Source organism: Anolis carolinensis, chromosome 1 (assembly GCF_035594765.1).
Source record: "Anolis carolinensis isolate JA03-04 chromosome 1, rAnoCar3.1.pri, whole genome shotgun sequence".
Lineage (NCBI taxonomy): Eukaryota > Metazoa > Chordata > Lepidosauria > Squamata > Dactyloidae > Anolis > Anolis carolinensis.
Genome location: NC_085841.1, coordinates 60,055,434 through 60,176,569, shown reverse-complemented (window position 1 = coordinate 60,176,569; position 121,136 = coordinate 60,055,434). Strand labels below are relative to the sequence as shown.

The following is a 121,136-nucleotide window of genomic DNA, read 5'->3' as shown; positions in this document are numbered from 1 at the left end:
CAACTTACCTGTCCGAACGTATCTCCTCCTATGAGCCTATGAGAACTTCATCTGGGGAGGCCCTGCTCTTATCCCACCTGCATCACAAGTGCGGTTGGTGGGGACGAGAAACAGGGCCTTCTCAGTGGTGGCTCCTTGACTGTGGAACTCCCTCCCTAGGGACATCCAGCAGGCTCCATCCCTTTTAGAAAGAAAGTGAAGACCTGGCTATGCGAGCAAGCGTTCAAATAATAAGTTTTCTTGGCTTCGACTCGGTCTGGATTAAGGTTTATGTACAAGGTTTTGTGGATGAATGGCTCAAGTATTTTGTATTGTTTTTAAATCTGTATATTGCATATTGCTAATTTATTTAACTGTTTTTAACTGCTTATGTTTTATTCTTTTGTATTGTGTATTGGCATCAAATTCTGCCAGTTTTGTAAGCTGCCCCGAGTCCCTTCAAGTGAGAAGAGCGGGATAGAAATGATGGAAATAAATAAATAAACTATTTTCCAATTGGGAAAACCATGATCTTTATATCGTTTAAGAAAATAAGTGGTATCCATGTGTATTTATGTAATTAGCACAGTGGTTCTCAACCTGGCATCCCTAGATGTTTTTGGCCTACAACACCCAGAAATCCCAGCCAGTTTACCAGCTGTTAGGATTTCTGGGAGTTGAAGGCCAAAAACATCTGAGGACCCTGTGACTTAATGACAAAAATCAAAATGTGTAGTTCACACACTGCCTTGCCAGAGAAAGAACATATGTTCCATGCAGGTGAACAATGAAGAATAAGTGGTTTATTCTTCTTAAACCCAGAATGACATATGTATAATGTGCTCAATTGCATCAACTCACATAATATCATTTTATGAGAGATTTAAAATAGTCTTTCCTTTGTCCATGTGGATAACTTCCTTCCAGCAGCTTATGAAGCAGGAGCACACAACAAACTCTGTGTGTCTCTCTCAGCTTCACTTTTCAAACTGTCCCTGCATACCTGCTTAGCTCAAGCCTGAACAAAATTGCAATAGTATCAAAAACTCCCAGGCTTAACAGACATGGCTCAACCAATCAGCTTCATGCATCTTATTTTGCAGTTGACATGGACACATTAAATGATTTCTTACATATCGTAACAGACCCCAGGTTGAGAACCACTGATTTAGCAGATCTTTAGAAGTGTTGTTTAGTGTTCACAAATATCTACTCTTCATAAATATCTTGTTTCTATTTCATGCTCTTGTGAAGAATGAGTGTCTGAATTAGGGTGATCTAGAATACCTTTGTATAAGTGTTTGGGACTGAAGAAGGAGCTGAAGACCGGAAGAATACAGAAGAACATGGAGAACCGCAATGCATGATGGCATGGATGTTCCTGGCATTCAAAGCATGAAATATCTGAACCAGGAATTGAGCTTTATCAATTTGATAAATGAGGAACACCAAGCCCTGGTACAGCCAAAAGGAGTACCACGAGAGGTTACCTTATCATGATGGACTGAACATGAACTGAGTTGGAGAACAACAAGGAGACATGAGATATTGTCCCTTCAATATGACTGATTAAGCATGTATTAGGTTGAAGAACAACAAAAGGAACCTACATGTCTGGCCAGGCATACCAGAGGTTAAGGACATGAAAGGAACTGTGAGATTACATGAAAAGAGACATTGAAACAATGAAGCCATAGACTAACACTGATCCAAAATGATATAAAAGGAGAGTCTTTTCTGATATGGCTTTGTTGTCAAAGAGGGAGCCAGGAAGAGAGTTCCATCTTGTTTCCTTTGCATCAGCTGGAGGCCAATCCTACCATCTCCAACTGACGCTCTGGTGCCAGAGCAAAGAGGAGCCAGGAAGACAGTTCCATCTTGTCTCCTTTGCATCAGATGAAGGCTCCTCCCACCATCTCCAACTGACGCTGTGGTTCCAGAGCAAAGGGGGAGCCAGGAAGACAGTTCTGTTTCGTCTCTTTTGTTATCAACTGAAGGCCCCGCCCACCATCTCCAACTGACGCTCTGGTGCCAGAGCAAAGAGTGAGCCAGGAAGACAGTTCCATCTTGTCTCCTTTGCCATCAGCTGGAGACCCCTCCCCCTGAAGGGACAAAGATGTAAAAGATGTAAAAATGCTCCTCTTAATCCAAAGTCAAAAGCAGGAGGCCCCTTTTCTGTGGAGAGGGCGAGGAAGGACACCACGAAAGTTGGATCTTCAAACTGCAAAAGAACTATTTATTGTGAGATTAGCAATAACGACAAAACATGCATCAATGCAATAAAAGGATTTGTCACACTTTCAAAATGGTTGCAAGGGTTTTTATCACTTTCACAGAAAATAGTAAGCATATCCTTATTGGCTTACAAAGATCATTTACCCCATTCGTCTAATGTTGGCTACATCACAAGCATCGTAACCATCATGCAATTCCATTGGTTTTCTATGCTGTAACAACATGTGACTCTTTAGACAATGGTGCTTTCATGTTATTGACCCTGATCTCTGTACCTCCTTATCTTCCTCTTGTTGCAAGTATAGGTTCAAAACTGTATGGGAAGCTGTGGGAGTAGTGGATAACCGGTTCTGACTTGATGTATTGTTATTATTGAAAGTAACATTTTTTCTCTGGAACAGCTCTTTTCCCAAACATCAGCATTTTCTCTCAGGCGGAGGCCTTTCTCAAACATAGGCCTTTTGCAAGTTAGGTCAATCAAAACATATAGGACTTATAGTCATTGGAGGTATCTTTGAAAATTCTCTTTTTAAACTCACATCCCCCTCACCCCCAGTAACATGCTATGCTAATTATCTATCTATATAAAAATGTTCTGACTGTTTTTCCCTTAACGTAAACAAGAAAAAAAAACTACTGGAGCAAATAACACCAAATTGGGCAACAAAAGACATAGTCATCCGGTCTGTGTTTTTACAACAAAAAAACATAAAAATACTACGTGGAAATGACAGAAGAAACCCAAAAACGCAATAATGCATTCTGCGCACACATGGAGCAGCCGCTCCCCCCTCCAAAGAAAAAAAAGGCACTCTGAGGCTGATGCAACACCAGGAAATGGCGGCCATCTCATGCCTGCGCAGAGGAGGCGATGGTGCGGGGAGGGGTTTGAATTTCTCTCACCTACCGACTCCTCTTCCTTCCCCATGCCCTTGGGGATCTGCAGCAGGGCCTGGTTGAAGGAGGCATACTCGGCCAGAATGGGCAAGTCCTCCAGGACCCAGGCCTGAAATGGAGGAGGAGGCGGCAGAGGAGGTGAAGCCGAGTTGGACTTTTGGAGGGTCTGCCCCAGCCAGAGAGAGACCCCGTGACCCCAACAAAGAGGGATCGCTACTTTGGCGAGCTCAGAGAAGCCTGATTTCAGCAATTTTAGTTCCCTAGAATCCAATAAAAAGACTCTGCCAAAGTGAAAAAGTGCCACCGAGATGATTTATTAGCGATTCAGCTGAATAGGATGCAATGCCGCAATTATTTGTCAAGCAAAGGATGTGGATAAAGAGAAAAATGCCATTTTTATAAGAAATACAGAGGTTTGCTTTTCAAATTTCCCGCCCTCCTCCCTCCTCCCAGCTCCCTGGTGATTGGCTGGCGCGCTTCAGCTGGGAGGAGGCTTGGCCGCCAGTCCCGCACTTGAGCCAATCACAGGGCTTTCCCCCGTCTTGAAGTTCTGACCAACCAGAAGAGAGGGAGGCGGGATGAAGGGGAACAATACTTTCATGAATGGATTATAGTTTTCCATGCCCGGCGGCCCCTGAGTCCGGACATCGGCCTTCTAAGGGAGCCTGTTTTATTGTCTTGAGATGGGTCTGTCATAGATATTGATCGCTTAATCCAGGTTTTCCTGTCGTAATCAGATATAACACAATGGCAAGGCTGGGGTGGATGATCTTTTGGTGGAAGAGTTTGAATAGCATACAGTTTTGGGAAGGGGGACTTTCCGAAGGTCCCTTGGCTCCCCATTGATATGTGATGAAGGGTTTGCCAAAGGGAATTCATTCTGATGGGCCAACTCCGAGATCAGATAGGATTCCGATTGTTATTGTCCATGCAAATATGTTCTAAGATAATAGTCTTTTCATGGCAGCTGATCATCCTTTCAGTGACAGGGCGCTTCCTTATTGGAAAGGGAAGGGGGTGGAAAGGGGTCAGGGCAAAGTCAGATACATGTAGGAAAATATACAGGAATAAAGGGAGTTCCCAGAGAATTCATATCCAAACCATTCCCACTAAAACAATTAATAAAAGTTATAACCTTAATACATCATGAGTTCATAATTAATACAGAGAGACTTCACAAAATAGCTTGCAGAAAATTGAAGCTTGAAATGTATTGCAGAAAGTCCAAAGTCCCAAAAAAATAAAAGGTTTGGTGGTCTCCACTGAGCCCAAGATGGGGTCCTGCAGCGCGGGAACTGAAGCTGGCCCTTGGTCCTTGGAGAACTGTAACTCCTTCCCAGGGCTGGAGCCCAGTTGTTGGATTGCCCCTGGTTGAGACAGCTGCTGGGGCACATTTCATCCTTTCTAGCCCAATTTGGCACCCAGGAACTGCAGAACTCCCTGCAGCTTGTCAGATCAGCTCAAAGGCAGGGGTTTGGGGTGCCCTCGATAACAGAGGGAGAAGGACAATGACGGAGGAGGCAGCATTGCTGCTCGGCCCGGTCGATGGAGGCATACGAGTCCTCAAGTGCCCGGGCAGGAACGAGAGTATGGAGGAGGGGCCAGAGGAGGGAGGAGTAGTACGAGTGGGGGAGGTGGCTCTCCTGCTCCATGCTGAGAGCTGTGCTGCCCAACGGAGCACACACATGGGGGAACTTTATTTATTTATAACATTTTTACCCCGTCCTTCTCACCCGAGGGGACTCAGGGCGGCTTACAAAAATTGGCAAAATTTAATGCCCAAAATACAATCATAAAAACAAAACAATATAAACAGATCTATTAATAACATTGTTAAAACACATTATAAAAACCTTAAAAACGTATATATAATTAATTCCATTCGTCCAAGATCCTCATGCTTCATCCTTAAATCAGGCCATGTCAACTTTGTCATTTACTCATCAAAAGCTTCGGCACATAACCATGTTTTCATGGCCCTTCTGAATCCCAGCAGGGTAGGAGCTTGTCGGATAACTTTTCCATGGCGAGGCCAGGCCAGGGTGCCGACGGCTCTCCTCCTCCCCCCCCCCCCGGCTGCTACTGGAGCCAGGCGGCAAGTGAGGCCTAGCTATGGAGTCAGGAGCCCCTTGAGAAACTGCGCAAGGGGAAAAACACCTGTGCAAAAAGGCAAGAGCTGGCAGGTGAGCGGGTAGAGGGAGGGAAGACAGAAGAGCCAAAAGGGAAGAACAAGCGGTGGATTTCCTTGAGATTCCCCTCACTTGCCAGGTGTGCTCAGAAAGGGCAGCGCCATGGACCCACTTCTCCTGTCGGCTGGGAGCTTTTCACCCCCGAGGGAAGGCTGTGCCACTTGGCGACAGCGCTGCTGCTTCCCAATGGGATTGGTTGACTCCCAGGTACCTCGCCGCCCCCAAGACTGTCTCCACCAGCCCATTGGAAGCCCTGGGGCCTCCATCATTGCCACCACCTCAAATCATGGTGCACCTCCTGGCCAATCCGAGGCCGGGGGACACTGGCCAGCTTTTCAGTGCTGGCCAATCAGGGGAAGAGAGAGAGTTTTCAAAATGTAGCAATGTTAATGCATGAGAATTCTTGTGTATAAAAATATCTGCATATGATTATACTTTTACACTTGTACCCTTCGAGCAGTCATGCTGTACAAGTGTCCCTTCTGCGCAAATTGAATAGTCTCTGTCGTTTACCTTCAACTGGTGAGATTCCTGATTTGTGACAATTATGGTTAGAGAAGCTTGCCAAGTGTCCCTCAGCTATCCAGACGACTTACAAAAACTCCAGAAAAGCTGAGGAACTCGCCTTAAGTCATTCATGTATACTGCCATTATAATGCAGATTGAACTGCATTATGCGATCAGTGTGTAGACTCACATAATGCAGTTTTACTGCATTGAACTGGATTATACAGCTATATAAAACAGTTTAATTTGCATTGTAATGGCAGCCCTAGAAAAGCCTCAAATGTTCGCCTTAGGAGTACCATAAATCTGAAACAATGTGTACACCCACAACAAATGCTTCAAGCCACCTATTGACTCATAACAACACCTAGATTCCTTAGAGTTTTTTTAGGCATGGAACACCCCAGAGGTGGTCTTGCCAGTTCCTTCATCTGAAAGAATGCCTACAGCCCCTGGTCTGCCATCCAATTACTACCCAGGACTGACCCTGCTTAGCTTCCAAGATTAAATGCATTTGTTGAGCTTGTTTCCAATAGGTACCAAAGCAGGCAGGCAGGCAGAAAGAAAGATTGATTTACAGGTGGAAGCATCTTATTGGCCAGGAGTCGAATATTACTGTATGTACACATCAAAACTTTCAACATGTGCCAAATCACTTCAATACAGGGCATGGAGAATTGCATTTTATAGCAAAAGAATGTATATCCTCGACACATTTTTTTAGATTCCTGTAAAATTTGTTCAGATGAATTTAGTACCTTTTATAAATAAACTTTTTAGGCTCTCCTGTCCCTTCATGCATTTTTACTTGAAAATCAGTGCATTAACATCATTGATACACATCATACCCCTTCATTTTTGTCCTGGTTTCTATGGTGCATTATAATTTTTCTGAGCTGAGTGCATTTGGCTACTGTTTCTATGGCTTCCTCATTTTATTTTCATACTGTTTTTGTGTTCTGGTTTTAAAGTGCTAAAACCTGGGTTATGGAAGTATAGCTAAATAAGTAAGTTAATCTGAATAGCAAAGGACCAGGCAGCAGATGCAGAACTGTGGAGATTCTTTTTCTTTGAAGACTTATTAAAGTATGTCTAAACAGTCTGAGAAGCACTCTAAGGCTGCTTGTATTGTTTTCCAAAGCCCCAATACTCTAAGGCATTTTTGAATTGATTCTTAAATAGTTAAGAAACCTTGACAATTGTAATCTTGCAGTCAATGGGATTTAGATCAAAAATTTTAAAGGCTAGGGGTGAAATGCAGTCTAGTTGGCTGCTACCACCAAGATCTTTATTGTTTTTAGGGGGAAACCAGTTCTTTATACATTTCAAGTTATTTGCAGTCATATAACCTATCAAGATCACGGACATGAGCTACTGAATATGTAGAGAGAAATGTGCCATTCACATTTAGCAAGACTCAATGAAGTTTTAGAAGGAAATGCAGTATTTGCTTTTGGACTTTTTGCCAGCTTCATTTCATAACTGCAACCATGACCATCCCTATAAAGCTGATATATTCAAAGATTGCAGATATGTAGCTGTAGCTAACAATTCTAACATATACTAATGTATCCATGTTTTGAGTTAACTTCCTGGATAGGGTCACTGGCCAACTGAATTTTCTTTGTTTTTAGGTGTATCTCCAGCAATATCTGTTTCTTCTAAGCCAAAGCTTTTTTCTTTTTTTGAAATAAGGTAACATAAGTTACATCTTGTGTGTGTGTGTGCACCTGTTGATTTATGGCAACCTTGTGAATTTCATAAGGTTTTCTTAGACAAGGAATACTCTGAAAGGATTGTGCCAGTTCTTTTGTCTGAAATCTAGCCTACAACACATATTCATTGGTGGTCTCCCATTCAAATACTAACCATAGCTAATTCTGGTTAGCTTTCAAGATCAGAAGGGATTTTGGTGTATTTATTTAGGATGTTAAAGTCTGACTTAAATAGTTTTCAAGCTACAGTACTATAGGGTCTTTCCCCACATACCCTGTTTCCCCGAAAATAAGACTTCCCTAAAAAATAAGACCTAGTAGAAGTTTTGCTGAATTGGCAAATATAAGGCCTCCCCCAAAAGTAAGACCTAGCAAAGTTTTTGTTTGGAAGTGGGCCCAGCGCCTGCCAAACAGAACACCAGAGCATGCAGGATTGGTAAATGTACATACCAGTTGTACATGGAAATAATGGCAGTAACAAGAAATTCTTGATAGGATTCACAGTTTGTCTGGTTATGCTGGTTTGTGATGACAACTACTGTACAGTATATAATAAATGTTCATTTTTTTGTTCAACAATAAATGTGAATTCTTCTTCATGGAAAAATAAGACATCCCCTGAAAATAAGACCTAGAGCATCTTTGGGAGCAAAAATTAATATAAGACACTGTCTTATTTTTGGGGAAACACGGTATTTTAATTTTGGTGCCTTGCTGTTATGCAGAAGTTTTGATTTAACAGTTAATTTTAGATAATGATCAGTTATATAAGTTTGAGTTACCTGCATCTCTTTTGTTATCCAAAACAGTTGTACTCCCCAGGGTTTAGCTAATTACAACAAAAATCCCCTTAGGTATGTAGATATATTTAATGTTCTTTCTCTGTGTAACTTCTATAACTATAGCAGTCTCAATTACCCACTTCACAGATGAGGCTGTTTGTTAAAAATCCTTTGGGAGTTTAGAGCTAAAACAAAGCTAAAGTGCTTCTGACTGATATTAACACAACAGAAGACACATTTAAACATTAGTTATGAAACTAAAATAATTTAAAGCTTTCCCTGTTTTAACAAAAATTGATATTGCTAATTTACACTTATTTTTCATGTCATGTCAAGAAGAAATAGTACAATTCCCGAACTTCCAAATCACCAAACTGTTTCTATTAAATTTCGGGCATTTTAATCCTACTAATTCTGCAATGAGTTTCTCATTCCATGACAATGTGTAAGTTATTGCAAATTAATTGAAGTGGTAGATATATGGTACTGTGGTGCAGTCAATACTTGACATGAGGAAAAATTAATCCATCCTTCTGCCAGTGCTTTGCATATAAATAAAGCAATCATTATCAGTTTAAGTTTTACTGGTTTTAATAGTTCTGTTCTAATTATGACTAAATTTGAATCTAAGGCTGGATTTGGTAGTTGATCAGGAAAACAAATGACCAAGTGGCTGTGTTGTGCATTTTGTCCCAAAGTCTGGTTTCTCTTCAGATTGTATAAATCTTTCGCCTTTTACTATTTCCAGTTTCTGACATTGAACTATACATCTACACAGTAGTATCCATCAAAGCGATTATCTTCTATAACAATTTCACTTTTATAACATGTTCAGTTTTGCAAGGAGTAAGAACAAGTTATTGTTTTGGGGACTGAACAATTATTCAGCTTTGAAAAATTAAACTTTAAAACCATTTTTCAAGTCTCTCACATTCAGTCTTAGAAGCTTTAAACAGTAGCAATGAATACATTTCTACTGATAAATCATTAATGTGAGCATGGTGATCATTAAAAAGATTAAGTAACAGTAATGTGTGATAACATCCTGCTGTTCACAAGAGTAATTTTAACCACTTCGCAAGAGCTTACAAGAAAATGTCATAATAAAGCGTCCATTTAAAGAAAGGAAAATGCAAGACAAGAATAGAACAAGAAAAGCATATAGTAGAGGAAGTAACATGAAGAGATAAGATCAGATGCAAAAAAGGGAAGTATGACAACAAACCTAAGAGATGTAAAGATATAGAAAGCGGAATTGAATTGAACAAATATTTAAAATGAGGAGCTGTGGGCTCAAAAACGCAACAAAGAAAATACTCCTCTGCTGGATCTTAGTTTAATTCTCAATCTTTTTTGTGAATTTTTAATTTAAAAAACTTCAAGTATTATACTGATAACATTTTGTACTGCCAGAGTAGAACACAGTTGGGGAATTATAATGATGTGTACCTTTAAAAATGCCAGCTTTTGAAAGTGCAGCGACTTCAAGTGTCTTTAACAGTTTATGCTCCTGCCTCTTGTTATCTCTTTTCAACATTTCCAAAACCAATGATATCCTTGGGCTAGAGGTTTCCAGCTGTTCCCCTGATGTTCATTCTCATCACTAAGCAAAGACAGGGCTTTGGGTGATAATAAATTTAATTTATTTTCGACCAAAGTCCATAGCCTTAGCAAGAAAGTCCTGCCCATGGGATTTATTGATTTTTTTAAACTGCCTTATTATGATAAAAAAACACATTAAAAGTTCAAAGCACAAAAACTGATAGCTATTCAAAAATGTCCTGACCAAATAGCAGAAGCATCTACAAAACAAACAGCTATATAAATTCTATCAATCTTTCCTAAAACTCATTAATCTGCTTGCTAGGCAAGTAGCTCAGATAACAGTACTAAATCATCATTCTACCAATACTGAGCATTGTATTACTTTCAGGATCTATGTATTTACTCAACTCCATGTCCAGGTTTTACTCTGAAGTGCAATGCTGTCTCTGATGGTGGAATACAGGGCACATAGAATTTCTGCATGTTGATTACTAGGCCCATTCCACACAGCTGAATAAAATCCCACATTTTCTGCTCTCCACTGGAATATATGACAGTATAGACTCAGATAACCCAGTTCAAAGCAGATTTTGTGGGATGTTCTGCCTTGATATTCTGGGTTATATGGCTGTGTGGAAGGGTCCCCAGGCTGGGGACTGCTATATACGACACAGTTATAGCACTATGATTCCACTTTAGATGCCATGGTTCCATCCATTAAGAACTGAATAACAAAATCTTGAACTTCAAGCATGAGCTATCAGACAAGATTGGTTGCTATTTTCTTCCTTCTCCATTTTAATGCATAGTCAAACATATATTGTTGTATTATGTTTAACAGTTTGGAAGCTTTTCTGTTGGTAAAATAAGAAGGAAAGATTCAACAGGATTCTTATCTATTTAGTGACCATTTCTACCTTAATACAAACACCGAAACTACAAAACCCAGAACCACGAAACTTGGCAACACAACACATGGTCCTCCCCACTGTGTTTAGATGACAAAACCAAAAGTCAATTCAAGATCCATGTCCTTCAAAATCCCAAATTTAAAAAAAAAACCAATATGCGCATGCGCGAAGCAGGCCCCAGCCCCCACCCTTGCAAGACACAGTGTGCAAAAAGCCCAACCACCACAGCAGATGGTTTACCTCACACCTAGGAGGATGACGCAGCAGAGGAAAACAAAGGGGGAAAACTTTGTCCAACTGAAGCTTCAAAAAACTTGGGGACATACTAAACATACTTGGGAGGAAGGAGGGAGGGAGGGTGAACTACAACTCACAATCTCTAACCAGCCCGGCCCCTCTCCTCCTCTGCTTCCTTCCTACCTTGGCGGAGACATTGGGGCGTTCCAGCTGGTGCATCACAGCGTGAGGTGGAATCCTTTAATCCCCTCTTGGAGGGCACCTAAAGGCCAGCCACCCACCCAGCCGCGCCCCCTTCCTTCTCACCTCTTTTCTGCTGGGAAGGAGGCCCATCTCAAACCCTCCCAAAGAGGGCCAGCCAGCCTCTGCTAGAGAACCTCCACCCCCTGCCAGATCTGGCAATGGAGACTCATCTCATCCATCTGAGAGCAGATAATCTGGGATTATAAGGGAGCATGGAAGGGGCTCCGCAGAAGGAAGGACCCCAGAGTGGTGGGGGGAAAGAGATCCCACTCGAGTCGGAAGGGAGTTCACAAGGCCATCCAGCTGTGCCCCCTTCCTCCTGCCATGAAGGATTACACACACACACACACCAAACCCCTGTCCCTAGGGAAAGAGAAAGGAAGGGAGGGAGGGAGAAAGAAAGAGAGAGGGAGAGAAGGAGTGGAGGGAAGGAAGGAAGACAGAGAGAGAGAGAGAGAGAGAGAGAGGAGAGAAGGAAGGGAGGAAAGAAAGAGAGAGAGAGGGTGGGAGGGAAAGAAGAGTGGTATATAAATTAAAGAAGGAAAGGAAGGAAGAAGGGAGGAAGGAAGAAGAAAGGAACGAAGGAAAGAGGGAGGGGGGAGTGAAGGAAGGAAGACCCCTCCCCCCGCTCACCCCCCTTCTGGCGCCTACCGCTGCCTCCGTGTCCTACCTGTCCAGGCCGGTGTTCTCCACCGGGCTCCTTGCCTGCCTGCCTGGCTCCTTCCTGCAACAGGCATGGCCAAACTTGGGCCCTGCAGGTGATTTGGACTACAAAACCCATAATTCCAAACAGCAACAGGCCAAGGGGGAAAGGAAGGGGCGGGAGGATTTAAGGAATTGTGGGAGCAGAAGTCCAAAACACCTGGAGGGCCCACAACGGGAAATCCAGACAGGAAACAAACAGAGCCAGCTAACACCTCCCAACAAAAGATTCCCCCAAGGAAGAATCAGCCTGACTTTTAGGCTACAAGGCCAATACATGATAATCAAGGTGGCCAATGTATTATGCCACAGCAAAGCGTGGCCGGGCACAGCTAGTCAATAAATAAATTCTCAATGCATTCTGTACTGGTCACATAGTCCTCAAATTATATCATGCCTATATTGCTCATGCATTCTTTGTTGTTGCCTGCATATCTCTGAAATTCTAGTAAATATTCACACTTGAAAAAAAAACCTTTTCTATCTTGATCTGTGTTGTAATTAGGTTGGACAGAAAACAGTTCTGAATCCCAACTGATTCTTTGGCCAAAGTTACTGTTTCTTGTCTGTTTGTCTTCTTCCTCAAGTTTCAAGGCTCATCTCAGCTGTATCCCATCTGAAGGATATATCATATTTCTTCAAATGTAAGAAATAAATTGCAAGGCACACTCTAATTTCAGTACAACCACCATCACCAGAAACACATGAGATACACCTGCGATTCTAAAAGATGTTTGTCTAGGGAAAAGTGAGTCTTAGAATCGAAGAAATCAGTATTAGGGCTAATATTTCAGCATTACCGAACTATGTGCTGACTTTTTGATATGGCTTTTAAAAGTTTTTGTAATCTGATCCTAAAGCTTTCAAATACTTTTGATTGTCTAATCAATTGAAAAAATAAAAGAAGCTCTTAGTGCTTTTCAAATGAATTAAAAAATTTTCACAAACTGTCATGGACCCAAGTCCACTTCTTACGAGGATGCCGTTCACTTCATTAGATGCAAGTCAGTGAATGCTTATGCTAGAAATTTTATTATTTTTATATTATTCTCCTTATCCTTTTTTGTTTTGTTGCTAAAACAGAAGTTAATGATAGCAGAACATTCAAGATTTTTCAGGATATGGCAGTTAATGAACTGCCTCCCTGTGTGTGCCCACGCATACTAATGTGTCCCTTAAAGGAAATGGCTACCTAATCCTACATTACTTACCCTAAAGCAAGTTCCACACTAAAGTGAGCAGGCATAACATTACCATAAAGTTCCATGAGATGAGTGAGACTTAAGAAACTGGATTGGATCTAGATTTAAATATGGTAAGAGGGAGACTTCCTTGTTTCCTCCTCCATGTAATAGTACCTGAAAATACAACATGAGGGTCAGAAGATGTGCAAGAAATATATGGGCTGTAGTGCAGGAGGAAAATGAAGATTTAAAAAACTGGGTGGAGAGACACCGGCAGAGGCTTTCTAGCATGAAAAGAAGATTATCAATCGAGCCAGCTGCATTTAGACCCAGAGCTTTAGGAAACTATGAATGTAATCACTGTATTATGAAGATATAAAGAATGATCTAATTTGAGAAACTGCCACATTGTGTATTGTACAATGAAACTACCTTGCAGTGTTTACTTTGTAAGATACAATCAAATTTATACATCTGTCTCGGAACACCTATCAACCACAACATTTGTTAACTGATAAAAGTTAACAAGTGACAGTTTCTATTTCGAATGTTTATTTTAAGCCATTGTTATCTATACAGAATTAATGTGGATGATAAGTCAAAATTAGTGCACATGTTCTTGCAAATTGTCCAATTACCCTTCTAGAAATATAAGTAGACCTTCTAACTGCTGAGCTTTCTGTTTCAATGTGGCTTGTTAGCTCAACAAATATATTGTTGACCTTCAGGAAATGACACAAGCATTTAATTTTTTACTGGAATCAAACAGCAAGTGGAAGCTTTTGTTGTCTCCAAGTCAAATGTCAAATGGAGTTGACTTTTTAGTTGTTTCCAATAAATATAGACATTGCCTAATGGCTCCTTTTGGAGCAACATAGCTACTTACATTATTTTGAAGAGTTAAGAAACACCTCTAAGTATTCCTTGCCTAAGTAAACTATATGAAATTCATGGGATTGCCATAACTCTACACATTTACCCATGTTGCAACTCCTTCCTCCACCTTTTTTTTTTTTTTACAAAATTATTGAGATAGGAATCAGCAGAGGGCACTCTTTCTTCTTCTGAATTAAAGGAAGAATGAAAGTTTCAACTCCCCCTCCCCCACTTTATTAATTTTGAGTTACTTCCTTTATAGTAGGGGTGAGAATCACACAGCACTCCAAATTATGTTGAACTCCAACTTCCCTTACGTCTCATCATCCACTATGTTGATGTTGGAACTTGCAATCAAACAACAACATCAGAGTCATGTGAATTCCATCCCTTCGTTAAAGCATGAAAAACAGTTTGAAAAAGTCTAGCTCACACTGTCTATAAAATAGGCATCTGTTTTGTAAACCACATTAATCAGTGTACGCTGTAAACAAATGAAACACATATTTACAAATTATCTCAATTCTGATTTGCATGGGTGGGAATCACACACTCCTCCAGATGTTGTTAGACTACACCTCTTAGCATTCCATAACATTACCTCAATTGCATGTTCAGGGTTAGGTGTGCTGGCCATACAGCAAAATAAAACAACATTAACGAAACAGTGATATTGTTTAAAAAATGTTTTAGATGACTAAGAGCCCTTCTAGACAGGCCCTATATCCCAGGATCTGATTCCAGGTTTTCTGATTATTCCAGATTATCTGGCAGTGTGGACTCATATAATCCAGTTTAAGGCAGAAAACCTGGGATCAGATTCTGGGATATAGGGCCTGTCTGGAAGGGACCTAAGAAAAAGATATAACTGTTTTGTAGATTTTGTTGTATATTAGCTGTCTTGGTTAGGACTACTCGGGGTTAGTTTTTCACAGAATGCATCATGCTTTAAGTCTTCCCAAAGCTGACAACCACGAAATTCACAAGTTGTAGCCAGGGATGATATATCAAATGACTTTAACATGGAATTAGAAAAGCAAATGTAGAATATGGCTATATGGTACTTCTAGAATCAGAGGCAGCATGCCTGTCAAAGTCAGTTGCTTGGGAACACAACTGCCATTACACTCATGTTCTTACTTAGGGGCTCACCACTGGATAAGTGTGGATCAGAATATGTTGCTATTTAGGTCTGATGCTGAAGTGTACACCTTTTGTTCTATGAATCACAGCCAGGAGTCATCCAATTGGAAGGAAGCATTTTTACCCTCTCATCTCAGTTGTTTAGAATTCAAGTACAAGAGTTCAAGAAATTGAATGTAGAAACATCTCATCTGCAGATAAGGAATGTATTCTATGGACCTGTATTTCAAGCATGAAGTGGAAATCAATGATGGTTTAGAAGAAACAGAATGTACTGCATTAACTAAAGTCACATTTATACTGGCTGCTACGGTCAAGATAAATATTTTAAAAATTACTTGCATGACATGAATGTGTATTTTATTTATTCCTTTGATTTGTCATCCATCAAGCCCAGAGAACAAGGGTGGATACAGATCATGAAGATCTTTCTTACTAATTATGCAGTGAATTAATTGCAAAAATGATTTTTGAGCAAATTCATTTAGGTTTGCTATACATTCCTTCCTAGAGCTATATCTCATTGACTTCTAAGTAAACATGTCTAGGATTATATTGTCAACCAAGCAAGGATGCCCATCCACCAAAGAAAGTGACATTGTGGGTTAGGTAAGAAGATAGGTGCTTGGACCCTGGAAAGTTCTTTCAGTGCACTGGGGAGTGGGAGCTGTCAAGACTGAGTGGAATGTAACAAACTACTGGAAAAGGGAAATCACTCAAGATTTCATCCATTAACGTCTTTCTGTTTATTTCTCCTAGGATCCAAACCAATGATCCTTCTAATTTATCCACCTTTAAAAACACAGTAAAAAAACAAGCTCACAGCAAAAGTTTTTAATGCTATATCATGCATAATCCAAAATTAAGCACTACTAAGGGCCATTTACACTGTCCATTCAATGCAGTTTCAAACCGGTATTGGAGAAAGTGGTCTCATTGTGTAGAGGATTATGCAGGAAATCCTGGAACCAGTTTGAGGTCTGGATTGTGATTACACAAACCACAGAGTACTGATGTGCATAAAAGCTTTCTGATGTAGATTAAAGCTTGTGTGCTTTTGTGGGTCTTTTGTTGTTGAAACTACATCAAATGATGAGTGTAAATGGGGCCTAAGTCAAATTGATTCCAATGCGGGATGCTTAATCTAAAACATTAAAGTCAGGATCCATTCTCTACTACTACCCTGGGAACCCTCCACGGCCCACCATTCAAATTCAGTATCAGACCTTAACACCTCTCATTAAAATCAACTAAACATTTAAAAGGCAAGCTTTTATGTGTGTCAGGAGCAACTTGAGAAACTGCAAGTCGCTTCTGGTGTGAGAGAATTGGCTGCCTGCAAGAACAGTTGCCCAGGGGATGTTTTACCACCCTGTGGGAGGCTTCTCTCATGTCCTACATGGGAAGCTAGAGCGGACAGACGGGAGCTCACCCAGCTGGATCAGTCCACATATATTTAGCTTTACCTTACCTGATCAGTAAAACCTGTTTTCTTGTGTTTTTCTAAGTCAACTTATGACATGATTTGAAGAAATGAAAGGAATATATGCGGGTTCCAAAATCATAGTATTCAATATTTTTTCCAAATGCTCTGTTATTATGTAAATATAAACAAAAAAGGTTTTCTATAATTTTTCATTTTACACCATTATTCATAGAATCATAGAAGAGTAGAGTTGGAAGAGACTTCATGGGCCATCCAGTCCAACCTCCTGCCAAGAAGCAGGAAATCACATTCAAAGCACTCCCGACAGATGGGGGTCCGGGGGAGAGAGTTCCACTGCTGAACAGCTCCCACAGTGAGGAAATTCTTCCTGATGTTCAGGTGGAATCTCCTTTCCTGCAGTTTAAAGCCATTGTTTCGCATCCTAGTCTCCAGGGCAGCAGAAAACAAGCTTGCTCTCTCCTCCCTATGACTTCCCCTCACATATTTGTACATGGCTATCATGTCTCCTCTCAGCCTTCCCTTCTGCAGGCTAAACATGCCCAGTTCTTAAGGCCGCTCCTCATAGGGCTTGTTCTCCAGACCCTTAATCATTTTAGTTGCCCTCCTCTGAGTTTTGTTTACTGTTGCCAGGCATCATTCATGGATTTTTTAAATAAGGGGGCAGAAGCGTCCAGCGATTTGCAGCCCTCTTGTGTTTTCCCACTTCTGTCTTCAGTCTGGATTTGTTTTAAATGTCACTGAAGTTTCAAAAAGTCAGTGTGATTGAGGCTGGAACTACACGGCCATGTCACCCAGTTTCTGATCCTTTGAATTGGATGATATAGAAGTGTAGACTCATATGATCCATCTCAACGCAGATAACTTGAGATCAGAAACTGGATGATATGGCAGCGTAGACCCAGCCTGAGCCTGTTCAGCCTTTGAAGGCGCCGCTGAAAAGTTCGAATAGTTCTCATTCTCCACAGACAAAGTATTCTCTTCTTAAAGAAGGATCCTGATCTGGCGCACAGTAGTATGCATATCTATCTATGGGTTGGGTGGGGAGAGCCGCTCTCCCTCCTCCGCCCCTCCCTCCCTCCCTGTGGGGCTTTCTTTACCTGCCGCTTCCGCTCCCCTGAGAGGCAGGCTCTTCGCCTTGGAGAAGGGAGAGCGCAGGGGCTTCGCTCCTTCTCGGAAAGAGCAGAAAAAGGAGGCGGCGGCGGCAAGGGGCCTCAAAAAGGAGCCCAACCCGACCCCGCTCCAGGGGCCCCTTGGTCCCTCCCGGCCTCCCCCCTCGACCCGCTCCCAATGGCTTCTCCCAGCAGAGACCCTCTGCCTCAAGGTAGGAAGAAAGGCAGGAAAGCCCGCCAGATCTGCGCGCCCAGGTGGGAGGGGGCGTCGCCTGGCTCTGTCTGGCCGGAGAGCGGGCAGTGGCCGGCCTTTTATAGGCGGGGCGGAGGAGGGAGGGGGCGGACCCCGGAGTGGCCGCAGGAGTGGACAGCGCGCCTGTCCGTCACGCGTGGGCGCCTCCTCAATGAGTCCTTGCTGTGCTTTTGGGTTGTTGATTGTCTCAGCGCCGCCAGCCTTGTGCCGTTCCCTCCCTTGAAGAGCACTGAGGCCCCTTCCACACAGCTGAATGATTTCCCACATTATCTGCTTTGAATTGGAATATATCGCAGTGGAGACTCAGGGCCCTTCCACACAGCCATATAATTGACAGATCCAGTCTTTTAAACTTGAACACGCCTATCTGTATTTTATAATGCGTTTTATGAATGTTTTATGTAAGTTAATTTTTAACTGATTTATAGTGTATTGTACAGGTTTTATGTGTGTGTTTTATTGTAAACCGCCCTGAGTCCCCTGTTGGGTGAGAAGGGCGGGATATAAATATTGTAATAAATAAAATAAATAAATAAAACCCAGAATATCAAGTCAGAAAATCCCACAATATCTGCTTTGAACTGGATTATCTGAGTCCATGTGGGATTTTATTCAGATGCATGGAAAGGGCCTCAGATAACCCAGTTCAAAGTAGATATTGTGGGATTTTCTGCCTTGATATTCTGGGTGATACGGCTGTGTGGAAGGGCCCTGGGGACCCCTTTTCTAGGAGCCCTTCCACACAGCCCTATATCTCAGAATATCAAGGTAGAAAATCTCACAATATCCGCTTTGAAATGGGTTATCTGAGTCCACACTCAGATAATGTGGGATTTTCTGCCTTGATATTCTGGGATATAGGGCTGTGTGGAAGGGTCCTAGTTCTCCTCTCAAAGCCCAATTCTGACCCGCACCTTTCTGAGGCTACCCTTCCTTCCTTCCTTCCTTCCTTCCTTCCTTCCTTCCTTCCTTCCTTCCTTCCTTCCTTCCTTCCTTCCTTCCCCTCCCTCTCTTTCTCATTCTCGCGTGCCTCTCGCTTGGAAAAGGGCGTTTCGGGAGCACCTCGCCCTCGAAGGCCTGCCTGGGTGAATCATTTCGTGCAGACACTCCACAAATTAAGCCCCGCAGCAGCAGCAGCAGCAGCAGCCTTCTGAAGTGCGGCGGAATTGCTGCCTGCTGCAGTTCTTCCCAATTCGCTTCTCTCCTCCTTGAAGAAGAACCAACTTCTACCTGGCCCAAGCGGGGTTTGGCCGGGAGGCTGTTAAGAATTGTTTGAGTTCAAGTCCAAAACACCTGGAGGGCTGAAGTTTGCCCATGTCTGGTATAGATGCACTGCTAGTACTGCACTAGGCTAGACATCCAAATAAGTCCACTACAGAGAACTCACTGAGACTCATAATAATGAAGTCCATGGCTCAGTTTCCTCTCTGTTGTGGAAGCCCATTTGGGGCTCCATTTATACTGCCATAAACACAGTGACAGTGCATTATGAAAATGCATTATATGGCAGTGGGGGTGGGCAAATCACACTCAGCCCCAGAAAACCCCGCCATAGGTTCCCCTTCAGGTCTCCGTAAGTCAGAAATTACTAGCAGCAACAACAATAACCCGTGGTCAGATGAATTAAAATATGGCTCATTTATATGTTTATTTATATCTGAAATTTGTTATACTAGTCAGTTTGAGTGAATCCATGTAGTTGCTATACTCTTTCCACTTAGAAAAATCTTTAGCAAAATAGGACAAAGCTTAGTTTAGAGGAAATATTCAAGGTAGTCCCCAAGTGACGAACAAAATAGGTTTTGTAGGTTTGTTCTTAAGTAGAATTTGTATGCAAGTTGGAACAAGTACTTTTAAAAGTGTAACTCCAGCCAATCAATTTGTGTGTGTGTGTGTGTGTGCACGCACGCAGATGCACAAATGCTTTGGATAGCATAGGGAAGGGTTAACACCCCTTTGCAGTTTGTTTTGCTGTCTGTGCCCCCTGTTCAAGAAGATTTCATCTCACTTTCTGTCTCTGTGATTACTGGATTTTGAACAAAAATGGCTTTCTGTGGAAACAAGGATTGGTGATAAAGTTCCAGATGAGACACCTTTCCCCCATGATAACTCTTCCAGGAGTAAATTTTTCTTACTTGCTGTTGTCTGACTCCATTCTTAACTATTCATCATTTGTGGGTCGGATGTTTTGTGTTTGTAACTTGAAGACTGCCTGTATTATGTTCTTTAGACGGTCCTAGCTTCAATGTGTGGATGGTGGTGCACCTTCAAATTGACTCCAATTGATGACAGCACTCATTGGATTCAGCCATTGCAGTTAAAGTGGAATAACAGTGCTATAATTATGTAATCTGAATGGGTTCCTAGTCCTACAGTCAAACCACTACACCATCCAGGCTCTCTTGCAGCATCCATGCAGCTTTCTATGTATCGATATATCAGTTTATAAGTTCAAATACCATTTGAAGGGGATGATCTCTGGAGACTCTTGAAGGACCACAGCTCATCAGAGCAGATAGTGCAGAGTTCTGACACAGCATAAGGCAACATTTCTATGCCATGGAGTATAGAAAGAGTGGGCACATCAAGATTGTGGGTTCTACTTTGTTTATTTGTTTTTCCTCAGGAGTCAGTAGTAACATAGTGCCTTGAGCAGGGAGGTCTCTACTAAGAAATTTGTGATCAATACCAAAATCAAGTCCCTATGTGCAAAAAAACCCCAAAAAACCAAAACCTTCAGCTTTTACACCAGGAGGAGTTCAATTTTATATTGTAAGTAGTTGGAACTGGGGTGAGAAACTCTGAACAAGCTACTACAGATCACTAAGATCTATCGATAAATCCTCAGTCTGCATTCCTGCAGACTAAGCTCAAATTTCCAAAAAACAAAACAAGACAAAATAAAAACACACACTAAGAAGGAAACCTCTGAAACTTGTGCACTACAAGTAATGGTACTAAGGACAGCCACCTACTCTTCCTTTTATTTTGTTTTCTTTTTGAGAATTTTAAGAAAAATAGTAACACAAAGTTGATTCTTTACTCGCTGTTTTTTACACTCTCCTGAGCCAGAACCATTTTAAAGCAATGAGAAATAAGAAGTAAATAAGAAATTGGGAAAGTATCCAGTACTTTCAGCATTTTATGCCGATTCTTATCTATCTACTTTGGTTTCAAGTTAGCTTTCAAAACCTTAGGTTTGTTTGAACTGTTTTTTCATGAAATAAATTTGCATTTGCTTCCTCTTAAAAGTAGCCACACTCAACAAAATAATAATTATTAATAGAGAGAGAGAGAGAGAGAGAGAGAGAGATCACAATACACAGCAGAAATTTAGTTTCTGGTGCTCTAAATATTTTATATAGACTATTTAATATGTAGAGAACCATTCTGTTCATTTGGCAAAACAATGATGGATCTTCTATAGCATTTAGATCTGATCCTGGTGGCCATTCAGACAGTGAGCAGATGTGGTGTTTTCCCATGTTAAAATTTCTGTGCAGATGCAAAGTCAGCATATCTAAGAGAGGACTTCTTCCTAACATTTAGCTATTTATGGATTACAGAATTACCCTGCTGTTTTGGTAAAGAGTCCAGGATAGCATTCTGGTTATTCTTTCTTTCTCATTGCAGTGATGCTGTGTGGTGCATTGAAAATAAAAGTCTTTCTGTCTATAGGGAATTGCCTTTGCATTATGTGCTAAAATTGGCCTAGATTGGGATAGGAAACTGGGGATCCTATTAGTGCAAGCAGGAAACATTGTAGGGGCTCTGCCCCAGCCACTCCCACAAAAAAACCATACCAAAATCCCCATTTCTTGCCCAGAAATACTTTCTATGGAACAAAGGAAGCATTTTCATCACATTTTGATCCTTTCTGGGCTATTTTATAATCAAGAGTGCACTTTGTGTACCCCTGGCCAAGATATACTATGCCTAGCTATTCCCTCTGTGTGTAGATTGCCCCGTATCTATATATTCACATTTCTATGTATCAATATAGTGAAGAGTAGAGGCATCACACTAGCAACAAAGGTCCGCATAGTTAAAGCAGTGATATTCCCCATAGGAACCTATGGATGCGAGAGCTGGACCATAAGGAAGGCTGAGTGAAGGAAGATAGATGCTTTTGAACTGTGGTGTTGAGGAAAATTCTGAGAGTGCCTTGGACCACAAGAAGATCCAACCAGTTCATACTCCAGAAAATAATGCCCAGCTGCTCACTGGAGGGAAGGATATTAGAGGCAAAGATAAAGTACTTTGGCCACATAATGAGAAGACAGGAAAGCTTGGAGAAAATAATGATGCTGGGGAAAATGGAAGGAAAAAGGAAGAGGGGCCGACCAAGGGCAAGATGGATAGATGTATCCTTGAAATGACTGGCTTGACCCTGAAGGAGCTGGGGGTGGCCACAGCTGACAGGGAGCTCTGGCGTGGGCTGGTCCATGAGATCATGAAGAGTCGAAAGCAACTGAACGAATAAACAACAACAACATATCAATATACTCAATGTTTATTTTAGTCAGGCATAAAGTAAGAGTTACTTGAAATGCTTTTTTATTTCTTTCTAGAAGAACAGGAAGCTAAAGAACCAGTGGAAGATACTGATCCTAGCACTTTATCTTCAGAAGAAGTAGGTGATTCCTGACTTTCTTATACTGTGAATGCCATCGTGAAGTCAATTAATACATTTTAGTTATAAATGTATAAAAAGGTAAAGATTTTCCCCTGACGTTAAGTCCAGTCGTGACCGACTCTGGGGGTTGGTGCTCATCTCCATTTCTAAGCCGAAGAGCCGGCGTTGTCCATAGACATCTCCAGGTCATGTGGCCGGCATGACTGCATGGAGCGCCGTTACCTTCCCACCGGAGCGGTACCTATTGATCTACTCACATTGGCATGTTTTCGAACTGCTAGATTGGCAGGAGCTGGGGCTAACAGCGGGCGCTCATTCCACTCCCGGGATTTGAACCTGGGACCTTTTGGTCCGCAAGTTCAGCAGCTCAGCGCTTTAACGCACTGTGCCACCAGGGGCCCTATAAATGTATAACTTTTAAAAATACGTAGGGAAATTGGTTATTGGGGATATGTTATCATTGTTTAAGTGAGACTTGTTATCATCTGGACGCTTTTCCTTCTGAGGACTTATTTGGAAGAGATTATGAAAATTGTTTCACTTTTCCTTTGGATAATGGGCCATGAAAATAATATCCTTCTTGGGGCCCATGAGGTTTGAGGGATGGTGATATATATCTTAGGAACTTAGAAGTGTGATGGAAAGTTAGCACAACCTTTCAACTGAATGGTTATTTTGTACATTTAAATGTGCCAAATTGATATGCAAAAGTGATATGATGTAGTTGAATATGGTTTCTCACTCATTTTTTAAATGTGATCACATTTTAAATAGGGGACAACTAGAAAGGAAGAACACCATAAAGTTAGATGACAGAAACAGTGGAGAATGGATGTGATAGTAGCATAAGAACCATTTATAAAAATTGGATTATATTTCCTCTGGATCCTGGAAAGTGGACAGAAGTGTGAGAGCTTTTTATACAGTCAGCCCTCCATATCTATGGATCTTGCATTCATAAATTCAACCATTCAGGGCTTGAAAAAAAAATCAAATGGCAATTGATGTTGCCATTTTATACAGGGTGGACCAAAAGTTATTAATAGGTTTCAATATTTAATAACTCATTTTAATTTTTAATTTTACAATACCATAGCATCATATACAGTATATATAAGAAATTATGTGTGAAAAATCAAATATTTCAACTGGTATCCAATACCATAACATTATATCTAGTATATATGGATCCACCTTTGTGACTTTTGGTGCAACCTGTATAAAGGGCAACATTTTACTACACCATTGTATATAATGGGACTGGTCATAGCCACAGGGAGTTCTGGAACTAAACCCCAGTGGATACAAAAGGTCCACTGTGGTTAGTGTTTTTATGGTTCACCATATTTCAAGATCACTCTTAGCAAAACCTCTAGTAATTAGTAACTTCCCTATTATTTCTTATTAGGAAAATGAATGACAGTGGGCTGCAACCAGAAAGAGGAGCAACACAAAGCGTTCCTCATCTGTGTCATCAAAATGGGCAAGGCCCCCTTTTTTAGTACCTAGCATAACGAAGTTGAGATGTGAGGTAAATTGCCCCATATAGATGTTGAGGGGGAGAATTTGCATGACCTTGACATTTTTAAGTGACAGTCTCATGTGTTCGTTGGTTCTTGTCCTATTTTTGGAACTTGTACCCATCATTTGAGCCCCTGGTGGCACAGCGGATTAAACCGCTGAGCTGATGAACTTGCTGACCAAAAGGTCGGCAGTTTGAATCTGGGGAGCGGGGCAAGCTCCCGCTGTGAGGTCCAGCTTCTTCCAACCTAGCAGTTTGAAAACATGCAAATGTGAATAGATCAATAGGTACCGCTCCAGCAGGAAAGTAACGGCGTTCCATGTAGTCATGCTGGCAACATGACCATGGAGGTGTCTACAGATAATGCCATCTCTTCTTCTTAGAAATGGAGATGAGCACTAACCCCCAGAGTCAGACACGACTAGACTTAATGTCAGGGGAAACCTTTACCTTTACCTTACCCCACCATAAACTTTGCTAAAAATATATGTCAATTCCTTCTCTCCCTTCCTGTCTGGTACTGCAATAGCAGGTGAACTGTTGACAGTGTAAGGATAGTAAGGATAAGGATAGTAAGGTCTGTAGTTTATGTTAGCCACATGTTATGCAGATATATCTTACAGGAATGAGTGAACATTTCACAAGCTTGAAAACAACTGCTTAGAAAAAATACACTTGATAGAAGGGCGACCAAAATAATAGAAGGTTGGAAGCCAAGCCTTATGAGGAGTAGCTTAGGGAGTTGGGTATGTTTAGCCTGCAGAAGAGAAGGATAAGAGGGAATATGACAGCCATGGTTAAATATTTGAAAGAATGTCACTTTGAGGAGGAAGCAGGTTTGTTTTCTGTTGTTCTCAAGATTAGGATATAGAGCAATGGATTCAAATTACAGGTAAAAAGGATTTCACCTAAGCATTAGGAAGAACTTCTTGACTGGAGCAGCTGTTCAACAGTGGAACTCACTGTCTTGGAGTGTGGTAGAGTCTCCTTTTTTTTTAGCAAAGGCTGGATGGCCATCTGTCAGGAGTACTTTGGTTGTGTGTCCGTGTGATTCTATAATCAATATAAATTTTCTCCTCCTCCCTTCAGTTTTTTGGAGAGACAGAAAAGTACCCAGTTCAAGATACAGCATTACCCAAAGGTAAGGCAAACAATATGTTATTCATATGCCTCTTGACACTCAGTATATGTAGAGAATTTCTCAGTTATCCAATGCAGAAGAGTTCATTTTTAAAAGACTAATTAGATAGGAACTGCAATCCCCCTGCGGAACTCTATGTGTGCTTCAGGGCTATTCTGGTCCACTGTGGCCTGTGAGAGAGATTTTTTTCAGACAATGGGAGATCCATGCAGGTATTGAGCCATGGGCTCAATGAAATGTGAAGAAAACACTGTCAAAGATGAAACTTGGAACGAATGGAAGGGATGGATAGTGATTGAGAAAAATCATAACAATTTTCCCCAGTTCATAACCAACACAAGACCAATGACAATATTTTAAAGGGCCATATACAAGGTATATTCAGAAACCATTCTGGTTGTCTGCTTTCTATTGTCACAGTGTAAGCAGAATGCAACTTGCTATTCACCGTGTGACTTCCAGGATCTAAATATTTCTTGTCATCTTACACAGCTGGCAGATTTTTGTAGTCATCACTTTATTAATTTATGAGCATCTCAAGACTTGCCGAAAGTCTCAGAATTTGGTGGGAAATTCACTTGTACTTGTTTTTTCCCTGCCATCCATATGATTCCATTCCAATATTTTTCTTGTGAATTCAGAGTATTAGCAGCAACTTTTTATAAACCCACTACAGGGTGATTGGCAAAAATTGATTTATTTTTTTTACAGTGGATGCGTGATTGGATTTCAACCCATCAAGGTTTCTCAGGCGATTTTATGTGGCCTCCAATCTTCCACAGTTGCTTTAAACATTATAGTGTTACTGTTGAATATGGTGGCTATCTGTAGACTCATGTAAGATGGATGTGCTGTCTGAATTCATATAACAAAAATCTCATTAAATGAAGGCATAGATATCCTTTAGAGCCTATAGTGGACTCCAGATCCCATTAACCTCAGCCAGCATGTCTGGTGTGATAGAAATGGAAGTTCAATAGTCATATGGCACAGGAAGGAATGATAATTGTCTGTAAAATGTAATAGTTATCACAGCAAACATGGACCTGTCTTAGGTTAAAAGATCCAATGTATGTAGTAGGACTCACATCAGAGTGTTTATTCCTAATTTAATACAAAAAGAAATATGCAAATAGGGAAACCAATAACTCTTGATTTTACAATCAAGATCTCTATTTGATCATGCTTAGCCTCGATGTTATCTCTATCTTGTGCAATCAACATCTTGTAGAATCTTAGGAGAAAGTGTTTTGATCAAGGGTTCTGAAGATTGCTAACATTTAGGAATGCTTGCCTTTTAGATGAAGAGTATCAAACAGAAAAAGTGACATTGGAAATAGCGTCTGTTAACATTAGGAGCCTAACATCAGATTCGGGCCTGATACAACAGGTAAACAATGCACTGTTAAACTATCCTATTGGAAAACCCATTGATATAAAAAGCTCAGAATACTTCACACACACTTGTGTCTTCCACTTTTTCTGTGTAGGTTGCCTGCCCAGAAAGTGGTATAGAATGGGAGCGTGCATTGTGGAGAGAGAGAAAGTAATGAGTCCAGAGCCGGAATGCGGTCCTTGAAATATAACTCAGAATGTGGGAAAGGTGTCCTGGGTGCTCATCTCTCCCCTGTGCCAGTCTATCCCTCTCATGACTGTCCTGTTTTGGCCATTCTGCTGTTGTGCCTTTGTCAGAGGTATAACATGTTTGGCAAAGTGCTATGCTAATGCATCTCAGGTTTTCCACCAGTCAATCTTCCATGGCAGTTGTGAGTTCCGCCAATGTCGCTGGGACTCTCACCTGGCAGATATAAAAAATTATGAATGTGTCTTGCATCATATTAATTTGGAAGTCTGTCTACAGTGAACTTTTTTAAAGCACTGAAATGTATTCCTACATACAAATGTTTCCCTATATTTAGATTTGCAGAAGCCATGTTTTGCCTTCAGGATATACTGGTTTTTCTCATCCTCCATTACATGCAAGACAAATTTATAGTTTTGTCTGGTCTTGCAATTTATCAACAGCCAATAAAAATAGTCTTGTTAAATGGCAGTACTTTATAACTAGTGCCTTTATGATTTGAATGTACAATGTATTGTGTCTACACTAGTAGATATAATCTTGAGGAAGAACTTTTACCTTTTCGTTTTTTATGTATGTTTTGACAATGTTTGTGGAGAGATAAAAATGGAACTAACACCTATGTTTTTGTCACCTGAAAATCTATTTGAAGAATGGCTTGAGAATTCAAGTAAGAAGCAATGAATAAACAGTTATCTGAATCATAGAATCATAGAATAGTAGAGTTGGAAGAGACCACATGGGCCATCCAGTCCAACCCCCTGCTAAGAAGCAGGAAATCGCATTCAAAGCACCCCCGACAGATGGCCATCCAGCCTCTGCTTAAAAGCCTCCAAAGAAGGAGCCTCCACCACGGCCCCGGGGAGAGAGTTCCACTGTCGAACAGCTCTCACAGTGAGGAAGTTCTTCCTGATGTTCAGGTGGAATCTCCTTTCCTGTAGTTTGAAGCCATTGTTCCGTGTCCTAGTCTGCAGGGCAGCAGAAAACAAGCTTGCTCCCTCCTCCCTATGACTTCCCTTCACGTATTTGTACATGGCTATCATGTCTCCTCTCAGCCTTCTCTTCTGCAGGCTAAACATGCCCCTTCTGAGGCCCCTTCTACACTGCTATATAAAATCCAGGTTATTTGCTTTGAATTGGAATATATGGCAGTGTAGATTCATATAAACCAGTTCAAATCTAATCCAGTTTGATAATCTGGATTAAATGGCAATGTAGAAAAGGCCTGATAAACTGACAATTTGGAACATGGTAATTTTAAAAACTGTGTTTTAAAGCAAAAATGGCCAGCTTTATAGCCATGGTATCACAGAAGCATAGCAGGAGGATTTTCAAGGCACATCAGCCAGGGAAGCCTGTGAATATGGCTGTGGCATCAGGTTGGGCCGGCTTTTATCCCAGCAACTACAATACTACAGTCCTGGCTACCTCCTAGCTCATTACACATTTAATGTAAGTCGCTTTGAGTCTTTGGAGAGAAAAAGTGGGGTATAGATAACAACAACAACAACAACATGCTGAAAAATACAGGGCAATTTGCATGGATATTGAAGCACACATCCTAGAGGCAGAGCCTCATGCTGTGGTCTAGTGTGACAGTTTCTTGAATATATACCACCTCTGGTTTAGAAAGTATTATCTTTGATATTATGCAGAATTTGATGCCTTACTATTTGAATGAACAAAGCAAAACTTCTGCAGTTCATTCTGAAATGTGTATATACCACACACCAATTGCATCTTACTTTAAATTAATCCTTCCTCTTTGGTATTCCCACTGTTATTTTTTCAAAGCCTCTCCTGAGTCAATTTAATTACAATATAAATCTTCCTAGCCTTAGGGCCTCCAGATGTTTTGGACTTCAACTCCCAGATATCCCAGCCAGCTTACCAGCTGTTAGGAACTGTGGGAGCCAAAGTCCAAAACACCTGGAGGCTCAAAGATTGGGAACCACTGATGTAAACAGATAGATTTTAGATATTACATTCATAGAGTTTGTTTCCAAAAGATGCATTTTTTTAAAAAAAATTAAAAAATGAATTATAGATGTCAGCAAATTATTGGCCAGGAGTAGCATATTATGTACAGATCAAAATTATCAAATGTATCAAATTGCTTCGATACAGGGCTCCGAAAATTGCATTTTATAGCAAAAGAATGCATAGCCTCAGCATATATTTTTTCCAGTTTTTGTAAATTTTGTTTAGATGGATTTGGTATCTTTTGGAAATAAACTGTACTGAGTAAACCAGTGATCACATGGTTTTGGAAAACAATATCCAAGTTCTTCACACTTTGCGAGGTTTCGTTATCCTATTTCAAAGGCAATTTCTCTACCATTTAATAAGACTTCCACTTGGAGTTTATTCCTGTTTTGAAGGACAGATACATTGCTATCTTCTGTTAGCTAAGTGAAAGATGCCTATTTCAAGAGAGAGTTTATTCCTTTTTAGTTTTCCAAAGGGATCTATCAGACAGCTGTTCAAAAACATAATCCCAGACAGGTCTGATCCAGTTGGGCAGTTCTCATATTTTTGGCAAAGAACTGATTGCTCCAGGGCATTTTCTAGGCTCCTTACATTTTCAGACAATTCACAGGAAAGCAGTCTGTTCCAAACAACAGTACAGCCTATAAGTGGGACATGCTGCAAAATATTAGGTGTTGAGCATTATTCCTCACAACTCCTGGCAGTCTGGCAGGGGAAGCATGACTGTCTTCTCCAAGCCTAATAAAAAGGGAAAAAATCCCCCTCCCTGAAACAGATAGATAAACTTTAGGATAACAGGGAAGTTAGTAGTCTCCGCTCAACCCTTTCAGTGTCTTTACCTCTGTGCAGATCAATCCAGCCCACTTTCAAATGTGGATAATGGCTAGGCCTGTGCCATACAAAGTGGTGTCACCATCTCTTCCTAGCCTCTGAGAGCTTCCAGGAAACCAAGTAACTCTTTTAACCAACGGATACAGATATGTTACCAGTTTCTGACACAATAGGAGGAAAAGTTCCAGTCACTAGACATGGGCTCGGTTACTATTTCATCAATTTCATTCGTGTTTTCGTACCATTGTGTTTATTTGGAATGCACAAAATGGTACACCCCCTTCCGGTATGGAAACACCAGTGAAACAAATGAAAAGTGGGAACAGTAACTGTTTGTCAAGTGATTTTTGTGCTTGCCAGGGCTGCAGGCTCTGGGAGGCATGGGTGCTTCTCTCTTCTCCCCCCTTAACTGTGTAAAGCAAAGGAAAAAAAAAACCTTTCTGTAACCCCATCAGCGTGTGTGAACACAGTGCATCTTCAGCACTCCACTTCAGGGTCTACCGCGTGAGTAAGTGAAATGCGCTATTTTAGTGCTCTGCTTCAGGGCCTGCTTGTAGGCCTGCTAGCCAGATGCAGTCTTTTTCCAAGGAGATTGCGTCTGGCAAGCAGGCCCAAAATGCATGCACATACCAGATTCTGAAGCAAAGCACCGAATGCCAAGATATGGCGTTTGACGCTCCGCTTCAGGGTCTGGTGTGCGCATTTTGGGCCTGCTCACCAGACACACACTTTTTCCTTTGCTTTACACAGTTAAGGGGGAGAAGAGAGAAGTGCCTGTGCCTCCCAGGGCCTGCAGCCCTGGCAGGCACAAAACTACCCGTTTTTTTTTTTTTTTACCTTTTCCGAAACGCCCATTTGTATAGGCGCCTATTTTCGGAAGCAATGTCTGAAAACTAAAATGGGGCCATACGAATGGAACATCCAGAAACTGATAGCAATTCCATACAAAGGCACAACCCTACCAGTCACTCTCACCAGAGCACTTAAGCACTGAGCTGAGCTGTGCAACCTCTTGGAGGACTGGAGGGACAAATCCCCAGCTAAATAATATTTGAAGATTGTGCAACTTTGATAAAACAAACAAACAAACAAAAACCCAATACTAACATAATACTTGAAATGAAAAGCCCTTTGAGGAAATGTTTCTTGACAGAAGTATGCCATTGTGTAACATTTAGAAAAATATCAGATACAAAGACAACATGTCTACTTACCAGTTTTGGAGAAACACTGGGTTTAGCACAGTAAACACTGAATACAAATTATTTTGCTTAATAAATGTTAATTAATGAAAGGGGTTTTTACCTATGCCTCCTGCTATTTTAAATCAAATAAATGAGACATTGTTGCCATGACCATACCATACATAAATTAGTATGTACGTAGGTTATTTTTGGAATGGGTTTACTGATACTGTTAAGGTGGGTAAGGTTCTGATTACAGTGTATTACACAACTGCACAGTTTACCTGTATTTGCATGCAACTCTCACAATCTGCTCCAGAGCGATATGTGATAATGCTATAAAAAGGCCAACTGTACTTTATGTAAAATATTGATGGGGAAAATCCCCTCTTGCTTTTTTCTTGGAGACTGTAATGAACAGAGTGGGGGGGGGGATGCATGTAGCAATTTGGTAATAGCAAAATATCTGCTGTTGTTATTTCAAAGTTTAATGTCTTGCCATATTTAGTACTTTTTAAAACTAGGGGCCCTTCCACACAGACATATAACCCAGAATATCAAGGCAGATAATCCACAATATTGGCTTTGACCTGGATTATCTCAATCCACACTGCTATATAATCCAGTTCAGTGTGGATTTTATACAGCTGTGTGGAAGAGGCCTAGGTATCTCTCTTTTGTGCTGCATTACTCCTGAGAATCATTCCCAAAACTTGACTAAAGCATTTAGAATATGACATACAGTGGCTAATTCCTACCAATCCTCCTATATTTAGAGAAATATAGGGCAGTTACTTAGTTTTATTGATTCAGATTTGATAGAATAAGAATTTAAAATGTGTTTCTTTTCTTTTAAACATGACTTTAATGCCAGATTATTTTTGTTTCTAGCCAGAAGAAGACGATGACAGTCAAAGCAGTACTGGTGAATCGCCTACAGGTAAAACAGTTCTTGACTATATCCACATGTATTAAGTGTCTTAATTGCCTTCTTGATATGATATTTAAATATTTAGAAATTTAGAACTGTCACTATAAAATTAATATATTGATTGTCAAAACCAGTATGCTGTAGATATTTGAGTAGAGTTCCAGTTATCTGAGTTAAACGGGCAGGCTGTATCTCGGATAGCCGGATCTGTTGGATAATAGGGAGGCCCGGGACAGCACCTTTACTGAAGGGAAGGGGAAAGCCTTCTCTTCCGTAAAGGCCTGACGGGAATTGGGGAAACACGATGCCCGCTGCTAAACTGCAACGGGCGCCTTGTTTCCCCATAGTCCAGCGCCTTTACTGAAGGGAAGGGGAAACCCTTCCCTTCAGTAAAGTCCTGACGAGGGCTCGCGCCTTGGGAAGCACCCTGTGAGCTTGAGAGAAGGAGAGGGAGGGGCGCCTCGGATAATACGGACGCTCGGTTAACCGGAGCTCGGTTAACTGGGGTTCTACTGTATTACGCAAACATTTCAGAAAAAAAAGGGTTTGAATCCCAGTTCAGCTGTGGGATGCCACATTTTGGAAAATCACACTCTCTCAGCTTTAGAGAAATGCCATGACAAAATCTCTTTTGAACTATTCTAAATCTCTTCTCAATTCTTGCCAAGTAATCTGATAGTAGTATTTGACTTGTGGTCATGTAAAATCAATTAAAGAGATACTATTAGTTCAATTCTCTGGGAATGGAAGATAGTATGTGGTTGATTGCAAAATGACTTCTCAAAATGAGCCTCTAAAGTGGATGCATGCAACCAAATGACACTGGGCTGACTTGTCCACATAATTTATTTGGAGATGAATGATGAGTATAGTTGCAGTATGGAAAATTGAATCCAGGGCCTTGCTTCCAATCAGTTCTGACACAAGTCAGAATATGTTAACATGTGCCCGTGGGTCCACTTTAGAAAGGCATCCTGAGGTCACCAAGCAATACTGCTTTATTCTTATAGCTATAGCACATGCTTTGTATTGGTAACCTCCAGGTTCCAGCTACTGTTTTCACCAGTAAAGGATAACTTGTATAAAAAGTCTAGGAAGGATTTCTTTTTACCTGTGATAATGGAAGCTGTGGCCAGCAAGACTGGACTATACATACCAATATTGTTATAATTCAGTTTAATGTGTCCATATCGTTTTTTGGTGCTCTTTATATATTAAAGTAAAATCACAATATACATATGTCAATTTATTTTGGAATTAGCACATTTTTCTTGGTACATAACATATATAAAGATTATGTAATCATATTCAGGACATAGGTTGATATGTTCAGGAGATTCCAGCTGAACATTAGGAAGAACTTACTCACAGTGAGAGCTGTTTGGCAGTGGAATTCTCTGCCCCGGAGTGTGGTGGAGTCTTCTTCTTTGGAGGTTTTTAAGCAGAAGCTGGATGGCCATCTGTCGGGGTGCTTTGAATATGATTTCCCTGCTTCTTGGCAGGAGGTTGGACTGGATGGCCCGTGAGATCTCTTCCAACTCTATGATTCTGTAATTCTATATATTGGTTTGGATAGATTCTCAAATTATGATTTCCTACCTCTGTTGTTTTGGGATATTATGATTTAAGAAACCAAGAAAACTTTGTTGAAGCCAGGCATGCACCATGAAGCAAGAAAGAAAGGAGGAAGAAGGAAGTGTTTGGATGCACAAAACCATTCTAGTATGATAAACTATGATTTATTAGACCAGTCTTGTTATATCTGATGGAAGATGTGCCAGCAAATAACTCTGTCACATAATTGTAATTGCCATATAATTGTAATTCTAGCTCTGAAGAAATCCTGTACAGAAAATGGCACCTGCTCCCTATGTCTGTCTCACCAACCAACCATCAATGACTTGCTCAATGATGAGGACTTGCTATATATGATGAGGATAAAGTTGGATCCATCGCACCCAACAGTGAAAAACTGGAGAAATTTTGCAAGCAAATGGGGAATGACCTATGATGAATTGTGTTTCCTGGAACAGAAACCACAAAGTCCCACCCTGGAGTTTTTGCTACGGAACAGTGACAGAACTGTGGAACAGCTGATAGAACTCTGTAAATTATATCAAAGAGTTGATATTGAGAAGCTATTGCTAAAGTGGGTGGAGAAAGAATGGCCAAAGAGAGGTCATGGAACCTATCAGAATCATTTCTAAGAGAGCAAACTTTTCTATGGTGGAAAACCAAGAGAGGCTTGTTTTATTTTGCCACTGATATATGTAAGGAGCTTTTCCTTGCTAGTGAAAGGAGACACGAGTTCATTTATAACAACATAAAACTGTTTCATATATCTGCATACCTAGCCTTTGTAGTGACATTTAAAATTATTCTTAAATGTTAATCAAGTTGATGTCTAATTCAGGTATCTTCCATCTGTTATATGGAGTGTATAGATTCTTTGGAGTAAAATCAAAAGAATCACAGTCACAAAACAGGGTTTAGTCACAAAATCAAATTAATAAAACAGGGCTTAGCCTGTCTGTACAAGCTATTATTTCTTTTTCACAAATGTTGCTTGAAATTCTAGTAACTGTATTTTTTTACAAAGAGTGAAATTGAAGTGTGGGTGGAAGTTTGGATTCCTCTTTTGAAAATTAATTCATCTTTGCAATTGGGGCCTAGCCCACCCTTGAAAGATTGGTTCTGCTCACCATCAGTGAAAGGAAGCAGGATAGAATTAATCCGGTAGATCCTCATATGACTGCATCAAAATGGTCCATTTTAACATGGAGATATTTTTGTGTACAGGTTTATGTGGACAGACTATGTATTTCTTGGTAACCCAATACAAGATTGCCAAGACCTGGCATGAAGTGGAATTAGTAAGCATCTCCCAAGGCGACCACCACAGAACTGCTAACCTCCAGAGTCCTCAGTCTTGCTCTTTCCTCTTATTCCTGTTTTATGTTTGCCTGCCATCTCTGCATGAATCAACAGACGAGGAGATGAGGATAAGAAACTCACCTTATTCTCCCTCTCTTTCTTGCCAAGAATAATAATGCAAATCAATGGCAGCAACAACAGTAATGACAAGGAAGTAGGTCTACACACGGAGGAAGGCTTTTTTACAGCAGGATGCTGTAGCACACTGATTCTTAATTTTGGAAGGGGTGGAAAAGGTCATGGACTTCTTTGATGAAAATTAGGGACTTGTTTCTAAACATGATGGTGGTAGTGATGATGATGTGTTGCATGACTATGTTCAGCCTACACTTGTTTGGACAGAATCAATGCCTTGATCACATAATGATACTTAAATGTGTCTTTTTTCCAACAAAGGTAACAAGAACAAATTGAAAGAAAGAAAAAAAAGTACTATTTGTATGCTTGGTTCATGGACTCTCTTTAATGCGTCCATCAACCCTTGATTAAAAATCCTTGCTGTAGTTGATAATTAAGAAGACCCAGTGGCTTTTAGCTTTGTTTTTGTCACTGAGTAAATGACATAGAAAAATCTTTTCTCTTTCTCTCTCTTTTTTTGCTGTTGCTTTTAAAAGTTGTGATCATCAAATGCATTTCCTTGACTTCACGTTGGCTTTTGTTCAACTACCTTCAGAGTATTAGGTGTCATTCAGATCTTTCAAGTCCTGGCCTGCTTAAATAAAGCGACCCTGATTTTTCAATGTTTGGAGCAGCTTCTGTGTTTTACTAAATTAACAGAGAAATAGTTATAAACTACACAGTAATAAACTGAGTTTGCATTGCATGAACCACCACCTTGAGGGCACACAATCCTGAATTGTGATTAGAAGAAATTAAATACTTAATTCACAAAGAATGATCAAGGGCTAGTGTTTGGTTCCTCCTAAATATTCGAGTTTGCCAGAGTCTCTGTGATTTCAGATATTTTAGTTGCTTTGAATTAATTCCTAAACTCCTAATTTAGGAGTGATTACCTTAATTGGAACTGCTCATTCCCTGTGGCAAACAGAAGATAGGTTCTAACATGTTCTGAGAGACAGTTTGAGAATGAATGGTTGAGCAGGCTGTTACAAAACACTTAGACTTATAATGTTATTGTAACAATGATGACAGATCTATTAGCAAACTTTATTGACACTTCTGAGCTTTTTTTTGCAGAAATTAACTTTGAGATTAATTAGAACTACTTGGCTCAGTGAGTATGCATTGATTCATGCAGCGTGACACAATGGTGGGCAGGATGCCAACAGAAAGACTAAAATCATAACACCAGTTGATTCCGTTACTGATCACTACAAATGGGAATGGAAACAAGAGTATTCCAGGAAATAAAATTGAAATTGTTTGTTGTGTATGTGCTTCAGAAGTAGAGCTATGATATTTTGAAGGATGAAGGATGAAATCCTAATTAAGTAAGGTAAACTGCTTTCCTTACAAAGTTTTCTTACTGGGACTAGGGAAAAATTATGCTCATGATAAATGTCATTGGAAGATGTGCTAATCTCTTTAAAATTCATCTAAAAGTCTTAGTAAAATGATATCTCCAAAAAGAACATGTACTGAGGGAGTTGGTGTTTCAAATTTGTTTTCTTAATCACACCACAGCGTATTGGTGTATCGTAACTTTTTCCTAGCAGTAGCATTTTATGGTCATGCTTAAAAGTTGAGGGAATTGTTGGCCACAGAGTATTGCTTTTTTCATTGTGCCTACTAGAAGAGCCATGGTGGTGCAATGGGTTAATCTTTTGTACCGGCTGGACTGATGGCCTAAAGGTTGGGTTGCTGAACTGAAGGTTGCCAGTTCGAATCAGCAAGACGGGGTGAGCTCTAGAGAGAAGCCTCCCAGCACGATGGTAACACATCCAGGCATCCCCGGGTAATGTCTCTGTAGACAGCCAATTCTCTCACGCCAGAAGTGCCTTGCAGTATGTTCTCAAGTCGCTTCTGACACGATTAAAAATATGCCTACTATTTACAAAAAACAACATTACTTTCAAAATCTTTAGTGTCATATATCTGTATTTTCTTACTAAGCTGTAATTATGTTTACATGCTCTGAATAGATAATTGGTATTTACTGTATGTAGTTTGGTATACAATCCCGGGGGGGATCTTTATTCCTCCTATTGGATTTGTACTCAGTACATTGCTGATCTTATTGTTACAATTAAGGCAAACATCTCCTATGAAATTATGCTATTTGCAGTTTTACAAGGCCTTTCACCTTTTCTGCAAAGAATTTAGTTCCTCACCAAACCACAAATGCCAGGTTTCTATAGCATTGATTCATGGCCATTAAAGTGGTGTCAAACTACATTAATTCTACTGTATAGATGCACCCATTGATAGCTATTCTAAAGGAAGGAAAGTTTGGTCTTTCACATTTTGGGGGGGGGGGGGCAATTAGAGAAAGTTATGTGGATGCAATACTCCAGGGTTCACAAGGTCCTTTAAATGCTGGCAATTGCCAGCCCCTGCCCTACAGCAAAGTGAGACATCTATTTTAGACCAAGGACACATTTCATTCCATATAATTTATTTGGCCACATTTGGTGCCACTGGATGGAATTTTAAAAAAAACTAAACTAAAAGAATGTTTTGATATTTGTCAGCATTTTAGAATGAGAAATAACATGTTTCGAAACCACCAGCAGTGGTTAATGGGAAAATGGGTTGTTGTCATCTGGAGAAACCCAGGAGGGTAAATTTGTCATCTATAGCCTGATGTTTTCCACCTGTGCTCCAAAGTAGTCTTAATTTAAGCTGTAATGGCATTTATTCAAAGCAGCCGACATAGAAAAATCTGCACCCACTTTCTATAAAAGAGAAAAACCTGAGAGATCACGGAAATCTTTCACTTTTTGTGATAGTCAAGAGCATCCACTCTGCAACCATTTGTCAGCTCTGTGAAATTGTGATCAACCCATCAATCTCTTTATTTATATCTCACATTTTCCCATGCTTATTCCAGCACTGACTCTATTTCAGTTAATACTAGATTTTTATGACTTGAATTCTGGACTGTAATTACTGTAATTAATGCTGTAATTAACAACAATTACACAGATTGACGGTCATAAAAACTTTTTTTAAATGTATGCTGGTTTTATAGGCATCTGATGTTCTAAATCCCAAAAGTACTTCAGATTTCCTCCATCATGTACAGTTTTTTTTACAACTTCCCTTGATGTTTCTAGGTTGTAAGATATGACTAAATCAAATTAGTAATGATATCTGTGAAAAAACTGCTATGTGGAATGACATTATTGTATTTTTCAAATGCAGCACCCAAAAATACATGGAAATAGCTAGAATATTGAAGAAAACTTTTATTTTAACCAAAGGCTTGTGTTACAGAAAATCTGCTGCAAATCTCTTCCATAACTGCAATTCTGTTGGATTTGTAACTAAATGAGAAAAATGTGACAACCCAATTGTATCTGGCAGATCCTATACAATGCTATCTTTTTCATTAAAATTCTTTTGTTTGCATCAGCATTTCTTTCACTGAAAAACAGTAACATTGAAAGAAATGTAGAAATTGTTTGTTCTTTCATATGACTCGCAACTCAAAATAAATCTGTGATGATCAGAATAATGAACATGGTAAACAGAGAATTAAAGATATGAAAATCCAAGGCAATCACTAATCGCTTTCTGCTAAATATACTGATTACAAAGATAGGAACATTATGATAAATGACTAAGTTGATTGTATGTATTTCTTCACAAATAGAACAACATAAAAATTAACCTGCACATGTTTTAACTAAATGCATTATTTTGGCACAAGATATGATATGTAATTAATAGATCTGCCATCCTAAACATGTTCCTTATCTGTAAAATCCTCCTAAATTAAATGACATATCTTTCATACTATAAATCTCAGACCTCGTACCCCATCTACTGTTGAATTGCAGTAATGCAAAATGTTATCTTTAATTTTTGGTTTTCAGAAATGAGCCTTCTTTGTGGACTGAAAACCAGGGAATAGATGATGATGATGATGATGATGATGATGATGATGATGATGATGATGATAGAAACAAATGGTAGAATAAGAGAAACATGCACTGGCAGAGTGTGTGAACGACAGTCAAGAACCAACATTGATGAAAGTCAATAGCAGAAAACTGCTTAAAGAGCAAAAACCAAAGAGGGAATACTGTAAAAATGCAATCAGAGCAGAAGAGAAAACTGGCAAAAGAAGGCTCTCCATGAACAGTTCCTGCAGAAAACTGAGCGCAAAATTGACATGGATATGGCTCACAAATGGATCTTTGAAAAAGGAGACTGAGGGCCTGATTCTTGCAGCCCAAGAACAAGCAATTTAGAACAAATGCCATCAAAGCCAGAACTGAAAAGTCGGCTACGGACTCCAAGTGTAGACTCTGCAAGAAAGCAGACGAACCGATGGATCACATCCTCTGTTGCTGCAAGAAAGTTGTGCAGATGGCCTACAAGAAGAGGCATAATACTGTTGCTCAGAAGATTCACTGAAACTTGTGACACAAATACCATCCGCCTGTGACAAAAAACGAGTGGGGGTCACAAGCCTGAAAAAGTTACAGAAAATGAACATGTCAAACTAGTCTGCGACTTCCGAATCCAGACTGACAAAGTTTTGGAGCAAAATACTCCTGACCTCATGATTGTGGAAAAAAACAAAGTATGGATTGTCGATGTTGCAATCCCAGACGACAGCAGAATTGATGAGAAGCAATTGTAGCATTATTCATCTATATATCACATAATCCTAGACACTTGGGAAGGGTATGATGTGTGCGATTCAATACAAAAGCCAGCATAGTGATCTTGTTTGCTGTCTACTAATCTTGTTGTGTATATAATAATAATAATAATAATAATAATAATAATAATAATAATAATAACAACAACAACAACAACAACAACTTCAATTTACACTGCCATATAATCCAATATTTGAACAGATTAACTGCATTGACCTGGGTTATATAGCAGTGTAGTCGCATATAATTCATTGCAGTTGGTCTGCATTCCAAAACTGGAATATATGGCAGTGTAGATCCAGTTGTAGAATAACAATGGGTTCCTATAGTATTTCCATCGACAGGGCAAATCATTGGGGACAATGTAAGATGTTTTGTTTCCTGAAGTGAAGGAGAACAATTTGCTGCAGTTGAATCTTAGCTCAGCAATGACATTGAGTCCATCAACTCGGACACAGCCAAAGGCAACTTCTACTTTAAAGAGTACAGGCCAGGCATGAGGCATGCAAAATTATCTCCTTTAATACAAGTGAGCATTCAGAGATCTCTCAAGGAAATATCCAGGAAGGGAGGTGTTGCTGAGCCCCAGCATGTACTGCCTTTGGAGGCAATCTTATGAAGACAATGGAGTGCCATCTTTTAAAAGTCTTTCTTTTATCATTTGCATTCAATTTTGAAGATGCCTCCCTGCAAAACTGCATACTTCAGTGCAGCCTTAGCACCGCATGGGCGCACACTACTAGTTCGTGTGCGAGTTCTTTAAATTGGACTACTGGCGTCAGCATGGGTACTGGGAAATGTTTCAAATAAAGGCTTGCCAAAAGGTGATTGCACAAATTCTGGGCAACTATAGACCTAATTTTTGTGCATGCTGCCTCCTGTTTAATGTGGGGTTGTATAACTTTTGTCAAGCGTAACCAGAAGCCCAAAGCTTGGTAACATTACTTTTGGAGACTGCAGCTTCCAGAATCTCTCATGCTCATTAGGGCATTCTAGGAGTTATACTACAAAAAGGTAACTTATTGTGCTCTTACTATGAATCCATGTGCTTGGAATAAGGCACGTAAGTTTATGCGAACAGCCAAAGTATTAGTATTTTGTAACAGCAGAATTTAAGCTTATTATCTACTGTGGGATGCAGAATTGCTCATCCTTTGGAATGGTCTGTTCATTTTTGTTTCTCTTAAGGTAAACTTTCTAACATTTATGGCTGTAGAGACGGTTTTCCTTGAGTAGATATTCCTTGGGTGAAAGCCATAAATCTCAGTGACCCAAGCTATTGTTTCATCACCTCTCCAAAACCTCATGATGCAAAAGTACATACAGTGTATATACATATACTTTCCAATAAAGTTTTTAGAGTTCAGGCTTTTGAAACAACTGTTGGGAACAAAAAAAGCCAGCGGGAAATGGTGACAGAGCCTGGGAGCAGCCACCAAGAAGGTCCCCTCCCATGTTCTCACCAAACATGCCTATGATGATGGTCGTGGCTCAAGAGAAAGCTTTCTCCTGAAGATCTTACAACTCATTTAGGCCCCTTCTACACTGTCATATAAAATCCAGATTATCTGCTTTGAACTGGATCATATGACGGTGTAGTCTCATATAATACAGTTCAAAAGCAGATAACACAGATTATCTGCTTTGAAGTCCGGATAATATGGCAGTGTAGAAGGGGCTATGGGCTCATGTAAAGAGATGTCTAAGGAGGCTAAACCACATTACTTAATATGAAACATTTTAGGTCTGTGTTTCTGCAATATGCATATTTTCCATGCAGTTTTCCTTAACGTGCAGATATCTGTTTGATACTTTCCCCAAACTTATTGCTTTTGCGTATACTTACTTACTTAGATGATCCCTTGTTGTCTGAGTATGATGTAGCATTTTTCTTGGAAGACACCTTTGTGAGAGTTTTTTTTTTAAATGTGTAGAGGTTGGTGCACAGCCGATCAACACACAGTCTTCACAGAGTGAGGATCCCACCAGTGGCATGGTTAACATGATGAAGATGCCTGATCTGTTGTTGAGACCTTCAGGTCCTCGGATTGCGCTTGGTCTGGAACGGGCTTAACTATCGGAGTCATGTACTCCCAGGAGGAGCCTCAGGAGAAGTTTTGTGTATAATATTTGAGAAAAATGGGTTGCTTACCTGTAACCATGTTTCTTCGAGTGGTCACCTGTGAAATCCACACAATTTCGGAATTCTCTAGAAGCTCTTAAAGATACATTTTTTGGCGGGGCCCCCGCCCATGCCTCCCCTGAGTATATATAGGCAGTGGGAGGAGCCACCGCCTCAGTTCCCCAGCCGCAAGAGGCAGCTGAAGACTGGGCATGACGAGCTGCGGGGAGGCTGGGCGGGTTTATGTGGATTTCACAGGTGACCACTCGAAGAAACATGGTTACAGGTAATGTCAAAGACAGAACGCCAGCGAGTAAAACAAAACTCAGTTTATTGAGGTTACAGAACTAAAAATGCCCGTAGGAGACAAAGAACAGGGCAAACACTTGACTTCAGTGTGATAAGTAACAAAAAACAACTCAGTTTGAGCTTAAACGATTCAAAGGGATAAACCGGATTAAACAGAAGTATAATCCGGATTAAATCAAAAGTGCTTACTTCAGCCTGGCAAACAATGCAAACAAAAGAGGATCAACAGGAGTCAGAATGTAAACAACAGACTGGTAGCAGATTCCTCTCTGCTACTCAGAAACAGCAGGAGAATAAACCAGGCTTGTTTATTCCTTCCTGCAGCGAACGAAAAGCGTGGTCGTAGTCAGGATTCAGTTTAAGGTTCAGCGGCCAACGATATCCAGGTCCAGGCACAGCAGTCAGGGTAACGGCAGTCAGCAGGGTCCCAATCCGGTCCAGAGGTCAATAGCCAAGCGTAGTCGTCTAGAAATCCAAAGGTCTCACCGATAGCCAGCAGAAGGGATAATCAGGAATTGACGTCAGTCAGTCCAGCGTCAATCCAGTGCGAGTAGATATTGCCCGTCAAAAAGACGACGGAGGTCCAAGCTATCGCGATTAAACACAAGTTGCACAGAGAAAAACCCCGCACAGTTCCTCCCGCCGTCGATGCCCAGTGTCCTTGGTAAACTTACGTATCCAGTAACGAATCACACCCGTCTTCAAGAAGTTCCCCAACAAAAGCCCAAGCGTTCGTCCAGATTACCTTGCCCAACGCAATTAGACATTGGTCCCAAACCCCATTTTATCCCAGTTCAAGCTCATCATCGCTGTCAGCTGCCATCCCAATTCCAGGTGTGGGTTGTCAGGACGTCTGGCCTGAAGGGTAGGTGATGGAATATTCCTTGAGATGCTTGGAGAAGTGGCCCGAACCACGGTTGCCGAGGCCACCACGGTGTTAGAAGAATACAATCCGCGTTGTCTTGAAGTAGTTTCGATACGACTCTCGTTATCAGAGGGATTGGTGGGTACGCGTAAAGCAACCCGGGTGCCCAGGTGTAAAGAAACGCGTCGCCCAGACATCCCGACTGGGCGTTTGGAGGGCGTCTTGCGCAGAATAGATCGCAGTGGCGGTTCTCGGGGGAGGCGAATAGGTCCACCGCCGGTTGTCCCCATGCTGCGAAAACTGAGTCTAGTATCTGCGGGTGGATCCGCCATTCGTGGCAGGAGCTGGGAGTCCTGCTCAACTCGTCTGCTAGCTCGTTGTCCTTTCCGGGGAGATAAAGTGCCACCAGATGTATCCCCCTGGTGATGCATCAATCCCAGATCTGTAAGGTTAGGTTTATCAGCTTGCGGGACCGAGTTCCCCCTTGTTTGTTGATGTAAAACTTTGTCGTGGTGTTGTCTGTCAGTAGACGGACAACATGCCCCGAAAGTGGGAACTCGAAAGCCCTGAGGGCCTTCTGGACCACTAGCATCTCCAGAAAGTTGATGTGATGGCTTTTCTCTGTCGGGGACCAAGTTCGCCGAACTGTGAGGGTGTCCAAGTGGGCGCCCCATCCCAGAAGGGACGAATCCGTGGTTAGTGTTGCTGATGGTTTTGGTTGGCGAAATGGCATACCCTTCTGCACATTGAGTCGATGAGTCCACCATTGAAGGGATTTGCGAACTTCGGTGGGCAGGGAGAGCATGACCTTTGGATCGTCGTGAAGGGCGTCGAAAACCGACAAAAACCACATCTGCAACGGGCACATGCGTAATCTGGCGAATGGTGTGACGGCCGTCGTAGAAGCCATGTGCCCCAGGAGGGATTGAATAGTCCTGGCCCGCACGCGGTGGGCGCTTAACGTCTCGAGGACCAGCGACCTTAAGGCGATAAAGCGGTCGTTGGGCAAGAAGGCTTTTTGACGGATGGAATCGATAAGGGCCCCAATAAAGTGGACCGATTGGGATGGGGACAGGCACAATTTTTCCCTGTTGACCACTAAGCCGAGATCCTGCAGGAGAGATAGCGTAAAGTCAATATCGGCAAGCAACCTGGCTCTGGAATCTGCCACCAGAAGCCAGTCGTCAATATAGGGAAAGACTATCACTTCCTGTTGGCGGAGGAAGGCGGCAACTACGGCCATACACTTCGTAAAAACTCTTGGGGCGGTTGACAACCCAAATGGGAGAACGTTGAAACAAAAACAACGGTGACCAACTTTAAAACTAAGGTATCTGCGATGAGAAGGCCTGATCCCAATGTGGAAATAGGCGTCTTTCAAATCCACCGTTGCGAACCAAGCGCCTTTCCGAATGAGAGACAGGATCACCGGGAGGGTGACCATGCAAAACTTTCGGGGTCTGATATAAGCGTTGACATCCCGAAGGTCCAGGATGGGGCGTAAACCACCATCCTTTTTCGGAACTAAAAAATAATGTGAAAAGAAACATTTCTGTAAGATTGGGCCGCGCAGTCGTTGAATAGCGCCCTTGGTTTGGAGAGCTCGAATTTCTTCCAATAATGGGTCTGAGGAGGCCGTTCCTCTAACTTGCCCCGTTGGGGGCGGGGTGACAAACTCAATAGCATAGCCTCTCTCAATGATATCCAAGACCCATTTGTCAGTTGTGATTTGGCGCCAAGAATCCACAAAAGGAGCCAGACGGTCCTTAAAATTGGGTTGGGCCTGAGCTGAAGCTTTCGGCTTGGCAAGCGAATTGGGGAGAGGCCTTCTCATTCCAAAAGAAGAACTAATAACAGCAAACTTTGAAACTGGAGAAACGCAACAAGTAAAACTGTGAGGACTTTCAGTAGCCCTTAACGGCAGTGGGCTAAATACGCCGCCTAGGAGCGTATGACTGTCTGCTCCTACCCTGTTGACGGCGTCTGGACGAGGATGCAGGTCTTCTAGCTAAAGCCGGTTGGGTAGGTATGCGCGGCCTCGCGTTCACAGGCGCTGGGCTAGCGCGTCTCCGTTGAAAAGCTGGATAGGATGACCACCTTTGTCTCACCTGAGTCCCGTACTGAGAAGGGAAGCCAAATCTATGTGCGGTTTGGCGCATCTGGTGAGTGCGCTCCAGGCTAGAATCGGTGTTAGGGTTAACCAGACCGGACTCATCAAACGGAAGGTCTTCAATTGCTGTTCGAGCAGAGGATGAAAGACCCGACGAGCGAAGCCATGCATGTCGACGTAGGGCGATTGAAGTGGCAAACAGCTTACCCGCCGAATCGGCTGTATGCTTGGCCAGCTCCTTTTGGAGGCCTGCTAACTGGCATGCTTCTTGTTTAAACGCCCTGTCGAGGCGCAACTGTTCTGCAGGTAGGTGGTCCATGAGCGGAGCGATTTTATTCCATAAGTAGTTTTGGTACGCTCCCATATAGGCCCCATAGTGAGCTAACCGAGCGAAGAGGCCAGCTGAAGTGTAGATTTTTCTTCCTATGGCATCTAATTTCTTTCCCTCTCTGTCCGCAGGAGCGGATTGAGATCTTTGTGTTGGTCTAGTTTGAGAGACGTCCACAACAATGGAATTGGGCTTAGGGTGTTTACCCAACCATTCAGCCGATGAGAGGTCTATACGATATAGATTATCAGCCCTCTTAGAAATGGCTGGAACTAGGGAGGGTGCCATGTCAGGGGCCTTGAGGAGCTGCAAAAGGTAAGGCAAAGTAGGGAGCGGGGTGGTTGTTGGTGCTCGCTGCTGATCCTGAGAAAAAACTGGGTCGTCCACCAAGGATGGAGCTCGGGGCGCTGGTAAGTTCAGAGCCTTGGCCAGTCGTGAAATGAGAGAGGCGAAGCCTTGGATCTCTTCAACAGCATTCCCTTCATCTGCATCAACCAAATTTCCAGGGGCAGGTGGTTCCACAGGCTCTTGTGATGAAGTCGATTCAGACCCTGACCCCGCATCTACTGTTGGAGGTGCATTAGCTCTAGGGGCGGGGATGGGAGCCGGGATAGAGGGCGTGGAAGCTTGGGGTAGAACTGTTTCTACCTGGGTCATAGTAGCTGTTTGGGAAGGATTTGGGATTGGTTCCACACCAGGGGCCGTAACCTGGCTTAATTGCCCCTGATCATTTGGAGCATGTGCCCCATGGTCTCTTCGTGAAGCGCGGCCCCGTCGCCGTAGCGAATGTGGAACCATCGCATTAAAATAATCCCGAGTATAGATGGGATCCCCATGAAAGTAATAAGGGAAGGGAGAACCGGAGCCATACGACGATCTAAAAGATGAGCTTCGGGATCGACGTCGTCCCCTGGAATCCCCGGATTCGGAGCTCCATGAATCCGAGGATGGGGAGTAATAGCGCCTTCTGTGCACACGATGGCGCTGGCTGCGTCTGGAGGAAGAACGCCCTCGAGATCGAGCCCTGCTGGTTCCAGGCGCTGTTGCTGAAATCGGAGCCGCCTCTGACTCCTCCCTTTCAGAGGCCATGATATCGTCAGGCCTCCCTCCTTCTCTTTCCAGGGTCGGCGCCGGGGGCGTGGCCAGTTGTTGTAGCCCGGTTCCATTTGGAAGTCCCTCCGATGACGGGGGAGGAACGCTGGGAGCGAGGATGAGCTCTGGAGGGAGAGGACTCGCCTTGGTTGGCTCAAACTGAAGCAGTAAGGGCATAGGCATTGCAGCCTGGCTGCTCCCAGGGCTAACTCTCTCTCCCGAGCCGCCCGAAGCTGACGAAGTTTGGGAGAGGGGGGGGAAATCCCCCGGAGCCGCTGGAGTCTCGCGTTTCTTGGCTTTCGCCCCTGCAGTTTTAAGCTTTTTCGGCTTAAGCTTTTTCTGAGGAGGGCCCCCGTCCCCTGCCTCTCTACCAACAGGTAAGTTTGCAGTCTGAGCCACCGTAGAAGGAGCTTCTAAGGAAGTTGGGGGCTCGGAGGCAGCTCTTTTAGGAGCCTGAGGTGCCGGTGGTAAGAGGGCCTGCTCGTATAGCAGCGCTTTCAGGCGCATCTCGCGGTTTTTCCTAGCCTGGGGGGTGAATGATTGGCAAATGGAACAGGAACGAGCAGCATGTCCCTCCCCCAGGCAGAGCAGGCACATAGAATGACCATCGGTGTCCAGGAGTTTCCCGCCACACCGCGAGCACTTTTTAAACAAGGCCGCCCTTTCAAAGGCAGGAAGGTAACTGGCCTGTGGAGATGTCAAACGGTCCGAGGTCGCACGTCAGAAAGCAAAAGTAAAAGTCCAAATCGAAGTCCAGAGAGTAGTCAAAGGAAGTCCAGAGGTCAAATCCAGGAGATATTATATAAACTAGATTAAACAATTAGAGCACAGAGAAATTCCTAGTTGCCTATTGCGGCGGAAAAAAGGAACTGAGGCGGTGGCTCCTCCCACTGCCTATATATACTCAGGGGAGGCATGGGCGGGCCCCCTGCCAAAAAATGTATCTTTAAGAGCTTCTAGAGAATTCCGAAATTGCAGGCGCAGAAGACCCAATTGTGTGCATTTCACAGGGACCACGATGAAGGAAAAAATGGTTTACAAAATTCAGAGACGAATATCATATTTGGAAACATTGTTGCAGTTGCAGCCCATACATTACTCCAGGAAGTGTGAATTACTAGCTAGAACTACTTGAAGCCTTATATAGTTTGGACCCAGGATATCTTAAGGTATAGTGTGTCCTAAGATTATTCACTGCCCACCCCCCATCTACACTGTTATACAATGCAGTTTCAAGTTTAACTGCATTGAACTTGATTATATGAATCGACACTGCCATATAATCCAGTTCAATGCAGTTAAACAGCATCCTGAAACTGCATTATGTGACAACGTATATGAGACCTGAGTCTTTCACTGTTTTGGGCATATTGGAGGTAAGGTAATAAATAAAATTCATTAATAATAACATTTGGCCACATAATGAGAAGACAGGAAAGCTTAGAGAAAAGAATGACGCTGGGGGAAAAGGAAGGTAAAGGGAAGAGGGGCCGACCAAGGGCAAGATGGATGGATGGTATCCTTGAAGTGACTGGCTTGACCTTGATGGCGATGGGGGTGGCCACGGCCGACATGGAGCTCTGGCGTGGACTGGTCCATGAGGTCATAAAGAGTCAGAAACAACTGAACTAATAAACAACAAAACATTATTAGATATGTGAATCTGCCTCGGGTGTGAATCTGAAGAATAATATCCCTCATGTGGCAACAAATATTAGTAATTTGAGTTTGCCATTTCAGTGGTCCAGGATGAGTTTCCAACAGCAGCACCCATAGGGAGAGTTTCCGTCTCTCTCTCACATGCAATAAATACTTTAATTTCACGAATAATTTTTTGTGTTCTTGTTATTTTATTGCCATTTTTAACTGATATTTTGTCTACTGCTAAAGTCCTGCTGTTTATTGCTGGCATCTCGTGTTTGTTCATTATTTGGCTATGTTTCCATCCTACAAGGTGCTTGGAAGGACTTAGGCTTTGGATTCATTGCTGACCAATGCCAGTTCATTGGGATGCAAGGATCATGGATTCCAAGGGCCATTGAGTCCAGTGCAGGCATGGGCACCCTTGGGCCCTCCAGGTGTTTTGGACTTCAACTCCCACAATTCCTAACAGCCTACCGGCTGTTAGGAATTGTGGGAGTTGAAGTCCAAAACACCTGGAGGGCCCAAGGGTGCCCATGCCTGCTAATGTGACGCTGTCCCTTTAAATGTAGAGGCCGCCTCTCGCAAAGGACGTCATTGGGCTTAAGCCTGTGGATGAGGAAATGCGGAGGAGCCATTGCTCAAGGTCCAAAGGCGGAGCGGAGTCGCAATGAGGAAAGAGGTGAAGGAATTGAGCCGCCTTTGAATCCCCGCCTAAAGGGCTCGTTTTGTGTGAAAAGGTAAGAGGAATCCGCACAAAAGCCCCACATTCAGTCTGATCTTATCAGCCGGGGACTAATCCTGGGGAAAGTGAAGATGTCACAGTCTTGGGATGCATCTACATTGGAGAATTAGAGCAGTTCTACCCCGCTCTAACTGCCGTGGCATCCCCGGAGTAGTATCTTTACAAGGGACTTCTCTGACAGGGAGTGTTGGCACCTCGCCAAACTACAAACCCCATGATTCTATAGCGTTGGACCATGGCAGTAAAAGTTGTGTCGAACCGCATTAACTGTACAGTGTAGATGCGCCGTGGGTGTCACTCCCGTCTTTTCTACGCGGTTCCCTTTAAACGTTTGTTTGGGTGAGATCTCATGTTTTATTATAGCTGACCTCCCCTTAAAACACACACACACAACAACAACAGCAACACACCGCAGGGCTTTCGTGGAGCTGGGACTGAACGTCGTTTTTCCGTGGACAAAAAGTAGCCGCAGACTTCGGCCTTGTTCAGTTAATACAGTAGAGTCTCACTTATCCAAGCCTCGCTTATCCAAGCTTCTGGATTATCCAAGTCATTTTTGTAGTCAATGTTTTCGATATATCGTGATATTTTGGTGCTAAATTTGTAAATAGAGTAATTACAACATAACATTACTGCGTATTGAACTACTTTTTCTGTCAAATTTGTTGTATAACATGATGTTTTAGTGCTTAATGTGTAATATCATAACCTAATTTGATGTTCAATAGGCTTTTCTTTAATCCCTCCTTATTATCCAACATATTCGCTTATCCAACGTTCTGCCGGCCCGTTTAACTTGGATAAGTGAGACTCTACTGTAGCCCTTTTGTTATATTCTCATTTTTCCCCCTTTCAGTTTCATGTCAGGAAGTCAACTGTATCCTCTAATTGTTTGTTTGTTGGTTGTTCAAGGAGCCTTCACTTTCTATGAGGCATCTAGTCTTAGGGTGAGATGCATCATGGTAGAATGAATGCAAGGTTGCTGTGAGTTTTCCAGGCCATGTTCCAGAAGCATTCTTTCCTGACATTTCGCCCACATCTATGGCAAGCATCCTCAGAGGTTGTGAGGTCTGTTGGAAATGAGGCAAATAGAGTTTATATATCTGTGGAAGGTTCAGGGTGGGACAAGGAACTCTTGTCTGTTTGAGGCAGGTATGACTGCTGCAATTGGCCAGCTTGGTTAGCATTTTATAGCCTTGCAGTTTCAAAGCCTGGCTGCTTCCTATCCGAGGGAATCCTTTGTTGGGAGGTGTTAGCTGGCTTTGGTTGTTTCTTGTCTGGAATTCCCCTGTTTTCTAGATGTTGTTCTTTATTTACTGTCCTGATTTTAGAGTTTTTTAAATACTGGTAGCCAGATTTTGTTCATTTTCATAGTTTCTTCCTTCCTGTTGAAATTGTCCGCATGCTTGTGTATTTCAAGGGTTTCTCTGTGTAGTCTGACATGATAGTTGTTAGAGTGGTCCAGCATTTCTGTGTCCTCAAATAATATGCTGTGTCCAGGTTGGTTCATCAAGTGCTCTGCTATGGCTGACTTCTCTGGTTGAGTTAGTCTGCAGTGCCTCTCATGTTCCTTGATTCGCGTTTGGGCATTGCTGCTGCCTTTGGTGGTCCCTATGTAGACTTGTCCACAGCTGCATGGTATACGGTAGACTCCTGCAGAGGTGAGAGGATCCCTCTTGTCTTTGCTGAATGTAGCATTTGTTGGATTTTCTTAGTGAATCTGTAGATAGTGTCCAGGTTGGTTCAAAATCTGGCTATCAGTATTAAAAAACTCTAAAATCAGGACAGTAAATAAAGAACAGCACACAAAAACAGGGGAATTCCAGACAAGAAACAATAATCACCTCCCAACAAAGGATTCCCTCAGGCAGGAAGCAGCCAGGCTTTGAAGCTGAAAGACTATTCCATGCTAATCAAAGTGGTCAGTTGCAACATTCACACATTTCTCAGACAAGAGTTCTTTCTCTCACCCTGGACATTCCACAAATACATAAACCTCACTTGACTAGTTTCCAGCAGACCTCGCAACCTCTGAGGATGTCTGCCATAGATGTGGGTGAAATGTCAGGGGAGAATACTTCTGGAACATGGCCATACAGCCCAGAAAACTCACAGCAACCCAGTGATTCTGGCCATGGAAGCCTTCAACAACAGAATGAAGAGGCTGAGGGGGAAAAGGAAAGTGCCTGAGGCTGTGAGGAATGGTGGGAGTTGAAGTTTATAACACCTGGAGGGCCCAAGTTTGCCCAGGCCTGGTGTAACACATAGTCCAGAAGCACCTCTTGCAAGGCATTCAGTGCACCTGAAAGACTGCCTTTTCCCATAAGCAGGTTTATGTTCTGGAATAATAAAGTGAGGTCCCAATATTGAGAGGAGCAGGAGCTTCTCTAAGACAGTGTCTTAGTTATGGAATGCTGTCCTCATGCATATTTTTCTGACATTTATGTTGTTTTAAATTTTTACTGATATAATTTTTATTTATGTTGTTATTGTCTATCACAGGTTGTTTGCAGCCTTGCTCCATAAGCACACCTTTTACTGTGTAGAGGCTGAAATAGAAATGATGTCTTTGGACAGCTTTCAGAGGACAGTCCATAATCCGGTAACTATCCTTGATGTCCTGAGCTGCAGCTACTTGTAAATTTCAGGCTTCCCTCTCTACAGTCTCATCACACTAAAGCAGTGGTTCTCGACCTGTGGGTCCCCAGATGTTTTGGCCTTCAGTTCCCAGAAATCCTCACAGCTGGTAAACCGGCTGGGATTTCTGGGAGTTGTAGGCCAAAACACCTGGGGACCCACAGGTTGAGAACCACTGCACTAGAGTATGGATCCACTTTAAATCCGGTTTCCGTCTCCTGCAGAATTCTGGAGTTTGTAGTTTAATGAGGCTCAGGACCTCTCTGGTTGAGTAGTTTAAAGACCCCTCCCTAAACTACAAGCCCCAGAATTCTGCAGGAGGCAGAAACCAGATTTAAAGTGGATCCATGTTCTTGTGCAGTGGTTCCCAACCTTTGGTCCTCTAGGTGTTTTGTACTTCAACTCCCACAAATCCCAGCAGTTTACCAGCTCTTAGGAATTGTGGGAGCTGAAGTCCAAAACACCTGGAGGACCAAAGGTTGGGAACCACTGCTGCAGTGTGATGAGGTCCTTAGTTGGGTATTGGAAACATCTTGGTGTTATATCAGCACTCATCACTTACATATAAGCTTTATTGGTGGTACTGGTAAACTATACTGTAGGAGGTCTACAGCCCAGAAAGCTGTAAAATACTCTAGCTGGTGGGTTTCAGTTTCCCTGCATAGCAAGTAGTAGATTTGGGATCGTAAGTGATTATTTCATGGCTGACTGTAATGACCTCTGTGGATGACATATAATCTGGCCACTCCACTGGTCAAGCCTATGCAAGGTGGGTTTTTGGGAGCTTATGATGTAGAAACAAACAAAAGAAATGGAAGTCCTTTGACCTGACTCATCCACCAACATAATAACAATGAGCACGTTCTTGGTCACAAGGTTTTATTCTTCCATTGTGTTTCCAGGGGCCAGTTCATGCTCACCTTTGAACTGCCAGGCTCAAATGAAAAGGTGAATTAAATGCTGTTATTGTTGTGTATCTTCTAATCCTTCTGATGTAGGTTCTTCTTGGAGGCCACCATATATCATGGGGGTTTCTTGGCAAAATTTGTTGGACTACAGCTCTTGAGACCAGGATTACTATTGCCACTCTCTTGGGCTGAGAGAGAGATATATGTCCAAGGTCAGTCAGTGGATTTCCACGGCTGAGCAGTATTTCTAACCCTGGTTTAAGGAGTTGTAATGAAACACTCAAAATTTTATTCTATACTGAGAACTGCTTCATGTTTTCATTTGTGATTGTGCCACAATTGCCTCAACCACCAATGACTGTGAAATTCACCTTAAAGGCTTGTCAGCCCTTCAGAATGATGGTAGTTTGTTCTGCCATGGAGAACATGAGCAGCCTCCTCCTGCCAGTGAGTGAGGCTGTGAGGATTTGTCATGCCTCTTAATTGCAGCCTTGTTTGCTATGGACTGGTCATGCCATCCTCGAGCTGAGGAGAGGTAGGTAACAAATAAAAAATCATCATCATTCTGATCGTCATCCTGCAGTGCTTACGAGCAGCCCAGACTTCTGGTGGTTAATTTTTTTTATTGCTGAAGTCACACAACAGGCAGCTAATTGTAGTAAAGGTAAAGGTTTCCCCTTGACATTGAGTCTAGTTGAGTCCGACTCTGGGGGTTGGTGCTCATCTCCATTTCTAAGCTGAAGAACCAGCGTTGTCCGTAGACACCTCCAAGGTCATGTGGCCAGCATGACTGCATGGAGCACTGTTACCTTCCCGCCATGGTACCTATTGATCTACTCACATTTGCATGTTTTCTAACTGCTAGGTTGGCAGAAGCTGGGGCTAACAACAAGAGCTTAGCCCATCCCATGGATTCGAACTGCTGACCTTCCAGTCAGCAAGTTCTACAGCTTAGCGATTTAACCCGCTGCATGGCCCCTTAGCTAATTGTAAAAAGTTTGAAAAAGCTCTGCAAGCAAACGTAATAGCAATGTGCTAATATCTTCCCCACATGAAGCCTGGTTCTTTGCAGAACTGCTGGGTGGAAAAACATCAGCAGGATCACTGTATGTTATAGAGAAAGCTATGCTTGGGGAATCCAGCTCCCCTCTCCCCATTTCAGTTCTCCATCCCTATCATAGCCTGCTTACATCCCTCTTAATTCCTATGCATTTCTAGGAAGAGTTTTATCTGAGTTAACTAAATATGTAGATCATGGTGAAAGATGCCAGCCCCTATTTTCCCCTTAGAATGTAATCCCATTGCTGTTACCTAATGAAAGGCTATGAATATATATGACTGATGGATTAAATTAATGTTTCTTTTAAACCAGAGACTTGGTTATACCTTTTCTTCTCTGTATTGCAGATTATTCCATTTGTTGAGTCTATAATTGATGGTATTTTGCCTGGAGAACGTGTTGTGGTACGTGGGTTAGTTCCAAAAGATTCAGAGAGGTAAGAGTTGAGAGTAGATGTGCATTATAAATCCTGCTTATCAGCATGCTTGCAAAGAAAGGACAGAAATATTGTAATGAGTCTTTCACCAATGTGATTATGTTATTCAGAGTAGAAATCAGGCAAGAGTTTTGGAGCTTGTGTTGAGCTGGCTCTAGGTTTTAAATTAGTGCCAGAGACATAAAATAACGAGTAAACTTTCCTTCTTTTCTCTTGTCTTTATTTCCTGTTTGTTTATTCTGTATCCCATTTACTTCTAGGTTCCAAATAGACTTCCAGTGTGGAAGTACCACAAAGCCTCGGGCTGATGTTGCCTTTCATTTCAACCCTCGGTTCAAAAAATCAGGTTGCATTGTCTGCAACACTCTGCAGAATGAAAAGTGGGGCTCGGAAGAGATCACGTATGGGATGCCTTTTGAAAAAGGAAAACCATTTGAGATTATCTTTATGTTTCTACAAGAGAAAATTCAGGTGAGAAACATGTCTTGTCCACTCTGCCACGCAGTTCAATGAGTAGGAAATGTAGTGTTAGTCCTATTGGTTTTAAAAGAAATTGGTTTAACACACCCATCTAAAGTAATGGGACTGAATAATATTTTTAAACTTTTGATTGGATTGCATCTGTTTTCAAGTGACTGTCCTTGGATCAGTTTGATTTCTATCCCTTTTGATTAATTTGCTTGGAATCGATATTGTTTCTTAATGAGATGAAAATATCTAAAGGTGGTTAGGCTGCTGAAATCTTACAAAAATAGTATGGAAATGGCTTTATATTTTCTTGAACGAGTAGGCTTCCTGCACAGAATGGGATAGAAGCATTGTTGATTGGATGTAATAGCAAACCTCTCTTTATGGTAAGATAGATACTCTTCTGTTAGCAAAAGAGGAGCTCAAACATGACCCGTCAGTAGGATATGAAAAAAACACTGGTCTAGATCTTCATGACTCTCAGCCTTTTGTTCTACATTGTCATTTGTACTAACAAACATAAGCTGCCAGACCAAGCATTTTAGAACCACTGAACGGAATACCTTTGTGAAATGGTATCTTTCCAGTAACATGGAAACATAGGTGGCTGCCCTTTTCTTGAGTCAAGGTAATAGTCCATCTATTCTGATACTGCCAGCATCTCACCAGCTCTACATGGATATTCCTGGAGAGCTTCCATTGAAATACCCTCAAGGCCTGCCTGATCATGTGTAGTTTCTGAATTTAGGGGGTGTTTGGGGTTAGAATAGTAACATTATTCATGGCTTTCAAAAACATAGTTCATAAACAGTTGTTGATCTTGATTAAAAACTTTTGATATGAGAAAAAATAAGGTCTATTTGTTTTAAGTTGGAAGAAATGCAGATCTCTGTTGTAAAAGTTCATTTGTACTCTTCTTGTTGCTCCATTTCCTTAGGTGTCCGTAAATGGAAAGCACTTGTTGCTTTACAAACACAAAATTAATCTTGAAAAAATAAACACCCTTGGAATATATGGAAATGTGGAGATCAACGTGATCGGATTTGTTTCAAATAAGGTAATTTAAGGCAGCAATTTATGTTGAGCTTTATCTAAATATATCACGTAGGAATTGTTTACCTCTTTGCTGCACTCAGCTGCATGCCTAAGGATCTGTTAAAATTTTTGAGCAGAAAGAATTGATGTTCTGCTTCACTCCCAGCTCAAAACGTTGAGGGAAGGTGCTGTCTTCAGTTGGAGCTGTCTGCAGTTGGAGCTGTCTGCAGAGTTACTGCAGCTGACCCTAACATTGGATAGTGCCAGCAGTAGTCAGTTGTGTCCAAATTAGGAAATTCTGCTTATAAATACAGCATCTCTCTGAGCACTACATTTCTGTAAGCCAGGACTGAGGAAGCAAAGGCAAAGGCAAAAGATTTGTGTAAGTGGGATCATGTGGCTTTCCTGCTGTTTTGGACTTAAAACTCAAACCAGCCCTGTGAGTGCCAAAGGGTTCTGGGAGTTGTCATCCAAAACATCAGGAGAGCCCAGGGATCCTCACCACCATCACATGCTAATGGTTTCCGGGGTCAGAACACCCCTTTGTGGGGTCTTCTCATATTGTTAATAACAGATCATATTAAAAAACCTGATTCCTGTCCATGTTGCATAGTCACTGCCTTGCTTACATGTTCAAGATTAGAGTGGAAAACAAGGCATTTACAATTTCACCAATAACATGAACAGTTTGCTGTTCAGAGATTTAGATGAGGTTCCTGTGATCACCAAAGAGTTGATCTATCATTTATTTGCAGTCTTTGCAAGATTCTCAGCCTGCCTTGCTAGGGGATAGCAAAGAAATGCACAGAAAATGTATGCTAGGTCTCACACGTGTTGTCTTTTTACATTTGTAGTTAACCTTGCCTTTTACTTCTTACCAACAGGAAGCATTACCTGATAGTTCACAATTTGTAAGTATCTTTAAAATGTAACTGCATATGAAATATATTCGAGTTCAGAAAGCATGAGCACTGAACTTTTCTGTGCCATCTTAGGATAGTTTCCTCTCCTCACCCTTTCTTCCTATTAATAGGAGAAAATCACCTCGGAGGTCCCTACGGAAGTGTGGTTTATTTGTCATCACACTCCCTATGCAATAGACAAGAAACTTTCTATTCCTCTATCATGCAGCAAGCTTTGCACTAACTTGGATAGTTTTCAATTTGTGAACTTCCTTAAGGATGATTCAGAACATTACAAGATAATTTTTTTGAAAATGTAAGTTCTTGAACAACAGAAATGAACAAAATGTAACTGGTGTCTGTGAGGCCATCTACTTGCTTCATAGTTTAAAAGTGACAAACTACATCCCTCTTCCTTGATTGTCATGAAGTTAAATGCAATTGACAAAATGTGTTGAATTGTCTCTTGGAAAAGTACCTATTCAAACACAGTCTCAAATCTTAAGCCAATGAAATTGAATCCTTAGGATCAATTGATGATCAAATTATTTCTGAAATTATTCTGGTCATGCTTGTAAAAATAGGGTTTTTTTACACTGAGGGAGAAAATCAGTAATTGTCAACAATGTGCAAGTTTCTGCAACTCATTAATCTTTTGAATATAGTTAATGCTGCACATTATTGTATTTTAGGTCATTCCTTATACTGCTAGACTCGATTCTCCTCTTGAGCCTGGGAGAACAATTGCCATTAAAGGTGAAATTAAAGAGAAAGCAAGCAGGTTAGTAAGTTGGAGCAGTCTGCACAACTTTTGTCAATAATGTTTTACCTGTTGTTGTCTTGTCCATGAAGATGTGTATCCTAAGCATGTTTCTGCAGAAGTAAATTGCACTGGTTCCAACAATTTTTCTATCCCAGAAAGTGTGTATGTGGTTTAAGCAAACCCTTCATGCTCTTCCCAATTCTTTCAAGTGTCAAATGTTTAATAATGCGCAATTTGATGAACTGCAAGATTTTACAAACATTATAAAGTAGAGTCTCACTAATCCAAGCCTCGCTTATCCAAGCCTCTGGATAATCCAAGCCATTTTTGTAGTCAATGTTTTCAAAATATCGTGATATTTTGGTGCTAAATTCGTAAATACAGTAATTACAACATAACATTACTGCGTATTGAACTACTTTTTCTGTCAAATTTGTTGTATAACATAAAGTTTTGGTGCTTAATTTGTAAAATCATAACCTAATTTGATGTTTAATATGCTTTTCCTTAATCCCTCCTTATTATCCAAGATATTCACTTATCCAAGCTTCTGCTGGCCCATTTAGCTTGGATAAGTGAGACTCTACTGTAGCTTATACACAAATAGGTAGTGGGATATGAGATTAAGGACTGTAGCTGGTGCTATCCTTTTGCCAGAGAAACAGCCTCTGCTGGCCATCGTCCAGCATTCCAACCTCCTCCAAATCTACTCTAGGAAATAATAAGAGGATGGGATGGGAAACTTCAATTCCTTGAACTGACGTCTATCACATAGTGTTGGGTGATTTTATTCCTAAAGACTTACTGGAAACTATATGGGATGGTTACTTATGCCTACTGAGTGGTTAAGCTTTAAAAAAAGATGGCGGGTGGCGCAATGGGTTGAACCCTTGTGCTGGCAGAACTGCCGACTGACAGGTTGGAGGAGAGAGCGGGTGAGCTCCCTCTTTCAGCTCAGATCCCCATGCGGGGACATGAGAGAAACCACCTACAAGGATGGTAAAATATCAAAATATCTGGGTGTCCCCTGGGCAACGTCTTTGCAGACGGCCAATTCTCTCACACCAGAAACAACTTGCAGTTTCTCAAGTTGCTCCTGACACACACACAAAAGAAAACAAAAAAGTGCATCAGCAGACAGGAACAAATAGCAAATTGACAGAAGACTACAGAAAGATTACATGGTAATGCTTTAAAAAAAATGATACAAGAAAATGAGTGTATATATACAACTGATTTTGCAAAAAAACTTGCATAGTCTCTGGTGATGGGATAAGCTATATACTAGCTAGAGAGTAGAAGGAGAATTGTGGACTAGGGAAAAGATTCCTAGGGTGCCATTACAGCCAAAGAAAATCCAAAGCAGGACATTTTAGTAAATGTTTTCAGAACTGTTACAGTTAGTTGTCATTGTTTTGGGAATAATATCTGAGGTTTTGGAAGGGACTTAACAGATATTTGTTTACCATAGGTATCAATCCTTTGAATCACAGAGACTCTCAAGTCAACAGAAATCCCCTGGGCATTGCCTAAGATCACATAAATGTGACAGATTAGATTTTTAAGTGTTTAAATCATTTCAGAGCTACATGTAGAAGACAAAGATAGCTGGGAAGTGGTTAGTGAACTTGCCCCTGCCTCTATAGTGCTTACATGCAAAGATAAATGGATGGCATTATTTTTTTTCTAAAGGTAAATTTCAGTTGGAACCTTAAACATTACTGTTTCTCTTACAGATTTACAGTTAACCTTAAACCCAGTGATTCTGACGATATTGCTCTGCATCTGAATCCCCGAATGAAAGAGAAAACATTTGTGAGAAATTCCTACCTGTTCAATTGTTGGGGAGAAGAAGAGAAGGAAGTCCCTCATTTTCCTTTCAGTCCAGGAATGTACTTTGAGGTCAGCAACTAAACAAGGCCTGGCATCCAAATGTCTCGATGCAGAAATTTGTTAAAGGTTATAAAAGATGTGAGATCAGTTGGTGGAAGGGAAATGCAAACTACACAGCTCTTTCTGTTCTAGACTTAAAATAAGATAATGGTTCACCTCTGAGACAGGAAATGCAGCAGGGAGGCTGCTGCAGAGATTTAAGATGGAAAATGGCTGTACTACAGCCTTTCCCCAAGTGGATTCCATATAATTTAGCTGTTTTTTGCTGTCAGACGACACGTTAGTAAGAGCTGCAAGTGACTCAGCTTCATTTTAGACCTGGCCTGCACAACTTGTCAGTAGTAAGGGGCCAAAATCAGATAGGCTAAGCCTCTTGGGGATCAAAATTGGTTTTTAGCACCTCACTTTCCAAGTAAAGCATAATTAATGATTAATTAGGATTTCAGTTGTGCCTTCAAGCCATTTCAGACTTAGGTGACCCTAAAGTAACCCTATGACAGATTTCTTGTTAAGATTTATTCAAAGGGGTTTGCTTTTGTCTTCCTCTGAGGCTGAGAGAGTGTGACTTGCCTAAAGTCACCCAGTGCGCTCAGAGGCATAGTTTGAGCTTCAAACCACTACACGCTTTCTGAATTCTGAATCCCTTCCCTTTTTTCTACCTACTTTTTCCCTCCCGCTCTCCCACCCTTTTTTTTAAACCTCTGTCAGTCTCACGTCTTCCTTTCTTCCTTCTTAGAGGCAGGCGGATGGTGGGGGAAGCATCAGGCTGCATGCAGCCTGTGGACTGCATAGTGTGTAGGCCTGTTTCAGATGCTCCCAGAAATTGGAATATGGTTTTGACCAAAGCGGATTCTTTGACCCATCTTTAAAGATTTTTGGTGTTCTAAGATTCGGCAAAATCTGTGAATAGCAGTCATCTTATCAGAACTGACAGGTAGTCTTAGCAAAACTATCCCAAAATTCGAATGTTCTGTTTCATTAAGAATGTTGTAACTTTCCCTCTTAAATTTTCAGCTTATAATACTCTGTCAAGCTCACCAGTACAACGTTGCCATCAATGGAGTCCACACTCTGGAGTACAAACACCGCTTTAAACAACTCAACAAGATCAACACAATTGAGATCTCAGGGGACATTCTATTGCTCGATATGAAGAGTTGGTAGTTCTGCAGGAATACTTGTGCAGTTCCTGAAATTACTTGCAGAAACATCTCCTTTATCCCTTTTTTCCTAATCTTGAGAACTCAAGATTAATGATAAAAAACTGATTCCAGACATTTCTTCATTCTTGCCCTGAGGAAGAACTTCAGATATTCTTACTAATAACTAACCACAGCTTACATATTAACTAACTATACAATAGAACAATTTGGTATACTAAGTGATATACCAGCTCTTGCTACAAATATCATGTTTAAGGATGAATAGTGAATCTGAAGATTAGCAACAGGAAGCAATTTGTGAAGCACTGAGAAATTCCTTAAGAGTTTTTATGTGTGCCTCTTTCACCTTTTAGATCTTTTATAGAAATCATGGTGAAAATATTTATCCTAACAGAATAGGGAAATGCCATATTCTAAGTCAGGCATGGGCAAACTTGGGCCCTCCAGATGTTTTGGACTCCTACTGGCTGTTAGGAATTATGGGAATTGAAGTCCAAAACACCTAGAGGGCTCATGCCTGTTCTAAGTGATAATCAATTGGCTGCTTTTTTTAAAAACACAAATATATCTTGGAACATACCTCCTCTAGGATTGCCCTGTGAGTGTTCAACTACGTATTTTAAAAGAGTGTAAACAACTTCCCATGAAGAATCTTTCTGCAGAATGGTGTAATTCAAATGGGAAAGTTCATATGCATTACTTCATAATTGCAGATTTTAGACACAGGGTGCTTTTTTTTCAGCTGAACAATCTAAAGCATCTGTATATAGTTCTAACATCAGAACTGAAATATGACTTCTATGAAGCTATAACAAAAACTCAGATTTATGTCTTCCACAAATAAAGCCAAATTTGTATATCATAAAGCTTTATGACATGTTTTGTTTTAAATAGATGATGTAAATCAGTGATTCTCAGTCTGTGGATCCCCAAATGTTTTGGCCTTCAACTCCCAGAAATCCTAACAGTTGGTAAATTGGTTGGGATTTCTGGGAGTTGTAGGCCAAAACACCTAGGGACCCACAGGTTGAGAACCACTGGTGTAAATAATGAAGATGTTTTAGCACAGCTGTCTCATGTTTACACCTGCAGATGGGAGTTTCCTTTACATTTTAAAAACACAGTAATGTGCAAAATATAGTAGCATTTTAACAATACAATTCTTCCTGTTAAACAAGCCCTTTATAGAAAGTTGCTTCCTTGGCATGTCACTCTTATAAGGAATGTAATGTAAGAGTTTTTCAGTGTGCAGTTTTAAAAATAAATTGAGACAAAGAAACACGTTCATAGAAATTAAAAGTTTAACACTTAAAAATGCTCATTTGTCAAATGTTCAAACATAATTTACAACTCAACAAGCTAGTAAAAAGAAATATAGAACAATCTGTATAAAAATCTCTATAGAGACACACTGTTAAGGGATGTCTCCATTTCATCTTGATGGAAGTATTATGCTCTTAACACAGTTAGATTAGAAGTAGTTCTGCAAGGATTCTCCAAGAATAACTTCAAGTTGCTGAATAGTCTTCTGGCACTGGTGCTCTACTTCTTCACATTCATCTGGAAGACACAAACAACAGTAACTAAAATGGCCAACAAGAAAAGCCATTCAGAGTAATGTCCTCCTCTTATGTGCTTTTGCTTTTTAATTTGGGGGAAGCAAAGTGTGGCTGTGGAGTGGCATAAGGACTTCCATGGCTGGCTGCAGCCCCTGATTTCTTGGACTGTCTTTTCCTGGTTCTTCCCCAACCTCAAATTAATTGCTTCTTCTAACAGACAAAAAATAATTCAACTTTAAGTAGGCCACAGGGTTCCCGGCCACTACCTTCTTCTGCCCCGCATTTTTGACAGTCCAGAGGGTTCTAGGGGCAGAAAGGTAGCCCCCCCCCCCCCCCCAGGCATTCTACAATAACCAAGCCTGGTTTAATTTGAAAAGGCTACAAATGTAAATTGTAGTAGTAGTTGGACTGCTTTACATGGGCTGCTGAAAAGTGTTCTTTATAAAATATACTTAATAAAAAAGTGTATTTCATCATCAGTACTATATTAAGAGGAAATGTAAACCAGAGTCTATAGTCTTTTTAACTATGTTGTGCCCTGCCTCGACACACAAAATGAGGTGGGGAATAAATTATTATTATTCTTCATATGTCTCTGTGAATCACACAATTGGGTATTTTTATAATACAACTGCAGTCCAGCCATTACAGTTTCTTGGACTGGGGGTTATCTTAAAATAATAACCAAGTGATCAGTACACTTAATGCCATAGCAATTATGCCATTAATGCCACAAAACATTATCACATAAGAATGCAGAAGGATAAGGTGGGGGTCTTTCGGAAATTGTCACTCAAAACTGACGGGCGCAATGTAGTTCGTACCAATCATCACTATGGTTTGTAAACAGCCATGCAATCCCAGCAGGCCAAGTGGGCCCCTCTAACCATTTTTGTATGGATACAAGGGCTTCTCCAGAATCTTCCTCCTCAAAACTGAAATTGTACTTTACTACCAATGCTCCTGTACAATTCCTCTAGTGGGGTGGGCAACTATTAGGCCCCAAAGAGAGCACATCAGATACTTAGACAACTAAATATCTTTATTTTAAAGAAATAAGGTAGCAGGCTGGCTGAAGTTGTTACAAATATGTAATTCTACTCCTGACTATGACAGAATTGCCACAACCATAAATGCCCTTTGAACCTCCAAGGAGTTGTTCCGTGTCACTGAGGTCTAGGTGCTTCTGAATGAATCATAGAAGCCTAGCTGGAAGAGACCACATGGGCCATCCAGTCTTTGTTTAAAAGCCTCCAAAGAAAGAGACTCCACCGCAATCTGAGGCAGAGAGTTCCACTGCTGAACAGCTTTTATGGCTAGGAAGTTCTTCCTAACGTTCAAGTAGAACCTCCTTTCCTGCAAATTGAACCCATTGCTCTGAATCCTTGTCTCCAGGGAAGCAGAAAGAAAACCGGCTCCCTCTGTGACATCCTTTTAAATATTTAAACAGGGCTATCATGCCTTCTCTCACCCTTCGCTTCTGCAGGCATTCTCAGTCCGTTCCTGCCCCAAAGCTGCAGGGCAACATCAGGTGGGAATCAATCCTTTCGGTCATTCAGAGTATCATTCATGTAGCTACAAATGTGATGTAGGATCTTGGCTATCATTTTTTTATTTTCAAAAGCTTTCCAATTTACTCTTTAATTTCAAAAAAGCCTCTCCTGAATCTAAAATGGCAGAAGGATAAAACCGGGAACAACTTGGCCTCTCTTTGTGGCCTCAGAAACAACCTTGAAGAGCTGCATGTAGCCTCTCATCACTGCAATATAATATGATCTGACCTTTAAGTAGCAGATTTCAACCTTAAGTGCAAATTAAAACACTTCCAAAAGTACTATGGAGAAAGAACTGATAACGGAGCAAAACTTCATCTTGTGTGGGGAATGTCAGGGTTGTGTTCCCTTGCTTACATAAGGGTCCTCACTTTGCATGGAGGAAGAGTTGGACACAAATGCAGTAATCTCTTCAGGAAAAGAAGACATGGAACCAAAGCTGTGCAATTGCAAAAACACGATACGTTACCTTCCATAAGTTCAGCTAAGAAGGGAATAGCCTCTGGGAGAAGCACCATGTAGTTCTCTCTTATTTTTTCTGCAAATTCTAGCAAAGCCAACAAGGCAGCAAATCGGACCTAAACAAACAAGAGCCCAGTCAAAGCAGAGCTTATTTTTACCAAATGATTATCTTCAAATACCTTGACTAAAGAACAGAGTATTAAAAACATCTACATCTGTACACAAAATAATAAACATAAGCTCTATTATGGATGGACCTGTACAATTACTGCACATATCATGCGATGTCCAACAATAAATACTCCATCCAGTCAATTCAGTTTTGCAATTGCTATGATTTCTTTTCCTGTCTCAAATGAACTGTATTTTCATTAAGCTGAAAATACAGTAATCTGTCATCTGAATGACATCATAGTGACTTCAAAATGATCTATTTCTTCAAGATCTAACTCTGGCACATACCTTCGGTGATTCATGTCTCATCTGCAACAAAATCTGGTAATTCAGGGGCTTCCACAGAGAGTCATCTGCCATTGCAACTGCAAATTGAGCTATACATGGGATCAAATGCATTGACACTCTTTCCTGGAACTTCTCTTCTCCCCCAAGCATGTTTTCCAGCTATTTGGAGAAATAGAAGCACACGCAGAACAAGAGAAAAGTTGAAATGTTTTCACTGTACAGTTTCACATTTGTCTGCACAAGCCAGTCAATCAATCCTAAATATGTACCCTTTTAAATGAAAATGTTTAAATGCACTTCTATGGAATATTTATTTATTAAACACCAACACTGGTCACACTAAAAGACAGTTTTATTATTTACAAAGGAAGTTTTTTTTCTAAGTCAGTATATTAGAGCAGGGCTTCTTAAACTTTTCCACTATGGACACCTTTTGGCAAGAGAAATGTTTACATCACCTCAGGTATATAAATACTGTAGTTATGAAAAAAATTACTGATAATAAATCAGCATTTGCAAGGCTTGCTAAACAGGCTGATTTTTCCCCCCCTTCTATGAAGTACTGTACAGCTGAAGCATGTTCTGCAGAGTTAGCTGTAAAAAAGGCTATCAACTTCATGTAAATGTCTAAAACAGGCACTAGGTGACATTCAGAAAAAAAAAAATCAGGACTTTAACACTGAGCTCAGGGGAACCCATTTGGGATCAAGACCCACAATTTAAGAAGCAGTATTAGAGCACAGCACAACTACCCTGTTTCCCCCAAAATAAGACAGGGTCTTATATTAACTTTTGCTCCCAAAGATGCACTAGGTCTTATTTTCAGGGGATGTCTTATTTTTCTGTGAAGAAGAATTCACATTTATTGTTGAACAATAAAATGAACATTTATTATCTATATATATAAAATGATAAAGTTGTTTGCGCAGTGACTATAACAACAAAACTAAACATCCCAGAAATACGAAATTTGGCAACACAATACAAAAGGCTTGCCTCCAGGTTACAACAACACAACCACACCACAAAACCACAATCCAGACCCACAAAACTCACAACAACGCATCATGCGATAACAACACAACTAAACGCCTCAGAAATACAAAACTTGGCAACACAATGCAAAAGCCTTGCCTCCCAGTTGTAACAACACAACCACACCACAAAACCATACAGGATCTACAAAACTCACAACAACGCATCGTGACTATAACAACACAACTAAACGCCCCAGAAATACGAAACTTGGCAACACAACGCAAAAGCCTTCCCTCCAGGTTGTAACAACACAACCACACCACAAAACCACAATCCGGACCAATAAAACTCACAACAACGCATCGTGACTACAACAACACAACTAAACGCCCCAGAAATACGAAACTTGGCACACAACTAAACGCCCCAGAAATATAAAACTTGACAACACAATGCAAAAGCCTTGACTCCCGGTTGTAACAACACAACCACACCACAAAACCACAATCCGGACCCACAAAACTCACAACAATGCATCGTGACTATAACAACACAACTAAACGCCCCAGAAATACGAAACTTGGCACACAACTAAACGCCCCAGAAATACAAAACTTGACAACACAACACAAAAGCTTTTTCTCCCGGTTGTAACAATACAACTACACCACAAAACCACAATCCGGACCCACAAAACTCACAACAACGCATCGTGACTATAACACAACTAAACGCCCCACAAATACAAAAATTGACAACACAACGCAAAAGCCTTGCCTCCCAGTTGTAAGAACACACCCACAACACAAAACCACAATCCGGACCCACAAAACTCACAACAACGCATCATGACTATAACAACACAACTAAACGCCCCAGAAATACGAAACTTGGCAACAAAACACAAAAGCATTCCCTCCCGATTGTAACAACACAACCACACCACAAAACCACAATCCGGACCCACAAAACTCACAACAGTGCATCGTGACTATAACAACACAACTAAATGCCCCAGAAATACAAAACTTGGCACACAACTAAACGCCCCAGAAATACAAAACTTGGCAACACAACACAAAAGCCTTGCCTCTCAGTTGTAACAACACAACCACACCACAAAACCACAATCCGGACCCACAAAACTCACAACAACGCATTGTGACTATAACAAATACAAAATTTGACAACACAATTCATCCACCTCCCCAATCCCTACATTCACACTTGGCCTCCAAAAAAAACAATTACAATAATAACAATGACAAGAACAACAACAATAAGAATCAACACCATCACAGGCAAGAAACAGCCAGGCACTGAGGCTGAGAGGCCAGTCAGTGCTACACTGGGCCTCCAAAAAACAATACAGTAGCATCTAACTTATCCAACCTTCATGACCACAACAACAACAATAATAATAAACACCTTCACAGGCAAAACAAAAAAAAAGACTATTATACCACAATGAAAATATAAACCGCACTCAGCAGAATCAGACATTACAACTAACAACAAACCAAAGACAACAGGGATCTCAGGCAATTATCAATCAACACAAAAATTGAAGAAGGTAACAGACTTCAAATACTACTACTAATGTGAGTATAAAGAAGGGTGGAGGTCACAGCATAAATACAACCTAATGTAGACTGAACAACACCACCAGACTAAGTCACAGCAACGCGTGGCCAGGCATAGCTAGTATACTGTAAAATAGTTGTCATCACAAACCAGCATAACCAGACAAACTGTGAATCCTATCAAGAATTTCTTGTTACTACATTATTTACATGTACAACAATCTATGGTACCTCTTGCAGTTTAGGTTTCACAAGGTTTCCACACTGATTTCTCTCTATTCTAGTTTCAGTGTAGTCATGAATGATGAATAATATAATAATAATAATAATAATAATAATAATAATAATAATAATAATATGACAATAATAATAGAATAATAATATAATGATATAAAATATATTAATGGGATAATATAATAATAGGATATAATAATAATAACAGAATATGATAATAATATGGTATTAATAAGATAATATAATGGGATATAATGATAACAGAATATTATAATAGACTATAATGGTATACAATATATTAATAGGATAATATAAAATGGAATATAATAATAACAGAATAATATAATAATAATATGAAAAAATAATATAATGATATAATAATAATAGAAAAATATAATATAATAATATAATATAATAATATGGTAATAGAATAATAGTATAGAATAATAAGTTTCATGGCATAGGAATAAGAATGGGAGGAGAATCCCAATGCGTCCTTTGCCTTTAAGAAACAGAAGGAGCAGAGTGGAAAGGGTGTTCAAGCCCTCCTCCTTCCCTCCCACCCTCCCTCGCCCTGGCCCCAGGAGCCAATCAGAAGCCTCTGGGGCGAAGGGATCGTGGCCAGGACGGAGCCTTGTAGCCTTGTCTCGGAAGGAAGAAATGGCAGCGCAGTGGCAGTGAGGGAAGGTTCTTCGAGCTGCATATATGCACTGGCGGCTGGGGGACAGGTGGGAGCCAAGGCAAGCCACGGAGGCACAGAAAGCAAGCACTCCAGTGCGTATGAGTGCTGTTTCTGCTGCAGGAGCCATGCTTCCCAATGGAACTCTGCTGCAGTCTGGAAGGTCCCATTCTTAGTTGCTAGGTCTTACTTTCAGGGGAGGCCTTATATTTGGCAATCCCCCTAAACCCTCACTAGGTCTTATTTTTAGGGAGGTCTTATTTTAGGGGAAACACAGTAGAAAAATGACCTGAATTGAAGGTAACGTTTTCACAAGAATAAAAACATAATAAGGAACCAGAAAGAAAAGTGGGGAGGGGGGGGGGGGGGAAGAAAAAATATAAGGAAAAATCAAAATGTTTGTTCATGCATAAATTGCAGCTATGAAAATTATTGTGTGAAAAGGGAAATCTAATCAAGAGGAGCCTACACAAAAATGGCTAGCATTCTGTATGGCAGTTGTAACACAGTTATAACAGAGTCATGGATCTGTAACTGCTCTATATGCCTGAAACCAGATCATATGAAAAAAGTCTGCTCAGCTTCTGAATATGGTGCAATGAGGAGGACATATCTTTCCAAAGCAGCACATACTTGCAAGTCATTGTCATAGGCTAATTTTCTGGTGGAAGAAATGTTAAAACATCTTCCTTATGCCTCCCATTGGAAGGTGAATGGAGCTCTTTTATCTGATCTACATGCTGACTCATAAAAGTGAGGTGGAGCAGAGGGTAGAACACTTAGTTATGCATATGTAACTAAACAGTTAACACAGAATATCAGTAACTATCTGTAACATCCAACAGTTAGGCCATTAACAAATTTATTAATACCTGATGGGCCAAAGGCATCATCAATGTTTCTGCTCTTTCCTTGCTCACAAATTGATGGGAGTCAAAAAGGAAGATTTTGTGTAAACAATCCAGGATGAACTGCAGCAACAAGCAGCTCTTTTCAGTGTTGTTCTCAGATTCAAAGAAAGCTTTGTCTGTATTATGAACAAAATACAGGAAAGAAACAAAAATGAGGCAGCAACTGTAATTTCTACAACATTCACTGTAGATGTGATCGGCATTGTAACCATGTGTACAAATAGAAGTTTAAAGCAGAAGTAAACGCAGCTTATGGATACAAGCTAAACTTAGCCTGTGATCTCAATAGGAAGGCTGACAATATTATGACCAAACTATAAACTGATAAACCAAATGACCGATTTTTAAATTAAATTTCAGATCTCTGCCTTTTTGTATCTGCTATCACTGGAAGCGTACCTGTTTTGCAAGTATTGATCTCATTGAGAATGTCAGCAAAAGGCTTCACTAAATGTCCAGCAAAGAGAGTGAACAATCCTTTCAGCTGCTTGGCAATGCAATCTGACAGCCTGCAGAAAGTCAGCAGCCGATCTTTTGGGGCACCCTCAGTTTTGGCCCAATCAAAGAGCTGAAACAGAGAAAGGATGTTTAGTTTGGGTACAAAGAAAAATGGCTGAGAGAGAAGCAGGTCAAAACTCCTACCTTGAAGAAGAGTGGTCGGAAAGACATTTCAGAAAGCTTCATAATCATGCTGATTAAGCACATAATAATATGTCCTTCTACTTCCCCAACTTCTTCCAGATCATCCTAGCAAAAAAAGATGGTATTAAATAATAATAATAATAATAATAATAATAATAATAATAATAATAATAATAATAATATATTCCTTATCCGCTTCTTGCGGCTTGAGACAGGGCCAACATTGCCAAAACAAGACATAAAACACATACAGCAAATGACACCAGGAGGCACTCCAAGTGTCCAGTTTCTGGTCAAGGGAAATCTAGTATAATGTCAAGCTTCTGACTTTGCTTGTGTGTTTTTAAAAATACATTATAACTGTACCCTCAGTTCACCTCTGACACGATAAATAAATAACGCACAACAAGATACACAGAGTTAAAATACAAGTTGTATGTGTTTTAATAGTGTTTTAGCTCTTGTTTTAATAAGTGGCCTTCCAACAAGATTACAATAATTCCAATATGTAGTGTTTATTTATTGTACTTAATTTCAATGCAGGCAGATGCCATTCTTTGCCTTCTTGGGAATGTGAGGACTAAGATAAAGGAACCATGAACTTTAAACTCAATTACCAGCAGCAAAATAGCTTGTCTTGGGATCCAGGATGTCTTTGTCAGAATAATCTTTCAGGAACTGTTGAATATCAGGGTATTTAGAATGAGAAGAGTGAGAATTATGGGTGGAGACCTACACATGGTTGTGATTCAAAGAGGTAATTTTTAATCTCCCTAATAAAAGTAATTTTCCTAACAGCTGAATATGTACATGCATAAAGTTTGCCTGTACCTGAGAGTGTTCTGTTCTAAAATCAAGGGCCTTCACAAAAAATGATGTGAGCTCAGACTGATGGGCACTAAGTTGGTCTCTTTCCAGAATTACAATATGCTCCTTCAGAATATCCATAACTGCACCTAAACAAGTCTAGGAAAACAAAATAATAAAAGATAGTAAATTCACATCAATACATACAAAACCAAATCTGTTTCTAAGGCAGGTTTTCCTAGATTGCACACTGCTGGAGAACTTAGGCTTCGGACATTACTTATAGTTAGGAAATATTCATCCTTACATGAACTTATGGTGACCATTCTCCCCTCATAGGTCTTGAAGTCTGAGTAACAACATTCTTCTGTTGGAATTTAAAGCACATCTGAAGACCTATCTCTTCCAGCAGGTCTACCCAATCCATTTTAACTATAAATTTTAAACTCACGTCCTATGTCTACTGAATTTTAATATTTTTCTGTGTATTTTAGGATATGTGTTTCATAGAAATGGTTTAATATTTATATTCTATATAATGTTTATGTTGATGTATTTTTAGCTATGTCGAGCCACAAGGAGAGGTGTGTAAGAAATAAAATAGTAGTAAGTAAAATACTTAAATAGAGTACAGAAGAACGACGCTACCCGAAACTAGTATCTCTGTAAAGTGAGATAAGTCCTGTTTTGTAGATGGATTTCTCCTTCGTTACACCTTAGGCATGAAGCTACTAATGTACCTCTACTGCTGCTTTAAACATAAAGCAATACATCAAATGCAGAGCAGAAAAACATCTATAAGTACCTTGTGAGTATTTGATACTTCACTGTAACATTTTGCAACTGCTGGCAGAAGAACTCTTGGTGGTAGTTTTGTTGCTAGAGTAGTTTTCAGAGAGTCCAAGCGCAAGTGAACCTGGGAGGAAGGACCCATTACGGCTGCAATCTTTTCTAAATGGACCACCTAGCAAGCAATTAGGTTCAATTAATTCATACGGGTCATACATTTTGCAATTCAATGGATTCAAAATGATTTGTATCCAAATTAAGACTTACCTGTAGTAATATATGCAACAAATATGGGCTGAGGAAGTGTGGCAATGTTTCCACAATTTTCAGGAGTGCAGTCACTGCACTAAGCAAGTAAATTTCACTGGCAGCCAATTCTTTTGTGTGTTTTAGAATGTTGAGCAATGCTGGCATAAGCCTACAAAATATAGACATAATATTAACCCACACATTATAAAAAAAGTCATATTTCTAAATAAAATAATTTTTTTTTACAATTTTCCTCAAAATATATTTCATTACAGGGTACTTTAAAGCACTGAAAGCACATAATTAAAAGTAAGACTATCTATTACACATAAGTTGGCATAGTGTTCTGGCTAAAAGTATCCCAAGTTAAGGTAACACCATAGTCTCAGCTTTATTTCAAGTGTTTCTAAAGGATAAGAACGGCTGGCTTATCTTGCAGGACTGTGAGTATCAATAAAATAAATGTACGTGCTGCCTTAAATGGTTATATGATTGTGTGATTTCATTATTATTCATTGTGTTTGGAAATGCTACCTTGGGAGCTGAGGTATTGCAAGTGCTTTCAGGATACAGGTAACTTCAGCAGCGCATAGCAAAGCGCTTCCTGTGACATTTCTTTCTTCCTTCTCTTCTGAAGCAATCACATCAACAGCCATTTTGAGCACTGCTGTAAATGGCTCGTGTTTTTCATGGCCAAAACATTTGCAGAGCAATTTCAAACTGAACAAGGCAGTCTGCCTATTGATGGCCTGCTCCTCCTCAGCCCTATGTGTTTCCTGCTGTACAACAGCAATGAGTTCGGGAACCATGTCTAACAGCATATCAACCTGGAATGCAAAAATAAAGAAACAAAGAAATAAGTAACTTTTTAAAAAAAAGTTCTGTTAGGCTTAAGACTTGACTAACACAGTGGGATCTTGTTGTGAAAAGTATGTTGAAGAAGCTTTACAAACAATGTAGCCAAGGAGCTACTTGCCAGCAATAACATCTTACAAAGAAATGTTCTTTTCTGTGACCTTTGTCTTCTTTCTTTTATGCTGTTATTTAAAGCACTGCTTCTTAAACTGGGAGGTCCTGACCCCAAATGGGATCTCCTTAGCTCAATGCTGGGGTCCTGAAAAATTTGGTAACAGTTGCCTAGTGGTTGTTTTATACATTTGCACAATTTGCTGTGCAGTGTTTACAGTGGACTCTGCAGAACGTGTTTCAGCTGTACTTCACAGAAAGGTAAATCAGCCTGTTTTGTAAGCCTTGCATAGGCAGATTTATACTCAGTAAATGTTTGATTTTTATACATATTTTATATACCTATATACTTGGGTTGTATTAAAATTTCGCAGGCTGAAAAGTCAAAAAGTTTAAGAAGCCCAAATTTAAAGCAAAGGCCAGATAAAATGACATGGCAGACTTCGAAAAATGAGGCAAACTGAAATATAGCTTACTTGTGCTGGCTGCCATTGTGTGCGTTGCTGCAACTTGTTGTTCAACAGATCCATCGCTTTTCGTCTCACAGAAGGCAACTGGTTTGTCATCAGGCCCCTGATGATAGGAATAAAGGTCTCTGTTGGCATTAAGGAGTTGACCTAGAACGAAACAGAGAAAGACAGGCAGGCAAAACAAAGTGATGACTCCCAACAGAGTGGGTTGTTTTCATTTTAAAATAATGGCAGGTTAAAAGGCCATGCTTCTTTACTTGCTTCTTCTGAGCTACCCCAAACCTCTTGGGGCCCACAAAGTATTTTTCCTCTCCAGAGAATATGGCGGATACTGAATGGCACCAGAATATGTTAGTCAACATACAAGAAGAATTCCCCCCCCCCCGTTTCCATTCCAATGTAACCCCCCCAAGAGTTTTTTTTCCAGTTTTCTTGGATGTTGGGAAAATCTCAGAGGACTGGAATTGTGGAGGACAGAGACATGGTAAAATTGGTTGGAGTGTAGTTCAGACTGCAACCCACAGCAGCCCCAGCCCTGAATCTCCTGCCTCTCCTCAAATTTCTCTACATTCAAACAAAGTGCTTCAAGCTTTAGAATAGATCTTTAGAACACATATTTGTATTTGTTTTCCCTTCCCATGTATAAAGGCCAGTTTTTCCGCACATTTTATGCCAAATCTTCTGCAGTCTGAAAACATTTTAAACTACAATTTCAAGTATCTTTGAATGCATTGAATCTACTCTCAGCATGTTGCATAACACGAAGCTGATGAGATTTCAAAACAAATCAACACATCACAAAATAGTATGTACAAAATAATAAGGTATCAGATACAGCATGAAAGTCACATTGCGAGATCAGCAGCTACAGAAAATAAGGCAAGAGAAAAAAATCCAGTAAATTACAGAAACTTACTTTATCCAATACATCATAAGACTTATTGAGTAGAGCTCTCCAGAATTTGGCTGTAAGTGAATCAGCGTTCTTTTCCACAGAGTGGGCCACAACGTTTATGTAACGAAGAACATCTTCCAACAACCTGGATAAACATCAACAGGGAATTACTACACACATAATGAAATAAAGTCATCCCTTCACTTTTGCAAGTTTTCACACTTGCGGTTTTGATTATTTGTGAGTTTATACTAGTGACCCCTGCTCCCTAAAGTGGGCCCTGTTTGAGAGGGGGGCATGCCCTGTGTATCTGTTTCTCCTGGCACCTTTCTTCCTTTGCTCAGGAGAAAGGGCCACTTGTGGCATTCAGGAAGAGGGAAAGGAGCCATGATTCACAGTGCAAGAGAAGTGCCATGTGGCGCCGGCTCCTTCTCCTCTTCCTGTAGGGCCACAGCAGAGGTGCCTGTTTTTCCTCCCCCCACCAAGATATTTGCATTTTCTTCATGTTCACATGGGACAACTCTATATTCTTTTCAACAGAAGGATCTTAAAAATGACACCATTAATTCATTAGAATTAGATGCCAAGTTGAACAAAGAAACCATGTACACAGTCAGAAATTTTCACACTGCAATTTCCGATAAGAGCAGAAAGGCAATGGGACTGAATTTCAATTAATTTACCATATGTTCCATTCAGACTCTCATAATAAGTAATGTACTGAAATATATTGGTACTTAGAGCAAAGACACTAATGTTAGAGGGATGACTAGCTTGATCCCCTTTGATCTCAGTGTCTTTAGGTGCAAAGTCTGGATTCAACTTATATTGCTCAACTACAGTATAACTTAATTTTATATAGCTTCTAGCATTCATGACAAAAGAACTGAAAATAATATTCAACTTCACACACAAAAATGTGGTTTTAATTGTTTTTAATATTGTATTTTCAGGTTTTGATTTATTCCCCTTGTGAGCTGCTGGGGGTCCCATTTTGGGAAAAAGGTAGCACATAATTAAAATAAATAATAAATAAGTATACTATTCAAGGTGGGTTTTTCAGAAAGAATCAAAACATTTTCTGGGGTTGTTGTTTGTCTTTCGGGCTGTGTGGCCATGTTCCAGAAGTATTCTCTCCTGACGTTTCGCCCACATCTATGGCAGGCATCCTCAGAGGCTGTGAGCCATGCCTCACAGCCTCTGAGGATGCCTGCCATAGATGTGGGCGAAACGTCAGGAGAGAATACTTCTGGAACATGGCCACACAGCCCGAAAGACATACAACAACCTTGTGATCCCGGCCATAATAGCCTTCGGCAACACATAAAACATTTTCTTCTTTCCATCTTAGACAAAAAATTGTATTAGATGTAGTATAGTTTTATGTCAAGACAAATATTTAGAAGTTTTACAGAATTTAAAGACTAGAGAATCATGCTCACATTCAACATAGTCAAAATCTGTCTTAAAACTTCCTACTTTTGTGCTTCAGCAATTATTTTATGTGCTGAACAGAAAAAAACATACCTCTGTTCAAAGTCCTTTAACTCCTCAGCATCTTTACATTCCACTATCTAGTTGAAAAAGAAAATGATAAAAAAGAAAGGAAGAAAACATCAACTGGACTATATAATGTCAAGAGAAGTTAAAATAGCTCTGGGGCAACAACCATAATAAAATATTTCAACAAGGTGTACAGAATCCAAATTTACATCAGAGAAACTAATAGTTTTTACATCTTGCATAATCTGATATCTATCAGATAGATCATTTAGACTTTAGGATCATCAGTGACTGAAGAAGATCCCAGAATCAATACATGGTACTTGCCGGAAGGCTGGGAAAAACTTTTCTCTGATATCTTGAAGAGCTACTGCTGGCCTAGCAATGACATCAGTTGGTATAATGCAGCATCCTATATGTTCATCACTTTCTCCTTCTTCCTTACTTGATTCATGCCCAGAAAATGTTGTATTTTTGCAATTGTAAGACATCATGAATTGTAAGATGCACCTTAATTTCAATACCACTGCCACCAAAAATATGTAAGACACACCTGTGATTCTAAGACGCACTTCATTTTAAGAAATGTTTATATAGGAAAAGTGTCTTACAGTTGAAGAAATATAGTATACCTGAATGATGATGCTCTTTTAACTATGCATGTACCCATGGCTGAAATGTTTGTCTCCTTTGCCAGTTTTGCAATTTAGCCTCTTATGAAGGAATGTATGATATAAACCCCACTAACCCCATCCATCTTCTACCAATACTTTGTATATTACAGGCAAACACAGGGTTGAGACTGAATATCTAGATCAGTGGTTCCCAATCTTTTTTTGACCAGGGACCACTTGACCAGGGAACACTTTGATCAGGGACCACTCTCCAACATTAGTACCAAAAGGCTTACGAATCAGTTTTGATCAACTTTAGATTTGGTTAGGTTATTTGGGGTACTGATTTAGAAAATTACATTGGATAGACCACATCAGCTTTAGTTTGTGATACAGAACATATGCCATTCAGTAGCCACCATCTGTTCACCTACAGAAAACCATGTTTAATAATCTAGAGCTGATGTGGTCTAGCCAATGTAATTTTCTGAATCAGCACCCCAAATAATCCCAGGAACAGGCCTAAAAACAAAGACACCAAGACTCCCCTGCTTCCAGGTGCCATAGGGAACAGTTCTGCTCAGGGGGAGGTAGGAGGAGAAGCAGCAGTCAGGAGGCTTGTTGTCATGCCTTTTGTGGGTAGTCAGCCTCTCCCCTCCTGACATCCACATTGTCCCGGCACTATAAGAGGATTTCGTAAGACCAATCTCTCTTGTTGCAATGGTGTAGTAATGGTGAGGCTGCAGACTATATTTTAATTCTTGGGACCACTGGTGGTCCATGAACTACAGGTTAGGAACCACTGATCTAGATATAGATGGCACTGTCTGGAATTGCATGGCGCATGTTCCATAGGTAAAACAAGGACTTAATCATGTTATTCATTATAATTATTGCCATATTAACACTGCTTGCAAATACCTGGACAAACATCAGCCATGGTTTTGCATGTGATAGGCCACTTGTGGAACCAAATGTTAAGTGCTTTTAACTATCACACATTTCTGCTACAGTGCACAAAAGGAAAAATACCCACTGTATGTGCCATACTGAGGACTCTGGATCTCCTTTCTGAGACATCTAGACTAATAGAGTAGTGCTTTATTTATCCACAGACTTTAGACAGAATAAGGTAAAATAATAAGTATGAAATACCAGGAATAATACTTGTTCTGGGCAAATGACATTAAATTTGAAAAAAAAAAAACATTCCAAAGGAAAAATGTTTTAGGTTGTAAAGTTCAACAGGAAATGATGTCAATTAAAAGCAAATTCACTACAGGATAGGAAACCAGTTCGAAAAATGAAGCTCTCTTACTTTTTTTACAAAACTGTGTGAGGCCAGAAGTTGTGACATGAAAGACACTGAGATGAACTTGAAATGCCTCAGCTGTTTGCCAGAATGGGACTCCACATTAAAGAGTTCACTTTCTTGGTTGCTTGATTTGATTCTGTGTTGTCTTGATTTCTTCTGTCCAGAATCATCTGTAAAATAAATCCCAAAGAACATTGTTTTTCTAAAGTAAGAAAAAAGTTTATATGCTATACACACACACACACACACAGTATTAAAAGTAGTTACTACTGAGAGGCCTGAAGATAGGTCTTACAGCTAACAGACAGCTTGAAGCGAGGACAGCTAAAATTATGCCTTATTAAAATGTTTCTATCTTCAAAAGCCAAATGCAAATGATTCTCCAAATCAATTTGGAGAATTAGGATACATCTATTTATTTTGCATATACATTATTAGAATGTCGCTTTAAACTCTGTAAAATAGAGGGCTTTTTTAAATCAGGAAGGAGGATGAAACTTAGGGAATAGTGGGCAAACTAAAATGTTACCAAGAAAAGAAATGCAGTTCAGTTTCAACATTACCCATGCTTACAATATTTCAAATATCTGTTGTTTGTCCAGAAATAAATAAATAGAAGTCATATTTCCTCCTTTTTAAAAGAAAAAAAGAACACAACTGATAATAACAGGAAACAAAAATGGATGCTTTAACCATTGCTACATTGCTTTTATGTATTATAAAAAGTGGATAAGGAAGTATATAGAGTGATAAGTGCAATGCATTATGTTTTTTTCCTTTCCAGTTTCTTTGAGGAATATTTAAATAAGTTATGCTAATCAGTACTGATGCCATTAAGATGAAAATACAGTGGGAAAAATATAGGATTTCTCATAAACGTAAGTCATACATTAATCATTTAAAAATTGTGCCTCATAATGGCTTAGAATGCAGACCTCACTCTCATCACTTTAAAAATAAAAGCTTGGAGTGACCTGAAGGAAAATAAAAGCATGTATTGTTAGGTTTGCAGCTAAGCTTGAAATATACAGCCTCCAAAAGGGAAAAATGCGAGTTACAACAGGCACTACTAGACCATGCATTTATAACAGTTTCAAAACGATCCCTTCACTAAAATGTTTGTGGATTTAAATGAGACTATTTTAGATATGCAGACTCCAATTTTCAACTTTATTTCTTCTATTTATTTATTTCTAGAGAATGCTGAGTAAAAAAAGAAAAAGAAAAAAGGAAACATGGAAATGACTTAATTGTAAACTGGATCTGAAAGCAGATTTTCAGTATAAATTTGTCAAATATTTCAGAAAGGAAATAAGGCAGAGAGTAATGCTTCATCTGCTTAAAAAACAAATATGGTTTATACTCAAGCAGAGGCAGAGAAGTTATTTTTCTAGCAATTACCTTCTTTATTCTCGGGAAGTTTTGTTAAATAGCTCAGGATTCCCATCAGACTCTGCAGCTGCTCGACTGCACTAAACTCACAGCACACAGAAATCCAGAATTCTGTATCGTTCTCCAAAACAGTATCCTACATAGCGATAAGTCGGGGAAAAGATAAAAGGGGTGGGTGTAAAGGAGAAATACGTGATTTTGAGAGAAATCGGTGAGTTACAATGTGCTTTGAAACAAAAAATACTATACAGAAAATCATCTTTACCTTCTCACCACTGGTGACTGCTGCCACTGATTTTGTAACATGCTGCTCAAACAGGAGCACTAGAAGAATCCAAAGGAACCGCTCCCCTCCCAAAGTGCTTATCAGCTGCTCTAGGATTGGAAGGCGACGGTGCTCAGGGACATGTGGCAAAGCATCCACAAACACTCGAATTATTTTTATCACTATCCCTTCCAGATCGCCAGCAGTTTCAGAAGGACCACTATTCTCCTCTGCCTGCAAAGCAAGTATTGGGCAGAATTGACATGCTCTGTGTACAGATGGCAACGCAAAGAAAACTTAAAAACACATTAAACCCTTTTTCAAACAGAAGAGAAAAAACCCTACAATCAAAGCTTGACTATTTAAAAATCGAATAACATAATGAGATCTTGAGACTAACTATTGAAAAAGGAATCAACAGAATTGTGTATTCAAACAGAGGTGAAGTGCTAGAAGTCAGTGAATGAAGTTGGGGCAGGTTGCTCTAACATTTGAAAGAACAGAAGAACTTGTGAAGATTCAGGAGTGCATTCGTGTCCTCTACAGCAGTGTGGTCCAACCTTTAGTTACCTGAGAGCCAATCAAACTTTAGTATAGGAATGTGAGGGCCAGAGACATTCCAGAAAGAAAACATTTCTTAAAAACTTAAAGCAGTAAGAAGAGTAAATTATTTTTTCCCAAATGTTAAAATATTTTTCCAGTAAGAAGGGCAAGGGCCAACAAAACTGAATTGGTGGGCTGCATGCGGCCCGCGGGCTGGACCACACTGCTCGACAGCACTGTTTCTTAAACTATGGGTCTGCAGAAATTGCAGGAAAATCAGCTTATTTAGCAAGCCTTAAAAATGCTAATTTATTAGTAGTAAATGACTGATATTACACCTATTTTATACACCCATATACCTGGGAGTCACAAAAAGGGGGTCCCCAAGTGGAAAAAGTTCAAGAAGCTCTACCGAACTTTCAAGAGAGAGCTTGAAAGGCAATAGCAAAGTTTAGCTCTTCCTTACACAATCTCCTGAAAACAATGAGAAAGGGAGCGAGAAGTCAAGAGGCAAATGACTAATAATCTCCTGATTCCTGCCTCTGAAACTGGCAAAAGGAGAGCTAAAAGCATGTGACTGTGGACTGCTCCTCTGTACTATCCAGTCAACGGGCAGTTTATGATAGATTATTGAGTAAGTTCCTTTGACAGAATTTAATGTCTAGTTAGAATGAATGAATTACCAATAAGAAGTTCTAATTTAAATGTTTCCACTTGAAGCTTCCTCCCAAGCTACATTATTCTTAATAATTGGATCAAAGAAAACGAGTCTGTTCAGCTGAAGTCATTCTACTACTTTACGATGCAGTTTCTTGTGACACATAATATTATCCCGACTACTAAGAGAAATTCAGCACCATATATTTTTGGACACTCCATTAAGAGTGGGAATTTATTACCGCACTGAAAACTTTATTCATAATTAATTGAATGCTAACCAGTGACTGGGAAGAGAAAGGGAGACCAATTCTGTTCTGGATACAGGCCAAAATTGCTTCCAATTTTAAAAGCCTTACCTGTATAAGAGCAGGAATGACCATCTTGACTGTCTTGTTAATAACTTGGAAACTGTAAGCATCATCCAGGCGCATAACATTTGCTCCCATGAATGTGAAGATGGGCATGATGTTGTGCAGAACTTTACCCTGGAAAAGAGAAATCAATGGCTATATCAGAAATTGCCATTAGTTTTGAAGAATTTGTTGCCAGATTTAATTCAGTTGTTTTCTTCCCGTTATAATTAAAACAGTGGATTTTAATCTTATTTAAATAATCAGAGCTTGTCATCCTTTTCTGTAACATGCAAACTGTCCACAGCCTAATGTATTATAAGCTTATTATTTCCCACACTTTCTAATGAGCTACCTGATTTAGTGTAAACGTAAGCATGATTTTAAAAAGCTAAATTAAACTAGAAGTTAAGAAGAAAAATTAAAACTGATTATAATAGCTTAAAATTATTTAAAACCATGGAAATGCAATTCAAGGAAAGCTCCGTGTATCTGGGGTTACATCTTTAACTGGAGGTGGTTTTCCTGGTTTAGATTAATGTCGTATATAGATATATCATCCCATCTACCATACCAAAGGCATGAATTTAGGATAATGTCTATCTAATATTTGGAGGCTAAGGAATACTATTCAGCATGAAGAAACAAGCTATGCCAGCTATTTAACACTGAAGGGTTTAGAAGGCAAGTGGTATTAAAGCAACACATTCCTTGCCCATTACCAAAAATAATGGTTGCGAGACAACTCAGGGACCGACACAAATATCAAAGATGGATGTTGCAAAGAATGATGTGTGGTGAGACCATAATGCTTCCAGGAAGGCTTTATTGATGAAAAAAGTTTTTGAGACAGAGATAAAAGCTTTCTGAAAGCAGTTTAAGTACAGGAATGGGTCACCAGGCTACAGTATATCAATAGATTTACGGTAACTACGGGTACGGACTGCATATTCTTTATCTGAAATGTTTCAGACCAGAAGTGTTCTGTATTTTGGATTTCATTAGATACAAAATGAGATACAGTATCTTGGGATGGGACTCAAGTCTGAATATGAAATTCATTTATGCTTTGTATACACCTAATGCACACAGCCTGAAATTAAATTTATATACAATATGTTTTTTAAAAAATGTACAAGAAACAAAATCTGTGTATACTGAACAATCGGAAAATATCTCAGCCAAACACATGGATGATTTCGGGAATTTTTCAGATTCCGGAATTTCAAACAAGACTGCTAATGTTACTAAAGTTTCACATCAATGCTTCAAAAAGGACCCAAAGCCAAAGCAACCATGAAGCCAATCATTTCTTGAAACCATTTGTGTTTAAACACTCACTCTTCCTTCTGGGTAGCATTATATATGAATGAGGCATAGGTACTCACAGGAAACATCCCAGCAGCAGTGCCAAGCAAGAGCAAAGCATGGTGGTGCGTCTGAGGCATTTCTGAAACTCGGATGCACTGGACTATCAACTCCACATTGAATTTCTCTTCATCAAGAACACCTCAAATGCAAAATGGGGCTTTATTTAACATTATAATTGTTACAATTACATTCCAAAATCCATTGTTTATTTTTACATTAATGTTTTCCCATTAACCCATACAAAACACATTTATGCAAATGAGCCCAGGTTACATTTTGAAACACTGGAATTCAAGAGTTGTTTTTTCCCCATTCTCACCTTCCTTTAGCCTGTTGCCATCTGGAGAGAGTTTCTGACAAATGTTTAGGAGACCACCAAGTATAAGCTGTTTTACATATTCCAGATTTTCCTGTACTGCAGAAGGCTCTAGACACCTGGAAAACCAGAAGATAATTGTATAACAATTCTGGAAAAATCAAGTATTATAATATATAAGGCATAATTTTACATTATACTGTTGAATAAATTAAGGCCAAAGCTGTATATGAAAAAGGAAACATTTTCTGGGGAGAGAAAAAAACTCACACAGCGCAATCTCCCATCCAGCATTAATTTCCCTGCATTTTCTCATGGAAGAATACAAGAATGAAGAACAGTACATACAAAAATCTGGACTAAGTCCTATTTAAGTCAGCAATGAACATATTATCACTTTCCCTAAACCCAAGGTTATTACCTAGCAAGCAGGCTGAAGAGGGTAGGTATCAACGCCTGTGGCCGCTTAAGCTTCTTCTTGTGTTGCAGCAATTCCAGTATAAGTGTAACTCGTTGCCAGTTCACACTGCTCTCTTCCTGTGCGCATTCCTGATCCTGAGCTTTTCTGAAGGATGAAAATCAGAGTAAGGAAAAGTTTATTTGTATTTACACATTTGTTCCAACAATTTTCAATTTTTATTCTATAAAAGCACATTGAGTTTTTAGAATTGCAGAGTAAGATTGAGAACTGTTCACATCTGGAATGTTTTGCATTCCCTGTTACGCTGCCTGCCCCTTTGCTTCGGTTGGCGAAATTGTACTCCTAAATACCCAAAAGAAATTTAAAGTTAGTACAATATTAAAAATGTATAGAGATTAAAAGACACTTTCATTAACAGCATGTATAATTTTTATATATGGGAGGCAGTGTCAACCTTGGTTAGTTACATCAGTGGCACATTGTATCAGAAATCAGTCAAACAAATAGTTAAACATCATGGACACATGCTGAGTATACCTTATTCAAAAGACTTGGGACCCAATGTGTTTTGGATTTTAGATATTTTCAAATTCTTTAATATGTACATGTACAGTAGACCATATTTGCAAAAGCAGGGGTGCAGACTCCCTGCGAAAGAGGAAAAACTGTGAATGTACATAAAGATTGCAAATGCTGTTTTTTATCTGAGAGAATGTCCACCACAAGGTGACCATAGAATCATGCTGTAGGACCTAGAAATGCATGGGGAAGCTTTCTCTCTAGGTATTTCTAAGTTCTCCAGTGTGGTTTTATGGTTAATTTCTGATAGTGATGGAACATATTTATTTAGTGTCATATAGGGCAGCAGCAGAGATGATGGCAAAATCCATGAAAAATCAAATACACCAACTTTTAACCTGCAAACTTGGAGGGACGGCTGTACTTGAGATATCCTGAAGATCTGACCTAAATCTAAACACAACACTTATATGTTTCCTGTACACCTTATGTACATAGCCTGAAGGATTTTACACTTAGCATTTTAAATAATTTTGTGCATTAAACAAAGTTTGTGTACAGAGAACCACCAGAAAGTAAAGATGTCACTATCCCAGCCACTCATGTGGACCATTCCAGAGAATGTCAGGATAAAATATACTCAACCTGTATGATAAGTCTGAAAAAGGTGCAGCCCCTCCGCATTACAATGCCCCCCCCCCCCCACATTACATTGCAACTGCACATGTTATACATGTAACTTTTTACCTCTGTTGCTGCATTTTCTGTTTTCTTTTTTGGTGAACAGTAGCAATGTTCTTGGACTTCTGCAGAGGTTCCAATTCCACACTAACTTGCTCAGCATCAACTGAAATCTAAATTGTAAACAAGGATGGAATATTTGGTCTATAAGAATGCTACACAAGACAACCACAGGCCACAATTTAAAAAATATACTAGAATCTGGAAAACCTAGCCATAACCTGGCCATAATATTCATTGGTCAGGAGATTCTGGAAACTGCAGGTCCACAAGAGTAGATTTCATGTTCCACAATGTACATGAGGCATGTAGGTGCATATTTCACAGGACGTGAATGGCTCATTGGGAAAACATAAGCTGGCCATCCCTTCATCAAGTGATATGACAACTTCATATTTGTATACATATTGGAATTAATTATATATACGTTTTAAAGGTTTTTATAATGTTTTAACAATGTTTTTAATGGATCTGTTTATATTGTTTTGTTTTTATGATTGCATTTTGGGCATTAAATTTTGCCAATTTTTGTAAGCTGCCCTGAGTCCCCTCGGGTGAGAAGGGCGGGGTATAAATGTTGCAAATATATAAATAAATAAATAAATATTGAGGAAAAGGTGAAATTGCAGAAATAAAAAAATTCTCTCCCTGGATCTAGCTTTTGCTGAGAACCATCCGACTACCATGTTCTACAGATACAACAAGAACCCTTCCACTGTGTCAAGCTCTAGCTATCTCAATGATCTGCTATACCCTGCAAATCAATTACATTCTGAACTAGTGTTAGAATATGCTCCCCTCCCTTCCTTACAGATCTCTTTTCTTGATGCAATACTTTAAAAAACCGATCCATGATCTTATTTCAGATCTCTTTAAGTCAATGTGAGAGCCTTTTCTGGTTGAAGAGTGAATCAATATGCTATGAATACCATGCCATTTAAAAAGATGGTTAGAAGACAATGTATGAATCATTTGTACACATAAAGATATAAACACCATTATGTTTCTTTTATTGGAAAGGAGAAACTAAGATAGTGGAATAGAATGGGTAGAAGTTGCTTTTTCTACCTTCTTGATCCCCCACCTGCCCCGTGAGCTCACTGAACATTCCTTTGAGTGTACTTCCCACTCCCTTGAGTGAGCAATTGTTCTGGGGATTGAGGAGGAAAACTGCTGAAAATTAGATACTTGTGTGAGCAAGCAGGAATTGTCTCTGCTCAATTTCTGCAGTCTTCCCTCACCTCACCATTCTCCAAATTAGTCTACTTCAGCAGTTGCCTGAAACTATGAAGGAATATACTGGAGTGCTCCTGATAGGACCCTTCAAAGGATGGACGGGATTTTAAAAACCCAATTTTCAATCATCATTATATGCAAGTAAGTATCTAAATCTAATTTAAAGTTCTTTAAGAAAACTTCCTCTCACTATTATTTTAAATTAATAAGCTCTTTAATATACTGTCAAATGTCTACAATACAGTGTTATAATAACTGTTCCACACTTTTATTCTTCCTTACTTCAAAGATATGATTTAGTGAATTTCTAGGGGATAGCTTGCTTTACAGCAATTACAACAGCAAAGGTAATCATGCCACTATAGTGGTACAATCCTATTCCATTTAGAGAGACAATTATATTCTTATAATCCATAGAGATTAAGGCCATTTTACCGCTTTAAAAACACTTCCGATCATCTGTGCACAATCTGGATTTTTGCAATTCAGGAGCAAATCAAATAGAACTCCCAAAATCTTTTGCTGAACCTTCCCATCTGACAGTGCAGCAAAGAATGATTTTGTAACCTAGAAATAATAAAAAGGGTATCACTTGTAAACAATGCTGTATTATTATCCAAATAGCCACAACTAAAAATTACACCATATAAGAGTTAAATATATAACTGTGAAAAGAATTAAGGGTTGTAAACATGACTGCTTAGAAACAAATATACATATTCTGAAAGTTTCTTTATGCCTAACCAATCAGTCCTCAAAGAACTGCTGAAACAAGAGGGAAAAAAGGATTCACATGTCTGTGAAAGAATAACAAGGGAGCTCCACTCTAATCTAGGATGGGAACAGAGTTTTGGATCAGTCCCCAAGAAGGATCACTGTTCTGATGTTTCTATGAGAGAGTAGCAAAGACAACAGCCCCTCCAGAAGATCTCAAACCAAGGACAGGCTGAGATGAGGGAGTATAGTTATTTAGGTATAACCTCAACACAAGCCATACATAGCTTTAAAGATTGTAACACCAGCACTTTGAATTGTGCCCAGAAACAGACTGGTAGCCAATTGAGCTGTTGCAACAAGGGAGCTGTGTGTTCCCACTAACCAGCTTTGGTTAACCATCTGGCTGAGCTTCTTTGGACCAGTTGACGTTTCCAAGCTCCTGGTAGAATGCATTATGGAACCCAAATGAGCTGTTACCTAAGCTTATGCCAATTTTTAAAAGAGCTTCGAAATCTGGCTCACACACCTTAACTATGCCAATTTTTTTTAAAGATCCCACCTAAACATTAGAAAGAAATTTATAATGGGAAAAGCTGTTCGGCAGTGAGGTAGGCTACCTCAGAGCAGAGGCTGGATGGCTATCTGCCAGGGATGCTTTGATTGTGTTTTCCTGGATGGCAGGGAGTTGGATTGGATGCCTGTGTAGTCTCTTCCAACTTTATGATTCTAACTTCTGATCACTGCTGAATCCTCAGTTTCCAGATTCAGGGCTGAAACCATGAGTATTCTCCAGCTCTGAAGTTATGTTTTCAGGAAGTGAAATCCAATATACATGACATCTAACCACACAATCTGTTCAGTGTCATTTGCTCTCCATAAGTGGACTTAAGTGGCTCTCTTCCTGTACATAAAATGTTTCTCCAAACTCTCTTCAACAAGGGCACTGCTAATTCTAAATGTTTTCAATAAAGAACGTCACTGAGAAGTTCTGCTGCTATCTCAAGATTAGACCAGTATTAGTAGCAGGATAAAAACATGATTAGTGAAACGGTTTTCTAGAAGATATTTGGAAGACATGGTGTGCACAAATGAGGGAGAAACCTTTCCATTTTAATGGTGTTGCACATTAGCACCCATTGTGAAGTATTAGAGCAGTGAGTCCCTTATTTCACCTCCTTCCATGTCTCTCCCAATCTTACCTGTCCAAGAGCTCTCATCTGAAAAGTACTGAGTCCTTTGTAGACTTCCTGTGAGGTGTGTAAAGCTTTGATGAACAAACCTAGGCTTCGTTGGTTTGTGCAAAGGAGTTCCGCTGAATGTTCATTGTATTTCCCAATAATAATATGCAAAAGAAGAGCTTCATCTTTCAATATGCCATCTGGTTCATTAAGAACTCTGTCCAGTAATCTATCTATGACAGGCAATAGATGAGACAGCACTACCTGAAAGTAGAGGTTTTCAAGATCAACTGTTGTTTAACAAACTTTCAGAAAGGTAACTTGTATTTCAAACGAAATGTGGCACTATTTGAAGAGAGAAATAATCTTAACATTTTGTTCAAAAAAATTAATCCTTGTTTGCTTTACTGAATTTAGAGAGTAAATATGACATACATTTTCAGAATGTATAGCAATTAAATAAGTAGGGATCCAAACAGCTTTCTATTATCGTTACCATTGAAAATAATTTAAAGTCTGGTGTCACTGCTGATATTGCTAAGAGGGGGGCGTGTAGCATCAAGTGCATTTGTGTTAATTTCCCCAATAAACAATATAGAAATTGACAGTATTATAATTCCATGGCTCATTGTTACTTTTTACTGGTTTTTACTTCCCCCACACTACATTCCTCCTCCAGGTTATATAAAAATGTATAGATTCTTGCAAAAGAAATGACTGGTAAGGAAAGATTTGACATAAATGTGTCATACAACTTTCCCCCCGAGGAGAAAAAACCCTAAGTGAATATATGTTGGAAGGGGTGGTGTGTGTGTGTGTTGGAAGGGGTTATATTATCATTCTTAGCACTGGAGAAGACAGATATGAAAAGACAAATGGACAAAGTCAAGCAGAATCAGCACATTCTTTTTGTCAAAGACAGCACTGTAGAAAATGAAGGAAATCTCAATACATATGCAGTAAAGTTCAGCACAGAATGTTCTGAAAGTGCTGACTGAACAAGTCTGTTAGCCAACCCAAACCAACCCACAAAGGCTGTGCTATCTTCTAGCTACATATTTTTAGAAAAAGGCAATCAAATTTTATGTTCTCACAAGAACAGAATCAAGTTTCTATTTTTATAAATGCCAGTATAATCTAAACATACTTTGGACATACTGATAAGTCTCCACACAATTATTTGAATTAATTCATAGTTGTTGCAAGCAAGGACAAGATAGTTAGCTATGACTGATATGCTTGAATTCAATTCAGTTCAGAAGAAATATTTGCATTTAGATGAAAATTGTGATTTTCATGCTGAAGACAATGCTTGGATGAATTCTTAATTTCAGAACTTGGGATTCACACACCTTTCCATTGACTTCCTGAAGAAGTTTCATCATGTTTCGTGCAACATACGATGGACATGTGATACTTTTTACACATTCAAGCAGTGCTCCCAGTGCTTCTGACAACTTTTGCGGTTGTGGTTTTCCTTTCGGTTGAGTATGTAGCTCCTCAAACAAGTTACCAAGACTCTAGTTCATAAAACAGAGAGAGGAAAGCATCAAGGAACACTGACCATTTCTTTATAATTATATTGTATTTATTGACTGGAGAACTAGTTCCTAAAACTTTACTGCAACCAGGATATAAAAATAAAAATGGAATTGCTAAGTAATGGAGGAGAGCTTTCAGTGAATTGATGATTCTCTTCCACTGCTAAAGAGATAAAGGTCTGTGCTGAGGAAATGTTTCTGTATTCTATACTGTGTATGTGCAGTTGTGCTAGCGCTTTCTGTACTGCCACATGCACCTAGAGTTCAAGAACACAAGTCTTGGTTAAATGTTGTTGCCAGAGTCTTTCTCACGACAATTGTTTCCCATTTGTAGAAAGGGATCTATTGGGTGGGAAATACTTTTTTGTGATTGCAGTATCTCAGAATAGTGCAGCTGCCCCAGAGACAGGAAGGTGTAAAGGTGATTCCAGCATTCCCTTGGACATTTGACCCATAGAGTGGGAAAATGCAGCAAAAGCCAATGGGAGACTTTTTTCTCAGCTTGCCCTGATAGGAGAAAGACTTCACCTGAAGCAATAGAGATTAATTAATAGCTTGCCAACTATCTCAACCTGTTCCTAGAGCTGTCTCAGGTGGTTGACATAAATGGTTTCTTGCTCCACTCTAAAGTTCTGTAACAGGTCAAATTTGCCCAATGAAACGAGAGAAAGTCAGAATAATAGCTTAATACATTATATTATCCTCTAACAATGGTTCAAACTTGTTTCAGACAACTTTCCTACAAGAAAGAATGTACTGCGGGGCAACAAGTATAGGAAATCCCAGATTCAAAGCGTACAGCAACAATATTTCCCCCCCCCCCCCCCCCAAAGTTACCTGAATTATATATGTTTGGTCGGATGTTATCTCCTCAGCTTTCTGTACTAAATCAATAACAATAGGATGAAATGGAGACTCTTTTATTCCACTCAAAGAATTAAGGCAGCAAAGAGCAGCTCTTCGCACTTCACTCACGGGACTTCCCAAGTTAATCAACAAAGATACAATCACTGGAAAGTAATAAGTAATAAGAAATAGTTATAGTTTTCAAAGCAATTCTTAACAATTGTTATACATTGCATAGATATCTTTAAAAAATTAGCAGCAATTAAAATCCCAGCAGATTAGTTCTAAAATAACTAAATGCTGAATTTCAGAAAAGTCATGTCTGTTTTTTATACAATTATAAGACTGCTGAGAAAGGGAGGGATATAGATACTTGAAGGCAGAAGTAGGCAACTTGTGGCCCTTAAGATAGGGCTAGACTGCAACTCCCACTCAAACTAGCCAACAGACTTAAAGGGGAGGGATAATGAAAGCTGCAGTTCAAGAAGATCTGCAGGGTTACATTGTGCTCACATGTATTATAGCTTAGTGAGAAAAATTTTAGGAGTGCTGGCTTTACTCAGAATTTGAAATTTACAACTTTTCAGAAAAAAATAAATACCAAAACTTGTTTTGCTCACAACTGGTTCTCTGCTGCCTGCTTTTTCCTTTCCTTCCTGTATTCACCATCCACATGTCCACTATTTGACAGTGTAATGCATGTCCTTCTAAATCATCTGCCTAACAAGAAGCTGTGCCAGTTCATTAAAGTAAAGTACAGTAAATTATATAGGTTTCCTTTAAAAAAATAAAGTCAACGAGTCTGTTCAGTTCTCTCATTGTTTAAGCAGCTGAAAAAAAACTAGAAGAATATATTATAATACTTATGCAGTAGGTTAAGAGAGAATTGGAAGTTATAAAAACGTAGGGCAGAGGAATATAGCTGCCATTACAAGAGAGAAAGAATCCCAACTGCTGACACTATGGAGCTACATTACTCATTGCAACTACAGTACTGCAAATATCACATAAAGGCTTATTTTCACAGCAGCCATCAAAATGGAATAATATATTGTAGTTGCAAAAAAGAGCTTATGCTTGGAAAAAACTGCTAATTTTTTCGGCCTCTCCAGAATTCTCTTTTTTCATATAGAAATCACAGGATTGCTTCCTGCCTTAAAATTATCCATGCCTATTCCACATAAGACATAATAACAAAAAGAGATAACAAGAAATATTTAACAGTGCTATTAAAAGGCATAATCAACATTTCATGCACGCATTTGTAGTTTTCTGGTGGCAAATACCCGAAAAGGAAAGTTAGAAATATATCAAATAACCAATACATTTCCCCTGACTATTCCCCAAAATTCCTATCAGAATCTAACTTGAAAAATATGACAAATGCAAGGGGTTTTATTTTGTGTGGGTTAGGGGTTTTGGGTGCGTGTAGGGTCTGTTGTGTGTAACACATTTGTATGTCTTTGTTTGAATGTTAGGGTGAACTCTTATATTTAATTTCTTTTAAAAAAATGAGTAGAAATTTAGACTGAAAATAGTGGATAACATGTAGAAAGAGCAATGCTATATGTTTTGAATTACTAATAATAATATGTACTTAATGTTAGAATTAACCGGTTGATTGACTAATGTAGATATGCATGTACATTTCAAAAGGATTGTTATTTGACTTTATCTGCTATAATTAGCTGTTTTGTTATGTAACATATCATTAATAAATTGTTTACCCACCAAAAAAAGAAAAAAGAAAAAAAAGAAAAATATGACAAATGCCACTGCATTGTACCTGGAGATGCTGTTAATGCCAATTTCCTTTTTGTCTGCATGGACTGGGATGCCAGCATTGCGCAGCCTATATACAGAGCACGAGTCTGTAGCATGGCATCCACTACAAAGTTTAGCTGATTGGAAATGTTGTAACTGTAGGTCCACAAGACTGAGAGAAATCTGAACTGATCCTCCGGCTTTTTCAAATGTACCTTCAAAAGAAAAGAAAAGCGGGGGAACACATTCACCAATAAATTATGTTTATGGATGTCTTGCCTTTTGCTTGCCTCTAAGCTTCGAAAATACAAAATGCTACTGTATACCATATATTTGCATATAAGCTGAGGGAAAAATTGTGGGTCAAAAATATGTATTGGATATGTCAAGAACACCCCCTAATTTATTTGCCTTAGGGCCACTATACATCAAAAACAACTTTGATGTATAATGACCCTAAGGTAAATAAATGCAACAACTCAACATAATGGTTAAAATAGATTATGGCTGTGGACACCAAACTCCAAATCTCCACCTGCCCATGAAGGTCAGCGGGTGAGTGAACAGGTTGGACAGGCCCTATCTCTCAGCCTAATTACCTCACACAGCTCTTGTGAGGATAAAATGGGGAGGAAGACCAAGGTTTGACATCTCTGGAGGAGAGTGTGAAACACCATAACAAAGAGATCAAGGGTGAGCAATTTCTTCAGAGGCCAGATACACCTTCTCTAAACACTGAAGTTGTCCCTGCTCTCTGATGATGCTAACAGCTGCAAATGCCCTTTAAACACCCACACCCACACTTTAGAAAAAGTGGATTAACAACAATAACAACAACAATTATAGTAGTGTGGAGTCACTTTTCTTTTTCTCTAAAAGAGGATGAGGGCCAAAAACATGATGACATTCCTCTGCATTCTCCTTAGGAAATATGAGGTGCTTTTTCAATAAGAAAGGGGTTTTTTTGGAAGTCAAATCTAACAGCAAGTTTGGAGGTCTAGAGTGGGAACAATGACAAGCACACTGTACATTGCACACTGCCTACTTCAATCTATATATGTAGCATTCAAAGAATGGTTTGTTTGAACCACGAAGACTCCTAAAATGGATCTGGACTAAACCTGGCTCACATAACATTTACTATCCAACTTAAAATATTGCCAGGGTTAACTTTACTATTTTATAGATGCTCCCATTAGAAAATGCATACCCAAGCAATGCCAGGTATGTAGTGGGGGTGGGTGGGTAAGGGCTCAACTCCCCCAAAACCTGGTTTATTCATAAATTTTAACTGGTTAACCCAATTTATAAGTAAATCGGGGTTTTTTTAACCTGACACATTTCAGGTTTTTTTTTCCACTTTTAAACTCCCCCCCCCCTACGGCCCTGGACAGGTACATAGGCAGATGTAAGTATATAAAATAAAATAAAAACATTTTAAAGCCATGTACATAGTTTGGTATTTTAAAAAAATCAGAATAATCAGTTATTCTCTCACTTAAGATTACAGATAAAAACAATACCTCAAACAGAAGTCGCATCATTGTACGGAAATGATCAGTATTGTTTCCCTCACTGGCTCCACTGAGTAGACTATCAAAAAGTCCCAAGAGGAGGTTCAGATAGTCTTTATTCTTTCTATTTAATGTTTCAGGATTCCACCACATCTCATCTGTATAAATGAATGCAGAGAATCAGCAACCAGCAGCAGCTGAATTAAAAGTACCTTTAATAAAACAGATTCCCTGTAAACCACAATCTAAGGATATTGTCCACTTCCATAACCTACAGTACTGGAATTCTTCAAATATGAAATTATATAACTGCAGTAAGAAAATCAACTGCAAGGTCTACATATTTTTCTTGCAACTAAAAACTTACCTTTCAAAAAGGAATCTGGAGGCACCATGCCTTGAATAAAGTTTCTTAACAACACAATGAGCAAGACAGAATCTTCTAAATCAGCAGGCTCTTCAGCATTTAGCTTTTGTACACAACCTGCTAATACTTCTAAGAACAGTTCATTGCCAGATGTGGAGTATTTGCACTGATAGTTCTAAAAAATAAAATACAACTGTTTATTAACTGCAGCGTTTTTTCCTCTGCCTCTATTTACTTTTTAAAAAGCAATGCATATTTAACAAATGTAATTACTGTATTTACTCAAATCTAATGCTCACCTTTTGGGGCTGAATTACATTGTCAAAATTGAGGTGTGCATTAGATTTGATGCCATTTAGACTCGTGCACATAAATCCACCTGCATGAAAAGGCTCAAAAGAACTCGGAACCCTTTACGTTAGGCAGGGAACTGGGGGGATGTTTTTGGTGGTGACAGCAGCCTCAAGGCTCTGTGGCACCTGGAAAAGGCACACCTGCTGGTGACCCAGTTGTTCCTGTCACTTAGTTGCAGGTCTTGTCTTCCAGGCCCCCGGGGTCTCTCCCCCAACCACCTCACCCCCGGGTCAGGCCCATGAACTTCCCAACTGGCCTCTTTCACAAGGCCTTCAACCCCCCCCCCCCCCCCCCCCAATACAACTGTGACTTACTACTGACAGTGACAACTATAAACCATTCTGGGAACTTTGGCTAAAAATACTTCGAAAATACCCAGCAAAAGCCATGCTGACCATACAGCAAAGTACAACAAAATGCAAAATACACAGAACAGCAATACTTTTATTGGCCAACCAAAAGAAGAAGACATCTTTCCACCATGTCTCCTTTACCATCAGATGGGAGCACTAATATTATAATATATTGTATATACATGTAATATTAATAATAATATTATGATGTAATACAATGTAATAATAATAATAATTCACTATTATAATTGTATATTTATATTACAATATAGTCATATAATATAATATATTGTATGTATATATACTTGTAAACCGCCCTGAGTCCCCTTCGGGGTGAGAAGGGCGGGATATAAATATCACTAATAAATAAATAATAATAAAGAGCAGTATGTTCTGACCTAAGCAACAGCCATACAGACAAATCTGATCGTAGGTCAGTCCGTATTTTTTAAAATTTTGAAAAAAAAGGCAACACAGAACAAAGTGTCCCTCTTCTTTCTCTGCTCTATTCTTTTTCTTCCATCTCAGTTTTATGAATAAGGATCCTCACCTTGTCTTTGAAGTTTTGCATTTTTCTCCTCAAGAGATGAAAGACCTTCAAAGCCAGTGAGGAACGGCACTCTTCCACTCGATAACTCCCGCAGCAAGACTGGACAAGAACAGCACTGATAACATGCATGGTCACCTTCTGCTTCACATTATGAGGTTCCTTCTTGGCAACGTCAATGAGTCCTTGCACCTTGGAAGTGAATCGTAACATAGTCAGAACATTTCTTCTTCTTCTATATTTTGCTGAAATAAGTGTTTGAAAGTACTTGAACATGAGCTATGGCAAATTCTATATAACAAATATATGAAGTCATGCTGAGTCAGACCACTGGTTCGCTTACTTGGTACTGTTTACACCCAAAGGCTAAAAACCTGATTCCCCCCTCCCTACTATAACTTGCATGAAGTCTGAAGACTGTCTATGGTAGTGAACAATGGCGGCCATAGTCCAAAACATCTGAGCAACGATTTCCAGATATTTTGAACTATGTGATCCAAATACCCAGAGATTGTGATTGTGATCATTTGTAAAAACAACAAAAAATGGATGTAGGATGCTTTAATTGCAAAACATGTTCACTACCAGTAAATTATGTTCATTCTCTGAAGAGGAAGCACTAAGTGCCCGGGGTCATCCAGAATTTCCTCCTGAACTTATGAAAGAGTAGTATTAGGTTTTAAAAGGAACACACAGCCTTTCTGACATACAAGAATGTTCTGTTGACCCTCCATCCCAAGGGTACAAAAATACATTAATACAAAAATACTACAGTGTTATACAAACAATCAGAGAGTAAGACTTATCACAGTAAACTTGAAATGCCAAGCAGTAATGCTACAACAAACCATTGGCTGAGACTTCGGTGAGCTGCTATGGTCAGAGAAAACAGAATGATACTGGATGAATTAATCATCAGGCAAGTGACAGCTTCATATTTAGCCCTTTTACTTCAACTTGCATCATTGTGAATTTGCACACTACATCTGTCATTGAACTTGTTATAGTATTTAAAATACGTACCCCATTAATGCATGCAACAAATACTCTATACCACCCATATCAAACATTCCACTGCTAAATAAATTTAAAAATTGTCTGCTTTTTAAAAATATATTTTAAATTGGTACATGTACCATTTGTGATAGAGAAGAAGGATCCTCTAAAATTAGGTTCTCTGACAGAAACTTGATCAGTTTTCCATTAGATGAATATATCAAATTTTCAGTCTTTGGTGCTTTAACCACTTCTTGGAAAGCTATTTTAGAAAGACAAAAAAAAAAAATAGATCAGACATAACAGAAAACACCATGGCTAAAAATGGGGGACTGGATAAAATTTTACAAAACACCAGCCTTCAGGAATGTTTTATTTCCTTCATTAAAAATATAGTATTACTGTTGTTTTCCAGTTTTGTATAAACTGTGATCTTTCTAATTTTACTTTATGAAATTATTCTAAATGACTAATGTCTTCACATGTTTAATTTAAATAACACCTTCCCCTGTGGCCAGTAGGCAACAAAGGTGGTAAAGAGTCAGTAGACAAGCCTGTGCTAATTAACGGCAGAAGCTGGGTATGATTAGGCTGGAGAAGGGAAGAATGAGAAATGACTGAGTTTAATTTTGCCTTCAGTTACCTTCCAGCAACAAGATCAGATACTATGCAATGGTATAGACCTAAGTAACTCAATGGCACAATTATTTTCTTGAGGAACAAGTCCCATGAATACTGCCTCCTATGCATAGGATAAAACTGGATTTATACACTCATAAGTGAGATGACAGTGAATAGGACCAATTGTTTGAAATATTACTGAACACAATCATGCCACAATAGATTTTGTTTGCCTAAAATCTAGAAATCTACTTGTGTCCAATTACTAGTTATTTCCATAGTATAAATAATCAGAACACCACAACTGGCTCTCTTTGCTAATCATACTTCTGTGGCTATCTATCTATACACATAATAAAAGTGAAAAATGTGTATGTGTGTATGTGGAGGTGTCCACTTACAAAGACAGCCTCCCGCCTCCACAAACAGCTATAATTCCCACTGAGCAGGAGACATCAATGGCCTTCCCTCCACTGACATGTAAGTTGTAGTGAGCACCATGAACATGTAGCCCAAACCCTGCCAGTGTCCTCCACAAATACCATTCTGCCTCCCACCCAAGTGAAGGCTTTCACACGGGGACAATTTCATCCTAGATGTTCTGTTTTTCTCCAGAATGGATATCCCAGGGTTCCTTAATTTGCATGACCCTGCCCGCTGCCTCTACCTTAACCCTTTCCTACTCCTTCCTATGGCAAACAGTTATAAGAGGAATTGATCAGCAACTGAACAAGAGGTTTGGGGAGAATTCACCAAGATTTACAAAAGTTGTACTTGACCTATACGCAGAGAGCACTGTTAACCCAACCAACTATGGATCTGGACCAAACTTGCCACAGATAATGGGACTTGCAGTACCTTCACTGATGCTGTGACCTCCACTGACAATGGACTGGGACCAAACTTGGTACAGAGAAGCCCCATGATCAACTGAACATACTGCAGGGGTTAGTGGGAATAGATCTTGATTTTGGAAGTTATAATTCACCTGTATCCAGAGTGCACTGAACCCAGCTGATGTTGGATCTGGACCAAACTTGGCACACAGACCCAAAATGGCCAACTGCAAATACTGGCAGGGTTTGAGGATGATTCCCCTGAGAGTCTGGAAGTTGTAGTTCGCCCTTATCCAGAAAGCATTGAACCCAGCTAATGAAGGATCTGGAACAAACTTCAATGATATTACCTAACATCCCAAAACAAATAATGCCTTCTTCCAAAAACCCGGGCACCGCTGGGTCCACAAGCTAGTTCTAAATAAAAAAACATTTTACAGTAAATAAATTACATAATGAAGTATGTTTTATGACTTACTTTCTGGCCAGCCTTTTAACAAAGGATGCAGGGAACAAAGATTAGACTGTGCTATGCAAAGGGCTACTTTCCATTCGGAAGATTTTGAGTCATTGATGGTTATTACTATATATGGTAGCAGCTGCAGAACTAATTGATTTAAGAGATCCTTATTCTTTTTAAGAATTCCATCTCTGATCAATATCTGGATTGCAGTGTCTAGGAGCCCGCACCTAGAACACATATGGAGGAAGAAAGAATGGGTAATTTTGGTTCACATCTCCATAAACAGATCTTGCTCCTAGGTTATCTTTTGTCCTAAGTATTAGATATGTCTTTGCTTTCAAAACTACAACCTGAGATAAAGCAACCCAAGTTAATTCAAGATATTTTGGAACCTGAAGCAAAATAAATAAAATAAAATAAAATAAAATAAAAAAATAAAAAACCCTACCAGCAGCTCTGCACCCTGTCTCTGGCAATACAAGCAGCAGTAATAACCAACAATCTGCTGCCCTTTTATGGGAGCAAAATGTACTCCCAAATATTTGCTCCTCCTTCAAACAGCAGGGCTATGCTCATTTATTGCTAGAATAAAACATACAATTCAAGCTTTTTAGAGGATTTATATTGCTTGAAGCAGTGTTATAATTTGAAACAAAAATTCTCTTTTTACATTCTTGCTTAAATGGAAGGGGTCAGGAGGAGCCTCCGGTGGCGCAATGGGTTAAACCCTTGTGCCAGCAGGACTGCTGATTGACAGGTTGGCGGTTTGAATCTGGGGAGAGTGGGTAATCCCCCTCTGTCAGCTTCAGCTCCCTATGCAGAGGCATGAGAGAAGCCTCCCACAAGGTTGGTAAAACATCAAACATCTGAGTACCCTCTGGGCAATGTCCTTGCAGACAGCTAATTCTCTCACACCAGAAGTGACTTGCAATTTCTCAAATCACTCCTGAAACGGAAAAAAATGGAAGGGGTCACATGTTTTACTGCTCTATATTATAAACATCTCAAACTACATCTTTTTGACATATAAAGAGCTCTCATAGCATCTTTGAGACTAATTGAGAGAATTAAGTTTTTTTTAAGATTCAGTCTCAGCTGCATCTGTTGAAGTAGGTAGAGTCTATGAAAGGTTATGCTATGAACATCTTTCTCTTAAGTAGTCTAAGGAATGCTGCAAGGTCTTTTTGTATAGTGATACAGACTATCTTGAGTATCGCTGGAATGTGACTACATCACTTTGAATAGACATGTTCATTTAAAAGAAATTGATGTCATCATAAAATGAAGAATTGTGGGTTAATAAATTAAAAAGTGCCACTTGTGCAATCTGAAAGCGAGAGAGCACTGCATGAAACAGCATGAGAAATCAAGTAATTTAAAGGGAGCTGAAATACCAGTATTGTGTACAAAGGTTCTGCTAAAATATCCGAAGTGAATGACTGAGGAAATAACCCTTAGAACATATTAGTAAGAAAGAAGTAAAGTAACCACTTACCATTTTTCATTCTTTGAGAGGTCAGCTCTTTCAATGAGACTCAATAGGCTGTAGCCAATTTGTTCACTAAAAGTCTTTGCAGTTAAGAAGAGAGTCTAGAATAAAGTAAAGCATGTGAAATAAATGTAATCTATATATAATGGTGTAGTGCAAAATTTCTATGGAAAATATATTATTCTCAAGATGCATTTCATATTCTAGAAAAAGCCACTCACTTTGAATAGTAAAACACAAGGAACTTTGAATTATTTTATACAGATGGAAATACAAAGCCTGGCCTAAGAATAGGGATAATTAACTGAGATCAAGCCTACTGTTTTATTTTATTTCCTGATTATTTTCATGGAGAGCTTTAATAAGTGAATTGTTTTCCAGAGGTGCATGGTAATTATATGGCAGGCATTCATGGCTAGTTCTAAACACCAATAATTTTTGATCCACTGTTGAAGACATACCTCCAATGTACTAAGAGCTGCGTTTACCACCTCTAAATTATCATCTTTAAGTCGTGCTAAAATGGCCTCTTCAATGAAAGAATCATCAAAGCCCTCCTATAAAAATACAGGGGAAGAGAAACAAACATTTCAAAATTAAATTAGCTATCATAGATTAACACTTTGTGAAAAATAAATCCTATTCAGAAGCAAACACAATACTTCTAGGGGTAATTATACTTTTCGTATGGCTTAAGTCATCTATCAAGTCTCCTATATAATCATAGCTGCAGAAGTAGTCCAAGACTTTTTGGTGCTTTATGACAACCCCACAAACTAGAATAATCCATAGATTTTTCAAGATCCACATGCCCAGACTTACAATATAGACTGGAAATTTGTTCCTCAGTTAATTTTGAAATAAAACACAGACTAGGAGAAATAAATATTGAAAATTTACTTAAGGTTATTGTCAACAATTTTATTTATGTCACCAACTGTAGAAGTATTTGCTAAATGTAATGGGTCCTTGGTGTCCACTGACATTTGGATCCAAGACTCCCTTTGATACCAAAATCTATGGGTGCTCAAATATCATTAAATACAACAAATAAATGGTGTCCTGTACCTTATATAAATTAGCAAATTCAATGCTTTTTTATTTTTTTAAAAAAAATTAAGCTGTGGATGGTAAAATTAATAAATACAGAAGGCTGACTGTATTAAGAATATATAGCCAAAACAGTGCTGTTATGCATGGCAGTCAATGTTTTGAAACTGCTGTTTTAACTGTTTCAAAATTGGATTCTAGGACAATTTTAAACTGCTTTTTGGAGTTTTTAAATAATATTTAAATGTGTTTTTAAAAATGTTTTATCTTTAATTGGTTATTTGTTAGCCACAGGAGCACTTGGGAGCTGGGAAGAGATGTAGAAATAATTTTAAAAAATAAACTCATGCTATATCTGAGCAAAGGCCTATTGAGATCAGCATTCTGTTCATACAGTGGTCACAAACATACTAAAAGTCCTACAGGCAAGCACTCATGTGAAAAGGAGCCTACCTTTAATTCGTCAATCATTTCGTCCAGATGCCGAACAGCCAGGAGTCTGACTGCTGGCTGTGGATGATTCAAGCTAAGTAGCAGAGATGTATCAGTGTCTTTCAGAAACTAGAAATATATTTAAGATGCATTTTAAAAATTATACTATTAACAGCCTACAAAAAAATCAGAATAAAATAGTCCTGAAAAAAGGCAAATAAAATACCCTAGTATAAGTTAAACAATGTAATTATAGTCTCATTTGCATTTAACAGGAATTTAAATATGAGTTAAAAAAGTCAGGTGAGTAACACAAGAGTGCCTGTACCCCACACACTCCTCCCTTAAATGATTAACAAATCACTATTGTTCACTAATCACAAATAACTATTCCCAATATGAAGACGCTTCAAGTGAAGTACAATTTAATGCTTCCACAGCAGGGGTCCTCAAACGTTTTAAGTGGAGGGCCGATTCACAGTTCCTCAGACTGTTTTGGGGGGGGACGGGACTATGATGAAATAGTAAAAAATGAGGATTGTCGTTGTTGTGTGCCTTCAAGTCATTTTAGACTTAGGTCAGCCCTAAGTCTAAAGTTTAGGACAGAGGCCAGGTCAATGACCCAAAGGCCATTTAGATGATCTCATCAGGCCATCAGAAGACCATCTATAAGGAAAGGGACCTCAAAGACCATCTAGATGGTTTCATAAGACCATAGAGAAGGAAAGGGGCCCCCAAAGGCCATCTAGACGCTCTCATAAAACCATAGGTAAGGAAAGGGATCCTCCAAGGCCATCTAGACGGTCTCATAGGACCATAGGTAAGGAAAGTGACCTCCAAAAGCCATCTAGATGGTCTCATAAGGCCATAGCAAAGCAAAGAGACCTTCAAAGACCATCTAGACACTCTCATAAGACCATAGATAAGCAAAGAGACCTCCAAAGATCAGGAAGACTTTGGTCAACCCTGAGTCTAAAGTTTAGGACAGGGGCCAGGTAAATGACCTTGGAGGGCCGCATCCGGCCCCCGTGCCTTAGTTTGGGGACCCCTGTTCCACACAATCCAACAACAGAAGCCATTACAACCCAGAGGAACTAAGTTGGAATTCACATAATCATCTAAAGACAATAGTTTAGCATATAATAGTGGTTTCCTTTCACTGACCCTGATCATAGGAAACCACAGCAGCTCAAAGTTCCGCTCAAAGTAGACAAATACTATCTTCATTACCTTTAATGTGTCAATGATAGCAAAGAAAAAAAACCTTGAATTAGCAACATTACTTTGACTCACCTGGTATTTACCACCACTCAACGAAAGGGAAATAAATTGATGGAAGAGATCTTGTTCCTTTGGATTTCTAACATCTTTCAGGTACTGCTCCAGTACCAAATCTAATGTTTTGGAGTACCTGCCATAAATGAAGAAAGGACATTGCATTTTAGGGAACATTTTAAGGCATCCAGTTTCTAAACTTTCAGGAGGTGAGCAGCATGCAGGTAATTGAGGTGAGCAACATGCAGCTTACAGATATTACTAAGCTTCCATAATCCTCTTCCTTTAGCTATGTTAGTTAGAACTGGCGACAATTCCAATTCAACAGTGCCAACAGTACTGAGGAGCATAAATTTCCACCATCACATTACACTGGATTATGCCTGAGAGCTCCTTTGAAACAGATGGAGACTATTACAAGGTACCACTTCAAAAGACTGTCCACTAAGACCCCTTTAAAGTCTACAATAGCTTCTAACAGGTTTGCAGCAACCGATTTGTGCCATGAAGGCCTTGCTAGAAACACTTGCTCCATCTATTAAGCGGGACTGTGAATCCATGGAGGTTGAAAGTAGTGAAGAAACAAAGCAGAAGCAAGGGATAGAGTATTCTTTGTTTAGTTCCCCCATTGTTTAGAATAGTAAGCCTGAAATAGAACAGACTAAAATATAACTTGTTCTACCATATTCCCATGGAGGGTTCTTTTTAGATTCTCCTGTTTTCCCTTTCTGGTACTGAAGCAGAATTTCTATTGCCCATCCTTCCAGTCCAGCCATATCTGCATTAATGTGATTATTTTTACTCCACGTCCTAACAGTCCACAACATGTTACAAAGTCTTATTTTACACTAGCAGACAGAGACTGAGGAAACTGTTTCAAACCAATAAATTTAACCTGTATTCTCCATGTGTTTTTCAACTAATAATTTTACTAAGGCTCAACGATAAAAAATTCTATCTGCTTCTAAACCGATCCACCTTGTCCCCAACTAGTGAGAAAATTGTGAAGTGGGAGAAAAATGGAGAAAACCACAAACATACACTTATAAATACAGTTATAAATGCATATAATTCTACACACACACATACATATATTCTAGTACCAACTCCTAAGATTGCTGCAAACGGATATATTAGTTTAATAGGTAACCAATTTCTCTTTACTTACTTTCTTTCAAAAAGTCTGATTAAAGGAAGCAGTTCTTTATTGATCTCAGTCATTCTAGCAGGATCAGCAACAAACTCTGTGCCGCAAGAGATGTATTTTTCTAGAAATGTACTGAAGTGGAAAGAAAAGGATGACAGTGATGACATAATCCATGAGGGCTCAAAACAACTTTAACTTCACACTATGTTCTTCCAACAGCAAACAATCTACTACAGTGCATTTTAAGCCAACTGATATGGAGCTTATAACTTTTCTTTTCATATGCCAGATACTGGTACCACATTTATGCATATTGGCTACAAATATTTTCCCTGGAAACTCTCTGTGGACCAGCAGGCAATGGTTTATATAATGGCACTAATCAAGGAACAATATTTTTGAACTTCATTTGGCTATGAGAAACCCGCAAAGAGAATACATGGACAAAAGCTATCTGCTGTAGTAACTTGGATCATTTTCTCAATTCATTTTAGAACTTAGTACTCTGTGGTAGATATTTCACTTTTTAAAAATTGGTCTCCATGGAGATTTCTTTTCACAAACCCGAATGATTCACACATATATCTGCTTTATTAATAAAATGTCTAACAGAGCTACAAAAGCGAAAACATCAAGATATTTCTTATTACCACTGATGTGGAGGAGAGGGAGTCAAAGTTTAAGCAGATTCTCTCACTACCATTAAAATATATAATAAAGCTGTCTCAGTAGAATGTAGCTTACCAGGCCAATACATGATCTATATTTTTTTCTAATGGTATATTGGTAATTATAGCTTCTAGATGTTTTTTGCAGATTTGATTACCAACCATGTCAGATTCTTCTGTTTCTGAAACCAAAGGGATAACAATCAACAGAGTAACTTTATAAACAAGGCATTTAAAGTCAAACATTATCAATTTACAGCATAGGTGAAAGTAACATTTTTGGAACTATAATGACCAGGGGAACAATACAGAAGTTATATTACACGGAAATACAGTAGAGTCTCGCTTATCCAACATAAACGCGCCGGCAGAACGTTGGATAAGCGAATATGTTGGATAATAAGGAGGGATCAAGGAAAAGTCTATTAAACATCAAATTAGGTTATGATTTTACAAATTAAGCACCAAAACATCATGTTATACAACAAATTTGACAGAAAAAGTAGTTCAATACGCAGTAATGCTATGTAGTAATTACTGTATTTATGAATTTAGCACCAAAATATCACGATGTTTTGAAAACATTGACTACAAAAATGCGTTGGATAATCCAGAATGTTGGATAAGTGAGACTCTATTGTATTGTTTCCATGAGTCATAGTTTGGTGTTTAACCATGACTTATCCTGAAGATGAAAAAGCAAAGTAATTTTTCAATTTTTTTGGTTCCATTTTGCATGTTACTGTTTTAGGACAGATAGAAGAAAACAAGCCAGGAGGCTTGTTGTGTCTTAGTTGAGACACAACAATAAATCACCATTTAAACTACTCAGAATTTTGACTTGTGGTTAACCAACAAAACAAGATTTCTTTATGGAGACAGAAACAATGAGGCTCAATTTCAGAAGTAAGTATATGGCTTAAAAGAGCATAAGTCCAATGTAAGCTTCATCTTATGGCTTACTACTTCATATAATAATGTTTCTAAGGAAAGTAGAACAACCAAATTCTATTTATAAGTGACAAGGATATATCAACATACCTGTTTCCCCATAAATAACTGAATGAACCATGTGTGGAAACATATAATGCAAAATTGGACTGATATCATAATTTGTGGAAATTTCATGAAGAGTTGTAGTCAAGTTGGGTACCTTACAAAGATGTTTAAATGGCCTGCAAGAGAACATTGAAAGAAATCATAAATATATTCCTGCATGTACATTAAAAGAAGTCTAATTTATAAGGGTACTGCTTAGCAAAAACATAATTGCACTTTTCATTGGTATAAATGAAAAATGATAATTGTGACATACCATGGATTCATGAGATTTTGGTTCAATAATATTTGCAGTACACATTTTTATTGTGATAAAGATGAACTTTCATTCACCAAGGGAAACTTTCAAGTTTGGTTTATGGCACGCAAAGTTCATGAAATGCTTTAGTTACCTATTCATTCAGCCTAAGCTAGGAAGTCATCTCCAGCCCTGTTATGCAAGTGTACTAGTATTCCAGAATGAAGAACTCTTCTCAAACTTTATTTTCTGTGGATATGATTGTAAGTTAGTTATCTTAAATGAGCCAGAAAACTGAGCTCTCTTTCCCCTCTATCCATTGGCAGGAAGTGTTGGAATGCAATCATATTTGGACACGAATGCTCGCTGATGATGATTGGCAGGAAAAACTTACTAGTAGTGAAATAATTAATTCAGTCACCCAATTAACCTCTAATTACTTCTTTGCCCAGTTTTAGGAAATATCTAAAGCATATCATCACACTGGATCCTTCCTGGCAGCTGGACATTTAGAGCCTGTAGGTTTGTTCGTAAATTGAATTTGTATGCAAATCCAAACAGGTAAATTTTTAAGTGTAACTCCAGCCATGTAACAGAAAATTAATTAATTCATTAATTTCTATCCTGCTTTTCTCCACCCTAAAGGGGACTCAAAGTGGCTTACAAATATTAAAATGCATCTTAACAAAATCAACAATCTAAAACATGAGCAATTAAAACACCTATCACTCAGTTAAACAGATTAAAACCAAATAAAAGGCCGAGTTATGATCTTATAACCAAATTGTTTTCCTAAATCCATAGTCACTTTATTCAACTTGTTAAAGTCTCATTCCATAGTTTCCTGTTCACCTGCGAGAAGAGCTCGAGAGTAAATATTTCTAATGAGGAAACAGACAGCTGTAAAAACCTCGCAGTGGCTCTAACCCCACGCCACACTAACCAAAGCTACAAAAAATGCATGGATTTCTACTTTAGATACAACTAGGACAGATGCTTATGTTTATATCAATCTCAGCTGAATCGGAAACTAAGAGTTCAATGAGCAAAAAGACAAGTAATATCATCCAAATACACTAAAATCTATGTAATTGGCTCTGAAAATCTGGCCACCAGGCCAATAGCTAGAAAATAAATGAAGGGAGGGGGGTGTTGAAACAATTTTTATTTTTTAAGCGAATCATAAAGAGTAGGTCGTAACACAAAAGTAATTTAAGTTCTATGACTTATTCTATATTTTTATAGACGTAATTAAATCAAATTTCTATTTTAGCTACTAAGTTTCAAATTTTTAAAAACCCCTGAAAATGACTCTTAATTGGTAATATAGTGGTTACAAAAGAAGATTACAATGCCTATTGGAAACACTTGAAAACTATCAATATACTTTGACAGAAATCAGGCTTCATTGATAAACTTTGGTGGACACTCAAGAGTACAAGTCCAGTCAGTCTTTCTTGCTTTATTGTGTTTCTTATGTGTGTTTTCAAACGTTTGTAGCTGCTGACACTGGCAAAGAAATCTGAAGAAATGTCTTCACATTCAGAAAAAAAACTGTCTACCACAGACAAGATAGTCTTCCAGTGCATCTGATGGTTTTTCTGCAGGTGTAATCTTTTTCCATTTTCTACACCACATGTCAAACTCTTCCATCAGTGTGTCAGTATCTTGAAGGGATTCATTATACAGTTCTGTGCACTTGTTTACGTTGGATTTTAAATGGCCACAATAGGGAGGACAACTTGCAGTTCCTGAACTACTTCCCTGTGCATTGTAAACCTTTCTTGAAGCCTACTTCAGAAAAAGTCCAGAAATCGGATATACACATTTAGCCTATAATATTCCATTGTTGCTGGTGAAGTTGCCTGGATGTTGCTTTTACAAGTCTGTCTTGAACAGATGCAATGAATCTTAACTTCTCCACCCATAGGTTCCACCACTGATCTTGCTGTGTCAAAGATCTCCTGAAATTCTTTCACAGATTCAGTGCCACCTCCCTGGCTTTTTCTAAGAGTTGTCGACATGTTGCAGGCTACAGAAAATATATCTACTCTTTATAATGTTAAGCTGAGGAAATGATGACAGAAGCTTTCTTAGGATGTGTATGGTTATTACAAATTCAACATTCAGAACAACTAAAAGGTGACCAGCTGTAGAAGAAGTCTCAGTGTTTGAAAGCCATTTCTTGTCGGCCACAAAGGATAATAGTTTTCACAGACGACAGAAGTTTATTTCTGTTTCAGTGGCAGATACCTCAGTTTCTAGTTACCACCTGCAATCCAGGTGTGTATGTTCTGGGGTCTTCATCAATACCAGCTCCTACAGTTTTCAACCTGTTGTCTTCTTAGTCTTCTTTTTTTTCCCCATGAACCCAAAAACATTCAGTTTCTTAGACATTTAGGTATCTTCTGGAGTCAGATGGATGAAAGGAAACATTAACAGCCACTAACAGGGCTTTAAATTTCAGAACAGCAACTCAAGCTAGCAGACAATTGCACAGTAAGACAGCTGTATTTGGAAAGACCCACAGCTGTTTTCGTGCCTTTCTTTTATACCCCAGTGAAAGGAGCAAGAAGTAAGAGAAATCTCTGAAAGGGAGAAGAGCAAGACAGCAGTGATGTGACTACTTTCAGGTGTTTTTTTTTTTTTACACGATTTCAAAAACTATTAAAGATAATTTCATGGGGTAAAAACAAATGAAACTACATAAAATCTATAATTACATCAAATTCCATGAAGAAATGGTGATTAGAAACAGAGATGCAGCATTTGAAAGATCTTATACATATATTTTCACTTTAAATTGGAATATCTAAAAATCAGTATCTATGACCTACACATATTATTACATTTTTAGAAATTACATAAAATATTTTTAATCTGGTACCTAGTTATTTAAAAAATACTTGATAGTTTAGGATAAATTAAAGTATAAACTTTTAAAGCAAGCACAAATTATCATAGTAAGTATATTCCTGGAAACATCTTAAATTGTATTTAAACATAAAGTTTTTATTATGGAGTTTAACCTGGAGTTTAAGTCTGATTCTGATGACAGTTTTGGTGAATTATGTCGTCTTCATGTCGACGATGTGCACAACATTGAAACTTTGACATTTTCACTATGTCGGCTATTGAAATGTAAATTGGCGGAAAGGTAGATAATTGAGACAGTGTTTGCAGTTCTGGAGAAACTTTAATTCTTGCTTCTCATAGTCTTAGCATGGGGATTTGGTTAACCAGTTAAAATTCATTAGTAAAATAGGTTTTCTTTAACTTGAAGAATGGTGTCTGTGTGTTGAACCCATAACACCCTCCACCCTGGCTAGGGGCTTGCTGGCCACACACCTGTCTCAAATACAACAAAAACACGCTTTTAATACAATTTCCACTTCCAACCATTATTGAAAATAGTTGCTTCATAGACTGATTAATATTATGGTATTTTTCAAGGGAAATGTAATGATTAGCCTGAATGCAAACTCCGTGAAGCAAGAAACAAAAGTAACTGTAGCAAAGCTGTTTCAGTGATTGATGCATTTATCTCCCAACTATGAACATTTGAGTTCTTACTTTTCTCCAAGTCCTTCTTCCTTTTGACTCTGTAGCAAGATGATTAGGCAGCTTAGTCCCTCTTTAATAAGCAAGGGTGTTTTGACCAAAGTTTTGCTGATTTGCAGTGCTAAGGAATGAACCAAAGAGTTTTCCATTGTCATTTTCACAGCCAACTGGCAAATGATCATATAGGTTGCTGCTCTGTAATCCACCAATGAAGATTTCAAACCCTATGGGACAAGAAAATGAATTAAAAATGGTTGACAATGTCAGCAAAAAGAAACAGAATACGTGCTTCACTGAATCACATTTCTCATGACTAATATGTAAAATATCAAAGATAAAATCTGTACAATCTGCGCTGAAATCTCATTTTTAATTTATGACATGTTAGATTAACTTTTCCCTACTTTAAACAATAAAAAGACACATGAATGACATAAGAATAAACAATTATAAGAGACTTATTTCCTCCAATGCACTCTGTTTATAGAAAAATATTAAGTGTAATAGAAAATTTAAACACAGGGAAAATAAAATGTTTAAATAGTTAAATAGCTAATAGGTAAAACACAATGGAAAAGACTGGAAATAAACATTTGGCAAAGCCAACTTGTCTTTTACAATGCCATGGAAACTCCCAACAGATGTTGTTCTGACAATTAACATTTAACAGCAAATTCAAAAAGCAAGACTCTTCAGCAACTTTAAAATAACTTCTTGGAAACCAAGAGCCAAAATCGAAAGGGAGAAGAGCAATATGAGGAAAACAATTATCACCTTTTGGATATAAGGAAGTAACTTGGAGACCAGAGTGTCAGTTACATTTGCTGCAGCTCCAAGGGCAGAGACAACTGTAGAGGCATAAAAAGTAAACAGGACTCTCATGTGGGGTAAGCTCTCGGGCTGCGCTGAAAAGACCTAGAAAAAAGGAAGGAAAGCATTTAGGATGACAATAAAACAAAGAGCAATGTTTATGGAACAGCATTCCCCTTTCTATATGGAAGGTCTGACATAGTGAGAAGTTTGATGGTGTTGACCTTCAACTGCACTTTAAGGTAATGTATGACATATTTATGTGCAATTTGTGACCTTCCTACTCACTTGCTTTCTGAAAAGAATAGGGCTTGTCTAAATTGGGAGGGTAAATGTACATATATATATACACACAAATACATTCACATTAAGTAAGAACATGAAGCACATGTATATGTTTCCTCAGATTGCCTGATGCCTTTGGTTTGCCTAAAAACAGTATATGTATGTGTACATTGGATTTTCTAATTTTAATAGTGTGGAATTTTAGGGAAAAAGACACTTTTAAGATCTGTGTAAATGAGTCAACACAATAACTTCCAATTTGTATAATTCTACTTTGCTTTCAGTGCCCTAATGGCATCCCTTTCTTTCTAAGTACAGGCAGTCCCCAAGCTATGTTTGTTCTTATATTGAATTTGTTTGTAAGTCAGAACAGGTACATTTTTAAGTGTAACCCAAGCCAAAAATATCTATTCTTTAGCTTTAGATAGCATAAGGAAGGGTCAACACTCCTGTGGTGTTTGTTTTGCTGTCTGTGCCCATTCAGAAGATTTCACCTCACTTTCTGTCCCTGTGATAACTGGATTTTGAAAGATTTGGCTTGTTTTGGAAACAAGGACTGGTGATAAAGCTTCAGTGGAGACTCCTTTTCTGCAAGATACCTCTTCCAGGAATGAATTTCCCTTTTGAGTGTTAGATTTTTCTCACTTCCTCTTGTCTCATTCCTGTTCTTAACTATGAGTCATTTGCACTGTTCAGGTCCAGGCTATTTGGCTGACTGCATCCCCTTGTACGAACCTGCTCAGGCCCTGGGATCTTCAGGAGAGGCCTTTCTCTCGGTCCCACTTCCATCTCAAGTTTGGTTGGTGGGAATGGGAGAGCGGGCCTTCCTTCTCAGTGGCTGCCCCTCGAATTTGGAACTCCCTGCCCAGGGAAGCCAGAATGGCCCCTTCCCTGCTATCCCTCCGGTGGCAGGCTTAAATCTTTTTATTCAAACAGGCATTTAAAGATGAAGATTTTTAAGATCATGTTAAGGCTGCTGTGATTTTATATGCTTTTATAGATTTAATCAGACTTGTTTTTAATATGAATTGATGTTTAATACTGTTTTAATATTTGTATATTTTAAGTTGTATTGTAATGCTTTTAATTGTGAGCTGCTTTGAATCTCCATATGGAGAGAAAAAGTGGGATATAGATAAACATAATAAATAAAAAATTGGATGTTGGATGTTTTAACTTGGGGACTGCCTGTATACATTTAGATGGCAGAGAAACTCGCAATCTGGCATTGCTATGGGACATTACACCAACCTTTACAGATTTTGTCACTAGCCTGCATATGAAATCCATGAAACCAAGGTCTTTGTAGCAGTGTGTAATCAAAGTTCCCCTTGCAAGAGGGACTCCTGGTTTCTGCAATTGAGAAAATGAAAAACAAAGAATTAGTCAAAATGTCATATACTATAACACTCTCATTTCAAAACACAGTCGCAGCACAACTCATGGAACTACATCCTAGAATTCAATTCAATGGATTTAAAAACTGATTATTTTTGCACATATAGTGCTCTGCAGAAATAATAATTTTTTCCTTAGTTCTCCACATTTTATTGTGTTTCAATTTGAAATTGATTCAACTGACAATTAGAAAAGCCCAGTTAAAGTCCATTCCACATTCTAAGTGGCTGTTTGGGCATGACAAAGCTGGAGCAAGAATAGGCAAATCTGCACATCTCAAGAGGCACAATGCCAATGAAAACTTCTCCAAGAAGACCTGCTGCCACAGTCATCAGAAAATTCACCAGGGGTGAATATTTCCACAAATAATAAGTGCCTGTTGGATTTTTTAGTGCCAAAGTAAAAATATTTTGTATTTTCAGTGTAACAATTGTAATTGAATCCACTTCAACTTCAAGTTTATCTATTTAGTCAGTCCATTTATGTATATTAATAATCAATGCTAGGAAAGCAAAACTTAAAAAGCAGAGTAGGAAAATAGAGATATAACATCATGGAAACAATAAGCATTAGGCTAAAAAGCACCAATCCAAATCAGTAAATCAAATTTGATCAACAGTCTTCTCAGAGCAGCCAAAATAAATAAATCCCTTTGGAATTCCAACTATAGTAAGATCGCCGTACCAACTGAACCAGTTTCTGTGGTTTTACCTAACCACATCTGACAAAATATATAGTCTTGATTCTCTGGAGAAACTTTGGTGAAAGTTTCTAAAGTAAGTTCAAGAACCTATCCCGCACAGACGTAGTAGTCAAACTGTCCAAGCTAATTTATTATGCCAATGTAGTAGTCACATATGGTCATACTGACAAAATCCACTTCTCAAACATTTTGATTTATGTTTAATGTCTTTACCTGAATTGGATGAAGCCAATGCCATTTATGAGTTGGGTCACTAATTTTGAGGAGCTGGATAACTCGCACAAACAGTTTAGTCTCGTGATATGGCAGTACACAGCCAACTAAACTGTCCTGATTGTAGAGATGAATATGAAACCTAACCAAAACAAAGTACAACATAACTCTTTAGTTATTCATACAAGTTTCTCAGTCAGAGATTGACTTTAAAATAATTTTACAGGTCATTGCACTGTCGATTTAACATCATATGAAAGAGACATACAGCTGAAGATCTCCCTATGATATTTCCTTCACCCAGGCTGGCCCCAAAACTCCAGACCCTAGAAATCCTGCCACTCACTCTGCCCTTGTTTCCCAATGATTCCCCTGCTGGTACTGATGACCATTTAAATGTGGACTTATGGGTGTGTTGTGGTGTGAATTCTTTAGTTTTTGGTATGCATGACTCCAATTCAGCCTAGAATTGGGAGTCAGGCTTAAAACAATAAGCTTATTGAACAGGGTAGGAAACAACCATTTGGTGGTTTCCTCTTCTTTCTCAATTCCAAAACCTTCTCTACTTCAGCTCCAGTCCTTTTCGGTGTCATCTCAAACCCCATCTATGTCAGTTCAAAATCCTGTTTGAATCTTAAGAGGGGAACCCTCTATCTTTTGATAAATTATGTTCCCTTCACAGCTCCCTTTAATCCAAGTCTATCTTGTGCTTCCTTTACACACACACCCAACACATCCCCACACAAAATAAGAACTTTGTACACAGCTGAAAAAAGCCCTGCATTGCTTTGGAAGGTTGCCTCCTTATGGTCAGGAGTCAATCTACAGTGAAGTAGTTCTGACTAGATTGTTACTTGAAATAAATGAACTGTAAGATGTAAAAAGGCATGGGTAGATTACCTGTGAATCAGCCACTCAAGGCATTTCTGTGCTGGTTTAAGCATGAAGTAAGGGGATAAATGAATAAGGAATGATGAAATACTTTCATCCAACTGCTGGTTCACTGCTTTAGTTTGCACACTGCGCTCCAAACCTTTGGACATTTGACTGAAAAGTGTTGGTTGAAATGTTTCAAAGGACGCATCAATACCAATCAACTCCTCCAGGCCAGTGCACCCTAGAAAAGATATCAAATTTATTACAGGACACCACTTACATTTTAAGAGCTTATTCAGACAGTTATTCTATGCAGAAGATTCCTGGAGAATTTCATTTATTTCATATCAAAAGCATTGCATAAATTAGTATAAAACTCATAAAAACAGAAGAAACACAAGTGGCTAAATATCTTTTGACCAAAAATGGGCAACCGCAACAGCATTGTCTGTAGCCAAAAAAACCCCCCAAAAGCATTGTTTTTCCTGGAGAAAGAAATGAAAGCTGCCCCCTCCCTCCCTTGTCAAATATACACTAACAACAGCTGGATTATGTATCTCCAAAATGTATAAGTATTCATCTTCTTTAAACAGATATTATGTTAGTTTTGAGATAAGTGGTTCTCAACTTGTGGGTCCCCAGATGTTTTGGCCTTCAACTTCCAGAAATCCCAACAGCTGGTAAACAGGCTGGGATTTCTAGGAGTTGTAGACCAAAACACCAGGAGACCCACAGGTTGAAAACCACTGTTCTTGATAATCAGGCAAGATTAATCAAGGGAACTGTCCATTGAGTATAAATCACAAAAACATGAAAGCATTATTTGACTCAGAACATCAAAAAAAAGTTGGCCAATAGTTACAAATTTACAATCAAACATTTAGTCTGTGGGTACACCTGTAATGTTTGGGCCAATCCAAAGAAGAATGCTTACTTGTAATGTTTCAGAGGCACTCTAATATAACTAAATGTTTCTATTTAAGAGCACAGACCAATCTGGGAAGCTATCCTAAGAGAAAGGCGGAATATAAACCTAGCAAATAAAGAAACAGATAGATATAAACAACCTGACTCAACTTTGTCTGAATAATGAAAAGGGAAACATTAATGGCAATCAGTTTCTGACAGGTCGAGTGAACCAAGAATTGCGGATCCTTTCCTGTATTTGACTGTGCCCTTAAGAGACGCACTTACCTATGGCAAAAAAGGTTTCCCTGTCGATATTGGCAGCCTCCTTGCAATCAAAGAGCAGTGACGCTGCTTCACTTCGTGACAACAAACTGGGATCATTCTGGGGGAGTGCAAGCCGCTTCAGTTGGTGGGCGAGAGATGTCATGATTCACACTTCTGAGAAGAAAACAGAATTAGTTGGGGCTGTTAGGAATTGTGGGAGGTGAAGTCCAAAACACCCGCAGGTCCCATGTTTGTGATCCACTTATTTTCAAAAAAATTGTGCATGGCACAAAGCTGGTGTACCATCAGAAAGAAAAGGAGTCTATATCTGAGGGTCTTTCTACACAGCCATATAATCCAGAATATCAAGGCAGAAGATCCCATAACATTTGCTTTGAACTGGATTACCTGAATCCACACTGCCATATATCTCAGTTCAAAGCAAATAATGTGGGACTTTATTCAGCTGAGTGGAAGGGGCCTCAGGCGCCCATGGGCTTAACTCCGGATCAACCTGGACTACTACCTGGAGCTCGGAGACACAAGGAAGGCCGGGAGGAGGACCGATCGGCCCCTTCTGCCCCACGTGCGGCTGGTGTTCAACCGACGCTCTGCCTTTGGCTCGGAAGTAGAATGGAACAGGACGACCGCTTCCGCTTGGAGAAGGCGATGCCAAAGAAGTGATAGAGTCGCTTCCTCCGCCCTCTCGATGGTTCGCTTCTCTCTCTGCCGCCCCCTGCAGGCATTCCTGCGCCTCGCAGCAAAAAGTAACGCCTCAGGGGAGAACAGTTCGCATAGTGCGTGCACGTGCGTAGTGGGCGGCTAGTCTTGTACTCTATTCCAGATGAAGCTGCGCTCCGGATTCGCCAAAAAAGCAGTTTTACACTGGATTTACACTGCTATGCAATGCGGTTTTGACTTGCATTGTATGGTCAGTGTAGAGACCCATATAGTACAGTGGCTTGTTTTCCGGGCTGTATAGTCATGTTCCAGAAGCATTCTCTCCTGACGTTTCACCCACATCTATGGCAGGTATCCTCAGAGGTTGTGAGGTATGTTGGAAAGTAGACAAGTGGTGTTGATAATGTCTATGGAAAGTCCAGGGTGGGAGAAAGAACTCTTGTCTGTTGGAGGCAGGTGTAAATGTTTCAACTGGACACCTTGATTAGCATTTAATTGCCTTTCAGCTTCAAGGCCTGGCCGCTTCCTGCCTGGGGGAATCCTTTGTTGAGAGCTGTTAGCTGGCCCTGATTGATTCATGTCTGGAATTCCTCAGCTTTCTGAGTGGTGTTCTTTATTTACTGTCCTGATTTTACCAGTATTAAAAAAAATTCTAAAATCAGAACAGTAAATAAATAAAGAACAACACACAAAAACAGGGGAATTCCAGACATGAATCAATTAGGGCCAGCTAACACATCTCAACCAAGGATTCCCTCAAGCAGGGATTGGCCAGGCTTTGAAGCTGAAAGGCCATTAAATGCTAATCAAGGTGGCCAATTGCTACATTGGCACTTGCCTCAAACACACAAGAGTTCTTTCTCCCACCCTGGACTTTCCATATATAAAACCTTCTTGTCTAGTTTCCAACACCTCACAACATCTGAGAATGCCTGCCATAGTTGTGGGTCCCTGGAAAACTCACAGCAACCCAGTGATTCCGGCCATGAAAGCCTTCGACAACAAAAGCCTCAGGGGACAACAACCTGCGCAGTGGGCGCCTAGTCTTGTACTCTATTCCAAATGTGACTGTGCTCTGGACTCGCCAAAAAAAGAAGTATGATATTGGCTGGATCTACATTGCCATGCAGTGCAGTTTGGAACCGCACTGTATGGTCAGTGTAGAGACCCATAGAATACAGTTTTCTTTTTTGACAGCTTGCTCAATCTTTAAAAAGATCTATTTTAAAAAATCTTTTGAGCCTTCCATTAGGGGACGTACCTTAAAATAAGGGACATCTGCCAGCCCTATAAAGAACAGGCTTTCTGGATATCCCTTACAATAAGGAAAGCTTGGCAGCCCTCCCACTCCTTAATGTATCCAAACTAACAACTAGAGCTAGTTCATTTTTGGTTCTGAAGATGATACAATGCTGATTGATTAAATGTGATCATATGTGTTTTTGATACATTTTTTTCTGTGCAAATGTATTGTGATTAATGTGTATAGTTTGGAAGATACATAGAACAGAACAATACATCAACGGTGGGAGGAATTTATTTTTGGAAGAGATAAAAATGGCAACTGGAGAACTGTTCAAGCACCCCAGTTGCAAAATTGAATTGTTCTGAGCGGTCTGGGTAATTGTATATCAAAGGTAGGATGAGTCCAGATCGGATGTCCCTGTACTGGCACTGGAGGAGCATGTGTTCAGTTGTTTCTCTGTGACCTGAGTCAGAAGGGCAGAGTCTCTCTGGAAATGGGATCTTCCAGTATCTGCCCTCGAGTACAGCTGATAGAAGGGCATGACATCGAGCCAGGGTGAAGACCCTCCCATGATTTCTTAAGTGTGCCATAGGGAGGTGAGATACCTGCTGTCTCCATTGACAATGAAGGTTGGGGCAGAGGCGCTCTGTGTCTGTGATTCGTTTGTTTGACAAGTGTTGTGGCTTGATTGTATTCCATACTGAGTAGCATTAGCAACCCTGTGGAGAAACCCAGTAATAAGATTTTGGTTGCTACAGCCTGTTTCCATGTAGACTGGAAGTCATCCTTCGTGCTTAATGGGGCAAAACCAAGGGGAGCACAGGATATTCTGAGCCAGTAGTTGAGTATGACCACTCACACCCTGGCCTCCATTCTCATGAAACCTGTCTCCAGTCACAAGATGGCACTGGAAATGCATTTTGGTACCTGCAGGGCTGATCTCAGAAACTTTGTACCAGCTCTTTTGTTATTTATTTATTCAGTCACTTCTGACTCTTCGTGACCTCATGGACCAGCCCACACCATGGCCACCCCCAGCTCCTTCAAGGTCAAGCCAGTCTATTTTAGGATAGCATCCATCCATCTTGCCCTTGGTCAGCCCCTCTTCCTTTTCCCTCCATTTTCCCCAGCATCATTATCTTCTCCAAGCTTTCTTGTGTTCTCATTATGTGGCCAAAGTGCTCTTCATCTTTGCTTCTAATATCCTTCCCTCAAGTGAGCAGCTGGGCATTATTCCCTGGAGTATCGACTGGTTGGATCTTCTTGCGGTCCAAGGCACTCTCAGAATTTTCCTCCAACACCACAGTTCAAAAGCATCTATCTTCCTTCGTTCAGCCTTCCTTATGTTTGCATCCATAGGTTACTACAGGGAACACCATTGCTTTAACTATGCAGACCTTTGTTGCCAGTGTGATGTCTCTTCTCTTCAGTATTTTATCGAGACTAGTCATTGCTCTCCTCACAAGAAGCAAACATCTTGTGTCTGCAGTAGTCTTCGTGCCTAGAAATACAAAGTCTGTCCCTGTCTCCACATTTTCTCCCTATATTTGCCAGTTATCAATCAGCCTGGTTGCCATAATCTTGGTTTTTTATGTTTAACTGCAACCCAGCTTTTGCACTTTCTTTTTTCACCTTGGTTAGAAGGCTCCTCAGCTCCTCCTCGCTTTCAGCCATCAGAGTGGTATCATCTGCATATCTAAGGTTGTTAAGGTTTCTTACAGAATTTTTAACTCCAGCCTTGGAGTCATCAAGTCCTGCACGTCGCATGATGTTTTCTGCATACAAGTGTAATAGGTAGGGTGAGAGTATACAGTCCTGCTGTATTCCTTTCCCAATCTTGAATCAGTCTGTTGTTCCGTGGTCTGTTCTTCTTGCTGCTACTTGATAGTTATACAGATTTCTCAGGAGACAGACAAAGTGACTAGCTATCCCCATACCACCAAGTGGGACAAAATTGGGGAAAGGGTCTAGCTGGGCCCCATACAGGAGTTGTGCTAGTGCAGTGGTTCTCAGCCAGTGGGTCCCCAGATGTTTTTGGCATTCAACTCCCAGAAATCCTAACAGCTGGTAAACTGGCTGGGATTTCTGGGAGTTGTAGGCCAAAACACCTAGAGAACCATAGGTTGAGAATCACTGTGCTAGTGGCTTGGCTTTGCTAGTGGCTTGATTGCAGGTATGAAGTAGCCCCCTCTTGACTTGAGGTATTTTAAAATGACAATTGAGCTCCTCTGCACAGTGTTGGCTACGTGGTCTCCATGGGCTCTTCTGATACTGTTGGATTGGAGGACTACTTCTAAGTATTTGAAGCATAGGACCTGCTTGATTTTTTGTCCATCTATGCTTCAGGAGTGACTCTTGGATCTTTTGGCAAAAACCATGATTTTGGTTTTATTGTAATTAAGTTGGTGTTGTTCTGCTTTGCAGTATTGTTAGTGCTCTTAGTACTCTTTTAAGGCCAGTGGGTGTTCTTGAGAGTACAGCTGTATCATCTGCATAAAGTAAGTATGTCTTCCTGCTAGTTTTGGGGGATTGGAAATCCATGTTGTGAAGATGGTTCACTATAGAGTTGATTTAACAGTTAAATGGTAAATGGACTAGGATGCAGCCTTGCTTGACACCTTTTTCCATTCCATCTGCCTTGATGAGATGGCCTTGAGAGTTGCATTTTCTTTTCAGTGAGATCCTTTCATGAATTAGGTGTATTAGGCGAAGTTGTTGTTGATCGATGGTAGAGCTCTCCAGTTTTTCCCATAGTTTGACTCGAGAGATGGAGTCGAAGACTGCTTTAAAGTCAATGAAGGTGACATAGAGTGAGGATTTGTTTCGGGAGGAGTATTTTTCAACAAGATGTTGCAGTACCAGACATTGGTCTATGGTGGATCAACCTTACCTGAATCCAGTTTGCTCCTCAGCAAGTATGCTTTCTTGTTCCAGCCAGTCCTGGAGTTTCCATTGAAGATATCTTGCATATAACTTCCTGATTGTATTGTAACAGCTTGATACGGTGCCTATATGTGGTCTTATGTATGCAGCATGAGCAAAAACTAGACTTTCTTTCTCCAAGCATTGCACTTGAGAAAATGTTGGTCCTTACATTAGCACAGTGCTATAAAGAGGTATTATTAAAATATAAAATAATCTGTTCTCATCTGTCACACAAAGGATAAGGATCATGGAACCCAGGTGTGGCCAAGTGTTGTATTACTCTGATGATTGAGGGTAATTCACGCCACACCACCCATTTCTTTTCAACTCGAGATCTCTCTATAAATCATATTTTGTGCTTTGAAGCTTACAGCACAGCCCTTCAGTGCACTTTCTAATACACATCTTGTATTGCACAGCCTTTCCTGAATAAAACAAAGATGTTGGCAACACATTTTAATAAAGTTAACATTGCTAATACTCATCACTTTGCATATCTAGAACAGCGAATAAGGGATGATAGATTCTGTATTTGCAGCTTTGCATTAATTTCTACTTTTATTTTCAGTCACTTTCAGCAACATAAGCTTAATAGTACGATTGTGTGTAGTAGTGGAGAATTTTCTACTCAAGAGCCTTTGAAATGGGACAATGGTCATTCAACAGCAATTTATTTTAAAATGTCCTGGGTCAGGTAGCTGGCAGCATGGCACCCTCTGGAATAGACAGTATAAATTGGGATTGGAACCACGCTTGGATAGAACAGATTCAATCTGTGTGTCAGTCTGAAGCAGCCAACCATTATCCAGTCTGTGTAATGTCAATTATGTGTCTGTCTAAAGCAATAATGAAGAGTCTGGTATACGTTTGAAAGCATCCAATGACAGCACTGTGATAAAAGAAAAGATACATTTTTGTAAGGGTCTTTCTATACACTAGAAATGCAGTTTCTTCCTTGCTCGTTATGCTGGAAGTAGGAACAAGCTACTTACAAAATAGAAATGCAAAATAGAAGTGCCACTAAGCTGCTGAAAACATGACTGTCTGAAAGTCTGTAATAAGCTATCCTATACCCTTCCCTTGAATTCCCTTTGTGAAAAACATTTTTAAAATCCTGGATGCCTCCCACCATTTTTTCCAATCGTATGCCAGCACTATTTGTAGTTTTCCACCTGTCACTGTGTGTATGTCTGGATGGTGTTCCCAGAGTTCTGTTCTAACAGACAGGGAGCAAGATTGATTCACACATCAGTCTTTGTTGAATCTAACAAAATGTCAATATAAAACTGCCATCTTAAATATGGTTGTGTGGAATTCAGTTCCATTGAAACTGCAACTGCCATTTCAAGTAGAATATTTCAGAACTGGGGTGTCTGTTGTCCGCAAATAATACTTCTTTGGAATTATTTCTCTTTGTCATAATTTGAAAATCAACATTTTAAAACAGCAAATTGTTCACAGTACAATCTAACTTTACTTTGCATTTTGAGCTGTTGCTTTTATCTTATTACACTTGAGACCTTCTTTCGTGATACTCCACATAGGCTCCTTCCACACAGCTGAATAAAATCCCACAATATCTGCTTTGAACTGGCAGTGTGGACTCAGATAACCCAGTTCAAAGCAGATATTGTGGGTTATTCTGCCTTGGTATTCTGTGTTATATGGCTGTGTGGAAGGGCCCGCAGTCTTCTTTTGCTATTGTTCACGCAAGAGGAACATAACCTATAAAATGTGATTTTAGATTTATCAATGAAATAATTTAATATACCACTTTTATTCTGTTTATATATAAAATGAAAGGGAAGGTGACATTCTTTTGTTCTCTCATTGTGCTCTCCTTTTAAAAACCTTTTTTTTAGTTTATTAACTAGTCTGACAGAGGTTTATGTGATTTATTTGTTGTCAGGCCCTGAACAAATATTAAGCAGAATGAGGCAGTATCTTCAGAGAGCTGAACGGGCAAAATAGTGATTTAAAGGTAAAGGTAAAGGTTTCCCCTGACGTTAAGTCCAGTCATGTCTGACTCTGGGGGTTGGTGCTCATCTCCATTTCTAAGCCGAAGAGTTGGCGTTGTCCGTAGACACCTCCAAGGTCATGTGGCCGGCATGACTGCATGGAGCGCCGTTACCTTCCCGCCGGAGCGGTACCTATTGATCTACTCACATTGGCATGTTTTCGAACTGCTAGGTTGGCAGGAGCTCACGCCGCTCCCGGGATTTGAACCTGGGACCTTTCAGTCTCCAGCTCAGTGCTTTAATGCACTTCACCACAAACTGCAATAGGTTACTATATATAATGTCTAACTGGTTACATTCACAGAATCATCCAAAAAGGACCGTGCTAAAGCGATCCAGTTCCATACCTGTTTCTCATAGGGTTTGGATACCAAAACTTTCACTATTTTGGTGTCCCTTCTCTGCCAACATTCACATTTCTTGTTAGCCTTCTGGAACCATAGTGCCCTGAACTGGACACAGTATCCCATGTGAAATCTGGTCAAAGCAGAATTGAGTAGCATTATTAATTAATCTCCTTGGTACAGTACCATAGGACCTTGATGTCTGCTGGGATTTGGTTCTAGTTCTAGGCAGGCACCCACCCTGGTAGCCTTTAAGAAAGATCCAAAAACCTGGCTCTTCCAGTGTGCGTTCAACAACTGATCACAATAATTATCTCCTCAGCATTGATATTATCGGGCCTAATGTATTGTTCTTTCTGCCCTTATTTGCTAATTACTCTTCTCGTTTATTCCACCTTGAATTCTCCTTTTTATTACAACACCTTTATCTACCTCATTAGATTTTAATCATGCACTTGTTTCACCACTGCCCAGCCTTTTTATTATCTTAACCTGTTGTATTGTTTTTATTCAGCAGTTTTATTTACCATTATATTGCTGTCTCACAACCTCTGAGGATGCCTGACATAGGTGTGGGTGAGATGTCAGGAGAGAACGCTTCTGAAACATCGCCATACAGCCCAGAAAACTCACAGCAACACATTTGTTTTTTGTTTTTACCCCTATATAACACTGTTAACATATGGCCATTTTGTGGCCTGACAAATTCTCTACCTGTACATTCTTTTCATGTGTATTGTAGTCAAGCTATGTGTCTCCCATTTTATATTTCTGCATCTATTTTTTTGCCTAACGACTTCCCTGTGCTTAAAGTTTACTGGTTGTATTCCAGTTCACCAATTTGTTAAGATCATATTGAATCCTGTTTCTGTTTTAATCTAAGGTATTAACTTCTCCTTCTAGTCTAGTGCCATCTCTTCTGTCATTCAAGTCACTGACAAGTTTCATCAATATTTCACAGCTAGTTTGAACACCTTTCTGTTTTATGG

At 39.6% G+C, this 121,136-nt stretch overlaps 3 protein-coding genes across 3 annotated transcripts; 2 read left to right on the top strand and 1 right to left on the bottom strand.

The window, feature by feature from the left end:
- Positions 1–17,691: 17,691 nt before the first annotated feature.
- Positions 17,692–35,444, top strand: edaradd (EDAR associated via death domain). Its single transcript, XM_008123991.3, has 6 exons — positions 17,692–17,913; positions 22,526–22,587; positions 25,202–25,253; positions 26,555–26,643; positions 31,731–31,779; positions 33,601–35,444. Exons 1-6 carry the CDS (start codon positions 17,880–17,882, stop codon positions 33,975–33,977), a joined length of 663 nt encoding a protein of 220 aa, XP_008122198.1. The 5' UTR covers positions 17,692–17,879; the 3' UTR covers positions 33,978–35,444.
- An 11,122-nt stretch (positions 35,445–46,566) lies between these two features.
- On the top strand, positions 46,567–60,840 carry lgals8 (galectin 8). The gene is made up of 10 exons (XM_062975261.1): positions 46,567–46,700; positions 48,537–48,704; positions 51,212–51,311; positions 53,662–53,750; positions 54,011–54,221; positions 55,156–55,275; positions 56,138–56,164; positions 56,848–56,936; positions 58,655–58,820; positions 59,826–60,840. The coding sequence occupies exons 2-10, from the start codon at positions 48,580–48,582 to the stop codon at positions 59,973–59,975; spliced, it is 1,077 nt and encodes a 358-aa protein (XP_062831331.1). The 5' UTR covers positions 46,567–46,700; positions 48,537–48,579; the 3' UTR covers positions 59,976–60,840.
- A 301-nt stretch (positions 60,841–61,141) lies between these two features.
- heatr1 (HEAT repeat containing 1) lies at positions 61,142–113,591 on the bottom strand. Its single transcript, XM_062975255.1, has 45 exons — positions 113,460–113,591; positions 112,955–113,107; positions 111,785–112,001; positions 110,885–111,026; positions 109,822–109,923; positions 108,250–108,390; positions 107,488–107,699; positions 103,659–103,792; positions 102,694–102,799; positions 101,971–102,081; positions 100,821–100,938; positions 99,549–99,656; positions 98,507–98,602; positions 98,052–98,146; positions 96,572–96,783; positions 94,777–94,898; positions 93,644–93,832; positions 92,387–92,561; positions 92,029–92,177; positions 90,528–90,720; positions 88,733–88,905; positions 87,707–87,874; positions 86,376–86,618; positions 84,895–85,026; positions 83,230–83,336; positions 81,964–82,107; positions 81,546–81,661; positions 81,244–81,365; positions 79,862–79,990; positions 78,303–78,536; positions 78,047–78,173; positions 76,649–76,815; positions 74,741–74,787; positions 73,235–73,358; positions 72,325–72,465; positions 71,417–71,709; positions 70,901–71,051; positions 70,650–70,808; positions 69,869–70,003; positions 69,038–69,142; positions 68,795–68,963; positions 68,357–68,511; positions 64,011–64,169; positions 63,556–63,664; positions 61,142–61,534 (listed from the first exon to the last, which is right to left on the bottom strand). The coding sequence occupies exons 2-45, from the start codon at positions 113,094–113,096 to the stop codon at positions 61,446–61,448; spliced, it is 6,462 nt and encodes a 2,153-aa protein (XP_062831325.1). The 5' UTR covers positions 113,097–113,107; positions 113,460–113,591; the 3' UTR covers positions 61,142–61,445.
- Positions 113,592–121,136: the final 7,545 nt, after the last annotated feature.

What these genes read in the sequence shown, in the direction of transcription:
- edaradd (XM_008123991.3), top strand. Translation starts at nt 17,880, where the DNA reads ATGGCTTCTCCCAGCAGAGACCCTCTGCCTCAAG. An exon ending in GCACTTTATCTTCAGAAGAA is followed by an intron (nt 22,588 to 25,201) that starts GTAGGTGATTCC and finishes TCCTCCCTTCAG; the next exon opens with TTTTTTGGAGAGACAGAAAA. An exon ending in ATTCGGGCCTGATACAACAG is followed by an intron (nt 26,644 to 31,730) that starts GTAAACAATGCA and finishes TTTTGTTTCTAG; the next exon opens with CCAGAAGAAGACGATGACAG.
- lgals8 (XM_062975261.1), top strand. Translation starts at nt 48,580, where the DNA reads ATGAGGAAATGCGGAGGAGCCATTGCTCAAGGTCCAAAGGCGGAGCGG. An exon ending in AGAGGACAGTCCATAATCCG is followed by an intron (nt 51,312 to 53,661) that starts GTAACTATCCTT and finishes TCTGTATTGCAG; the next exon opens with ATTATTCCATTTGTTGAGTC. An exon ending in GTTCCAAAAGATTCAGAGAG is followed by an intron (nt 53,751 to 54,010) that starts GTAAGAGTTGAG and finishes ATTTACTTCTAG; the next exon opens with GTTCCAAATAGACTTCCAGT.
- heatr1 (XM_062975255.1), bottom strand. Translation starts at nt 113,096, where the DNA reads ATGACATCTCTCGCCCACCAACTGAAGCGGCTTGCACTCCCCCAGAAT. An exon ending in GAAGAAGGACTTGGAGAAAA is followed by an intron (nt 103,793 to 107,487) that starts GTAAGAACTCAA and finishes GTTCTCTTGCAG; the next exon opens with GCCATTTAAACATCTTTGTA. An exon ending in TGAGACATGAATCACCGAAG is followed by an intron (nt 63,665 to 64,010) that starts GTATGTGCCAGA and finishes TTGTTTGTTTAG; the next exon opens with GTCCGATTTGCTGCCTTGTT.